At 46.5% G+C, this 144,179-nt stretch overlaps 3 protein-coding genes across 3 annotated transcripts; 1 reads left to right on the top strand and 2 right to left on the bottom strand.

Moving 5' to 3' along the window:
* Positions 1-14,218: 14,218 nt before the first annotated feature.
* dlb (deltaB) lies at positions 14,219-21,304 on the top strand (the record flags this gene model as incomplete). The annotated part of the gene is made up of 7 exons (XM_083649903.1): positions 14,219-14,269; positions 14,354-14,593; positions 14,900-14,957; positions 15,409-15,666; positions 18,749-19,110; positions 19,578-19,794; positions 20,574-21,304. 7 exons carry the CDS (start codon positions 14,219-14,221, stop codon positions 21,302-21,304), a joined length of 1,917 nt encoding a protein of 638 aa, XP_083506029.1.
* Positions 21,305-32,347: 11,043 nt separating this feature from the next.
* Positions 32,348-82,724, bottom strand: elmod1 (ELMO/CED-12 domain containing 1; the record flags this gene model as incomplete). Its single annotated transcript, XM_083646485.1, has 12 exons — positions 32,348-32,523; positions 44,336-44,469; positions 53,196-53,246; positions 56,459-56,479; positions 64,033-64,101; positions 64,997-65,130; positions 69,262-69,391; positions 70,857-70,954; positions 71,316-71,344; positions 71,711-71,856; positions 80,191-80,405; positions 82,632-82,724. The coding sequence occupies 12 exons, from the start codon at positions 82,722-82,724 to the stop codon at positions 32,348-32,350; spliced, it is 1,296 nt and encodes a 431-aa protein (XP_083502611.1).
* Positions 82,725-98,906: 16,182 nt separating this feature from the next.
* Positions 98,907-132,363, bottom strand: LOC310788343 (solute carrier family 35 member F2-like). The gene is made up of 9 exons (XM_083649912.1): positions 132,278-132,363; positions 131,609-131,714; positions 126,324-126,496; positions 121,522-121,649; positions 109,865-110,024; positions 107,783-107,939; positions 106,082-106,134; positions 105,808-105,962; positions 98,907-99,639 (listed from the first exon to the last, which is right to left on the bottom strand). Exons 1-9 carry the CDS (start codon positions 132,324-132,326, stop codon positions 99,409-99,411), a joined length of 1,212 nt encoding a protein of 403 aa, XP_083506038.1. The 5' UTR covers positions 132,327-132,363; the 3' UTR covers positions 98,907-99,408.
* Positions 132,364-144,179: the final 11,816 nt, after the last annotated feature.

The following is a 144,179-nucleotide window of genomic DNA, read 5'->3' as shown; positions in this document are numbered from 1 at the left end:
TTAAGAAATTATCATTGTCATCATCACAGAAGCTTCCTAATTTAATTTATCAGTCACCATCAGTCACGTGGGGTCACTGGGGACCCAGAGGTAGAAAATAAACAAACTCAGCTGCGTGTAACAGCAAAGATAATTGAGAATGAGAAGGCAAGAGTATATAGTGCCTTTTTGAAAACAGCGCTGCGGCCATTTTGGCCTGGAATACGGCTCCTTGCTGGGGCAGAAGCTTAGTCTCCAAAATGGCGGATTGGCTGTGTGCTGTCGCATCTTTACAATAAAAGGTCTCTGGTTACCGTAAACCTCCGTTTCACGAACACAACAACAAGGAGAAAGACGACTACTTTTCACACTCTGTTTTGGATTAAGAGGATGTCCTGAAGTGTGACGGTGGATTAAAGACTTGATGACAAAACGTCATGTGATCTGGTGGATTATAGTCTTCGTGACAGAAAGAACAGGACACCCGATGGATTAACGTTACATGGATGCGGGTTTTACTGCCGAGTGCGACTTTCTGCTTAACTGCATGTAGCGTTAAACCTTTATCGTCCATGTATTCCTGGGAGTGCTTATTCTTTTCGTGAATGGATTATTTTACGTCGCTGGATTTGGAAGGGAAAGCAAATTGCACTACATTTCAGCTGTTGCCGCCAGAATGAACCGTTCGCCCCATGGACCTTTCGGTCTGCCCGGAGTGCCCGAGATGCTACGGCAACTCCAGCTTCAGCGCTTCTCCAAGCCGGTTCCCGACCAGGAAGTACGTGGCGTCTCGCGGCGGCCCCGCGGCCTGCATTTCCCCGGCGGCTCCCGGCTCTCGGGGCAGCTGCCTCTACTGGTCTTCGCCCGCGGCCTCTCGCACGTCCGCGCCGAGCGGCCTCTCCCTCCGGCACGCTCGCACGCGTTTTTTGGGCGTCCACGGCGCGGCGCTTCGTCTTCTGTTAAGCTTGTGGCATACTCTTCGCGCCCAGCTAAGCGCATAGGGCGCACGGCGATTATGACGACATCGCACGGGGCGTGTCGGGGGGCGAGGCCTGAGCGCAGCGCAGCGCGTCCATGGAGATTTTTCTATCAGCGCGTCGGTTTTGCTGCCTGTGCCTGTGAGATCTCCGTGGTAGGCTATCAGCGGATATCTGCTGTGATTGAGTCCTCACCGTCGTAAAGTCGCCTTCAAAGCATGCTGTTCGATTATAACGAACTAGTTGTGTGGCTTAGCCTTCCCAAATGTGGAGGGGTCGTTTTTTATAATTTAATACATAGAATTGGGAACGTTACATTAAATTTCATTCAGACTGCCTGGAGCCTGGAGCTGCGCACTGAGTATGTTCTGTTTTGGCCCGCGCAGAGTGCGCGCACCCTCCTCGGAGACCCGCCTCCAGCGCGTGCGCGAAGAGTATGCCAGAAGCTTTACACGGGCCGTCGCAGTGGCGCGCCCCGTGCCACAGGAACGCGCGCTGGGCCTTCTCGTCGGGGCTATGCTGGCAGCCTGTGGTCCGGTCGCTTCGCCAACGTCTTCGTCAGACACCTCGGAAGGCAAGTACGCTCCGTGGCCGGTCCGGGACAGGGGGCCGATGTCTAAGCTGCCGTAACGGTCCGTGGGCTGCTCTGGCTCGGAACTCGACATGCCAGGAATGGGAATATCCACGGGTAGAGAAGGCTTGTGGGTGCTGATTCGGTCTGCGGATCTGGTGCAAAACAACGCTTCGGACGGCTTCGAGGGAGATGGACTGCCGTGAAGCTGCTGCTGCTATGATCGGCCAGAGAGAGAGAGGTGACGTAGAACCCTTGCTATATATATGAGGATTAACTGACGTCATATTTGACGTCATAGCAGACGTCATACTAGGACTTTGACTGACCACGTTATGCTAGGACTTGACTGTCGTCAGGGGATGATCGGATTATGCATGAGTGGCCTTCAGCTTGAACTATGGTCTGGAGACCTCACATCTTTCAGATGTGAGGCGACAGCGCTACCACTGTGCCACCGTGCCCCCTAGACTTAAGCCTTTCTAAAGGCGAACATTATTCCTGAGATTTACTTTGAGTGCCAATAAAGTGCCATTTTAACTCTCTTCTCCAGTCTTCAGGTAATAAACTGAAATGTAATAAAAAAAATTTTTTAGAAAGGCATTATGTGGATGACACCTTTACCTTATTAAATTTAATAATTAAATGCTTTGGTTACAGTAGATCACATTTGCTGTATTGTGAGACCTTGCAGTCAGTGGAATCCAACACTATCAGTGGAACAGGTTATCTTAGCAAGGCACAGGTGAAAAAGGTGAGAATGGTTGAATTGGTCAATTTTGTGATATTATATTTTGTTAACTGTAAATAAGATTATCATCATCATATTATCATCATATCATATTGTGTTTTAAGTGTGCTGGTACAGCGTAGGAGAGAATCTGACAAGTGAGAGTAGTTACAACCTGACTCAAGGAAGTAAGAGATGAGGGGTGTCATATATAAGTAAAAGTTAAAACAAGAATTTATTAACTAAAACTAATGTAAAAATAACTAGACAACACAAACTACATTCAACAAAACGAACAGAAAAGGTGCATCAGTGAGGAGGGAGAGAGCCTGAAAGGGCCTTTTTCACAGCAGCCATTTTGTGTCTAAAAGGCAGGGTAAACACATGTGCAACCAAAACATTAATGAGGGCCTCAGCACTGATACACCTAAGTAGATTGGAAGTTGGAAACCCTCCTTAATGTTTTGGTTGCACCTGCGTATACCCTGACTTTTAGACACAAAACGGCTGCTGTTAAAAATGCCCATGGTCTGAATCTCTTCTTAAGCCCAGAGTGCACCGGGCCCAGGTGCACCCATCCTAACGACCCCAACACCAGGCTCCTTCCTGCAAGACAGTGCCAGGAGAGTGGGAGGTTCACCACAAAAGCTCAAATCTTATCTAGTCATTCATTTGTACTATGTTGTAAACGGAGTTCACAGCACAAGAATTTCACACGTGATACTTGTACTACGGAGGGACTAAACACAGCAATGTGTGACTGGATCCTGGACTTTCTGACAGACCGCCGCCAGGTGGTGAGAGTGGGCAACCGCACCTCCTCCCCACTGACCAGCAGCATAGGAGCGCCCCAGGGATGTGTCTCCAGCCCCTTCTGGTACGACCTCTACACCCACGACTGCGTGGCGACTCAAATCTCTAACACCATCGTGAAGTTTGCAGACGAGACAGCAGTCGTGGGGCTGATCTCCAGGGGCGACGAGACAGCCTACAGAGAGGAGGTGAAGGCCCTAGAACAGTGGTGCCAGGACAACCACCTCTCTCTGAACGTCTCCAAGACCAAGGAGATCATTGTAGACTACAGGAGGGGGGGGGGGGGCGCACCCCCCCCCAATCACCATCAACGGCACAGTGGTGGAAAGGGTGGACAGCTTCAAGTACCTGGGAGTCAACATCCACCAGGACCTGACATGGGCCGGTCACACCGCCACTGTTGTCAAAAAGGCCCAACAGCGACTACACGGACTCAGGCGCCTAAAGAAATTTGGGCTCAGGCCAGAAATCCTTAGGGACTTCTATAGAGGCACCATTGAAAGCCTGCTGACTGGCTGCTTCACCACCTGGTACGGGAACTGTACCACCATGGACCGCAGGGCGCTACGGAGAGTGAGACGCGCGGCCCAGCACGTAACAGGATGTGAGCTGCCAGAACTGCAGGGAGGTCCCTGAAGATCATCAAAGACACAAACCATCCCCACAACAGCCTATTCTCCCTGTTACCCTCAGGGAGAAGATACAGGGTCCCAAAAGCACGCACAAATCGCTTGAGGGACAGTTTCTTCCCGCAGGCCACAAGACTCCTTAACATACACAAATAGTGTAGTAGCTATACTGTACCGCACTGTAGATGCTACCATTAGGTAGGTGTAATGTTTAATTGTATGTTTAATTAGGTATATGCTATTTGCACCTGTACGTCAAATACGTCGAATTCAAAATGTTTAAGTACGTCCAAGTATGCACATGACATGTGCACCTATGTGCAGTGAATATGCCACTGTCTCTGACTTGTCTTATCACTCTACTGCCTTATTGCTTGTTGTGTCTCTTGTTGTTTTTGCACTCATATGCCCTGTTATATTTGTACTATGTTGTAAACGGAGTTCACAGCACAAGAATTTCAGGTAACCCTTTATTTTACAGGTACCCTAGTTACATATGAACTATTTGTAATTACACATGAACACCAAATGTAATTACACAGTAATTACCAATAGTTATAAATGATGTTCATATGTAGTTACATTGTAACGGACCTGTAAAATGGAGTGAGTCTGTTCAACTGTAGTTCATATGTAGTTACATTGTAACGGACCTGTAAAATGGAGTGAGTCTGTTCAACTGTAGTTCATATGTAGTTACATTGTAACGGACCTGTAAAATGGAGTGAGTCTGTTCAACTGTAGTTCATATGTAGTTACATGTAATGGACCTGTAAAGTGGAGTGAGTCTATTCAACTGTAGTTCATATGTAGTTACATGGTACCGGACCTGTAAAGTGGAGTGAGTCTATTCAACTGTAGTTCATATGTAGTTACATTGTAACGGACCTGTAAAGTGGAGTGAGTCTATTTAACTGTAGTTCATATGTAGTTACATGGCACCGGACCTGTAAAGAAGCTCAAAAGAGATTGCTAAAAGCCAGTGGAGGATTCGAACCACTGAACTTCAGATTACAAAGCAGGCGGCTTTAACCACTCAGCCACGAGGGCTTTCCAACTTTCTTAGTGGAGTTTGGGATAACTGTATGTCACTTCCTAGCTTTGTTATTATAAGCATAGACTTGGGGGAAAATGTTGATACTTTGTTAGTTGTAGCTTGAAAGACAGGCAATATTGATTAATGTGACTGCATTTCTGCAGTGTGACTGTGCCAGCCCCCCCCCCCCCCCCCCCCCCATGAGCTGTAAATGGCTCATGGGACTATTTACACCACAATTCAGAAAGTTATTAGAATGTATATTTTTATTTAAAATCTTTAAATATAACTAAATGTTTCTAGAGCACAGTGCATACAATTTATTTAGCAAATAGGGGGGAGTTCCCCCCTTATGCGGATTAGGGGATTTATAGACTTGGGGGGGGGGGTATAGACTTTGGGGAGAGATGATCCGGGGGTCTGGTGACCAAAGGGGTCTTTGAGGGGCTTCGACTGGGTCCCCAACAAATTGAGAAATTGGGAAATTGATGGGGAAATGACTCATTTACAATAAGCTAACAATTAGAATGTAGAAGAATGGCTATTTTGATTATAGTTTCACTGTTACCTCTATATCTACAATACTTTTATTAGAATTTTTGTATGGGAATTCTGGACAAAATCATACCTACAACTAAATAAAGTATCAATATTTCCCCCCAAATCTCTGTGTATAATAACAAAGCTATGAAGTGACAGCAACTACATCTGACTGACATACAGTTATCCTCTTAAACTCCACCATGAAATTTGGAAAGCCCTCGTGGCTGAGTGGTTAAAGCCACCTGCTTTGCACTCAGAAGTTCAGTGATTCGAATCCACCACTGGGTTTTAGCAATCTCTGTCCCAGCCTACAGGTCCGGTACCATGTAACTACATATGACCTACAGTTGAAAAGACTCACTCCACTTTACAGGTCCGGTACCATGTAACTACATATGAACTACAGTTGAACGGTCTCATTCCACTTTACAGGTCCGGTACCATGTAACTACATATGAACTACAGTTGAACGGTCTCACTCCACTTTACAGGTCTGTTACAATGTAACTACATATGAACTACAGTTGAACAGACTCACTCCATTTTACAGGTCTGTTACAATGTAACTACAACTACAGTTGAACAGACTCACTCCATTTTACAGGTCTGTTACAATGTAACTACATATGAACTACAGTTGAACAGACTCACGCCATTTTACAGGTCTGTTACAATGTAACTACATATGAATGTAATTTAGAACTATTGGTAATTACTGTGTAATTACATTTGGTGATCATGTGTAATTACAAATAGTTCATATGTAACTAGGGTACCTGTAAAATAAAGGGTTACCGAATTTCACACGTGATACTTGTACTACGGAGTGACAATAAAAATCTTGAATCTTGAATCTTGAATCATCAGATTGAAACAGAAATGTGCACTCAAATTTAATCCATGGACAAAAAATATTTTAACTTATGAACAAATTTAGTTAGAAGTCAGTAAAATGTGATTTATATTTCACTCCCCCCTTTATACACCATTACAACGTGCTTTACAGAGACAAAGAAGAAACAATAATGAATATGAATAAGGAATTATTGTCCAAATTCCATAATGGTAATAACAAAACATAAAAGTGATACTAAAAAAGTGTTTGTATTTGTGGCCTTATAATTGATTTTTTGGGGGTCTTATTCACATGACGGTGCTTCGCCTTAACAATGCAGCACAGCACGTGATCAGATAGGTTCAAACAAGTCGAACGATGCTGTAGATATTTCTGTTAATGAGTCACTTGACAAACAAAATATACATCTTATGTCTCCATGTTGTCTAAATGTTTTGCTCCAGTCCCCAATGTTCACTTATTACCCTACAGAACTTGACACTGACATCTGGTGAAAAGAGAAAAAAGCCATGTGGATTTAGAGAGAGAGGCACAGTGAAAAGGGGTAAAAAAAAAAAAATCTATCCATCGATCTGTCCTTCTGCAAGTGTGTGTAGGTTTCCTCCCCCCTCTCTAGTGCCCCAGTTGACCCCTGTGACCTTTCCTTTCTTCAGTTTTCACCCCCCACCTGTTCTCAGCCCCCTCTTTCATGTCCCATCTGCCACACTGCAGCTCCAGGAGCAGAGAGTCTGGACCAGGCCAGGCCGGGCCGGGGAGCGGAGCGGAGGAAAGGTAGCAAGGCCCTCAGTTTGGGACAGGATTATCACAGTGCCCCATGTCTGCCCCCAACAAAGGAGCAATACATCTGCTACGAAGCCAAACGCTTCACTTTTATTTGCGTCGTCATATCTGTTGTTGTGGTGGAGCCGGGATGTGTGGATCAGTCAGTCAGTGTGACAGGGTTCTTCTATCTATCTGGGTGGAGTGGAGTTCTGAGATATTGAGCATAGATTTGACTTGACCATCTGGCAAAACGGTTGTATGTCATCATGTACTTTCTGTCTTTCAATATTTAACCCCCAAAATGTTGTTTTTTCTCTCTCTTTTTCTTATTCAAAGATCATGTAACTCAAATTTGATGAACAAAGAAAAGAAAACACAAACGGTCAGGTAGAATCTATCCCATAAAGATGTAGGGAATAATCCGATAATGCAATTCATATAAATTGATCTCTTTCAAGGCCGGTTATCACCTTACCTTTTTTTTTTAACTTACCCTGTCAATAGAGAGGCAAAGTGACCGCTTACTTCCTGCTTCAGCACTGTACAGAGATTTGTATCCGCCATTTATTTTCCCATAGACATTTGGTAAAATGCTTATAAAAAATAGTTTTACTTGGTCAAACCAAACGGTTCAGCTATATTTAGAATCGGGAGAGACCACTCGGACAAAAACTTTAAAAAACTACATTGAAAAAAATGTTTTCTTCAAATCCAATTCAAATTTTTATGTTTTGGTCCAAGTGAAATGTTATGCAGTTTTTCCTGTTTCTAAATATATCTGTACCGTTTGGTTTGAACAAGTAAAACTATTTGTATAAGCATTTTACGAAATGTCTATGGGAAAATAAATGGCGGAGGAAAATGTCTGGTACAGTGCTGAAGCAGTAAGTGACGTTCCCCTTTGGCTCTCTATACACAACCACCGCAAAAAATAGTCTGTAGATTGTAAGATCTGTGTGGTCCTTAATAAGTGAGTGCCATTTTGATACAGTAAATTGGTTCTTGCAAGATGCAGGCAACTCCCCCAAGAGATGTTACATTGGCTGTTGCAAATTGACATACCCAGACACAGACACAATTAGGCTAGCCTCAATGTAACACACATCCAGCATCTCAATGAGCTTGCATCCCCACCAATGACACGCATGGGCCTATACATGTGTGGCTGTATGTATATGTATACACACACACACACACACACACACACACACACACACACACACACACACACACACACACACACACACACAGAGCAGACGCCCACACCACACCTCCCATTGTCCCCGAGTCAGACAGCAGGCCAGGGCTGGAGTGGTCTGACTTCTCCCCTGAGGGCCTGGAGCTTCTCTACCCCCCTTCTCTTTCTCCAACTGCCCTCAGGGGAGCAGGACCTCCAAGCTGCTGTGCTCGCCCGCCCCAGAGGAGGCAGATGCTGGGGCCACTCTGATGGCGAGGGCCGGTGGATGGGGAGGGTGGATGACATGACTCCTCTTTGGTTCCCATGCCCTGTGGCACGCTCGTGTCACACCCTGGTCACACCCCTGCAAGTCATACAAGATGAGAGGGTGCACTGTCCATCTGCTCTGCTGACACAAAGACCGGCCGCAGCCATCCGCCCTCCGTGGAACGATGCGTCACAGATACTGTAGGTGCCATTGGAGATGAGCGTTTTTTTTCTGGCGGGCGATGTGCGGGGCGTGGAGATGTTGGAGGGATGTAAGACACGGAGTTGTGGAGATATCGAGATATGAAGTTACATGGACGTGAAGTGTGGGAATCATGTTGTACATCTTGAGGTCAATTAACATGGAAACAAATTGATTTGAAGCACATACAGATATTCTAAATGAGGTTAAATCCCAAGCAAATCATAAAATATATTAGGAATAAACCCAAGTGAGAACCAGACAGAACATTAAAATGTCAACGAAGTGGGCCTCCTTGATCCTTAAGAAAATAATAGAGTTACCACTGCGCTCAGACTGGTGCGTCGTCCCAAAAAGACTTGATGGAAGAAAGGAGAAGTGGGGACCGCACTCAAATGCAATAAATAGCTTTAATGTTCTTTGGCACAGAACGTTTTCGGCCGTCCGGCCAAGCACACTGATGATGGCTGGATGGCCGAAAACGTTCTGTGCCAAAGAACATTAAAGCTAAGCAAAGTACCAATGGCACAAGGTAGCACTCACAAAACTTCAGGACAAAGGAGCTCTCGATTTCACCAATTTATTTGGCCATGTCACAAATAATGCCAACGTTTCGGCCTCTCGGCCTTCTTCAGGGCATGGAGGAAAAGAGAACATTAAAGCTATTTATTGCATTCGAGTGCGGTCCCCACTTCTCCTTTCCTCCTTGATCCTTCACATTAAAACTATATTTCACTCATGTACCCTTTAGGAATATAAAGAGCCCATGCACTCCTCCATTATAACAGACACAAACCAGTCTGCCATTGAAAATTACATTTAGGCTATCTGCCTGGTATCATCCCCCAGTTCTTCAAATATGGGGAACTGGGGGAGGAAAATGTGTGTGTAGAACAGAGGCTCTCCAATATGCTCATGTCACACAGACCCTGAAATAATTACATTAGCATAACATTAGGACACTTTTGTTGTAGGTAGTGGTATAGAGAGCCAAAGTGGAATGCCACTTCCTGCTTCATCACTGTACCAGAGATTTTCATCCACCATTTATTTTCCCATAGACATTTCGTAAAATGCTTATAATAATGGTTTCACTTGTTCAAACCAAACAGTTCATATATATTTAGAAACAGGAGAGATCGCATAACATTTCACTCAGACCAAAACGTAAACAAATGCGGGTTTAAAGAAAAGATTATAAAGATAAAATTATAGTATTATAAGAATATCATAAGAATAAAATCTCTGGTACAGTGCTGAAGCAGGAAGTGACGTTCCACTTTGACTCTCTATTATGATAATAGTGGTGAGAGTGGGACCTATAGGAATACAATTCTTGTAGGCCTACATTTTCTAATTGGGATGTCTTTGAGTGAATTCAATTTTAGTGAAACTAGGCATCTTGCGCACTCGATTCGCCCTGCAGCTCGCCGAGCTGGCGCTGCAGCTTGCATACGCAGCTCGGCTGCTGCACGGCTAATCTAGTTAGCTGTTTTAGTGAAACAAGTGTTGCATGATGAGACTTGATTATTTTTGAATTGCTTTGTGTAAATGTAAAGTTGCATGAAAATTATGTTTCATGCAATTTGCAACTATAAAGTTTCACTGTATAAAGCCAGCCTTTAGCCCTCAACTATGTCGCTTTTAGAGGAAGACATAACAGCTGGACTCAGACACACTGCTCATGAACTTCGTTCTTATACTCTGCATGCAATGATTTATTTAAGCTCTTTTGTTTGTCGGGGGAGGGAAGGAGTGTGCCAGAGAGGATGTATGGGCGGGGGCACTTCAGGCACGCGTCCCTTCCTCATTAGAATATCAATAGGACGCCCCCCCCCACACACACACACACACACCACCACGTACCACCCCCACCCCTGCCCTACCCTGCGCACCCACGCGCGCGCACACTCTTCTCTCCCTCTCATAAACGCGCGCGCACACGCGTTCTTATAGCCTACACGTGCGCATAGTAAGCAGTTCTTAGCCTATAGCCCAGGGATCGCGGAACCGCCCGGGCCACCCGGGCCGCGGCCCGGGTACTTTTCAGTTCCCAAAAAAAAAAAAAAAAAAAAAAAAAAAAAAATTTAGATTTTTTTTTTTTTTTTTTTTTTTTTTACAATTAAACCTCATTTACTTATTACACTCGACTGGTTGTTTTTCAGATGTGATGTGAATCTAAAGTGAACTAAACAAGTCAGATCCACTATAAATGTTTTTCAGTAGATGCTGTGATGTAGCCACAAGAAAGGTGCAATATTAATGTTTTTCAGGAGATGGCGATGTTGCTAGCTATAGGTTCTAAACAAGAAATGTGGTTCAAATGTTTACAGTAGTTTTCCTTTCTGGCTGCACTACAATGTTACAATGCTGTGAGACAGGCCCGGCGTTGGAGGGGGGCCTGACCGGGCCGGGCCCCCCATTCCCTAAACTGGCCCCCCCATTCAATTTTTTTTTTTTTTTTTTGTGTGTGCTAAAAACGTTTTTCCGTTTTTCTGTTTTAAAGTTTAAAACGGAATCTGGCTGTCATTAGGCATTGATTAACTGAATGCTATTCCTAACTGTTACTTTGAACCTCCATTTGCAATGATTCTGGCTGGATATTAATTAACTATTGTAAATTTGTCACAATGAATGCAATTTGTGCACAATGTGTAAATAATTTAATATGAATTGTTTAGGCCTATTTGTAAAGTCACAACACATTAGAGATGTGTGTAGTTCCTCATAGATTTAGCCTCTTCCTTTTGCTCTCAAATGCACCAGTTTGACGAATTTTACTTTAAAATGTACAAAATCTTCTTCCGGGGGAGAATCCCCCCGGACCCCCCTTGGCCCCCCCAAGCTAGGGGCAGGCCCCCTCTGTAATTTGGTTCTGGAGCCGGGCCTGCTGTGAGACGGAGCTAAACACAAAAGATGCAATATTAATAGTTTTTCATGAGATACTCAGTATTTAATATTAATACTAATACTAATAATAGAAAAGGAGAAGATACTGAATAATGACATCACAACAGTATAATCCTAATGTTAATTTAAAATTAAATATTCTTCTAAATATGGATAAAAGTCCCAAAAACATAAAATTTTCTTCGGCGCTGCCGAGATTCGGGGGGACGCGCCCCCCCGACGGGGGGACACGCCCCCCCGACACGCCCCCCGGCCCCCCCAAGTTCAGATGCGTTCCGCTATCCCTGCTATAGCCTATTATTTTTAGCTCATAATATGGAAATAGCACTTCTTAAATGAATCAACTGAACTTGAAGCACCCACGTCGCGGCTGGACTTTTGAAAATTAAGCCATTGGCTAGTGTGCATAGAAATAGAATTATTGCCAATTTTACCATTTCAAACTCCTCATGATCACAGTATTGTTTTATGGGCCTATATAGATCAGATAGCCTATATCGAAGCCAATGTGGTGTGCAGCCTAAATAAATTGTGTGTAAAGTAAACCAGTTGACCCCCCCAGTCGATAACCAGGTAATCGAACACAAAAATCAATATTTTCAGAAAAGCACCAATTTGTGTTATTTGTCCCTTAAAAGACCCCATCCATTTAAATGTAGGCTAGACAGATTTATGTGTGCTTAACAGAGATGGTCAAGTAAGTCACTTCTGTTCTGTAGAGAAGAGTTTTGGGTGTACCTCCTCCACACCACGGCGACAGGTGCTGCAGATGACGGCTGAAATCAATACGCAGTAGGGGTGGTGTGTGTGTGTGTGCGTGTGTGTGTGTGTGTGTGTGTGTGTGCGTGTGCGCGTGTGCGTGCGCGCGCGTGCGCGTGTGCGTGCGTGTGCGTGTGCGTGTGCGTGTGCGTGTGCGTGTGTGTGTGTGTGTGTGTGTGTGTGTGTGTGTGTGTGTGTGTGTGTGTGTGTGTATGTGTGTGTGTGTGTTGGGGGTAGGCGGTTTGAGGAGACACAATAGCCGGGCTTGGAGCCCCACACGATGGACCATGTGCCGTTTATTACCATACAGCTGTTCGCATGAGATCCAGACAAAGGCAATATGATGATAGGCCAAAAACACTCCCCCAATTTAGCCCCGCCCCCTCCCCCGGTCTCAAGAGCTGCAGGCCTGAACAGCCGAGGTGCACAACAATGATCTTATCCGGAACCTGCCCACTCTTTTTGTCACCTACACGCGTCAGAGCAATTATAATGTTGGTGTCGAACGAAAGAAAGAAAGAAAGAAAGAAAGAAAGAAAGAAAGAAAGAAAGAAAGAAAGAAAGAAAGAAAGAAAGAAAGAAAGAAAGAAAGAAAGAAAGAAAGCGCTGCGTATTCTTCCTCCCGCTTCCTTCTGATCCATGTTGGTCTCTATAGACCAGAAAGAAAGAAAACAATATAGGCTGTATAGCCCGCCCCCGAAAATGTTCAACGTTCACCGCTGTTATCCACAGTCCACTAGGTAGGCTAGGCCTACAACAGGTTTGATGAAATGCAGCCAATTGATCCAAACTGTTGTGATGAACTCTTTGTTTGACATAGCAGGCCTACAAACATTTGAATCTCTAAATCTCCCTTTATTGGAAGCTATTATTTTTAGTAGCTATAGCCTAGGCCTAGCCTACTAGCTACTCAATTTTGGAGGAAATCTACCTCTACTAGCTATATGGAAGTGCAGCATCACCGAGTTGTTTACATATAGGCTAACAGTTGAAAATTGGATCTGAAATTTGCTTTTATGATCTGTAGCCTAGGCTACTGCATAATGCTAAACTTGCCTGGTGATTAGCAGTTAAAGATGACTTTGGTAACACTTTAGAATAACGTTCAGTAGCCTAGTCATTTATAAGCTATTAGTTAATGATGAACTAATACAGTGGCGTAGTGGTCGCTGGAGAAGTGGGTAGACTGTAATTTACACGCCCCCCCCCCCCCCCCCCCCCGGCGTTTTCCCCCCGTCTTAAATGGCCTGTCCAGCAAAGGATACATGTTTTGCGTTAAACATGTAAAACAACATTATTTGAAGGGGCAGTTTGCAAAATATTACTGTTATTACACAGGCCTAATGCATGAATATAGATATAGCCTATTCCTTTCATGATGGGGCAATATGGTGTTTCAGTCAGAGATTATTTGTATGTAATAAACATTCACCTGGTAGGCTACTGTTGTAGGCTACCATGCAGCAAACTGATTTTTTAAAACACCATATTGACCATAAATGAACGTTATCATAAAGTGTTACCATTACTTTTTATCATAATAAAAATAAAATAACAATATCTTCCAATTGCGCCATGTTTTTTCTTCCTTGTGCATAGATAGGCCTACTTTTCAACTGGGCCCAGATGCCGCGTGTAGGCTTATGCTTGTTTTATACCCCGCAGAGGTCCCTCGTGTCCCTGCTGGTCCCTCAGGTCTGCTCCGGCTCCACCTCCTGCATGTGACGCGCAGCATCCGAGCTATAAAAGCATGATGCGCCTTTACGCACCACAACATAAATACATAGCCTACACAACAGCAGCGGCGAGGATAGAAGATCAAAGAAGACAAGGATTTAGTGCACATCTATTATTGGACCTTGCTGCGCACTCAGTTCTCAGCAATGAAAGTTATGTTTTAATTATTATTTTTTCCCAACAAGTTTTCCTCGCCAGTTTTTGGAAATATCCTTGGATACAACGAATGCATACACACAGCTAGGACTGGGAAGCAACTATTTGGAAGAAATGGCACATCTACATCTGAGATACCTCTTGGCTCTGGCGTTATTACAAGTGGTACGTAGCCTCCGTTGTTTTGGGACTAAAACTTGCATCTCCAAAGTGTCGATCGCGTCTAATATCAACTTGTTTATTTTCCAGGTATTGTCCTCTGGTGTGTTTGAGTTGAAAATCCATTCATTCCACACGGCGCAGCGCATCTGCAGAAGACACAGGGATTGCCATATGTTTTTCAGAATTTGTCTGAAACACCCAGAGGATGTGATCTCTGCAGAGCCGCCCTGCACCTTCGGGACCGGACACACCAACGTCATCAGAGCCGATCACACCTCCATTTCGAGCAGCGCTCCCATCAGGGTGCCTTTCCACTTCAAGTGGCCGGTAAATGCACATTAGCCTATCATAGCGTAGTTGCATGTTTTTATGGAATAAAGTGTAGCCGTTTAGTCTGAAATATAACTTTATTCCTATTACACAATAGGCTACTTAATTAATTGGCTATAGCCCGTTAATTAAGTATTACTATCAAACTAAACAACAACATGAATCTTTGCTGTTCTGAAGATATGATTGACATTAATGTTGGTTTGCTGAAAATCACTGTCATACCCACTTTTTACGAATAGATTAACTTAGCTATTTGGCATGACCTTTCCCAAGCACTGAATGCGCCTTTTTCTGTTTTAGGGAACATTTTCTTTGATCATTGAAGCATGGAATGCTGAATCTCCGACTGAATACACAGGTACGTTTTTCCCCATATATTATAGGCTATAGATCTAACCTGACGCTGCCAGATAGATGATTTTGTTGTTATCTGATCTCAAGATCTCGCGAGAATCCAGATGGCTTGCAAGGTGGTTAATATGGACCAAGAGGCTGAGCATCAAATGACAAAACCCTAGGCTATATGACAAAGTCACTGCATATGATTATTATTTGTTCAATGTGCAGGGTCACCAACATGCAGGGACTTATTTAAAAATATGGCTTCCAAATAATAGTTTGATCTGACCTTGATTTTGTTTAATCTCTTCTCTGTATTATCGTGGTTACACACACACACACACACACACACACACGCTCACGCACACGCACACACACACACACACACACACAATCAACACCCAAGACGCTTTTACGCGCCAGCTTCCTCGCAAGATCACCCGACTAATAAGCTCCATTCCCCTCAGCAGACAACCAAAACAACCTTGTGAGCCGTCTGGCCACCAGAAGGAGACTTGCCATCGGCGAGGACTGGTCCCAGGACGTGCATTTCGGCGAACAGAGCGAGCTGCGCTACTCCTACCATGTCTTCTGCGACGAGTACTACTTTGGCGACGGCTGCGCTGAATACTGCAGGCCGAGAGACGACACACTGGGCCACTACACCTGCGACGAGGAGGGACACCGCATCTGTCTGGAGGGCTGGAAGGGAAACTACTGCTCTGAGCGTAAGTGGACACGTGGTGACCGCCCTATACAACCAGCTAGTTGACCTTATAGCTCTGATGAGGGGTGCAGGGATCAACACAGCATCACATTAGTGCGTTTACGTAAGCCTCAAGCGGAAATCACTGTCATGTTCTTCTTTAGGGATTTCAAGTGGACCGGTGGCTCAGTGGTTAACACTGTTGCCTCACAGCAAGAAGGTCCCGGGTTCGAACCCCGGTCCATCCCAGGTCCTTTCTGTGTGGAGTTTGCATGTTCTCCCCGTGTCCGTGTGGGTTTTCTCCGGGTGCTCCGGTTTCCTCCCACCATCAAGAAAGACATGTATGTTAGGGTTAATACTCCTGTCAGTGCCCCTGACCAGATACTGGCAAAAGAACTGGAGTTGGTCCCTGGGCGCTGCACAGTGGTTGCCCACTGCTCCTAGTTCTAGGAAGGTTCCTAGTAGAGGATGGGTCAAATGCAGAGGATGCATTTCCCCAAGGGGATAAAGGATAACTTAACTTAACTTAAGTGTTTCTGTGGCATCAGAGTGAGTTTATCCTATGGTATCTTTGTTATTCTCTGATGGTACAGTATCACCATATTCACATAAGATTCCTATAGATTACATAATCATATAGATGATGTAATATTTGTATAGTAGGCATATCCTTCTAAAATCAATTATATTGACATATTGTCCTAAACTTGCTGATTCAGGGAGATTGATGAGCAGCTAATGCAGTTTTTAATCAGGGACTATCTTGCAGTACCTAAAACAGTTAAAGGACGGCTTTACCGTGGGGGATATGAATATATATTAAATCTCACGCCCCTAAGGTTTTCGAATCCGTTGAAATTTTTGAAATTGGAGCTTCACTCCCAGAGATATCAAGCATCTCTCACATATTTTTTGGGCCAGCCGACACGTTTCGCGTCATCTGGCCCAAGTCCGCCTTGCGGAAGTCGTGCACCTATGAACTACAACTGTTGTGAGCCATGGTCCCGCCTCTAGAGGTCCTCCACGCCCCTTCAGAGGTCTTCAACAAAAACGAAAAGGCAGCCATCTTTTTCAACCGCCTAGCCTGCTGTAGCTAATATTAGCTTCCCATAGTTCCTTGCAAAGAGACCGATCTCGGGAACGGAAGCACGGACAGACACGGGACTGGCGGCATTGGAAAGGTCGTCAAATTTTACATCTAGTAGTAGGTGGGTTGAAGTAACGAAATCAACGCTGAGCAATGTACCCGTTTTTACACATTTTTACAGAAAATAGTTACAACATCAGATACTCCTACGAAAATGCCTTAAAATGCATGAATTTTTTTTTATGAAGACATCTCCCGACATACAGGTGCAGCTCATAAAATTAGAATATCGTGGAAATAACATGGACAAGTTATTTCTTTAGGCAGTAATTAAAGCAAAATTATTCCCGACCAAGTATTGAGTGCAGGCATGAACATAACTTTTCAGAAGATCGACATTTCTATTTTGAAAATAGTTTTTTGTGTGTGATATTTAATTTGTTGAAATACTGTCTTGGGGGGTTTTATGAGCTGGAAGCCAAACTTATGCAAAGTTAAACAAATAAATTCTTGAAATAATTTACTTAGTGTGTAATGAATCTATAATCTATGAAAGTTTCACTTTTTGAAAGGAATTATGGGGAACAAGTAACTTTTCCACAATATTCTAATTCATTGAGCTGCACCTGTATATACTACCGTTTACATTTGGTGCAATTTGGAGGCAATTTTATTTTCGATTTATTTCTTCTTCTCTGTATGTTTTATTGTCGAAGCCTTCTTCTTCTTCTTCTTTGAGTTTTATGGCGGTTGGCAAACATATATGTGCATTACCGCCACCTACTGGAGTTTGATATCAGCCAAATGCCTGAGGGGTGGGCATGAAAACGAAGGCCACGCGAGCCCAGTGCATTGTGGGAAATGTAGTATTTCGAGTCCCCGCACCCGCACCCGCACCTCCCCCCCCCCCCCACACACAGAGTGGATTTCGGTTGATATCTCTGTGAGTAAACCTCCAATTTCAAAAATTTCAACGGATTCGAAAACCTTAGGAGCGTGAGATTTAATATATATTCATATCCCCCACGGAAAAGCCGGACTTTAATAAAGCAAACACACCAAACCTTCTTCATCCCTCTGTTAAAGTGTATTCAACTCAAAGTTAGTCAAGACATGGATGAACTTTTTTTTAAGCTATATTCTTTAAACTCTTAAAGGAGCAGTTCACCCAAAAATGAAAATTGTGTCATCATCTACTCACCTTCAAAGACAACTCGAGAGAGAAAAAACAACCGCCATTCACTTCAGTTGTAAGCTCCAGTTGACACTGGGCCACCACACCACCACACCTGTGTGTTAAATGTGTGCCCATATTTCACCTGCGTTTCACCTGGCATGAGGGTGAGTACTGTAGATGATGACACAATTTCCATTCTTGGGTGAACTGTTCCTTTAAGCAGACAGGGTCAACTTTAGACAATGGTCTTTTCAGAGCACATGGAGTATCTCCTTTATCTGGCAGACGAGCCACAGCGCTCATGTGTTTATAGCTGCTCCATCTGCCTTTTGTTCCCCAGCACAATGAGAGAAAGAGCCATGCCCCCAGTTAGAGACATTTTCCAAGGTGGTCTGTGTGTGTGTGTGTGTGTGTGTGTGTGTGTGTGTGTGTGTGTGTGTGTGTGTGTGTGTGTGTGTCTGTGTGTGTGTGTGTGTGTGTGTGTCTGTGTGTGTGTGTGTGCGTGTGTGTGTGTGTGTGTGTGTGTGTGTGTGTGTTTGCACTCCTTCTGATTGAAAGTGTGTGTGTGTGTGTGTGTGTGTGTGTGTGTGTGTGTGTGTGTGTGTGTGTGTGTGTGTGTGTGTGTGTCTGTGTGTCTGTGTGTGTCTGTGTGTGCGTGCGCGCTCACAAGAAAGCATCTGTCTCCACGGCGGTGTGCCTACCAGCTGCTTGGCTTAATACTTAACCAACAGTGAAGTCTGAAACAGGGCCCGGGTCAGACAGCCTGCTCTGAGATGTATGAGGAGGCGTGCCCATTGTAACCACACACTCCTCCCCCTCCTCCCTCCTCCCCCTCTCCAGCCATCTGCTCTGCGGACTGCAGCGAGAAGCACGGCTACTGCGAGGCCCCCGGGGGCTGTACGTGCCGCATGGGCTGGCAGGGCCCCTCCTGCAAAGAGTGCGTCCGCTACCCGGGATGCCTCCACGGGACGTGCGGCCAGCCGTGGCAGTGCAACTGCCAGGAGGGCTGGGGCGGCCTCTTCTGTGACCAGGACCTCAACTACTGCACCAACCACCGGCCCTGTGCCAACGGCGCCACCTGCAGCAACACGGGACAGGGCAGCTACACCTGCACCTGCCGGCCCGGCTACGGCGGCACCAACTGCGAGCTAGAGACCAACGAGTGCGACAGCAACCCTTGCAAGAACGGAGGCAGCTGCAACGTGAGTGTACAGTTATTAGTCGAGTCAGTTTAATTTATTTTGTGTGTAGCATTTGATCATGAAAACGTTTAGCCACATTAATAATTACAAGACAACAAACAAAAACAACAGAGACGATCGGGAGCCTCTAACACTGCATTTTTTTACATTTGCATTTTTAAAAGCTACTGGATTGTTTTACCGCACAAAACAGGAACTGAACAATTTCAACTTGCTCACCTGGTCTGCATGCATTTTGGCAAATAGAAACATATTCAGGGTTTATTGGAAATGTAGTCTTAATATTGATCAACACAAAATGCTACATGTAGCACCAGATAACAGAAATAACTTTTTTTTTAATGTTTAAGCAGTTTCAGACTCTTGTCGTTTGATTTGATTATTATCAGATTTTTATAACTACTTTGAGACTTTCATCTGGCTATTCTTTCCTTAACACGAAAGGTTGTCTTTGTCTCCCCCTGCAGGACCTGGAGAACGACTATTCATGCACCTGCCCGCAGGGTTTCTACGGTAAAAACTGTGAGATCATCGCCATGACGTGCGCTGACGGCCCGTGCTTCAACGGAGGCACGTGTGTGGAGGCGCTGACCGGAGGCTACACCTGCCGCTGCCCGTCCAGCTACACCGGCTCCAACTGCGAGAAGAAGCTGGACCGCTGCAGCAACAGCCCTTGTCTCAATGGTGAGTGTGACAGTGGACATTTCGTGGTCGAAATTCTCAGCTGGATATACTTGCCCTGTGTTAGTGAATAGGTATTACCTTATGCCCTTTTTGTGGCTTATGGCAATGATGTGCTGCAATGTCTAGGGGGATAGTTACAACTTTTCTAATATTAAACGTGTTGCCAAAGGGGAATACATCTGGTGGAGTCTGTCACCTGTTGGCTCCCTCTGCTAGTATCATTGGGGCAAAAAACCATGCAGTGCCCCCTAGTGCCCGCTCGTGGCGCCGGGGCTGCAGGACAGTTATTCAAGTCCCCTAGTTACAGGACAGTTACTCAAGTCCCCTAGTTACAGGACAGTTACTCAAGTCCCCTAGTTACAGGACAGTTACTCAAGTCCCCTAGTTACAGGACAGTTATTCAAGTCCCCTAGTTACAGGACAGTTACTCAAGTCCTCTAGTTACAGGACAGTTACTCAAGTCCCCCTAGTTACAGGACAGTTATTCAAGTCCCCTAGTTACATGACAGTTACTCAAGTCCTCTAGTTACAGGACAGTTTTGCTCCAACAGATTAGTCTCCCCCCTGCCCCCCCCCCCCCCACCCCATATTGAAACAAATTAGAATGTACTGCACCTATGCACTCAAAACCGTTTGTCACATCGTTCCCAGACACCCCTGCCACAGTGCCAAATGTAATTCCATTAACACCCCCCTCTTCAAACACACTGAATGCTCTGCGTGATGATCTTGGTCTGTGTAATGCTAAACAGAGGCGTGTTACTTACTCCCTCCTGCAGGTGGCGACTGTCTGGACCTGGGCCAGAGTGTGCTGTGTCGCTGTCAGCCGGGCTTCAGTGGCGCCAACTGCCAGCTGAACGTAGACGACTGTGCCTCAAGCCCGTGCCAGAACGCCGGCACGTGCCAAGACGGCGTGAACGACTACGCGTGCTCCTGCACGCTGGGCTACACCGGCAAGAACTGCAGCGTGCGCTCCGACGCCTGCGGCGCCCGGCCCTGCCAGAACGGCGGCACGTGCTTCACCCACTTCACCGGGCCCGTGTGTCAGTGCCCCAAGGGCTTCATGGGTTCCAGCTGCGAGTTCACGCTGCAGCCCAGCTTCAAGCCGGCTCTGCGCCAGACCACCTCGCAGCCCTCCTCGGCCACCCTCACCGCCTCCTGCGTGCTGCTGGCTGTGCTGGCGCTGGCTCTGGTGGCGGGCGTCGTAGCGCTGAGGAGAAGGCGGCGCCTGCGCAGCCGGAAGCAGCTGAGCGACGTGGCGGTTTACAACGACCTGGACACGGTCAACAACCTGGGAGGAGGCAGCGAGAGAGAGGCTTTCCTCGGGCCCAGCGGCTTGTTCAAGATCAGCAACAGCACAGCGCGCCTCAGCCTGGCTCTCAGCCCGGACGGCAGGCACCACCACGGCTACACGCAGGGCCTCGTGGAGAGCAGCCTGGCCAGAGGCGGGCGCCAGGACTTCATGTGGAGGGAGGAGGCCGTCCTGGGCTCTGCGGTGGGGCTGAGATGAGACACCTCCTGGGTCCAGAGGGACATCCACGGAGGAGAAGTTGGTGTGAATATTAGCACTTGTCTCTCCTCTCCTCTTCATGGACAATGAAAGAGGGGGGGAAAAGTGAATGACTTTCCTCAATGCTGAAGCTTACTGTACTGTTTCATTTAAACATGAGAAACAAAATGTTAAAATGTTGTTGTTTTTTTACAAAGACTATTGAAAAAGTATATGGGATGAAGCTCTTCCAAGATAAATGACCCAAAGAGACAAATACATGATACACTGTTCATAGGACCTACAACACATACCAAATACAGGAAGTCCCAATATTACCTTGGAAAAACCCATCCATACTACATGTTTTAGAGGGTTGTTGTCTTTGATATTTGTTTAATCATTTTTTGTCATTTTTTTAATTTCGCTTTTCAATCTTCCTTTGGCCATTTTTTCCTTATTATTTGAATGTACCATATTTTCTATTGTTTATATTATTTATTTATTTGATAATTTATGTTTATGACTTCACTTTGTCACAAATTGAGATATATATTTATATGATGCTGAATGAAAACCCATGCTTGATGTTCTAATGGTGGATCATTTGTCTGTGTGGGCTGTGTGGAATATCCCAAAGACATTCAGGGCAGGGGATATAAAAAAAAAAGTCTTACCATTACTGTAATATATATCCAACTAATTACAGTACCATTACCATTTCTGCTTATTGTATTGTGCCATTTCATGTTCATGCCAAAGTTTGTGTTTTGTTCTAGGTTTTGACTCATACTTGATTTCATCATGTTGTCAGTGACTGTGATGTGGAATAAACATTTGCTTTGATTCTTTGACTATGGATGCATTTTGGAATGTTTTGTGGTGAGTTTATAGACTTTATCATCACTTTTCTTGTTTAAATTAGAAATCATTCAACATATAACCTAGTTTGAGTTCGGCCCTAAGAGAATTTAGCCTCTCTAGAGTCCTCAGCTCTGATTGACTATACCCTGATGCTGCCAGGTGGTTTGTTACACAGAACCATCTGGAACTCATGCTTGGAAAACTGTTTGGAAATGGGCAGGTGTGGATTTCTCGTGCGGTCCTGATCTCGCATCCTGATCTCAGCAGCCGCTGCACAACACTCAACAATTAAGAGTGTATCAGTTGGGCTAATTTGAATAGCTAAGGAGCTAGCCTACAGCAGTGACCATCTTTGTGAGTGTTAAGGTACTAGAGCAGGGAGTGGACACACGAGTGAGGACATTGTGTTGACAAGGTTAAGGTTGAGACATTGTGCAGGAAACACCAGACAGGATTGTGTGAAACATCTCAGAAGTCAGTGGATTCAGTGGATCAGATCAGTGGTTCTCAAACTTGTTCATGTCAAGGACCCCTAAACTGACACAAATTATACCATGGACCCCCATTTGTAGCCTGGGTAAACCCAGCCCCCAGTGACCTGCTCTCAGGCTCACCCTGCTTACAGTCACAAGGTAGTGACTGGGAACTGAGAGAGCAGGTCACGTGGGGGCTGGGTTTACCTAGGCTACCCCATTTGATAACTTTGTCCCAGGATCCCCCATCTGATAAGATTTTAGCTTTTGTGAAGACCCTCCCACTCTCCTCGCCCCTTCTGTCTTGAAGGAGCTTGGGGTCGTTAGGCTGATTTGGTCCACCTCGGCCCAGCGCACTCATTGGGATTAAGAAGACCTTCAGACCATTCAGTCTCTCCCTCCTCACTGATGCACCTTTTGTTCTGTTCATTTGTCTAATGTAGTTTGTGTTGACCAGTTGTTTCCCCTTAATTTTTAGTTTATAAATTATTATTTTAACTTTTACTCTGGTGTATGACTCCCCTCATTTGTTCCTTCCTTAATATGAGGGGAGTTATACACTGGTACAGTGTAGGATTCCATATGACTGCAAGGTCTCATCTGGAACAATGTCCCAAATATGATCTATCAAGGCATTTAATTATTACATTTAGTAAGGTAAAGGTAAGTGTCAAACAAATAATATCTTTCTAGATTAAAAAGAATTACAGTTACATTTTAGTTTATTACCTGAAGACTGGAGAAGAGAGTTAAATTGGTACTTTATTGGCACTCAAAGTAAATCTCAGGAATAATGTTCCCCTTAGAAAGGCTTAAGTCTGAGCCTCTAATTGTAAATATAACACACACACACACACACACCTACACACACACACACACACACACACACACACACACACACACACACACACACACACACACACACACACACACACACACACACACACACACACACACACACACACACACACACACACACACACACACACACACACACACACACACACACACACACACACACACACACAGAGAGAACAGAGCCACCAAGACATAAGATCTCCAACCAAAATAATTAAATGATCGAAAGTGGTCCGGACTGTGACTGTCAAAATCCTCAATCTGATATTAATTTTAAACTGATATTCAATCAAAACACTAAAAGCATGCAGAATAACAGATATTAAACAGGGAAACTTTAAACGGAAATTAAAGGCTAACTCTCTTGAAGTTTAGAAAACAACCCGTTTAATAATCACTCAAGCCCTCGGTTGGGATATAATTTTTTTTTTTTTTTTTTTTTTTTTTGATGAATTGGTATCAGCAAATTAAAGCATTAAAGGAGTGCAAGTCAGAGACTGACACCATACAATCTCAGGCAAGCCTCTTCATATTCCTCTATAGCTGTAGAAAATTTGAGATGATTCCCTATCAATATTCAAGAGTGTAGAAACGGTAACAATAAGTACAAGTCAGAATTACAACAGGACACAGACAGACCTGGCAACCCATGATGGGACAGCAGGTTGTGCTTATATTCTGCTGTCAGGTCAGGGGGAGACAGACACAGAATCTCACTTCTTGTTTCACTGTGAGAGATAAGAAGTACACAGATTTATTTTGAAAAGATAAGTACTAGTGTGGCCTATACCCAGAGTTCAACCATATCTGCCTGATCTGATCCTTTCAAACTGACTCATGTCATGTGCCTGTGAATCGAACACAGTTGGTTGGATGTAAAATATGAAGGATAAGAATGTATGTGAAAAGCTCTTACGGGAATAAGGGCTAATATTATATTTTACTGAATTATGTTTCCTCAAACACAAGTTACATAAACACACACAGTGATACATGGAAGGGAGGGAATTCATTTTAGCGTTGGTTAATTGATTATTCATTTCTTGTCACATGCTTTGGCAATATTGTTTGTTTTTTAAACTGGCATGCCCATAAAGCACACTGAATTGAATTGAATTGAATTGAATTGAATTGAATTGAATTGAATTGAATTGAATTGAAAAGGAAAATTTAGGTATCTTCATAAGCCATTTTTGGCTTCTAAACTCTCCTGCACAATGTTAAAACTTTTACATTATTACTGTTTGTTTGTTTGTTTGTTTGTTTTTTTACATCTGTGTGTGCAAATAACTTCCAAAAAGAGACATAGCATCACAACAAAACAATCATATAAAACCAGTTGTTTTAAAAGATGATAGTGTGATTCTTTTTCAGGCAGGTGGAAAAAGCCTGATCACTGGTTTTGACTGTCTGACTCTCAGGCTGTGCTCCAGCTCATGAGCAGCCTCTAGTGGCTGATACCTGCTGGTGACAAAATGAGACTTCATAAATTGAAAGTACTGGCCCTCATATGCCTCCCTCATATCAGACAGTCCTGGATACAGAGTTTGCCCTATCTTCCATTATAACCAGAAAGCCCAACTCTACAACCCACAAAGCCTTCCTTGTCTCTATCCTGGTCTTGACTCTTAGATACTTTGATGATGCATTGCTTTTTATTTTATTGTTTTATACCGAACCTTGCTATTCTTATTATTGGCTGCATGTCATGTTGGTGATTCATCCATTTAAGCTCATTCATTTTATAGGCATTAGTACTAATAGTAGTAGCCTAATATTAGGCATTGTCAGCGTTGAAACACTGTTTGGTTGAAATCGACAAAACTGCAAATAAAAGTATCTCAAAAGCACAGGGGCACGGTGGCGCAGTGGTAGCACTCTCGCCTCGCCAGAGATGGGCGAAAAATACATCATAAAGTATTTTGATACAAATTACAAATACTTGCTCAAAAAATGTATCACAATACAAATACAAAATACTGGCCTGAAAAATGTATTTGAGATACAAATACGTATTTTGTATTTTGAAAATACATAAAAATACATTTTATAAAAATTGATAAAGAGCTGCAACAATTAGTCAATCCATCAATTAATTGCCAAATATTACATTAATTGCCTATTTTGATCATCTATTCATCATTTTGAGCTATTTCTGTAAGGAAAATGTCCTAATTCTCTGATTCCAGCTTCTCAAATGTGAAATTTTCTGGTTTCCTTAGATGGTAAATCATCTCTTAGTCCTCTGTGACAGTATTCTCCTTTGTGTACCCTCTAACACATTAAAGGTTCATTTCAGTTTTAGCTGTTTTTCAGCACAGCTAATTTCTCCCTCACTTCAGCTGTTAATCACCTTCTGTGAGGGCTTTTGACTTAGCGGCATTTCTACATGTTAACCTCAAGTTTTGGAACTTTGACCATGTTAGCCCTAGATATCTGACATCATAACAGTATCCCTGGAGATGATGTGCCATGGCTGCAGTTATGGAAATCGCCGGCTCCACGGGCTCCCAAAATCATGACTGACAGACAGACAGACACCGCCCACCCACCTTGGTGCCATCGTGCAAATGTGCGCCATCGGCTCATACTACATCAGAGTTGCTCGAGTGACATCACTGATGACATCACAACTGCCTGAGTGACATCACAGTTGAGCAATCAGCTGCTCGAGTGACATTACTGATGACATCACAATTGATCGAGTGACAACACTGATGACATCACAATCATGACCCACACTGCCGCCACACACACTGCCACCCACTTTGCCAATTTTAATTAAGAAGATAATTAGTTGTGTCTTTCTAATATGATACACTGGTTTGAATATGCAGTGAGTAAACAGTTGCATTTGCAGATACTGTAGGCCAGTGCATGCAATATCTAATCATCAATTTATATTAGTAATTTATCTCTGGGGGAATTTCCACCAATACAAGGCTTCATACTAGACGAAGAAGTGATGTGATGTCTGACTCAAGACCCACCCTACTCTGCCTCTGATTTGTGGTTGAGTTTGTTCTGAGGGTAAGCCAATCAGAGGTAGAGTAGAAGTGACATGTCACTTTTTTTTTCTCCACAGTTTAAACCTGTGTCAATGGTAAGAATGTGTCAATTTGAGAATAAAATGACATAAAATTAAAGAAAAAAGTATTTTATGTATTTAAAATACACAAAATACAAGGTCTGAAAGTATCTTGATACAAATTACATCTTATTTTTCTCAGTCCAGCCAAATACAAATGACAAAATACACAAATGTATTTGAAATACGTATTTTAAATACATGTATTTAAAATACTGCCCATCTCTGTGCCTCGCACACACGCCTCACAGCAAGGTCTCGGTTCAATTCCCACCTGGGACGCTGTTAACACTTGTGGTATGTCTCTCCATGCCTTTGGTGTCTGGTGCCCAGGTGGTTTATCTCGTCAAAAGGGCCTTTCTGTGTGGAGTTTGCATGTTCTCCCCGTGCTCCCCTGGGGTTTCCTCCATATATAACCCCCCACTAAAAACATGCAGAAGATCGTTGTCTGATCGTCGTTGTCTGGTTGGAAGAAGTTGGTCTGCGCTTCACCGCTCATGGCCTGACCATGGAGGAGGACGAGCCAGGATGGGTCAAATGCGGAAGACAAATTTCACAGTGCCTCTGCATCTCTCTGTGTGTCTGCGAAAGTAACTGCTGTGTTATCCTGAGACAACCTGGGCCAAACAGGAAACACATTTGGCTCGGTTTATGTGCCGACTCAAATAAAGTTGTCCTTCCTAGAATGGTTTTGAACAGATTCTCCCAGACCACACTGATGGTTTCTCTGTCCAACCATCTTCTGGGAAAAAAAAGTATAATAACCTCAGGAGTCAGATGAACCACAATGTAGCTAGTGTAAAATGGTAAATGGTAAATGGACTGCATTTATATATCGCTTTTATCCAAAGCGCTTTACAATGTGCCTACATTCACCCATTCACACACTGAAGGCGGCCAGCTGCCACGCAGGGTGCTGGCACAGCCATCGGGAGCAAATTGGGTTCAGTGTTTTGCCCAAGGACACTTCGACATGCGGACTGGAGGAGCCGGGGACCTTCTGGTTGGTGGACGACGCGCTCTACCTCCTGAGCCACAGCCACCCAGTGTCATTTTGCACAAATGAAAACATAAACACAGTGCTCAGTATGAGTTTTTTCCCACAGCACTGGGCCAGCAGGCCCAGCCGGGGTCAGGTGATGGCAATTTCAGGACACTCACTCACTCAGTAAGTGAGTTCATGGAAAAGGGGCCATAGCTAGGGATAGAGAGGTGGTAGAGAGTTGGGATTCGAGGGGTGAGTAGGGGCGTGGCCAGGGGGATGTGGGTGGTTTGGAGGGGGTGGGGCCAGGAAGGGGTGAGGGAAAAGGGTCAGTTTCAGTAGTGAGTTTAGGGAAAAGGGGCCCTATGGCTAGGGATAGGAACGTGGTAGAGTCGGAATTCGAGGGGTGGCTAGGGGGGAAGAGTAACTAGGAAGATGTGGGTGGTGGGGGGCGGGGCATGTGCCATAAAGCTGAATAGCCACACCATTGCACCGTGGGCTTAAATGTTTGCACCACATTATAGACTGCTTGGGCAGTGGTGGCCTTAAGGTTAGAGAAGCGAGCTTGTGGTCGTCAGTTCAATCCCCGGGACCTGCAGGATCAATCTGGGTGGGGAAAGAGAAAAAAGCAGCACTTTCCCCTCCCACTTTACCACCACTGAGGCACCCTTGAGCAAGGCCCTCAACCCCAACCGCTCCAGTGGAGCTCATCAGTGGCCGGCAGCAGATCAGACTGTGGTTGTACTGGTCAGCTTCCTGGTATGAATGTGTGTGTGAATGTGAACAGGGCACTCCTGAAAAAGAGAGCATTGCTCTCAGTGAGACTCCCCCTGTAGAAATAAAGGTTTAAAAAAAGACACCATGAACAGACAAAGATGAGAGAAACTCTGCACTGCATCAACAGAACATCGATGGAAAAGGACGGAGGCTCAGGCAACGATAACATTAAATGACATTTAGCTTTTATTGTGGTCTCAAAAAGTACAGCACAGATAAATGAAGCGTACCACTCTATCATCTCTAGAGACTGTCTCCTTACCTACAGGATGCCACAGCGGCGACAATGTGAATATTACCATGCAGATTCAGCTCTCATAAGCAGTATGTACAGCAGCGTGTATCTAACTTCATCTACATTATTGTGGGACTTATACTCTTATACTCCAATAACACAAATTACTGTTTCGTTACCGTAAAGGAAACTTGTTTTTCTTTCACAATAGCGCACTGCTCACGATAGCAAAGTGAAAATCAAAATGGCGAGAGGTGAAACCGGCACGAACATTCACTGTAGTAAACAGCTGCATAATACTGTCAGAACGCATTGACATTCACTTAAATGTAACAAAGATATTAAATAAATACTAGGCCAAAACAATCGACGGTGCAAGCAAACGATATTGTACACTTCGAGGTGCGCGGTGACAAAGTTTGTCCAAGCTGGGCAGCGTCGATCGCTGAGTTAGCGCTAATGGTTTTCAACAAAACGTTAGCATGTTAAAGAAAACCGACATCGCTGCGAATAAGTGCGGAGGCTTTATGTTCAGGCGTTTGTCAATTTGTCATTCAGTGAAAACTTGGAGGTGCGATTCAGAGCTGAGATAACAGCCAAACTGCGACTCAGTCACTTTTACTATCTTTCCGAATTCATTATCTGTGGAGCAGTTCGAGATTCAACGTCTTAAGACCTAAATATACTTCCGCGGCGCACCCCTCGCCGAATGCGCCGAGGGGTGCGCCGCGGCCGGCGAGCCTGCCAGTGCAGCCTGCGTGCAGTTCCTCGGAAATGTGACTTGACGCAAATGATGCGAACAGCGCGAGTATAATATAATGTAGATGGGAGATAACAGGAGAGAGTGAAAGCTATTACCAAGTATATGCATGACATTCTCTCCTCGGACTAACTTCTAGTCATTGAAATCCTAGTGAAATCACACAATTTTACTAATTTTGCTGGGGACTCCCCTGCGACCCCTCGTCAAGCTGACGTTCGAGTATACAGGACTAGCTGCCACCGGCAAGGCTCCAAGTCAAGGCAGACGCAGAAGTATATTGCAGCCTTTAGTTCTCCGCATGCTGCCTTCCGAAGAGAGAACATAAATTCCTATGTCCTATGCAAATCGTTTTGTAAATCAATCCATAATCCGGTATTTGACAATTTAGCAGCTAAATCATAGATTATTGAAAGATATTCCATATTCCAGACTGAAATGCTATAAGTATTGGGAAGGAGTATTGGCCAGAATGACATGAACATTTGGACACTTATTCAGCGGGTATCTTGCATGTTGCGTTCAGGTGCACTGTAAAAAAAATGTTTTTTGCAATTCCATCGCGGGCCACACAGGAGGCACCCGTGGGCCGCATGTGGCCCGCGGGCCGCCAGTTGAGTATCACTGCTCTACACTACAGGAATGGGGATTCTAGAGCAGAACACAAGCCATCTGTTCAGATGTGCGTTTACTGCGGGAGTTAAATCCCCGATTGTGTCTGCCTGGGCTGGGCTAGCAGCTAAATGCTAATTATGCTGTATGGACAGAACAGGGGGATTTACCCCACCCTGACGCGTGATTTCTAACCCCACATAGGATAAGCAATAACCACGCCCTGTGGCGCCGGGATTGGCCAGAAGCATTGAAGCTTGGGACTAAAGCACCTGGGTTTTTTCATCTTTTAAAATAAAGATGTTTAAAAAACTATTGCTTGTTACATTATTTTCAGTGCTGTACCTTTTCTCTGGGTAAGAATTGAGCTTGAAATTAACGATATGATACATTATATTATATGAGCTATGAACGTGAACACAACACTGTTTATTGCATGTTTTTGTAGATTGTGTACATTGTGTAGATTACAATTATTATGCTCTCGAAATCGCTGTCCGTTCTCAAGAGCTATTCAGTTGGTTCATGAAATCGCTGGGCTGCGTGCCCTCCAGTGTTTGTGGTGTGGGAGATTCCAGCTGTCAAAAGAAGAAGACAACGCTCCTGGCCAATCCCGGCGCCACAGGGCGTGGTTATTGCTTATCCTATGTGGGGTTAGAAATCACGCCACCCTGACCACGCCCCCAGCCAGCTAACCCATCGTCTATGACGAGACATCGCCTCAACCTATAGGTAGCCTCTATCTCACACTGTTGCTAACTAGTGTTTCTCAAAATTAAGACCACATTTCTCATAATGCACATTATTGCTTCCTCGTGCGAGGTCAAAGATTTTCCCTCTTGCTTTACATGTTCGACGTGATTTTTCCATCATTCCACCATCTGCGATCTTGAGAAACTCTCAAAGCTTTAGCTCGCTCTGCTCTGGAAGAACCAGGCCCTCTTCCTGTTTTGTGCGTAAGGCAATCCTTTCCCGTCAAATCTGATCTCGTTACTCACACTGTAAAATGCAGTGTAGAGGCTGACAGTCTCTCATTTGTTTACAGTAATCCTACTAATGTTTCAATTCTGAGTCAGATATTAATAAAGATATTAATAAAAGATATTAAACCATTAAAACAAATACATAGGCACGCACGGTGCAAATAAATACATTTTAAGAAGTGCCCACTGGAGTGAATGTAAATTATTGCTTTGGCTGATAAAACAGTGGTTAACAATGTCACATTCAATTCAAAAGAGAAAATGCACGTCAAACAATCATAAAGGAGGTCCGGAACATATTTTAAGAGTTTTACGTTGACTTTTGTAAAAGTGAAATAGATGCAAAATATGTGAAAGCGTTTTGTTATAACCAGTAAAAATTAGACATGGTTGCCTAATTAGCCAGTTGGAGAAATAGATTTTACCCGTTTGTTTTTTAGTAGCCTATCCAATCAGGGAACAATACACACCCATTTACAACATCATTTTGCAGGTTGACAAAATGTTAATTTGAGCTCACAAGAAACAAACTGTTGCTGTGATTCTGAATTCTCCACATTGGGTATTTTGGCAAGGAGAACTCTCAAATGTTCTTGTCATGCAGTGCAGACATAAAAAATACAGTACAATCTATAGCAATGAACTAATATAGAACAAAATGATTAGATAAACCAAGTAACATTTGGTTGAATTAATATGAGCAACATTTCTTTCACATTTCAGCGGGTCAAGACCTACATAACTTTCCCATTGCTCTTCTCCGCTTTTTTTTAAATACAAAAACTTGGTTTTTCGAAACTTTTGGCTACAGCTACGTCGCCAACATATTCTAAACTGGTGATTGATTGCAAGTTGCACTGAAAAGGGGGGATTATTCGAGTGAGAAAGCAAAGCAATCCGTGCGTTAGAAGAATATGAAAAGGGATCGATGACTGTCGATTCAAGGCTGTGGTACAATCATGTTATGAACCCGTTAAAGCAACTGCTAACAATGAGTCAGTGATGGTGTGGTGCGGCCTCCACATGCACAGATACAATCGCTATGGTCATCTCTAATGCTGGTGGTCTAACGGTGCTGTGAGGGCGTAGAGGCAGTGTGTGAGTGTGCGTGTGTGTGCTCGCGTGTATGTGTGTGTGTGCGTGTGTGTGTGTGTGTGTGTGTGTGCGCGCGCGTGTGTGTGTGTGCGTGCGTGTGTGGTGTGCGTGTGTTGGCTGAGTGAGCTGTTGGCAGTGACGTGGCATGACGTTAGCTGGGAGGTGGTGGGTTCAGCAGAGGAGGAAGACCCTACAATGTGTTGACGATCCTCCTGTTTGAGTGGATTCAAAGGGTATTCTGATTTCTGACAAGGAAACAGTAGACCTCTACTGGGTTATGGATTTGTGTGTGTGTGTGTGTGTGTGTGTGTGTGTGTGTGGGGGGGGGGGGTGCTGTTTAGAGGTTGACCAGGTGGAGGTCGGAGGCGGCGAAGTGGGGGCACAGGGCCATGTCTGGGTGTTTCAGCTGGCGGAGAATCCTCCGGTGGAACTTGGAGCGAACCCGGTTGAACTCCATGATGTCGCTGGGATCCTCCTCGATCCAGAAACGGTGGAACTCCTGCATGAGGTAACCTGCAGCAGAGCAATGGAAGACTTGAACTTTTCATCCTTAAAAATGTGGCCACATGATGCAAACTAAATTCACCTGCTTCCAGCCTCCATCTTAAGCATCTTATACATAAATGAGTAATGACTAAACCTATCTAGTAAACATGACCGCATTGCATTGTGGTATATGGGAGAACATGTAGGGTACGTCTGCTGTTCAGTAGAAATTGCAGTGCATTGTGGGTATATTATAGTGGACTCTATATAGTGAATCAAATTAACAGTTGAGAATTCGGACACTAGTACAAAATAGCCAACACACTATGTAGTCCACCATTTCTGTAAAGCCGTTTTCACACATGCGTACTGGAAAATGACCTGTAAGTCAATATCGGACATTTCCCTTCACACCTGAGCGCTGCATGTGTGAATATAGTCGTCAAATAGCCTGTATGTTGGGGGGCGGGGGGAGGGGGGAGCTTATTTTGGGGGTCGGCAAAACTCTGATGGTGAAATAAGTTCGCTTGTCACACAATAAATCACACTCGTTTGACTTAAGAGGGCATGTAAGTTGTATCCTTCACATTCGCTAACCAGTCTTTGAAATGAAATCTTTGAAGAAGTTGGGATCCCTGTCTGAGAGAAATCGCCTGGCTGGTTCATGTTTATCCGTTGACCTGCGTCGCGTTGAAGCACTTTTTACAGACTGGCTTCGTTTGATGTGTCTTGCCTTCGCTGTCAGCAACGTAAGCAAATACTTCCACATTTCGCTTCATGCATCTGCTTACAAGCGTTGGGCGGCTTGCAAGACTCGAACAAGCCTTTGCCATTTTCGGTGTCTGTGTCCCTGTCGGGCTGGACTGAGGGACTGGCCAGAGTGCGAGCAGAGAGAGGGGGGGGGAGCACGCCCACACATGAAGCAGCGCAAATGCACGAAGCGAAATGTGGAAGTAGTTTGCTTTGATGTGCGCGAATGATTAGATGATGCACGCTGGAAGTGAACGTTAAGCAACGTGTGTACACCTTGCCCATGAGAGAAGGACCGGCAAATGACTGGACCCGTTTCACACTTGTGTCCCTTATCGCGGCATACCGCTCTTCTGACTGGCTCGAAACTGGTGAAAAGTCTGCGCTTATACCGGAAAACAACTTTCACACATGAAGGCATTAGACCGCTTTCCGGTCATTTAGCGGTAAAAAGCGCATGTGGGAAAACGGCTTAATAGGGACCGGTTTCGAACAGGGCTTCTGTGAGCGAGGCCTGACTAAATGGCCAGTGATTGTGTGCAATCGGTATCAGAAGTAGTCGGCTATAGAAGACAATGCACTGCTCTTTTCTTTGCTTTTAGGTAGAGTGAGAAATCAAGTTAGCCTAAAGCTACTGGTAGGCAGGGGTAATCACGTTAGTAATGTTAGTATTGTAACCGAGCATCCTGGGGCGGCTGTGGCTCAGGAGGTAGAGCGCGTCGTCCACCAACCAGAAGGTCGGTGGTTCGATCCCCGGTCTGCATGTCGAAGTGTCCTTGGGCAAGACACTGAACCCCAAATTGCTCCCGATGGCTGTGCCAGCACCCTGTGTGGCAGCTGGCCGCCTTCGGTGTGTGAATGGGTGAATGTAGGCACATTGTAAAGCGATTTGGATAAAAGCGCTATATAAATGCAGTCCATTTGACCATTTACCATCCTATTACAGCATCGTTGGTGGCGCAAATGCTAACCATTGTGTATGTGGATGGAAAAGGCTAGAGCATTAGCGCCATCTTACGGGATGTATAGTAAAATAAAAACACAGATTCAGGTGGTCTAACCTAGTTTGTTAGTCTATTATTCAAGCTTTTTAGTCAAGTAGTGTCCATTTATATATGTGTGTCTACATATGGAGAGACTCCGGTTTCTGAGGATCAATTCGCTTAAGAAATTCTCAGAGGTCTGGCATCCGTTTCTGGCCTATTTGGACGAAGTTAGAGGTGACTGATGACTCGCCTGGCTGACTCTTTATGGACCCCTTGCGCGGGATCCCACGCACATTTCTTGCAAGCACATTGACACTTTACGTGGCTGGTATCACTATGTATGCTGAAAAGTTGATATATGTATGTTTTTGTCCTTGTTTGAGCCTGTTGTTCTGTTCTGTTTTGTTCCGAAAATTGTAAAAAAAAAATGGGGGGGGGGGGGGGGGGGGGGGGGAGTAGTGTCCATTTGATAGATTTGGTAGTTCATTCCGTGGCAGCAAAACGGGAGTCTCCCCAGCTCTACTTCCTCTTCCTCAACTGAGGGCAGATTCGACACTACAGTGACTCACTAGCACCACCTTGAAGTAGATGTGGTATTACAGAAAAAGGCGGACCGGGGCTAGCTAGTGCTAATGCTAATTTCTGTAGACATCTCTGCAAAACCATACATAGTTCAAATCTGTTGTTTCTCAAGATGCTATTGCTCATTTTAGTTCATTTTTGAATGTTTTAAACTTAAATTCTGGTGAAATCCTACACATTACAGCTTTAAAGAGTAGCTAAATCCAAAATCCAAAACTGTGGTGAAGCCATGACAACCAGGGGTGTAGTGCAATTTGTTTAGGTGCCAGAGCCGTCCTATGACCCCCTAAAAAATCACCAAAAGGTGGCGGAGCGGCGCTGGGGTGCGCAGCCCCGCCCAGCTCGTCTCGCTTTTTTGTCTCATTCCACCGATCAAAAACCTGGACAGCCCGGGTTGAGTCGTGCTAGTTTTGGTCCCTGCTTTGTTGAGGTTCCAGCGCTGTGAACCCGGTACCATACCGTGACGTGAAAACACTGCAGGCATGCCTAGTGTCAATGCTGGATACCAGTTTAGTGGGGCTTACCTTCTCTTTTTTCTTATTTCCATCAGTCTTTTGTGTTGCTGCCTTCGGCTCTGGTGAAATAAAATCGATCTCCTTGCTCAGCTTTAACATGGCTGTGGTTTTCAATTGTTTTGAGAGAGAAAAAGTCAGCTCCTCGGGAAGCCCTTTGTAGTTGTGTGCTGCGTCGGCTCCGCTAGGCTGGAGGCGGGGGTTTAGTGAAGCCGCGGTCTTGCCTGGTGAGATGCAGCCGGGGTAGAGGCTTCCCTTCTCCCCGTAGCGCAACTCCCGTCCCCCGCGCAGTGCATGCATGTGAGTTTGAGTAACAACAAAGTGATATCCATTCTCCTAGCCGATTGTCACATTTGCCCATGTACACTGTAGGTCATTTAGAGGCACCAGTATTTCATAACCAGTTTAAAAGTTCTGTGTATGGATTTAATTTGAACATTATACGTTATAGCCTACTTCGGCTATGGGCGGAGGGCAGATATGCGGTCGCTATGACGACCAGGTGTGGGCGGAGGCGAGTAAACTTGCTATGGAAACAGAGTCTATATCAAGTAGAGACGAGTAAGACCAGATTGAGTAGAGCTGTACTGTGCTGTTATATGTGGTGGAAATGAGCCATTATGCTTCTCTTTAAGTCTGTGATAGGCAACATTTTTATCTCATCCGAGAACTATGCCTAATCGTGCACTATATAGGCACTGCCTATATAGTGCACGATTCATGGTTTATTTTCACATCAATATAAGGTGGTTTGAGACATTTTTTAAATGAATGAATAAATTGTTTAGATTCATTGTTAGCAGCAAGAGGCTAACAACAGGAGCTGGCCATTTCAACTGACAGCTGACTCGGAAGCCAAGATACGGTCTGCAGGTGCAAGTACTACAGGTAAGAGGCAAATTATATACTTTATGTCCAGAATTGATAAAGAATTGATCTGATCGTGAGAAGTAAGGAAGACAGTAAGCTGGTATTTCCTGACTTCTATCTGTCTGGTATGACACTGAAAGAGTGCAAGGAGACCAAATATCTAGGTCATTTTATAACAAATGACCTATCTGATGACAGAGATGTTTTTAGACAGCGCCGTAAACTGTATGCCCAAGCCAACATGCTTGTTCGCAAATTCAATTTCTGCTCGGGACCGGTGAAAATCTCACTTTTTAAAGCTTACTGCACTCCGCTATACACGGCCCACCTGTGGCGACACTACAAAAAGGGCAGTCTGCAAAAAGTGACAGTGGCCTATAACGACTGCATGAGGCTACTGCTCAAAGCCCCAAGATGCTGTAGTGCCAGTCAAATGTTTGTAGAAATAAATGTACCCACTTGCCCTGCTGTATTACGAAACCTGATGTATAGATTTATATACAGGTTAACAGACTCTGTGAACAGCATCATTGTATCACTCTCTAATCCTGCCAAGAGCTCTGTTAGGCTGTCATCTACAGTAAGCTATGGAGACACTGGCGCTCTAGCCTGTATGTGCAGAGATAAGGCTGAAAGTCCTGCCTTGTTTGTATATGCCCTGTTGATTTATTGTTTTGTTTTTGTCTTGTTTTTATATGTTTTATGTGTTCTTCACTATGGACCCCCCTGTGTGTGTCTTGAATAAAGTTTGAATTGAATTGAATTGAAAGACCACAACCGGGCCCCCGCGGCCTTCGCCTGACCATCTGACATCTACGGCGCGGGCCGGACCCTCGTGGCTTTCGGCGGTGCACACGGCCATTTCATCACGGGCCATCCACCCGGTTAGAGCCTCCATCGGGCTGTCACCTGGCGACAGCTTAGCAGCGCCAGCCACAGCAGCGGCAGTCACAGCGCCACTTCGGCGTCCAGAGTCCATCTGTGGCGGGGCCGCGCTGAGGGACCAGGTGGTCCTAGCAGCCCCAGATGGTCTACCGTCACCAACCGTCTCAGCACGACCACGGGCTGAGCCCCCGTGGCCGACGCCTGCCCATCAGGCCGTCCCAGCACGACCACGGGCTGAGCCCCCGTGGCCGACGCCTGACTACCCGGCCGTCTCAGCAGGACCACGGGCTGAGCCCCCGTGGCCGACGCCTGTCCATCCGGCCACCACAACACGAGCGCGGGCTGGACCACGGGCTGGACCACGGGCTGGACCCCCGTGGTCTGGCGAACCTGAGGTAAAATCCAGAAATCCAGCTCTAAAAAAGCACCGTGGCTCAAAACTGTTTCGTACTCTTAACCAAGCTAATATTGTCTGGGATCCACGGAGCAAGCCAAAGGGACTTTTGTGTGGACACATAAACATTCGCAGTCTTGGTAACAAACGTGAACAATTAGAGCATCTCCTGTATGAGTCCAATATTGATTGTCTAGGTATATCAGAATCCTGGCTGAAACAGTCCTCTCCAGAAGCCCTTGTATCCATGCCAGGATACAATGTTTTCAGGAAGGACAGGATTAAGGGTAAAGGTGGGGGTGTATTACTCTACATTAAGAGCACCCTTGCCTGCAAAGAGATTATTTGGGAAACAGATGTAAACTTTGATTGTGTTGGTGTAGACATCACCCTATCGAATGAAATGTCTTTCTCTCTCATTTGCCTCTATAGACAGCCAACCGCTAAAGTGGATTTCGATGACCAGTTAAAGCTCCTGTTAAGATCCTGTGATCCTAACAAAGAGACCATTTTTTTAGGAGATTTTAACGTAAATTGGGATGACAAACAAAATCCTTAAAAGAACCTTAAACAAACCATGGATGCCCATAATCTAACACAATTAATTGAACAACCGACCAGAGTAACTAACATCTCCCAAACCAGGATAGACCTTTTATTCACAAACAAAGCTGAGAGAATTGCCAAAACCTATAATTTGCTAAATGGTCTTTCTGACCATAATTTCATTCTTTTTGCTAGGAAACTAAACAAAAAACGGTCCCTAAATGCACCAAATAAAAACGGCTCTTTCTTTAACTTCATCCCAAAGAACATGCAACAAAGCTTTGGAGATGCTGTTAAAAATATAAACTGGGATGAAACCCTCTCCTCTGATAATTTAGAGTTAAACTGTAATCGGTTCACAGAAAAAATCAATGAAACAATATCTTCTTTCTCCAGGAAGGGGCGCCAAAAGGCCAGGCAGGAGCATTATCTTCCCTGGTGGAACAAAAGTTACAGTTCATTACTGCGACTTAGGGACTCACTCCTTAAACAAAGCCTGAAATCTGGGCTGTCGACGGATAGGCAGAAATTCACCCATGTACGCAATAAGGTGACTGGGACCTTAAGAAAGGCCAAAGCCAATTTTTTTATCAGTTTAATCGAAGGTGCTAAAGGAAACGGGAAAAAAATATGGGAGATCGTAAATAAAGTACTAGGTAAACAGAGCAAACAGGTCAACGATATCCTGGAATTAAAAGTCAATAACGTCCTGATTAAAGACCCCACTGAGCTGGCCTGTACTTTTAACGAGTATTTTTTGAACAGTGTATTTGAAATAACAAAACTTTTTGCCCCCTCTGGTGTTTCACCCAGTCCAACTGTGCATGCTGGACCCCTCTTTGAGCTGGAGGAAATAACAGAGGAAGAGGTAAGAAAAATCCTTGTGGCACTGAAACGCTCTAAGGCCAGGGACACCCATGGCCTGGACACAGACTTTTTAAAGGTGCACTCGGTCGCTCTAATTAAACCCATCACCATATTGGTGAACCAATCAATTAAACAAAAGGAGGTACCATCATCCTGGAAGGTGGCCATTGTGACCCCAATTTTTAAATCAGGTAGTAGGGCACATGTGGCCAACTACAGGCCAATCAGCATCCTACCTACCTTATCTAAGGTTGCTGAAAAGTGGGTGTCGAAACTTAAACATCTTGACAAAGGTCACACCCCACTCCACCCACTACAATTTGGCTTCCGTGCGCATCACTCTACCAAGTCAGCTAACTGTCTTTTCATTGAGAAGGTTAAGCATATGCTTGACAAAAACCCATATGTTGGTGCTGTGTTCCTGGATCTCAGAAAGGCATTTGACACTGTCAACCACCAAGTACTTCTGGCTAAATTATCTCATTTCAATTTCTCTGCTGATACTATAAAATGGTTTAAGTCCTACTTAACAAACAGAAAACAGTGTGTCATGGTTGATGGTGTCAAGTCCCCTTTTCTTGACAACCCAGTTGGTGTGCCACAAGGATCGATCCTTGGGCCATTATTATTTTCCCTGTACATCAATGACCTGCCGGACATATGCCCTGACCTCGGCGTGCAGATTCCCGCTCTCTTCTCTCTCTCCCCCTCAGGTGTCCTTCATTGGCCTGACGTACACCCCCGCCGCTGCAGCCCTAGGTCCGGCCGTCATCGCCCTAGCCACCTGTCGTCACTCTAGGCCATCTACCCGCTACTCCTTCTTTTGTCTGACACCCCGGGCTCTTCACCACCACCGACCCCTATCCTCATCATCCTGGTCACCTGCCTGCCTAAGGGAAGGGGGGGGACGCCCCCCCCTCCCCCCCGGCCTCATCACCTCCAACTCCTATCCTCCCCTCCCCCTTAATCATCACCTCCGACTCTTATCCTCCCCTCCCCTCCTCTTAGCTAGTATTCTCTAAACCTACGAACACTTAAAGACTACATTTTCTATTTCTTTTGGACTCTACTTTTTGCATTTTCAACTCCCTTCCCTGATTTTAGGATAATTTAAAAACTACATTTTTATATCTCTTCTGTTGGACTCTTTTTTACATTTTCAATTTTCTGTTCTTTTGTAAATTTTATTTCCATAATAAACCATTTACAGAGTTTCATTACCGGAAAACTCTGTACATGGTTTAGCCCGGCATCTCTCGGCCTGTCTCGGAGGGGAGTCCCCGGATGGGGGTCCATTGCTGGGTCCACTGCCTGGGTGGGCCCGCCCCCCGCGTGGCCTGCTCTCTCAGTTCCCAGTCACTAGCTGGGAGCGGGTCGCGTGGGGGGTGGGTTTACCCGGGCGACCATTGCTGGGCCCCTGTAGCACAACGACCTCACAAGGTTCCTCCTCAACCAAGTCACTGAGGCAATCCATATGGTGGAAAGGTTTTCTTGCGTTCACTGGGGGTGTGGGGACGCCGCTGTGTCCCGGCCCGGCCTTCTCTCCCACGCCTTATGTGGGGGGGGGGGGGGGGGGGGGGGGGGGGGGCGGGGCGGGGGGCATCGGTGCTCTTCATCACTGGTCGAGGGCTGCCGGTTGGTTTAGAACAGTTTAGGTAGGCGATAGATTAGCTACAGCCTAAGGCTGACCTGTTATAGTGTTCAGGCAAAGATCAGACTAGAGCAGAGTAGGATAGGCCAGATTAGGCTGTAGATTAGCTAGATACTATGTCCCAGTTAGCTCTGGTTAATGCTTAGAGTAGTCAGTTGTCTGATCTCCCCCCCCCCCCCTCTCTTTCTCTTTCCCCCGCTCCTTTCCCTTCTTCCCCCTTCCTGTTCCCCCCTCTCCCACACTTCCCACTCCCCCCCCCCCGCCTCCTCTCTTTCCATGCTCTTTCCTCCCCCACATCCCACCCCCCCCTCCCTTCTCCTGCTCTCTCCTCCTTCTCCCCCCCTCTGCTCCTTCTCCTCTTCTCCCCTATTTTCCCGAACCCCTACCACTTCCTGCACCCTCCCACCTCTCCTTCTCTGTTCTCTCTGTCCTCTCCCCTCTCTCACATTTCCCCTGCTCTCCTTCCCCTGCACCCTCCCACCTCTCCTTCTCTGTTCTCTCCTCCTCTCTGTCCTCTCCCCTCTCTCACATTCCCCCTGCTCTCTTTCCCCTGCACCCTCCCACTCTGTTCTCTCCTCCTCTCTGTCCTCTCCCCTCTCTCACATTCCCCCTGCTCTCCTTCCCCTGCACCCTCCCGCCCCTCCTTCTCTGTTCCCTCCTCCTCTCTGTCCTCTCCCCTCTCTCACATTCCCCCTGCTCTCCTTCCCCTGCACCCTCCCACCTCTCCTTCTCTGTTCTCTCCTCCTCTCTGTCCTCTCCCCTCTCTCACATTCCCCCTGCTCTCCTTCCCCTGCACCCTCCCACCTCTCCTTCTCTGTTCTCTCCTCCTCTCTGTCCTCTCCCCTCTCTCACATTCCCCCTGCTCTCCTTCCCCTGCACCCTCCCACCTCTCCTTCTCTGTTCTCTCCTCCTCCGCGTTTTCCCCCCGCCTCCTTCTCCCCCCCATGGGGGGGGGGGGGTGGGGGAGGAGGGGGCGGAGAGGTCTGTTCCCTCCCCCGCCTCCTCCTCTCGCGTTCCCCCTGCGCTCCCTCCCCTGCACCCTCCCACCTCTCCTTCTCTGTTCTCTCCTCCTCTCTGTCCTCTCACATTCCCCCTGCACTCCTCCCCCTGCACCCTCCCACCTCTCCTTCTCTGTCCTCTCTGGGGGGGGGGGGGGGTGTGGGGGAGGAGGGGGTGGAGAGGTCTGTTCCCTCCCCCGCCGCCTCCTCCCGCGTTCCCCCTGCTCTCCCTCCCCTGCACCCTCCCACCTCTCCTTCTCTGTTCTCTCCTCCTCTCTGTCCTCTCCCCTCTCTCACATTCCCCCTGCACTCCTTCCCCTGCACCCTCCCACCTCTCCTTCTCTGTTCTCTCCTCCTCTCTGTCCTCTCTGGGGGGGGGGGGGGGGGGGAGGGGGCGGAGAGGTCTGTTCCATCCCCCGCCTCCTCCTCCCGCGTTCCCCCTGCGCTCCCTCCCCTGCACCCTCCCACCTCTCCTTCTCTGTTCTCTCCTCCTCTCTGTCCTCTCCCCTCTCTCACATTCCCCCTGCACTCCTTCCCCTGCACCCTCTCACCTCTCCTCTGTTCTCTGCTCCTCTCTGTCCTCTCTGGGGGGGGGGGGGGATGTGGGGGAGGAGGGGGCAGAGAGGTCTGTTCCCTCCCCCGCCTCCTCCTCTCGCGTTCCCCCTGCTCTCCCTCCCCTGCACCCTCCCACCTCTCCTTCTCTGTTCTCTCCTCCTCTCTGTCCTCTCCCCTCTCTCACATTCCCCCTGCACTCCTTCCCCTGCACCCTCCCACCTCTCCTTCTCTGTTCTCTCCTCCTCTCTGTCCTCTCTGGGGGGGGGGGGGATGTGGGGGTGGAGGGGGCGGAGAGGTCTGTTCCCTCCCCCGCCTCCTCCTCCCGTGTTCCCCCTGCTCTCCCTCCCCTGCACCCTCCCACCTCTCCTTCTCTGTTCTCTCCTCCTCTCTGTCCTCTCCCCTCTCTCACATTCCCCTGCACTCCTTCCCCTGCACCCTCCCACCTCTCCTTCTCTGTTCTCTCCTCCTCTCTGTCCTCTCTGGGGGGGGGGGGGGGGGGGATGTGGGGGAGGAGGGAGCAGAGAGGTCTGTTCCCTCCCCCGCCTCCTCCTCTCGCGTTCCCCCTGCTCTCCCTCCCCTGCACCCTCCCACCTCTCCTTCTCTGTTCTCTCCTCCTCTCTGTCCTCTCCCCTCTCTCACATTCCCCCTGCACTCCCTCCCCTGCACCCTCCCACCTCTCCTTCTCTGTTCTCTCCTCCTCCGCATTTCCCCCTGCGTCTCTCCTTCTCTGTTCCCTCCTCCTCCGCGTTTCCCGTTTTCTCCCCACCTCCTCCCTCCCTCACACTCCCCCTGCTTCTCTACCCTGGCTCTCCCTTCCCTGCACCCTCATCTCTCCTTCTCTGTTCTCTCCTCCTCCACATTTCCTATTTTCTCCCCACCTCCCCCCTCTCCTCCGTCTATATTGCTCATTCTCTCCCCACCTCCTCCCTCCCCCTGCTCTCTTCTCCCCCACACCTCCCCTCCCTTCCCCTCTCCTGCTCTCTCCTCTTGCTCCTTCCCCACCTCCTATACCCTCCAGCATCTCCCATTCCCTCCCCACCCCATCACTCTCTCACATTCCCCCTGCTCTTCTCCCTTCTCCTGCTCTCTCCTCTGCTCTCCCCTCATTCCTATATTTTCTATATTATCAATTGTTCAAATGTTATCTTTATTCTGTATATTCTTGTTACTGTTGTGTCAGCTAGAATTAGCTAGACATACTTTCTGTGAAGCCCTCTGAGACATGCTTGTGAATTAGGGCTATATAAATAAACTTGACTTGACTTGACTCATTTTGGACTCGAACCTCTCCTTCAAGAACCACATCAAAAAAATGAAAAGCACAATTAACTTTAATTTAGCCAATTTTAGACAAATCCGGCCTTTCTTAACAGTTGATGCAGCTAAAACATATCTCCACTGCATGATTTTCTCTCACATTGAATACTGCTTCACAAACTGGTCGTTTGCAGGTGCCACTGTCATAAAACCTATTGAACAGCTTTATCACAGAGCCATCAAGGCATTTGCTAGAAAACCTTTGTCATACCACCACTGTAACATTCTGGAACAGCATCTCTTCCTGAGCTTTGAGAATCTCAAGGTCTTGAAGAGTGCCTGTTTTTTCTACATATGGACTAGCTCCCCTCCTTTAGAGGAATTCATCCATAAAAATAGAAGCATTGGACTTGGCACCAGGTCAGAAACCAGAGGATCGTAGACAGACCACGTTTGGCCAGAATGTGCTGTCAATAAAAGGCAGCTAAATATGGAACAGTCTCCCCGTCTCCATAAGGGACAGCCCCACCCTTGCCACTTTCAAAAGCAGTCTCAAAAAATGGCTGAAAACAAACCAGTCATGTACTCACAGGTAGTATGTTTTCCTTCTTTTTCTTTTAGTGTATTATGTAATTTTAATTTTATATGAGTAATTGCTGCCATGTATTTTAGAGTGTATTGCTGCTACTTATGTTTTACTTAGTTTTAGAGTGTACTGCTGCTACCACCTATGTTTTATGTATGTTTTACTATGTTTTACATTTTATGTTTATTGTGTTTTATGTTTTATTGGGACAACGGATGGAAATTAGCCTCGTGCTATATCCGGCAATTTTTACACTTTTACTATGTTCCAGGTTTTAGTATCTGTTCTATGGTTTCTGTGTTCATTAATTTTGCACTGTCCCGTCCAAATAAACAAATAACTAAATAAATCTACAAAGGGATATAACCCTAGTGGACAGTGAAACTCCTCGTCAACTCACAGAAGGTCTGCTGGAGATGCAGCAGGCTGGGCATCTCCGGGGCCACGTTGTACAGGTGGGTCTTCAGAGCTCCGCTCACCAGCAGAGAGTAGGCCAGGTCTGTGATGTTGATGCCCACAATGGCAAAAGAATAGCTGGATGGGAGAGAATAGAAATAACAGATTGAAGTGTGCAGAAGCTGCTTCATCTCCTCCGTTCTGCTGTCATCTGTGCTCCATCCACAATCAGTCAACACTCACAGCCCACAGGATTTCTTTGAAACGTCCGGCGTGAAAACGTGAAAAAATCTGTTTATCTCCAGCAGCATTATGCGTATGCTGTCGATATGTTTGGATATTCCAAAATGAAACGCGTCAGCTTTACGCGCAAATGAATTCATGCTATAACAAGCATCCATTTTACAATCTTCGCGTGTTAGAATTCTGAAAACATGAGCTTTTGAAGCCTAAATTTGGAAAAACTAACAGAATGAAAAATTCCGTTAGTTACGTACGTAACGGGGAAAAAAATCCTACACTAAAACTCGTACCACTGTTCCTTCAGGATTTGTAGTTGTCATAGACTGTGCTCCATAGTTGATTGCTCTATTGCTGACAAAAAGTGTGTTATTGTAAGTCGCTTTGGATAAAAGCGTCTGCCAAATGACGTAATGTAATGTAATGTAATGATGTTGTTGAGGCGGGTGGGGCAGAATCGAACACAAATTAATTAATATTCAAATATATAAAGTCAAAAAATTGCACAAAGACAGTGCTCTGCACTCCGTCAGGTCGCCCTTAGCGTACTCCCGAAGTCCCATTATAGTTAGGATAAGTGCTAAGGGCTGACTCAAAAACACACACACACACACACACTCAAGCTCACACACACTCATAAAACACACGCTCGCGCTCGCTCGCGCACACACACACACACACACACACACACACACACACACACACACACACTATGGAGGTCCAAACGACTCAATAAACATGCGCAGCTATCGACTGAACGCGTCACACACGCATGCTTTGACGCCTGTGTAGCAAAGCAACGCTTGACGTGTCATGTAGTTTCCCCATTGACTTGTAATGGTCACGCGTGCACGCGCACGCATACGCGCTCTGACTGGTGCACCCCGCATAACATTAACGTTACGCGTAATGTTACGCATAATGTTTATGCGTTTTTCGCGAACGCATGCATAAACGCACATGAAGATGATAGAACATTTTTGTCACGCGCCCACACACACACTATGATGTGCGCAAACTACATCACGCGTGACAACAAGATGCGTACTGTAGCTGTACTGTTGGAGAAATTTTGTTACACGTTCACACACACACGCATTCGCATTCTTGATACAACGCCACCGGAAGTTTATCTGCATTGCGCACAACAGTCCACGTAGGTGAACGCCCTGCGTAGTTCGCTTCTATTTTATTCTAGTTCCATGTTCCATTTTCATCCAGTTCATGCCAGTGACCAAAATATTTCTTAGAACATAGAAATACAATAATTATCATTCAATCATCATTCATGCTGTCAGGACTGTACTGTTGACCAACTTGCCCATCCAGCTGCAAGGGGTCCGTTGAACTTAACACTTACTCATATCATTAATCATATCAAAACCTATTTATACTAAGCCTGGTGGGTCTGTGTCTGTAACATGGTGTCATTCATTCACCAAATAAAATGAAATAAAACAATTACAAAAACTGTTTTACCTACTCATATATCCATTATTACACGTTTTAAATGCTGTTTGCACATAGCGGTGTTTTTGGAAGGAAAATAGACAGCCGTCACTACTTTCCAAACATGGCCGGCGGGCGCACTGATCTCACACAGCGCCTCAAAGCACCATGGAAACGAATGTAACCAAAACAAAGGACAACTGCGATAGCTACTAATCATGGCGGACTTCGTGAGAGAGGATGATGATGATTACTACTGGACAAACCTTATCTATTTGAACCAGAATATACGGAGGAAGAACTACAGGCTTTAGAAGCAGAGCGGGCAAGACGAGAGGCTGAGGCAGCCAAACAGCCGGCAGGGAGAGAACGAACCGGGATGGACTGGTGGTGTAGATGTGGAGCATGCCAACCGATGCCGACAGAAATAGTGTTTTGAATTGATATTTCATCGTGTGGTGAGTCCCCGAAGCACAACATGTATTTCAGCGCCGTGAGATGTGTGTTTTAGCGGATTTATTACAGCGGTACCATTGGCCTCCATTCAATGGCGATAATGACTAACTTCACGACTGTAGCTCACTGTAAACTGCTTGGACAATGCCGGTAAACGCAGGGGGTATCTTGGCTATGTGGAGGGGATGTGGCAAATGAGCTAAACTTTAAAAAAAAAGTGGTGTATCCCTTTAAGTCGAGTCAAGTCAAGTCAAGTCAAGTTTATTTGTATAGCCCTAATTCACAAGCATGTCCCAGAGGGCTTCACAGAAGATATGTCTAGCTAATTCTAGCTGACACAACAGTAGCAAATTAGAGAGGGGGATGTGAGAGAGGAGAGAGCAGGAAAATGATGAGGTGGGGAGGGAATGGGAAATGTTGGGGAGTAGAGGAGGTGGGGAAGGGGCAGGGGAAGGGGGAAAGAGGAGAGAGCAGGAGAAGGGAGGGGGGAGGGAGAGCGGGGGGATGTGGGGGAGGAGAGAGCAGGGAGAGGGAGGAGGTGGGGGGGGGGTGTGGGAGAGGAGAGAACAGAGAAGGAGAGGTGGGAAAGGAGCAGGGGAAGGGGTAAAGAAAGAGAATGGGTGCCATGCTTTAGAATAGTGTGGGGGGAGAGTTCAGGAAGGGGAGGAGGTGGGGAGGGAGAGTATGTGGAGAGAACAGGGAGAGGAGGGCTAGCTGTTAATGTACAGGTAGGTGGTATTTCCTGCTTGGCATTGATGCCTGTCGCACCTCCTCCGGTGCCCACGGGTCAGCTGCAGGGTCATCAGCTAGGAACCACCATTCATCAACGTTTCGCTCCTTTAATCACTAGAACGTCTCCTGGTGGCGGAGCAGTGACAGGGACGTCTCCCTGTCACCCCCTGCAGCTGATAGGTGTTACCCCCTGCGGCTGTTGTCGGGGTTAGTTGTTCTTTCCCCAGCTCCTGTCCTTCCTCCTCAGCCAGAGCCAAAAGCTGCCCTTCTCGGCCTCCTCTGCCAGCTCTTTTATGGCCTTCCTCAGCTTCCCTCCAGTCACTCCTGCGTCCCTCAAGAGGCGTGTGGCTGACTGCCCCACGTAGCCTCGGCAGCCCACCTCCACTGGGTAGATGGTAGCCTTCCAGCCAGCCTCCCGGCACTCAGCAGCCAGCTCTGAATACTTGGCCTTCTTGCGCTCAAAGGCAGCCTCAATCCCCTCTTCTGATGGGACTGTCAGCTCGATGAGGTGCACCGCTCTTGCCTTGGTGGACCACACCACAATGTCAGGGCGGAGAGATGTAGTTGTGATCTCCGTGGGGAACCGGAGTTGCTTGTGGAGATCAACCCTCATGTCCCACTTGTGGTCAGGGGAGAAGGGCCTTGTTGTCTCTTTTGGCCTGGTGTATCTTCTTCCGCCCCCTGTCGACGCCCCTCCAGCACCTCTGCCAGTTTCCCCAGGACCTGGTCGTGACGCCATCTGTAGCGCCCCTGAGAGAGTGCGATCTTGCAGCCTGACAAGATATGCTGGAGGCTTGCATTGGGAGCATTGCAGAGTGAGCAGCATTCCTCATTCCCGAACCATTGGTGCAGGTTGCGAGGACAGGGAAGCGTGTCGTAAGTTGCACGAATGAGGAAGCTGATCCTTGCCTGTGGGATCTTCCAGAGGTCAGACCAACTGATCTTCCGGTTGACAACTCCCTCCCAGGTTGTCCAGCCTCCTTGTCGGCACTGCGACACAGCCTTGATCTTGTAGCGCTCTTCCTCTATCCTCGACACCTCTGCCACCACCATCTCCTTCCTCTCCTTACGGTTAGCCTTGGACCAGAACCGTGGTGCTTCTCCCCATCCTAGCCCTGCTCTTCCTGCCTGGACTCTGCCCATGATCTCTCGGTGATGCAGCCTACTGACGGCTTGGTCAACCTCAGCTTGGGCGTTCCACTTTCGGCCAGTGGGAACCTTGGCGTTGGCGTTCCTCACTGACTGGTCAGTGGACTCTCTTAGCTCGAGGACCAGCCTGGACTTCTCCTGCATGTACCCTAGCCTGATGGACTGCAATGGAAGCTGCAGTGCATTCCTTCCAAAGAGGCCCGTTTCAGAAAGGCACCGTGGCAGTCCCAGCCACTTTCTGATGAATGAGTTGGCTTTTCCATCCATCTTACTTACGGCGGATGAGGGGATCTCGCTCATTTTCAGGGGCCACATCACCCTCCTGTAGAGTATAAACTGGTAGCACCAGACCTTGTACTTCCCCGGGAGTTGGCTCTGGTCGATCTTTGCCAGGCCGTCCGTGAGCTGTTTCATGACAGTCCTCCCCATCTGTTTGTCAGACAGCTCTGCCGTGTACTGCCTCCCCAAGCTTTTGATGGGTTGCTCAGACAGGAGGGGGATTTTCTCTTCCCCGACGACAAAGATGGCATTGTCGTTTCTGACTCCCCTTCTGAGTGACAGGCTACGGGATTTGGAGGGTTTGATCTTCATTCTGGCCCATAACATCAGCTCGTCCATCCTTCTCAGCAGTCGAGATGTACATGCCGCTGTCTGAAGGAGGCTGGTGACGTCGTCCATATAACTCCTCAATGGGGGTAGCCTCTGGCCAGATGGTAATTTGATTCCTCCAACCATATGTCTTGCTCCAATGAGGATTATCTCAAAGGCTGCCACAAATAGTACTGGAGAAATGGCACACCCCATTGCTATTCCCACTTCTAGATGCTGCCACCCGGTGGTGAAGTCCTGGAGGGCAAAGCACATCTGCAGATCGCTGAAGTAGCGCGCTACCAGGTTCTTGATGCAGGGAGGCATGTGGAAGAACTCCAAGGCGTAGTTGATCAGTTGGTGTGGTACTGATCCATACGCGTTGGCGAGGTCGAGCCAGACGACGTGCAGGTCGGTCTTCTCCCGCTTGGCCTTCTGGATCTGGTCCCAGATCATCATCGAGTGCTCTACGCACCCTGGGAAACCTGGGACTCCTGCTTTTTGACAGCTGGTGTCAATGTAGCTATTCTCTAGCAGGTAGGTGGTCATCCTTCTGGCCAGCACTGAGAAGAAGATTTTCCCTTCGACGTTCAGCAGGGCGATGTTTCTGAATTGGCCAATGTCTTTGGAGTTTTCTTCCTTCGGGATGAAGACCGCTACAGCCCTTTGCCACTCAGATGGAATGAGCTGCTTTTTCCAGGCAGCTCTCGATAGGTGCCACAGCACCTCTAGCACCTTGGGGCAGTTCTTATAAAGCTTGTAGGGGACTCCGTTGGGGCCTGGTGCTGATGAAGACCTTGCCTTCTTCACAGTTTGCCTGACTTCGCTGAGCTTGGGGGGCATGATGTTGAACTCAGCCGTCGGTGGCGCAGGCCGGGGCACGTACCCTGGTGTTCCTAGTGGGACGTTTCTTAACCGGTCACTGTACTGCCTTTTCACGTGCTGTTCCATTTGCTCCCTGGTGGTTTCCAGCTTCCCGGACTTCTTCTCCTCCAACAGTTGCCTGGCGTGCTTGAAGGGATCCTTGAAAAAGCTGTCTCGTTCTTTCTGCTTCCGTTTGCTACGCTTGCGGATGCGTTCAGCCCTACGGAGCCTGGCTAGCCTTTGCCTGACCTCCTCCCACAGGACTTTCAGACCTTCTCTCTCTGGCTGGGTTGCCTTCCTCCAGCTCTTGCGGAGTTGTCGGCGTCTTTGCACAAGCTGGGTGATCTCCTTTTCCCTCCTCCCCCTTTCCCTTGGGGCAGTTCTCTGCTTGGAGATGACTTCTCCAAACCTGTCTTTGCAGGTCTGGAATATGATGTCCCCAAACAGGTTGAGCTTGGCTTTGACGCCTCCCTGCAACCTTTCCTTCATGATCTTGATCAGGTCTGTATCCAAATTGTGCCATGCCTCTGCTTCGTTTGACTTTGGCCATTTGAGCTTGTTCCTTCTTGCTGGTTTCTTGGTCTCTGGTCTGTGTGAGATGGTAGGGATTGGGTGTTGGTGCTCACGTGGGGGGTCAGCCTCCACCGAGGGACTTTCTTCCTCTGTGACAACTGTGCTTTCAGCAACGTTTGGTCCATTAGCGCTGTGGTTTTCTACCTGGCTTCTGGTCCCTCTTGTCTCACCCGCTGCCGCGGTGCAAGGTTGCTGTTGGCCTCTCTGACCACACTTTGCCTTTCCCTGGTGGATTCGCAGTCCCCTATACGTGGTCACCTTTTCCCATCCGCAAGCACACTTTCGGAGGATCTTCTCCTCATTAACTGGAGTTCTGGTGTTCTCGTTATCCGTTTCCGTTGCCATCGTCGTTACCGTGTTGTCCGTCCTGTTAGACCCATCTTCCATCCCACCTCTCGGAGGGCCTGCGGGTTGTTTTTTCCTTGTGCTTTTCGTAGTTATGGGTGGGTGTCCCTCTTGCGAGAGACTAGTGGGTTGGGTAACTAGCCGCCCACTCCCTGCGCGGTCTTTCCCTGCTGCCATCCAGTCTTTCCTGGCTGTCCTCCAGTCTTCCCTGGTCTCCACAACAGTAGCAAATTACAGTAGTAATAATAGCACATTGAACAGTCATATGATAGAGAAATATAGAAAATATAGAATTATAGGATAGAATGGGTGCCATGCTTTAGGGTAGAATGGGTGCGATGCTTTAGAATAGTGGAGGAATAGTGGGGAGGAGAGATCAGGAAAGGGAGGAGGTGGGGGGTACAGGGGAGGGAGAGCAGAGAGCAGGAAAGTGATGAGGTGGGGAGGGAATGCGAAATGTTGGGGAGGAGAGAACAGAGAAGGAGAGGTGGGGAAAGAGCAGGGGAAGGGGAAAGAAAGAGAATGGGTGCCATGCTTTAAAATAGAATGGATGCCATGCTTTAGAATAGTGGGGGGGGGGGGAGTTCAGGAAGGGGAGGAGGTGGGGAGGGAGAGCAGGGGGAGTATGAGAGAGTATGTGGAGAGAACAAAACAAAATTTCTCAGACTTTCTCAGACGTGCACACGCTGTAAGTACCCATCTTGTTGTCACGCGTGATGTAGTTTGCGCGTGTGACAAAATTTACTATGTTAATCACGCAGACACACACATGGGCGATTATACGTTGGTGCACTGGCTGCACGTGCAACTCCTACTGGCCAGATGATTTTTTTTTCTTTTTTACATTTTTTTTTTTTTTTACCTTTTATTTATACAGGGGGAGTCTCACTGAGAGCAATGCTCTCTTTTTCAGGAGTGCCCTGTTCACATTCACATTCATACCTGGAAGCTGACCAGTACAACCACAGTCTGATCTGTTGGCCACTGAGCAGCTCCACTGGAGCGGTTGGGGTTAAGGGCCTTGCTGCTCAAGGGCACCTCAGTGGTGATAATGAGGGAGGGGCAAGCGCTGCCTTTTCACTTTCCCCACCCTGATTTATCCTGCCGGTCCCGGGGATTGAACCGACGACCCTCTGGTCACAAGCTCGCTTCTCTAACCGTTGGGCCACCACTGCCACATAAACGATTTAAACCAAATCTAATCGAATATATTATATATATCATGTGTTGTAGATATCTATATGTCGTTGTCTTCGACATTATTCAATGCAATTTCTCGATTCATTGTGTTTCTGAAGAAAATAAATCTGTACTTGACCTCTCAACTCAGCTCACGAGATGCGCGCTGGTCGTGGTACTACGTGCTTGCGTCAGACGTCAGCGACAGCGTGTCAACAAAGGAAACATACCGAGACAGACGAGACAGAGATATTTAACATGGCTAAAATGGTAAACCAAACTCTCGACCGATTTTTCTCTAAGAAAACTAGGACTGATACAGAGAAACATGACTGCAGCAATAACACCATGCCGGTCACCTCAGCAGCAGCCGGCGGCAGCAGCAACATTGTTCTCAGTTCGGATGACGAAGAAGAGGGGGGAAGCGGCGGTGGACCACCGGTGATAGTGACAACCACGCAGGCTGCGCCTGTCACAATGTGGCAGTTGAAAGCTCCACCTCTGCTTAGATTGAACTGTAATTTCTCCAAACAGTAGTGTGAGAACAGATCGAGACATCAGCTTGGGTAAAGTTGCATCTACTGTAGGTGTCATTCAGCATATTGTGATATGTTGTTGGAGAATGTGTTGTCATATCCTACTATAGCATTCAGTGTCTCCTATACAGTTATCTATTTGTGGAGGTACACCACAATAGATTTTGAGCACCACAAATAGATTTTGACTGCCACACATTAATTTCAAGTAGTTAACTGCAAACACCTGCTTTAGGAGCCCACTAGATGGTGCTCTGAGGCCCACCAGTGGGCCACGGTTCAGTGGTTGGGAAACACTATCATGCAGGTAGAATAGGGCAGGCTATATAAGGAGACAATTATTTTTTCATCACTGTAAAGCCACAGCATAGTGAAGAGGATATTAATGTGATGTGTGTAGTTCTTCATATCTACTAGCCTCTTCATTTTGCTCTCAGAGTGCCCCAGATTAATGCATTTTATTTTAAAATGTACAAAATTTAAGAAATTTTGACCCCCCTACCGGAGTAATATTGACTTCTGGGTGGTGCAACCCGTGTTTGGAAGGTCTATAATCGCCTATGGACACACACACGTTGCTGCACGTGTGTCCTTTGATATTGACTTTGATAGGGCCCCCTACACACACACACACACACACACACACACACACACACACACACACACACACACACACACACATGTATACGTACATGTACACATGCACGTGCACATGGTTGTACACGTGCACCGTCTGTGCACGCAGACACTTACCCGATAGCTTTGTCTACGCTCTTCTGTTCCCATTGGGATTTGCTCATCTCACTGTGAAAGACACACAGTTCAGTCAGGTACTGTCTACAAATAAGCATCATAATGTGGACCTTGTGCATACAATACCTACTGGAAATCAAGTATCCTTTAGTAGAACAGCCATGTACCACAATTGATATATTTTAAACGTGTTTATTGTGATTATGAAATGTTTTTGCATTAAAGCCGCACTTCAACTTAGTGTCTCCAGATGGTAGTAACCCTTTGAATTTAGAGGATTTCGTTACCCAGAAATCATGTATCATTGTGTTTTGCTATGTTTTCATCTTCTAATGCTGTGTCCCATTCAAAGTCAGAAGACAGCTGATAGATTGTAATTACAACCTATGTGTTTTCAGTCGTGTATATAGGCTATATATATATATATATACATACACAGACATGTATGTAGACTATGTTGATAGTTGCCATAACAACCAGCCGCCCCGTCATGCATGGTGACACTCGCTAGGAATGCTGGGTACTAGGAAGCTGTTATGATCACCTGTCTGCCGCTAGCGGGAAGCTAGAATAAAAGTAAACCTGTTGCACAGTAGGTCAACTGTCTGACATTATTCCACCGCATCTACATGGTGTCAGAAGTCAGCCTGTATGCACGATGGCCCAGGGACTCCGCCGCATCTATCCGCTCGTCTTTGACGAAAACATCGCCGCAAACTGGGAGAAGTTCAAGCGGGAATGGTACGTCTACAACAACGCTGGGCTGTCCAACGCAAGTAAAAAGGTGAAAGCATACACCTTACTCAACCTCGCTGGTCCCGATGCACTGGACAAATATGACACGTTCACTTTTGGCCACGGGGAGGATAAAGAGGACCCGGCCGTACTGGTAAAGAAGTTTGAAGAAATACGTCTGCCAGTGAACAACGTTCAACACAACTACAATGAGACAATCCAGTCCTATGTGTCCACACTGAAGGCACTGGCCAAGAGATGTGAGTTTGGTGCACTGCACGATGAACTAATTAGAGATTGGCTAGTATGTGGCATCCAAAGTGACAGTGTGCGTACACAGTTACTGAAAGAAAAAAAGCTAACACTGGATTCAGCTATTGAAACCTGCTAACCCTAACCCTAACCTGCTACATGAACAATCTGAAAAGGGCTACAAGGAATTAAAGAGAGAAGCAGAAGTGTGCACAGTGCAATACAACGCTGCCCAATGCACAAACTGCGGTGGCCGGCACCCACCTGATCGCAGCAGGTGTCCCGCTTTCAACAAGCGCTGTAACACATGTGGAAAATGGAACCACTTCTCCAAGTGCTGCAGGTCGAGTGGACCTCCAAACCCCAACAGACCACGGTGGTCCGCCCCAGCTCGGTGGTCCAAGGAGGGGCAGATACACGCATAGAGTGAGTGAGCTCGACACACAAGAGCCAACAGAGACATTTTACTGTGAGAGCATAGAGGTGCCAAACGTGCAAGATGAAATATTCACTGACTTATCTGCGGTCACAACCGGCAAGCAGCTCAACATCAAGATTGACACTGGAGCCAAATGCAACGTGATATCTAGAGCCCTCCTCCAGCACATTGATCCGAGTGCTCACGTTGACCAAAGAAGAGTAGCCAATCTCTGCCTACAGAGGACACATAATAAAGACTCTGGGCACCACTGACGTAAACTTCACATGCGGGACACTACGGTTCCAGGTGGTAGATAGAGACGTCAAATCTCTGCTTGGCCTCAAAGACAGCATCAGACTGGGCTATGTGCGCCTCGGTCCAGAGGTGCATGCCCTACTCCAACAGGTGGCGCCAGAGCTCATGGAGTACAAGGACTTGTTTGATTGCAGCACTATAGGCAAGCTGCGTGTAGTGTATAACATGCGTCTGGATGACTCTGTGTACCCCACAATATGCGCCCCCAGGCGGGTGCCACTGGCCATGAAAGACAAAATAATCGAGGAACTGAACAGAATGACTAAATTGGGAGTCATCAGACCAGTTCAGGAGCCCACTGTATGGGTCTCAGCCATGGTGGCTGCATGCAAAAAAAGATGGGGGCATGAGGCTGTGTATCGACCCTGTACACCTCAACAAAGCCCTCCTCAGGCCACATCATCCCATGAACACTATAGAGCAGGTGATCGCCGACATGCCAGAGGCCAAGGTGTTCAGCATCCTGGACGCAAAGTGCGGATTCTGGCAGGTGCCACTCAGCGAAGCGTCCTCCAAGCTAACCACCTTCATGACCCCCTGCGGGCCTTCTTACGGATGCCCTACGGGATCTCCACCGGCATGGAGCAGCTCTTTGAAGGGCAGCCATGTGCGATAGTCGTTGATGACATTTTGGTTTGGGGCCGCACAAGAGAAGAGCATGACGCGCGCCTCCGTCAGGTCATGAACAGAATAAGAGCTGTCAATCTCAAACTGAATCCCGATAAGTGCCGCTTCCGTGTGTCGGAGGTCTCATATGTGGGCCAACTACTCACTGGCCAAGGCGTCAAGCCCAACCCCGACAAGACAGTGGCGATCCGTCTGATGGCGCCCCCTGGAGGACAAGCAGGGACTCCAGAGGTTCCTGGGCTTGACAAACTACGTGTCCAAGTTCATTCCTAGCTACAGTGAGGCTACGGCACCCCTACGCCAACTCCTGCCACAGGATGCAGACTGGAGCTGGCAGGAGCACCACACGATCAATCATGCTCTCAAATTTCTTGAACAACCTCTTGTATTATGATCAGGAAATAATTCCATACATACATGGCGTTGCATTCCTAGACATTGCCGTTTGCTTTTATTTTGTATGTTACATACAATTGGCTAAATTATTAGTTAATTCAGAGTTAGATGATATTGGAGCAGCCTTTTTCTTTTCTTTTTTTTTGCCGGAAGTCGTGACACAACCACACAACCGGGTCAAATGGGTGTGGCTACATAAGGTGAATAGGCTAGAGACCAAACCCTTTTTTGTACCAGGCTGTTTATTTCTGCTGTAAAGTTGGTGATTTTATCATTGGGGTCTATGGGGATTGACTCGCTTTTGGAGCCAGCTTCTAGTGACCATTCGAGGAACTGCAATTTTTGGCACTTCCACGTTGGCTTTATTTTTCAGCCCGGGACGTTGATGAGATTCTTAAATAACAACATTGTCTAGCGCAGCTTTAAATGCATGAAACAACAGTGTGTAAAACATCAAGGCATAGGAGAGAAAGATGGATTCAACACAAAACTTGTGAATGAAAGTGAAGTCAAGTACCTTGTCTTTCTGTGTGTGCTCCTACAGTGCGTGTGAGAAAGAAGGAAGCACGGGCAAAATGGAGATGGAAGGGGGAAAAGAAGAATAGTGATCATTTGTGAAAGCAGACAGCTCACTGAGAAGCCGATGCCAAACGATACAAGTGAATACTTGCTTCATCACAGCAGACCATCAAAGATGACACAGTGAATGACATTAAGCAGTAAGAAAGATCAAGCAGAATATGGTCAATGCAGAGAGCTATGAGTGGGACAGTATAGCGTGTTTTAGTTCATGTTAACGTGCTACAGCAGCATGTTTTTGGGAGTTTGTCCCGTTGGTCAATTTGCCTCTTAAGTGATGACATCAAAGACATAGGGCCCTATCTTCACAAAAGCGGTAATTTAGCGTTTGCTCTCGTTTAACGCGGTGGGCAATGCAAATTGGGGGCGGGCACAAGCGCATGCCTGTTATAATTGTACTGGGCCTAGGCGTCCCACATGCCAAAGCAGGCGTTTCAGCGATAAAATGTGGGGATAGATGGCATTATCCTATCGTCAGCAGCGCGCAATTACTTTGCGCTAAGAGCTTTGAAAAGCACCTCTTACGCGCTGGAGGGCACCATAATCCCCGTGCTGCGCAGCGCAGTGCAAAGTAAAATTCATTTTGGATATGTCATTACGCACAGCCTTGCCACGCCAGGACATAAAATTCTACTGCTAAAATTGGGTATTAGCAGATAATTCAGTGAGGCAATCAACTAGAACTCACTGAGAAACTTTTATCACATCGCAAAGAGGGAAATTAATTGAGAAAACTTGTTGGACAATGGACATAGGCTATTCGCCTTCACCTATCCCATAACCCGGAGGGTCGTTGGCACGATCTTCTGCTATATTCTTGGTTCATACGTTAACGGGACACCTTGATGAGTTAGCACACACACACACACACGGTCGCAGTCGTGTTTGCCGGCCAGAAGCTCTGTCAAATTTTAACATTTTTATCCGGTTTTAAGCTCGAATTTCAGGCTGCACCTTTTATCCATCTATACTGCTGCACCCTATCTTCATACTGGACTAAGCGTTTTAATGATCGACTCCCTGGGTTTTAGATTATTTTAATTTAAAACCACCGACTCCTGACTTGACAGGCTACGCCTAGCCGTGTAACATAGCCACCAGCTACCGTTAGCGAACAGCTAAATAGCTAACATTACCGGCAAGCGATCCAGACAAGAGATCAACGGGCAATAACGGACCAGCTGGTCCGTTATTGCCGAAGGCAAGTGCATAGCAACTGGACTTCCAATGAACTTGTACAGGGGATATACAACTCAAAATCAAGCTTCGGCCATCGGGTGCGGGGCCGCGCTGAAGCTAATCTGCTAGCAGCCCCGACGGCATTAACAGCAACCTCCCCGATACAGTGTGGTTTGTTTTTAAGCACTTCGAGGATCGCGGCACATCCTCACTACCACAAGGATTATTCTTTGTTAAGAGCCGAACACTCTGTTTCAGAGCGGAACACTCTGTTTCAGAGCGGAACACTCCGGCGGGGCTGGCCGGCAATCTTGGCTGGGCTTGCCTGCAGCCCTGGGTCCAAGTTGCAGCCGGCTAGCCTTCCAGCTAGCCCGCCTGCTAGCTACCATCCACAACCCTTCGCTACGTGACCAACATCAGGATCGGGATCTACTTGAGCCCGTTGGCTTCGTGACAACAACAAAAAAAATTTTGACAGCATGTCAACACTCACCTCCTCACCAGTCGCGGAGATATCCATGGTTCGGACTGAAATCTCGTCCCTCGAGTCCATCCTCCATGATGTCCTACAGCGGCAAATCCACCTCGCCTCTCGGCTGGCAGACCTACTGAGGGTCGCTGTTCCCTCCGACTCCGAGCGCCCAGGAGCCAGCCAAATCCCGGGTCCATCCTGGGCATCTGTTGCAGCGAAGGAGAGAAGGATCTCTCTCCCACGGTTTTCCCCTGCTGAGGACATCCAAGGCTTCGGGTCTTTTCCTCCTATCCAACCCGGCAGCCGAGGACGCCCACACGGCACAGCAACCCCCCGAGCGGGGCCAGGTACCCTCAAAAGTATCGAGGAAACGTCGGCACGACAAATCCCTGTCACCCCCGGCACAAGAAAAGCGAGCCCGACACCTTCCCCCCTCGTCGCCCTCTCTCCCCCACCTGAGCCCCGCTAACCCACCTGAGCTAGCCGGTACCACTGCCCATGCTAACACAGCTAGCCTAGCTACTGCTGCAGCTAGCCTAGCTAATGTCAACAACATCTCCCCGGCCCCTAGCATAATTTTTCCGCCCCCCGATTACATCCTCATAGGCGACTCGATTATTAGACACGTCGCCTTCCCTAAATGTGTAACATACTCTTTCTCTGGAGCAAAAGTTCTCAATCTGGTAGAATATATTCCATCCATCGTCGAGCTTTACCCGTCTGCTAAATCAGTTATCGTTCATGTGGGTACAAATGACACCAGGTGTAAACAATCAGTGAAGCTGCAGAATGACCTCGAAACCCTTGCTGATACGATAGAAAGCCTGGGGAAGATCTGTATATTCTCTGGCTTGATTCCCACCCTCAGACGAGGTTCTGAATCCTTTAGCCGTATCTTCAGCTGTAATCAATGGCTACGTAATTTCACCTTCGCATGTGGCTACGAGTTCATTGATCACTTCAACTCTTTCTGGAATTCAGCCCATCTGTACAAACATGACAATCTTCACCCCAACAATAAAGGAATTACAGTCCTGGCCACTAATATCTCCCGCAAGTTAGCCACCCTGAAAGATTGACATTATATCTCTGGTAGTATTATTTAGCGTTTCACCCCCTCCCCTCCACTTTTCCTATGTGAATCTCCACTGACCACTCTCCCTTGCCCTCCGGTCACTTCCGGCCCCCCCCAGCCTCCCCCTGCTCCCCATTCGAACATCACTATCCCCCCCTTGTGGCCAGGTGGGCTGCCTGCCACGGGCCAGCCAGAATGTCTGGTCGCCAGCACAGAGCCCCATCTATCCGCCTTCCCTCTCAACAACAATAAGCTGGACTCTGGCCCCAAACATATCAAGGCTGCTCTCCTCAATGTGAGGTCACTGTCAAACAAATCCTTGCTCGTCAGTGACTTGATTACCGACTACAATCTGGACCTAATGCTTCTGACAGAGACCTGGCTGGACCAGGACACCAATATGGCTGTTCTTTCTGAATCAGCCCCACCGAACTTTAGTTTTATTGACACTCCCAGGGCTGACAAGAGGGGGGGCAGTGTAGCGATTATTTTCTCTGATAGATTCCAATGTAGGCAGGTAACATTTGGAGACTTTTCTTCCTTTGAATATCTCGCTGTCACCCTGAAGAGCTCCTCCACTGTCTTAATACTTATTATTTATCGACCACCAAAGTACTCAAGTAGCTTTTTGATGAGTTTGCTGAACTATTGTCATTCATTTCCATAAAATATAACTGCATTTCTATTTCTGGAGATTTCAATTTTCACATTGACAATGCTAATGACAATTATGCTAAAGAACTGATCAATTTACTAGAGACATTTGAACTGTCCCAGCATGTCTCTGGCCCTACTCACAACAGAGGCCATACCCTGGACTTAGTCATCTCGAGGGGTTTTATATGTTCATCTATCTCCAAAATCGATGTTGCCCTGTCCGACCACCTCTGTATCTTTTTTGTAATGGAGATCTCCCCTGTAACCATTCCCAGATCACAAACCATCAAAAGACGTAACATTACTCCTAGCTCCAGTTCTCTGTTCATGGAAAATTTCTTCTCTCCTTTAACAACCTCCTCCTCTTCTACTCCTCCTACCTCTGTCAATGACATTCTTGTTATCTTCATTGCAACTGTCCTGAATGTTATTGATAGTGTGGCGCCTGTTAGAACAAAAATGTTATCTGGCAAGCTTAAAGCACCGTGGAGGAATTCTGCCTCTGTCAGGAATATGAAGAAAAACTGCAGGAAAGCTGAGCGTAAATGGCGCAAATCGAACCTGCATGTCCACCACACTATTTACAAAGATAGCCTTCACTCCTACAACCTTGAGCTAAAAAAATCGAGACAATCATACTTCTCTGACATCATTAACAAAAATGTAAACAATGCCCGTACCCTTTTTGCCACTGTTGATAGACTGATTAACCCCCCGCTATGTGTACCACCTGAATTCCTTTCCACTGATAAATGTAATGAGTTTGCTGCCTTTTTTAATGACAAAATCATCAAGATCAGACAAGCCATCAGTGGCTCCTCACTGAAAAATGATGCGAGTCCACCACCCCCCCCGATCCTAACTAACTCAATAAGTCTGTCTCACTTTAGCGCAATTGATCCAAAAACTTTGGATGAAATTGTGCATGGCCTTAAGTCATCCACGTGTTGCCTGGACACCCTCCCAACTAGCTTTTTTAAAAGCATCTATAACTGCCTTTCATCTGACCTTGTACAAATAGTTAACTGCTCCCTCTTGACCGGCACTTTTCCTGAATCTCTCAAAACTGCAGTAATCAAACCCTTACTTAAAAAGCGTAGTCTTGACTCCTCATTACTTAATAACTATAGACCAATATCAAATCTCCCATTCATAAGCAAAATCATTGAAAAGGCTGTTTATCTTCAACTAAACAGATTTCTATCCACAAATAATCTACTAGATAAATTCCAATCAGGTTTCCGTCCCCATCACAGTACTGAGACCGCACTCACAAAGGTTCTCAATGACATTAGAATAAACTCAGATGCCGGAAAAAACTCAATTCTAGTATTATTGGACCTCAGCGCTGCGTTCGACACCGTCGATCACTCAATTCTATTAGACAGGTTAGAAAACTGGGTGGGGCTCTCTGGTACGGCCCTCCAGTGGTTTAAGACGTATCTCCAGGACAGAAAATACTTGGTATCCATTGGCAATTACACCTCCGACATAACTCAAATGATATGTGGGGTCCCTCAGGGATCCATCATGGGACCTGTTCTATTTAACTTATACATGCTCCCTTTAGCTCTAATTATGCAAAGAAATCATATAGCCTACCATAACTATGCAGATGATACACAACTGTACATAACTCTTTCGTCAGGCGATCATGCTCCCATTGACTCACTCTGTCAGTGCATTGATCAAATTAACGACTGGATGTGTAAAAACTTCCTCCAGCTAAATAAAGACAAAACTGAGGTGATCGTTTTTGGTCCGAAAGAACGACGACTTCAAATTGCAGCCTGCCTCGAGGTTCTTTCCTTTAAGCCAAAGGACCAAGTAAAAAACCTTGGAGTTACTATCGACTCCGATCTTAATTTCAGCTCACACATTAAGTCGGTCAGAAAATCTGCTTTTTATCATCTAAAAAATATTGCTCGGATTAGGGGCTTCATGTCCAGTCAGGACTTGGAAAAACTAATTCATGCCTTTATTTACAGTAGATTAGACTACTGTAACAGCCTTTTCTCAGGTCTGTCAAATAAAGAACTTCGACAACTCCAGCTCATTCAAAATGCTGCTGCTAGGGTCCTAACTAGGACTGGGAGGGCTAATCATATTACCCCTGTTCTTAAATCTTTACACTGGCTCCCTGTAGGTTACAGAATTAAATTTAAAATCCTTCTTTTAGCTTACAAATCACTCAACGGCCTAGGCCCACAATACTTAGCAGATCTCCTCCCTCGCTATGAACCAACTAGACCTCTCAGGTCAGCTGGGTCTGGCCTAATAGCTGTCCCAAGGATCCACTCAAACCAGGGCAGGGCCGCTTTTACACACTGTGCTGCTGTTAGCTGGAACAACCTGCCTGAGGCCCTCAGATTTTCCTCAACACTTCCGATTTTTAAAAACGGTCTAAAAACGTTTCTGTTTAGCACTGCTTTTAACTGCTGAAATGTCTATTTATCCTATTATTTTCCTGTATTGACCAAACGTGTAGCATCTTACTGCTTTTTGCTTTGTATTGTCTTTTTATCTTCTTTTATTCTCTTATGTCTGTAATGTCTTGTGAAGCACTTTGAATTGCTTTATGTATGAAATGTGCTATATACTGTAAATAAAATTGAATTGACTTGACCACAGATGATCTGTCAATAAGCTCTCTCCATCTCTCTCTCTCTCCTCGGCAGGAGTGAGTCCACTCTTATTACGCATGGAGAGAATTACAGCATATTGCATGCCTCGCGCAAACAGCGATCGCGAGACGGGAATCTGATTGGTTTTGATTGACAGCAGCTTGCCTGCATTGCGTGGCCACACCTGTGAATAATTCTGGTACTTAAGACCGCCCAAATCCTGTTTGGGCTGGCATTTTTTCTAATCTGCGCCTGCGGCACGTGCCGTGAACGTTTCCGCATCCCCGCCGAGAATTGCATCTCCAACATATTTCAGGGCTGTTTTAACTTAGAAATCAGGGAGGTCTACCTAGACAATTATATCACTTTTAAACAGTTACATTTCTGTATAAATCATTACAATATGCTCCCGTGAGGTGGGGATGCTGCCGGGCGGGGATGCAAAACTCGGCATAACACCTGGACAAATGCGCAAAGCAGACTGTTATCCTGCCTGCCTTAAGGCACGGACAAACAGGTGCACAAACGCAAATAGGAGATATCGCCTGTACCAAGATAGGGCCCTATATAGACATCAAAATCATTAATGTTCTCTGGTACATCATTGGCTCCAGTCCTCCATGCTAACACGTTAGCTAAAACTATATGTTGAGTGATAGTAGGCTTGCGATTATCCAAAGAAGACTGATGTTTGAGTAATAGAAAGTAATACAAATAATAATTGTTAATGCTTTATATTTTACGATATATGACATGTAGCTTCAGAAATATAAAAAAATGCAATATCATCAATATCATCAACTCAATATAGGTGATGTAGCCAGGTTTGTTATTTCAGGTTAACAATCACATAGTACTCTTTTATTGTACAGTGATTTTTATCTGTACACAATCTCCCACAACTCAACACATTTGCTATGAATGGAAACAGGCAGCTCTAATTTTTAATTATTTTGAGATAATGCTAGTGATCTACTATCATGCGTTAGCAGGGAGCACAAGAGTCAAGGATCTATCCAGGACACATGTCTGGTTTTGGTGTCTATGTTCTCATCACTTAAAGCTGCATTCAGCGATGTTTTTGTGTTAAAATAAGTGTTAAATGGCTCTATAGAAGAAATGTTGACATTTTCTGGGAAGCGGATGGTCAAATCGTGATGCCTCTAAACAAAACTACATGTATTCTTTCACCCCGAATCCAACGCCGCCATCCGTGAGTCTCTACGAGTTACGCTTGCGGAGATACGTCCGCCCTGCCTGCAGGACTACAGGAGAGAGATACACAGCGGGGGGTTGGGGGTTTCAAGTCACTGACCAAACACTCTATTTCAGTGATTGTTGTCACAATATAAAGCTACCGTATTTAACATTTATTTTAACACAAAAACATCGCTGAATGCAGCTATAAGGGATCAAATAAATTGGCCAAATGGACAATCTACCCAAAATGTGTGTATTCCTTTAATGAATGGCTCTGGTCAAACTGGAGAAGGGGGTTGACATACTTGTGCTTGGGTTGCAGGGAGTCGTGGAGCACCTGTAGAGCGGTGGCCTTGTCATGCTCTGCAAAATACCTGCGGAAAGATGCAGAAAAACGTCAAGGAAAGGACTTCCAGAGCACAAACGCTAACATGGCATCATACAGCTGTCACTTTGCAGCATTCACCATTCTGCCTCGCTTTATGGATCTCTCTATCATAATAGTCACACCAACCCAGTCGTCAGAATAAAACATGGGCATTTGACATGTCTGCAAAGGCATGCGTACAAATCTCAAATTAAATTGGAAACAAAACGGCCATTTTACATTTCTGAAAACCTATCTCAACAGAAATTTGAAACCAAATGGCAGTTAATTTGAAAACCTTGCTGCCTTTCCAATGTTAAACACAAATAAAACAACCTTACTGTATGTGAAATAACTTGGTTAAGGCTAGGATTATGGTTTGGGTTAGGCTTGAATAACAACATTTTTAAATGTGACTTTTTAGCCTACGGTTGAAATGTGTTGAACACGCTGGGACGCAAGCATGCTCTCCGGTGTGAAAGGCAAGCGTTTACGCCGTCCATCCACCCTGACCACAACACTGACTTAGCCACCGCACTATTTTAATCGACTCTATGACATGTATAACGTTGATATACACATATCGGTATTTTATTTTTATTTTTATTTACCTTTATTTATACAGGGAGGGCTCTTGAGAGCGGGCTCTCATTTACAAGGGCGCCCTGGTACAACAATACACATACAGGAAAACAAAATTGGTATCTAGAAGCGTGATACTGTATGCTGCACACACACACACACACACACACACACACACACACACACACACACACCTACACACACACACACACACACACACACACACACACACACACACACACACACACACACACACACACACACACACACACACACACACACACACACACACACACACACACACACACACACACACGTACAGCAGGTTGTGCAGGCCCAGTAGGCCCATGCCTCTGAAGTCAGTCTTGGGGTCGCTGCCTTGGAAGCCGATCTCACACCACTGTTTGGAGATACGGCCGGTGAGAGGTGTCTCAGGACGCAGCTCCTTCCATAGCTGTAACACACAAATTATTACATAGATCATAATGAAACAATAATAATTATCATGATAGTTCTACTAATACATGTATACAGAAAATTGTTATCACAGCGACCCACAATTGCTCAAGCATGCACAGTTGAGCGGGCGAGGTTGCGCAGCGGCTGAGCTGCATCTGCGAGCCCGCGAAGCGGGCGAGACGTCGAGGGCAAACCAACGAGGCACGGTAGAAATGAGCGATGAGGGGCGTCCAGGTATTGTAGCGGTAGCCTCAACGCCAGAATACACTACGTTACTGCATGCTGCAGATCTCTCTCTGGGTCTGATACACTACATTACTGCATGCTGCAGATCTCTCTCTGGGTCTGATACACTACGTTACTGCATGCTGCAGATCTCTCTCTGGGTCTGATACACTACATTACTGCATGCTGCAGATCTCTCTCTGGGTCTGATACACTACGTTACTGCATGCTGCAGATCTCTCTCTGGGTCTGATACAGTACATTACTGCATGCTGCAGATCTCTCTCTGGGTCTGATACACTACGTTACTGCATGCTGCAGATCTCTCTCTGGGTCTGATACACTACATTACTGCATGCTGCAGATCTCTCTCTGGGTCTGATACACTACATTACTGCATGCTGCAGAGCTCTCTCTGGGTCTGATACACTACGTTACTGCATGCTGCAGATCTCTCTCTGGGTCTGATACACTACATTACTGCATGCTGCAGATCTCTCTCTGGGTCTGATACACTACGTTACTGCATGCTGCAGATCTCTCTCTGGGTCTGATACACTACGTTACTGCATGCTGCAGATCTCTCTCTGGGTCTGATACACTACATTACTGCATGCTGCAGATCTCTCTCTGGGTCTGATACACTACGTTACTGCATGCTGCAGATCTCTCTCTGGGTCTGATACACTACATTACTGCATGCTGCAGATCTCTCTCTGGGTCTGATACACTACGTTACTGCATGCTGCAGATCTCTCTCTGGGTCTGATACACTACATTACTGCATGCTGCAGATCTCTCTCTGGGTCTGATACACTACGTTACTGCATGCTGCAGATCTCTCTCTGGGTCTGATACACTACATTACTGCATGCTGCAGATCTCTCTCTGGGTCTGATACACTATGTTACTGCATGCTGCAGAGCTCTCTCTGGGTCTGATACACTACGTTACTGCATGCTGCAGATCTCTCTCTGGGTCTGATACACTACATTACTGCATGCTGCAGATCTCTCTCTGGGTCTGATACACTACGTTACTGCATGCTGCAGATCTCTCTCCGGGTCTGATACACTACATTACTGCATGCTGCAGATCTCTCTCTGGGTCTGATACACTACGTTACTGCATGCTGCAGATCTCTCTCTGGGTCTGATACACTATGTTACTGCATGCTGCAGATCTCTCTCTGGGTCTGATACACTACATTACTGCATGCTGCAGATCTCTCTCTGGGTCTGATACACTACATTACTGCATGCTGCAGATCTCTCTCTGGGTCTGATACACTACATTACTGCATGCTGCAGATCTCTCTCTGGGTCTGATACACTACATTACTGCATGCTGCAGATCTCTCTCTGGGTCTGATACACTTCATTACTGCATGCTGCAGAGCTCTCTCTGGGTCTGATACACTACATTACTGCATGCTGCAGATCGCTCTCTGTGTCTGATACACTACATTACTGCATGCTGCAGATCTCTCTCTGGGTCTGATACACTACATTACTGCATGCTGCAGATCTCTCTCTGGGTCTGATACACTACATTACTGCATGCTGCAGATCTTTCTCTGGGTCTGATACACACTGCATGCTGCAGAGCTCTCTCTGGGTCTGATACACTACATTACTGCATGCTGCAGATATCTCTCTGGGTCTGATACACTACATTACTGCATGCTGCAGATCTCTCTCTGGGTCTGATACACTACATTACTGCATGCTGCAGATCTCTCTCTGGGTCTGATACACTACATTACTGCATGCTGGGCTGCAGAGCTCTCTCTGGGTCTGATACACTACGTTACTGCATGCTGCAGAGCTCTCTCTGGGTCAGATACACTACATTACTGCATGCTGCAGAGCTCTCTCTGGGTCAGATACACTACATTACTGCATGCTGCAGAGCTCTCTCTGGGTCTGATACACTACGTTACTGCATGCTGCAGAGCTCTCTCTGGGTTTGATACACTACGTTACTGCATGCTGCAGAGCTCTCTCTGGGTTTGATACACTACATTACTGCATGCTGCAGATCTCTCTCTGGGTCTGATACACTACGTTACTGCATGCTGCAGATCTCTCTCTGGGTCTGATACACTACATTACTGCATGCTGCAGAGCTCTCTCTGGGTCTGATACACTACATTACTGCATGCTGCAGAGCTCTCTCTGGGTCAGATACACTATGTTACTGCATGCTGCAGAGCTCTTTCTGGGTCTGATACACTATGTTACTGCATGCTGCAGAGCTCTCTCTGGGTCTGATACACTACATTACTGCATGCTGCAGAGCTCTCTCTGGGTCTGATACACTATGTTACTGCATGCTGCAGAGCTCTCTCTGGGTCAGATACACTATGTTACTGCATGCTGCAGAGCTCTCTCTGGGTCTGATACACTACGTTACTGCATGCTGCAGAGCTCTCTCTGGTTCTGGGACACTTTCCCTCAGCTGGCTGCTTATGGGAGGGAACTGTTCACTTGACCAGTGATTGGCCAGTGGTGGATTCAGCCTTCACCAATCATTAACGACTTTGCGATCAGATGCAACACGGGAGGCGCAGCCCATTTTTCTCGCTCTCGCATTGGTGCTACGACCTGTCACTCATTCAATTTCAACCCCCCCTAGACCCGCCTTCAAAAACCAGTAGTGGCTGTGAAGTGGCACAGACTCATTTATGTAGTATGCGGAGTGCAGCGATTCAACCTAATATTTGAGTCTGGGGAGAGACTAGTGTAGCGGTAGATTCCCTGCCTACCAACACAAGGGTTGCAGGTTCGCGCCCCCGTGTTACCTCCAGCTTGGTCGGGCGTCCATACTGGCATGATTGGCTGTGTCTGCGGGTGGGAAGCCAGACTAAGGGTATGTGTCCTGGTCGCTGCACTAGCGCCTCCTCTGGTCAGATGGTGGGAATAGCGTGATCCTCCCACGTGCTACGTCCTGCCGGTGAAGCTCCCCTCTGTCAGGTGAAAAGAAGCGGTTGACTACTGCGCATGTCTCGGAGGAAACATGGTGCTAGTCTTGGCTCTCCACAGATCGGCAGAGGGTGGAGCAGCCACCAGGGCATCGGGGGGGAAATTGGCCAAGTAGAATTGGGGAGAAAATGGGGGGGAATCAGAAGAAAAAATAATGAAGAAATTAGCAATGAGGAGGAGGAAGACGAGGAGGAGGCACGGTAGGAAGGAGCGCTGCCAGTTCAGCGGGCGTGGCGAGAGATGCTAGAAAGGAGCAATCGCAGAGCGCTCTGTTTGTAGTTACCAGAATAGCCCCGAGCCGAACAGAGTCTGCCATAGAGACACTGCAAAACGCGTCATCATTCAGAAGCCACGCCCAAGACGGAGGGGAAAAAAAAAAAAATCCAATCCTGGCGTTCTCCTATGTCACGTGCATGGTTGCGTGTTGCACAAAAATATCGTATATATGGAAGATGAACACTCCAACTTACTTCTTGACAGCTAGATCCACATTTTTCTTCTCGCCAATTCTCAATGGCTTCCTTGTTTTGCTCAGGAGTACAAAAAAACTTTACCTGGCGATTTTTTACATTTGTGTCTGCGCAGCCCACCACACAACAGCTTTTAGCTATGTGTAATTCAAGGAAAATGACGCTGGTGTGTGGAAATGAACGGAGCTTTTCCCCCGTGATGGGCGTGGCCTATTTCATGCAGTGTCTCTATGTACAAATAAGGTAAGACAGATCACTTTTACAGTGTGTCTGGCTCCAAGATAGAACATCGATCTTTTAACCAGGCACCTACAGTATGAGTCAAAGTGTAGGCTGAAGACCAAAGGTGAGCAGGCTGTTGGCATTGGAGCTTTACAAAACGTTTTGTTGTTGTTGTTGTTGTCGTTGTTGATGTTGTCATTGTTGTTGTTGTTGCTGTTACTGTACCTTCATCAGCATGTCCTCGTGGTCGGGGTTTTCACAGTCGTACGGCTCCCTGCGCAGCTTCTCCACTTCGGCCACCAGGCTCCTGTAGCCCACAATCTGAAACAGGCTGGCCTGGAGAGAGATGCTCAGCCTGGGGACAGACGGGGAGTGGAAGGGGTCAGACTGGATGAGTCTCCTCTTGTTAGCCTGCTTGTCTTAAGGTCTTCGTCACACAAAAAAGCTATGTAGAAGCTGACAGTATCGTTTTGTGTGCGCATGTTTGCATGGGGAAGTAGTAGCTATTGTAATAGAGCTCAGCGGCCCCTATTTAGACGATCCATAGGGCATGGTCTATTAAGCGCATGGCGCAAGTCCACTTTTGCTAGTTACAGGACGCACAATCTGGGCGCAAAGTAAGGCAAAAGTCGCAAAGGGGTTGTACTAAGTCCCTTTATTAGTGTGTTTTGGGCGTAACATGAATTCAACCAATCAGAGTGTCATCTCCCATCCCCCTCAAAAGCCAGATGTGCTTGCACCTTGCTTGGCACGCTGCTATTTAAAAGGCGCATTCGGCAGGTTGGAGAAACAAAAGGTTTTCTGAGGAGGAAACGGAGCTGTTCGTGCATGATTGTGACGTGTACAATGACAGCTGTGCTGCACCGTGCGCCACATTGTGCCGGGTGTAAGATAGGGCCCCACATGTGCCTGGCCACTGGTGTTTCGGATGTATTTAGAGATAGTTTACTTAAAGCAGGACTAAACCCCAAAACACTAAGCTTTTTTTCAGCTTTTAACCAATATGGCTTTTGGGGTGGTGTGTGAAGGATTCTGGTCAAAATCTCCACATTTGAGAACTGTTACATATTGTACAAAATTTATCATTTTCAGCAGGAAAAGTGCCCTCTATGGGTTGAAACCTTTTTTTGGGGGCCCTTTAAAATGTCCGATTTGGTTGCATCTTACGTCACGGCCAACTCCCGCCTTTCCCACTCGTGAAAAATGTTGTTTTTTTCATGTGATAATTTACTGTAGTTCATGTCAGGAGAGTTGCAACATCTCCATTCACTCCAATGGACCCGTTTTTGGCGCGAGCCCTTTAACAGCGCACGGCATTGTGGGTAATGGGCTACTGTGGCTAATGCTAGCGGCTAACGTTAGTTATGTTACATGGCAGTAAAACGCCATTGAATGACCAAATTGATATAAGTTTTAACCATTTTGAGTAACACTGTTTCCATACGGACCACCAGTTAGTTGTTTATAATGTGGCTATATTTATAACGTACTTTATAACGTGATACACTCTGATAAAGTTTTCCCTCTATGTGGGGAAAAGTGTCATTGCGCCATTTCCGGTCTGAAATTCCGGTCTGAACCAATCAATGGTCTGAACACAGCCAAAGACTATAGTGAGACAAGATGAGACGCTCTTCTGCTTCTTTTCTTTGTTTTTTTTAAATCAAGCAGCATGCCGTTTTGCCAGAAATCTGGGGGTTTAGTCCTCCTTTAAGTTGGGGGACATGGGGAACTCACACCCACAAATGGAAAATAAAACTGTTCTACTGTAACATGTGACACAGTAACATGGTAATGCGATATGTAATGTAGCATCTCACTGTGGGTTGGTGTCAGGGTTGATCTTCTTCAGCGCCATGATGTCGTCGATGGTCTTCTCCACTTTGTCAGGATGTGCACTGAGGGCAGACTGCAGCAGCTAGAGAGGTACAGATGAGAACAGACAGGAGAGGGGACAGGACAGAGGGACAGATGAGAACAGACAGGAGAGGGGACAGGACAGGACAGAGGAGAACAGACAGGAGAGAGGACAGGACAGAGGGACAGATGAGAACAGACAGGAGAGGGGACAGGACAGGACAGAGGAGAACAAACAGGAGAGGGGACAGGACAGGACAGAGGGACAGAGGGAGAGAAACGGAGAGGAGGAGAAAGATGGGAGGGGGAAGAAGCAAGAGACAAATGTAGAGGGAGAGTGAGGAGGACACACACAACAGACTGCAGCCAGACAGAATCAGATGAATTAAATGCATTGATTTTATAGATTCAGAGATATTTACCTCATTCCTGGAGTACCGGAGAGACGACTCTGGAAGAAAATAGTTGCACAGTGTGAAGCTAATTTTACAGTGTAACACAACCAGATAAAGTAAAATTATGTTGGATTCAAACTGCCGGAAGGTTTAAATTTGACAATTTTCATACTAAAAATTTTCAAAAAATACAACTACTCAGTGTCTCCCCCAGAATTGTAGTCTCTGAAACAGCATCATGGAATATTAAAACTCTCCACTGAGATCCAGGATAATGATAACAATAATGTAAAACGCCAATATAAATTCTTTTGACCAATTGATTCTGTTCTGTTGTTGTGTTGTTCTGTTTGACACTTGCATTGCACAACAAAGACCTACATAAAATAGTAAAAACCTATAGGGGCGGTGTATGGGCCTACCAATCTTGAGGGTCCTGCGGGCTCCGTGCTTGTTGTTGTAGCAGATTCGCTGCAGCTCGCAGCGTCCCGTAAACTTCCTGACCACAAACTTCAGTCCTCGCCACAGACATTTACAGTAGAGGAACACAAAGAACTGGGTCACAACTCTGGAGAGAGAAAGATGGGGGGAGGGGTAAAAGATACATAGATATAGTTAATATAATTCATTTTTCCTTTCTAATTGAAATATGAAAAATGGTCAAAAATCTAAATTGAAGAATGAAAAACAGTAAAAAAAAAATTAATTGGAGCTGAAAATCAAATTTCAAACAGAATTGAAAAAAAACAACAACAATCTAGGTCTGACCCCATTTTTCATTTCAGCCATTCCCTTTTTATCATTATTCATTTTGGATTGAAAAATGCAAAATTGACATTGAAAATTAAAATTGAACATCAAAATTGAAAATTGAAAAACTGAAGCAGGTCCATTTCAAGGTACACCCACTTCAAGGTACACCCACTTCAAGGTACGCCCACTTCAAGGTACGCCCGCCAAATGGAATTAGTTATGTATACAGCCTGTTGCGTTATCCTAGCATGCACCTTCTGATACAGCGATTCAAAATCGCCAAATGTTTCAATCCCGATAGCGATTGATAAACAAAATGTAACGGTACCATTGCTGACATGAGCTGGTGTTGGCAGCTGTCGGGAAGTACATGTTTATAGGTCTGTAGTGTAGTAGGGAATCAAACACAGCTCTCCAGTATGAAAAGCACATGTTTACGACCGCAGCCACAACACCCTTACTGGCCACCGCACTATTTCAATAGACCAGAACTGCGCCGCGTCTTCAAGCGTACAGTGCCAAGGCCACGCCCCTTTTTAGGGGAAACCACCATAGTAAAAGACGGTACAAGAAGCCGAAACCACTTCAAACAAACTATTTAAAATGGTTTAATTTGTTAGAGATATGCTGAAGAGTTGCTGTGTTGTTATAGTTTCACTAACAACAACAACAACAACAACAACAACAACAACAACAAAAACTGGTCTGCGATAGAGTAGGGGTGACACCGTCAATGTGGACGATGCATGTACCCTGGTGGAAACTGGATACAGTGATTAAGGCAAGTACCTCGTGTCGATGTATCTTGCGCATTCTATGGCCGGCCGAGTTGAAATATATTGTAGTGTTCCTGGTATTTACAGAATCATGAGGCTTCTTGTTGGTACAGGGTTCTTTATTCACAGTTATTATCTTACTCTTTGGCGGTTGCTACGCCCATAGCTAGCTAGCTGCTTCCTACTTAGGCTGTTCATAGAGACTCTTCCACGCATGCTCTGTCTGACAGGAAGTCTTCCCCAAGCATAGTGTTCCCCCCCGGTAACACTCCCACACATCAGTTCCTAGCTGCAATCGAGACATAGCCAGCTCCCACGCTGGCACCACAACTCATACCCTCCTGTACCAAAACACACCCACATAGTCTCTTCTTTTTTTCAGCAACTTCTTAATTTTTCAACACATTCCCCAGGCCTTTTTTACCTTTCCATTCCCCAACAATACCCCATGCCCATACATTTTTCTTTTCTTTACAAACATTTCCAAAACCACCACCATCCTCTTTTTTTTTTTTTTTTTTAACTCATTGAGTGCCAATGACGTCGATCGACGTCAAAGTAAATAGTGACGTAGAGTGCCAATGACGTCGATCGACGTCAAATGCGTTTTTTGACGGTGGGAAGTGGATCAAAGCCTCCTGCATCTCCTGTACAAATATTGTAGCTATTGAAGGTGTATAACCTATTTTACAGACCCATTAGGTGGCGACAGTGCTCTCCAGATTAGAGAAAGGTCAGGAAAACAGCAGGAAAAAGCCCCGTGATGAAAGAGAAACCGCTCATGCTGCAGCCAGAGCCATATAGATTGCTCTGGCTGGAGCTGACGTTGGCTGCGAACAGCAGTCAATCCGCTCCCACAACTGAGCCTCTCTGTCAACGGCGTTGGAAGCACGGTGCGGTGGGCGCTGCAGCACCCCCTGGTGGCAAGAGATGTAAAAAAAAAAAAAAAAAAAAAAAAATATTTTTTTTTTTTTTTTTACAGTGCACCTGAACGCAACATGCAAAATACCCGCTGAATAAGTGTCCAAATGTTCATGTAATTCTGGCCAATACTCCACTTCTGTTATAACATTTCAGTCTGGAAGATATAATCTTTATGACTACCTTAAAAGGCTAAATGAATAGCTTAGAAAATGAATAGCACCGGGGGCCCATGGTACTATTAATCCGGCCCTGGATATATCGGAGGAATAGCAGGTAGGCTATCACTGTCCCTGAGTCCTGAGGGTAAATTGAGTAATGCTGCAGAGAAGAGGAGAAGACACTGAATAATGACATCACAACAGTAAAATCCTAATGTTAATTTAAAATGCAATATTCCTCTAAATATGGCTAAAAGTCCAAAAAGGGTGGGAGAGAGAATGAGGATTCCAACACAGCAGTGGGAGCAAGTGGTGACATGGAGGTGAGTGAGAAAAGGTGACTGAATAATGACACAACAGTCTAATCTTAATATTAATATTCCTCCTTCGCAGTGGCGGCCCCGAAACTTTGGAACGACCTGCCTTTGCACGTCAGGGAAGCCCCCACTCTGCTAGTGTTCAAAGCACGCCTCAAAACTCATTTTTATTCATTGGCTTTTTCAGCCTGAGTGTGTTAATCATTTTATGTGACACTTTGTTCTTTGTTCGTTGTTTTTGTACTGTATGATTGTGGTAGGCCTATGCTATTCGTTTTTGACTTGTACAGCACTTTGTTTTCAACCTTGTTGTTTTTAAACGTGCTTTATAAATAAAGTGGATTGGATTGGATTGGATAATCTGGCGACAAAGTGGCCAAATTTTTTGGCGCCCTGCGGGCGCCGTCAGCCATCCCCCCCAATGTTGAATCCGTGACAGCACCCCCTACCTAAAAGTACTTCCAACGCCCCTGCTCTCTGTCTCTGCTGTATAGTTTCTCCACACGATTAGCCGCCAGAAAAGCAGCACCCGACGCCGAAGGGCCAAACCATTCTCAGCAGTCCGGTTTGGCTTTTCCGTGTCGCGCTGGGAGCCGCCGCACAAAAACGGAGCACTCCGAAAATAGACGCTGGGTGCGTGAGGCTGTGTGTTAGTGTGGGGAGGAGTTTGCAGCTGAGGGGGGGAGAGGGTAGCCTGGGTAAACCCATCCCCCACGTGACCTGCTCTCAGACCTGTTCTCAGTCACTATGGTCTGGTCCCCCGCCTGTGCTAAACGATTTCCTGCGGTTGTTGGCCCCCCCCCGATAGACCGCTCCATTACGCAACCTTCATCCAACCAGCTTTGTGCACAGAGCACATGCGCAGTGCAGCTGATGGCGTCATCGCTCTGCGACCTTTGTTGTTAGCAAGCGAGCTAACACTTTTCATTTCAGTACTGCTAACACGCAAATGGTTACAACCAGCTACAACCAACCAAGCCCCCCTCCGCCCGAAATGTAAACAGACTCAGAGCTGGCCTACGGATCGATGTGTGATTTCCAGGTAAGAATATGTTATTCACAGGTATATGCCACACTATATATTATCTCAGAAACTAGCGTAATTGTGTTTGGTAAGAAAGACATTCGATAAATGACTGACTTTTCCTCATCGGCTGTGTGGGGGTTAGCTAGATTACGGGAGCATTTAACGATCTAATGAATTCTAGAAAAACATGTCAGAAGCTAGCTAACGTTAGCCACGTGTAACATACAGTAACTGCTACGTTTTATATTATTAGAGCTTCCAAGAAGAGAGAACATCGCCTCTGCCAATGACTCCTGTGACGGTGGTCAGGGAATGAACAGGACAACTGTCTACACGGACCCAAACCTCGATCCCTGCTGCAGATGGCCGCAGATCTGGAGAGATATTTGTGGCTGTGAAGAACAGTCATCATCTATACAGTTATCAGGGACACGCTGTCTTATCTGCATAAATCATATTGAATAGTACCAGACAAAACCTTCAAAACAAATCAAGCTCATGCAGGGTGTCGGGCAGGCAGCAGTGCATCGCGCACCCCTCTGGAGCTCGCAGAGCTCCAGGCTGCCTCCGGGGCTCGACTCTGCTGCAGCCCGAGGTCGGGTGCAGGGTGTCGGGCAGGCAGCAGTGCATCGCGCACCCCCTCTGGAGCTCACAGAGCTCCAGGCTGCCTCCGGGGCTCGACTCTGCTGCAGCCCGGAAATGATCGTGGACTTAATGTTAATCAAAAACGGCCACACTCATAACGGTAAGGTGTGTTTGACCTAGCTAGAAATAACGTTAATGCACTCGCATTTCAGCGTGGTTACAGATGTAGCTGACGCTAGCTAGCTACAGTAGATTTTTGGAGGCTATAGCGTTAACGTGAATGTCATGATAGTGAGCGTAGTGTTTTACTGTATATTATACATAATCCAGATCATATTCCAGATGCAACCTAGCTAGATGTTAAGCTCCACACTGCTGTATGAGTACAATCAAATCTATCAAGCCTTGATATCATAGCGTGAATGCGACTGAGACCTGACATTACTGAAGTGAATACAAGTGACCTATATTTTTCAATCCTGTCTTTGAATAAAAGTTGTACATTGTGTTATACTTGAAAACCATGTCTTTGCTCCCTTATGTGTTCACAATTACAGCAAATCTGTATGGTTTATCTGTTGGCATTAAACCGTGGTATTTCCTTGGGTGATATTCCATATTTGTCATTAAACCTAGCTGTTCACATCTGCAATTTGTACAAATTGGGCTAAATTTGCAATGATGATCGACCACGTGAGATATCACAAGTAGCCTACTTTTATTAAAAAACAAAACAAAAATGTTCACTTCCTCCCAGCATGCATTGCTACTCCATTTCGCTACTAAATAGCAACCAAATGAGCCGAAATAGATATGAAGGTATCTCAATTTTGTGTAATGGTAAGACAACCTGCAATTGTAGGACATTTCAATATTGGACCAAATAAAACATCGAAATGAAAACACCACCCTATGTGAAACATATATGTAATCCTGGGTCTATATATATCTCTCGTCGATTTAACGTGATTTAGGTAAGTGACAGCGTAACGCGCTTGACATGACAGATAAACTTAACCGACCAGCACTCTGCTTCAATCAATGAATGCTTTATATTTATTGAAATTAAATATGGTGATATCTGGTGCTCTGAAATAAATTACTCTCTCTAGCTACAGTATTGTGTCTTATTATTGTAACGTTTGAATCAGCGTTTCATAACTATAATAGCCTATTACTGTAGCCTGGATGACGTTAGCTAATGCTACCCAGCCTTCCATCGGCATATGCTGCTTTAGCTTGTGGTATTATGGTACAGTAATATTGTATAGCTGGCTAGACAGACGGGTTTATCTGGAATCAGTGTGACAAGATCCCTGCTGCTAGCTTGTCTGCCTTTCTGTGTCACAGAGTATCTAGCTACAGTATCTTAACAGACTGCATTACATGCTACACCATGCAAATATATTTCGATATAATTCAAACAATTAGCCCACCATACCACTGGACTGTAGGCTACAGTATTGCTGTGATGTGTTACATGTTATATTTTTATAACTGGCTCACTCTGAATGTAGTTAACACTTGCTTTGGAGAATTGTCTGATTGATGACTGCAGAACAAGTTATGAATGTATAACTTTAACTACACTTTTTTTGCTAAATAAACAAGCACAGGTGTAGCATCACATTATTCAGTTTAAGGATCCTTATGTGGAAACATTTTGAGAACCACTGTTTTGAAGTACTATTAATATAGCTGTTTTCATTCTCACATGACAATACAACAGAATAGAGTATCAAACAAAAACATTTTTATTCAGTTCCATTCAAAAAAGTACAATTTGAGTATGAACAGTACAATATGCAGTACAGTATGGAAACAATATGAAGTTCTGTTGGCTGCCATTAACCTCACAAATCAACCATTGCAGCCGGACTGGTCATTTGGTTCAGCATCAACATGGGCTGAGAGATTGAGTAGGCTAAATAAACAATACACATGAGAATTACAGTTAACGTTACAGCATTTAATAACGTTAATTTTCGTGTACCCGATGCCAGGATATTTTGTCACTTTGTTTTCATCAAGTTCTCTGGACTTATATACACAAGCTCACAGCGTCCTAACAGGTTAACGTTATAATCTCAGAAGAGATTGAGTAGGCTAAATAAACCATACACATGAGAATTACCGTTAACGTTACAGCATTTAATAACGTTAATTTTCGTGTAGCCGGTGCCAGCATATTTCGCCACTTTTTCTTCATCAAGGCCTCTGGACTTGCATACACAAGCTTGCAGCGTCCATGTCCTTGTCTTTATCATTCACCCCACCGATCTGCAACGCCTTGATTCCCAGATTAGAAGCCTCGCGTATCTGGTCCTCCATTAGAGCATTTAACGGCGACACAACAATATGTAGCTGTAGCTGTTCATAGCCATAGCTAGTAGCTAGCTCGGGAGCTATGCTTTGGAAAGACCAAAAGCTAATGGCTAGCCGCTGCAGCTGTTATACGTCATTGACAAAGACGCACTCTCTGATTGGCCGATCACGGCAGGACTGATGTTGGCAGTCACGCCGTCACTCATTGGCTGCGGGGTGGCTGCGGGTCTGCGGGAGTCTTTCAACCGCCGCGGAAATCGATTTGAATGGCCCGTTCGCTAGACGATAGTGACTGGGAACTGAGAGAGCAGGTCACGTGGTGGCTGGGTTTACCTAGGCTAGGGAGAGGGGGGTGGGGCACGCAGGGCACCACACAACTACACCACGTCACTACATCAGAAAATATTAGCTTCAGACTCAGTGAATGTGCTTGAAATGCTTCATTTCACAAAAGGCGGAATATCTCAGCTTCTAATTTGAAACGCCTGTTTTTGCTCAAAACAACCTATCTTCTCCGGCTCATAACTAAAGAACGGAAAATGGTATCAATAAACTTTTTTTTGCTGATGATACAATAGAGTCTCCTCGTTCTTTGTGCGTGTTCGGTGTTTACATAGTAATATCACACAATATTCTGTGGGCCTCGAGAAATCACTGAAAACGCTCTGAAACTCTGGCACTGGGAGCGTCCGTTCTCCAAAAGTGGCTGGCACTCAATGAGTTAATACCGCTCAAAGTTCTCCAAATATCCCTGAGCCCGTAGCTCTCTACACGGCCGTGTTGCTCTCTGTGATTCTGCCTGCGGGACCGACCCCGCCTGCAGTGTCTCTGAGACCTCCAGTCCCTGGGTGGTGGCCGTCCGGTCATGGCCGGACGCCCCTCTCCGTGGAAACAGATTCCTTCTCCCAACGCGTCTAGGTGAGACCGCTGGGCGACTGAGATCTGGGGGAAGGATGCACCCCCCCCCGGTACGGGGCCAACCTGTCCCGGTGGAGTACCTTCTTGCCACCAAGTGGCATCTGCACTCGGTACACCACCTCCCCCATTCTCTCCAGGACCCTGCATGGCCCTGTCCAGTGACAGTCCAGTTTAGGGCATCGCCCTTTCTTCCTCCGGGGTGTGTACACCCAGACCGCCTCCCCCTCCCGGAAATGGTTTCCCTTCGCCCCCACATCATAGTTCCTTTTTTGTCTCATGCCCGCCTTCTCCAGCTGGCCTCGAGCAAAGTTATGAGCGGACTCTAACTGGTCTTGCAGCCTCCTGGCGTACTCTCGCCCCGGGGGCGCATCTAGTGCGTCCGGTGGTTTGCCGAACGCCATCTCCGCTGGTGTCCGCAGTTCTCGGCCCAACATGAGCAGAGCAGGTGTGCAGGAGGTGGACTCTTGGGCGGCAGATCTGTAGGCCATGAGGATGAGGGGCAGGTGCGTGTCCCAGTCTCTCTGGTGCTCCTCGGTGAGGATGGCCAACTGTTTCTTCAGTGTCCGATTTAATCTTTCCACAAGGCCATCGCTCTGGGGGTGCAGTGCTGTGGTCCTCGTTTTTTTTATATTCAGTTTCTCGCACATGGTGGCGAACACCCGTGACTCAAAGTTCCTCCCTTGGTCACTGTGGAGGGTCTCCGGTGCTCCGAACCTACTGAACATGCCCGCCGCCAGTGCGTCGACCACCGTTCCCGCCTCCTGGTCGGGCAGCGCGTATGCCTCTGGCCATTTTGTGAAATAGTCCATGGCGGCCAGGACATATCGATTTCCATTCTCCGTGCGCGGGAACGGTCCCATCACGTCCACCGCCACCCTCTCCATGGGAGCCCCCGCTGCTAGCTGTTGGAGCAGGGCGCGAGACTGGTCTAACGGACCCTTGTACGCTGCGCAGAGGTCGCAACGGCGGCAAAAGTCTTGTACGTCTCTCTTCATCCTCCCCCAATAAAAACCCTGCCGACGGAGGGTTTTATTTACCCCAAAATGTCCGGCCCCTGCAGTTCCATGGCAGCTCCTGCACACCGCCTCTCTCAACGTCGTCGGCACTACTTTCCGCCACTTGCTTTCCCCCGTCGCTGGCTCTTTCCAGGACTTCAGCAGCACCCCGTTGCTCAAGCTCAGGGTTTCGAACTCTGACCACAGCCCTTTGGTTGCGACGGTGGCCCCGGCCACCTCTTCCCGAGGCGGCTTCTGGCCCTCTTCTACCCACTGCATGACTGGCCCCAACTCCATGTCGTTCTCTTGATGGGCCCTCCAATCTGCCGCTTCTGCCACCTGCAGCGCCTTGCACACTGGTCCGTCCCCCGTATGGTTAGGGCATATCCTCGCTTCCTCTTGGAGCTCTCTCTCCCTTCCTTCTCTCTTCTCGCAGTACACACACCCTCTCTCTGCGCAGGGCCGTCGTGACAGGGCGTCTGCGTTGATGTGGCGCGCCCCTGCCCTGTGCTCTATGGTGAAGTTGTAGTCCGCCATCCTTTCTAACCAGCGGCACACCTGTCCCTCCGGCTCCCGGAAGGACCACAGCCACTGCAGCGCCGAGTGATCGGTCCGGATGGTGAACCGAGGCTGTCCCAGGAGGTAGTATCTGAAGTGCCGTAATGCTTCTACGACGGCGAGGAGCTCCCGGCGGGTGACGCAGTAGTTTCGTTCTGTTTTGTCAAGCGTTTTGCTGAAGTACGCCACCACCCGCTCCCCGTCCGGCCCCGTCTGGGACAGCACGGCCCCCATACCCCCATTGCTGGCGTCAGTGTCCAGTAGAAACGGCAGTGTGGGGTCTGGTGCTCTAAGCACCGGAGACTCGGTCAGCGCTTTCTTGAGGGATTCGAAGGCTAGGTGGCATTCTGTCGTCCAGTGGAAGTCTGTGTTCTTTTCCTTCAGCCGGAACAGTGGCTCTGCGATTTTAGAAAATCCCTTTACGAATTTCCTATAGTATGAGGCTAGCCCTACGAAGCTCTCGAGTTCCCCTTGTCTCTGGGGGTGGGCCACTCCACGAGCGCCCGTGTCTTCTCTTCCAGGGTGCGGATGCCCCCCGCACCGATGCCATGCCCTAATAACTCCACCTTCCTTTTCATGAAGTGGCACTTATCTGGGTGTAACTTCAGACCCGCCTCGGCTATCTTCTGCAGGACCTTTCGTAACGCCCCCACTGCTGCCTGAAACGAGCCCCCGTGTGTCAAGATGTCATCTAAGTACACGACGCATTCGGTTTGGGGAATGTCCCCCAGCAGCTTCTCCATTAGTCTCTCGAACGTTGCTGGTGCGTTGCACAGTCCGAAACTGAGTACTCGAAACTGCCACAGCCCCCTCTCGGTGCGGAAGGCGGTCTTTGGCTTGGCATCGTCGCAGAGGCGCACCTGCCAGTACCCGCTGCGGAGGTCTAGGGATGAGAACCAGGATGACTCCCCCACCGCATCTAACAGCTCCTCGATGATGGGCAGCGGGTACGCGTCTTTCTTAGTCACGCTGTTCAGCCTCCTGTAGTCTACACAGAATCGCATCTTCGAGCTATTTTTCTTCTTTACCAACACCACCCCCGACGCCCACGGGCTCTCGGACGGCTCAATGATCCCCGCACGCAGCATGTTCTCTACAGCTTTGTTCACTATTTCCCTCCTGCGCTGCTGGGATTCGACGGGGATGCGACCTGATGGGCTGCGCCCCCTCAGTGTCTATTTGATGCTGCACCAGGTGGGTACAGCCTAGCTCATCATCGGACATCGCGAAAATGTCTTTATATTCCTCTATTACTCGCCACAGTTCTTCGCTCTGTTGGGGTTCTAAACCCTCACTCTGGCGTTGATGCAATCTTCTCAGCACCGCTAACCTCTCGGTCTAGGTCTACTGTGCATTGGTTTAGCGTCAAGTAGTCCTCCCCCAAGATACAGGGCCCCGCCATCTCTACTACCCATACTGGAAAGTTCACTGTCTGTCCCCCCACAGTTATCATCACGGACCCCCTTCCCCTCATCGGCATCAACTCACCGGATACTGTCCTCAGCAGCTGTGCCGCTGGCTGCTCCAGAAGCGCTCCCTCTGGCATCATGTTGGAGTTCACCAGCGTTGCCGTACACCCCGTGTCCACCAGGGCGACACAGGGCTTCCCTTGCAGGTGGACCTGAACATGGCAGCCGTTCATCGTGCGCGGCCCGTTCTGCATGCTGACAGCTCCGGCGATGTCGTCTGCTTCGGGGGAAGGCGACGCCCCACCTCTCCGTCGATGGGCTCCCTCCCGCGACGACGTGGCTACGGGGAATATGACATCGGGGACCCGTCTCGCCCCTTCTAGATGGGCCCCGTGCCGTTTCCCTGGTTTCGCGTTCTCCGGCGGCACTCTGCTTCCCGATGTCCGGGGCGCTCACAGCCCCAACAGATCATGCCCCCAGCCCCTCTGGTCCGGTTATTGTTCCGCGGGGTGGGCTGCAGAGCGGGGGTGGGCTGCAGAGTCGCGCTTTGGAGCAGTTGTTCTTTTAACTGCTGCACCGACTCGGACAGTTCTCTCACCATGCTGCTTTGCTCCTCCAACGCCCTCTTCGACGCTGGCTCTTCCCGTGGCGGGCTCTCCACCGCCATTCTCGCCACGGGGGCGGCCTCCATCATGCCGCTGCTCGTGTCCCAGCCCTCCACAATCTCTATCTCCAGCGCCAACTCCAGCGCTGCTTCCAGTGTTTTTGGATGTCTCAGCGTTACCTTCTGGCTTAGACGCCGTGGCTCGATGGCCTGGACAAAGTAACTTAGGGCCAACCCATCCAGCACCTCCGTCGGCAGCGGCAGCCGACTGTATGCGCGCCGGCTGAGAATTTCAATGTCCGTTGCCAGTGCACGCATCGACTCACCCTGCCGTCTGCGTCTGTTACACAGCTCCGCGACTACGATGGCCTGCCCTTCACATCAGCCGAAGCGTCTCCGCAGGGCCCCCCTCACCACATTCAAGTCCTTTGTATCGGCCATCGCCTCCACGCACGTTATAGCTTCACCCTCGAGGGACATCACAAGATGGCTGGCTCCTCTCTCGACCAGCCATTTAAGTCCGCTGCCGCGTCAAACATCATGCAATATGGCTCCCACTCGCCTTTACCGTTGTATTTCGGTGGATTCACTTCCTCCTTTCCTCGGCGGCCGCCGTCCCACGCCGCCTCGGTCCGTGCCACAGCGCCGCGGAATAGCCTCCATGGCTACGGCGGCAATGTCGTCTGGCTCGGGCTCCTCTTCGGCTAGCTGTCCGCCCTGGTTCCCTCTCTTCCCGCCTCTCGATTGATTCTTCTCCACTCTTTCCTCAGGAACTTCTTCACCATCTTGCCGACACGGAGGCAATATTCACCGCTTAACTTCCGACACCAATGTAGTGTTCCTGGTATTTACAGAATCATGAGGCTTCTTGTTGGTACAGGGTTCTTTATTCACAGTTATTATCTTACAACTCTTTAGCTAGCTAGCTGCTTCCTACTTAGGCTGTTCATAGAGACTCTTCCACGCATGCTCTGTCTGACAGGAAGTCTTCCCCAAGCATAGTGTTCCCCCCCGGTAACACTCCCACACATCAGTTCCTAGCTGCAATCGAGACACTTCTATTGCACGCCAAACCCCGGATCGCTACAATATTGTCATGTCATGGGTCATTTATAAACTAAATTAATTCTATTATTTTTCTATAGATTTTTTTGGTACTGCTATTTTACATTGAAGTCAACGCGAGTGGCTTGTGTTCTCCCCTAAAAAGGGGCCTTCATGTTTTGCAAATTACCTGGATGTGCTGGTCTGGTCTATAGCACAGTCTACTCTATGACGTGTGTAACGTTAATTTACACGTATCTAGAAACTGATATGCAATGTGCTTTTGGTGCAGAAACGTGATATTATACGTATCTGTTGGATTGCAGACATTTTATTCTGGCGTCTGGCGACCAGGCTGAGATCAAAGTGTGCTATTTTTACAGGTGACACAGAGAAACAAAATGGAGACGTGGGCGTCTTGGGAATAGGCATAGTGACCCATTAACAAGCTGTGGAGAAGAAACGGTTTGCGGCCCTCACTTTCTCTCTGCACTTAACGATAAGTCTCTTCAACTGTGTAGGACAGGGTTTGTACGTGTGTTCATGAACCTAAGAGACAGATACAGAAACAGCCTCCCTGCAAACTGCTACTGCATCCCTGTACAACAAGGTATGCCTCAGGTAAGTGCGACGGAGGGAGAGAGAGTTTTAATATAATATATATTATATATATAATAATATAATGTATAATAATAATATACGTATATATAATATATATGTATATCCACCTTATTTTTGAATGCCCCACTGTAAAAAATAATTATGCGTACAAGGTCCGGTTTAACGTGACTTATTGTTGCAGCTTGCCATCTAAAATGGTATTCTACTTGATTTGAAAAGATGGCCACCTACACTCAGTCTCTTGAACCCTGGCTGAATTGAACATAACTTGGTCAATAAGTATGTAACATACAAAATAAAACAACGCGTAATATCTTAATTTTATGTAGAATGCAGAGGACATGTAACTGTTTAGTTAAACTTGCATTCCAGGAATATTGTGCTCTATTGTGCTCTTAAAATATATATATATATATATATATATATATATATATATATATATATATATATATATATATATATATATATATATATATATATAATTTATATATATTTAATATATATTTTAATAGAGAGTTTTTCATATTTAACCAGGAATATTCCCATTAAGATTCCCACTCTCTTTTACAAGGGAGTCCCGGCCAAGACAGCAACATTAAGTTTCACATAAAAGAACTAAACAGACACAAGACAGCAACATCAGACGTTTAGCAGTGTTCAGTAAAAGCATTATACATTCAGTGGTCAAATAGCCCCTAATTCCTGTTTTTATAATCTTCCATGTTTATAATATAATCTAGTTTAAGGTGACTCTGTAGCTCACACCAAGATGGGGGTTGGAAAAACATTAAAAGCACTCTCACCAACGACAGTGCGGGTTCGAGGAATGATATACATTTGTCCTTGAGACCGAAGGTTGTAGCATGGTCTTATAAAGGAAAATATAGCAGTGTTCCATTCTGCAGTTGTATAAGGAAGACAGACCAACTTTCTCATACAAACTGCAATGATGTGTGCGGAAACATAGATAGATAGATAGATAGATAGATAGATAGATAGATAGATAGATAGATAGATAGATAGATAGATAGATAAATAGATAGATAGATAGATAGATAGATAGATAGATAGATCGATAGGTAGGTAGGTAGGTAGGTAGATAGATAGGTAGATCGATAGGTAGGTACTGTAGGTAGGTAGGTAGATAGATATACAGATAGATAGACAGACAGAAAGAGAGAGAGGCAGTGGAGGGTAAACCCATCACTTCACCCTTAACGCATATCTTTTTCCTCATCTATTATGGAAGCACACATCGTGGCAGTGAAGCCAGGATATGGAAAATCAACCTGGTCGCCAGAATAAAATGCTGGCATTGCAATCCACAGATACACATATATCACGTTTCCAAGATACGTGTATATCAACATTATAGAGTCTGCTGTTAAAATAGCGCGGTGGCCAGTGAGGGTGTTGCGGTTGGGGTGGATGGAGGACATAAACACTTGCCTTTCACACACTGGAGACTTGATGTTTCTTTATATTGGTGGTTTGTTGCCTTATGAGGAGACCCTACTGAAGGTCATAGTTTAGCCACGTGATATCATTAGCCGCTTTCACACCGGCCTTGAAAGCCGTAAAATGCACGGAAAATGAGATCCGCGCCTCCGATGTGAAAGTTGGTGGGTTGGTGGGTAATTGTTGTACGCCTTTCGTTCCGCCAGTGGACCTAGTCACAGTGCCGGGTTACCCTGCAACCCACCTCCACCTGAAAGCGTAGGAGCGGCAAGCCGGAAGGGTGTGAATGGTCAGCTCATTCATTAAAAAAAATACAGGGGAAATCACCTCATGCAGCAAGAAAGGCATACGTGAAAGTAAAAAAAGGCAGCCAGGAGGGATGCACCGTGCCTAGTAAGTAGGTTAGGCTTCATGCTCAAACGATGTTGACATTAGTAGGTAAAATTAACGGATATAATAATAAGCTTCAGAGGACTATAGCTGTCTGCGGCGAGTTGGTCTGAGGATATTCCCTCTGGAAACCAGCTCCAGAACTGCAATCTGTCTAGCTAGCCTGTTGTGCATTCCCTTACAAAAACTACTAACGTTATAGTAGTCATGTGCATTTATAGCCTATACTATTCTCCCGACGACCAGTAACGTTATGCAGACTGCAGCTGTTTGATATGCGGGCGTCGTCTTTCAGAACGGACGCTAATTAGGCTACTTCATGGGAATAATTTGCTTTACAAAAAACTGGAACCAAAAGATAAGAATTAGCCTTGTACCTAATAGGCTACATGATGGTGCATCTGTGATCCATAAAGTCGATCAGATGAATATTGAAAGCCTTGTTACCATGCTGCATGTGGACAACACTTTCGTGTTTAATCAGTTCGATCCTTAACGACCGCAGCTGCATGTCGTTGGCTGGCGTACATCGGCGATGTTTGGTTGTTGAATGAATTTGTTCATCATACAGTAGCCTAGGCTACACTAACCTATGAAAATATTAATTTGGGCTAGGAGGGGCTGGGTGGAAATGCCTCCGCTCGCCTTTCAATCCGGGAGCGGTGGCTGTCACCTGAAAGCACACCGCAAGACGGGAATGTGGTGGTGCTGCTTGGCTGTGTGTGAAAGCAATTTCTGTGGCGAGGCTGCCAGCTTTGCGGGCTTTCTGAACTGTGATTTTGCACGATCTGTGTGTGAAAGCAGCTATTGAAAACGCCATGCAGTGTCTCCCAGTGGATAAGAGCATGCAGCATCGTCCATGTTAATAAAAAGAAAGTGATGATAATGATGGTCCTGAAGGGTGAATTCCTCTCTCTAGGCCTGTGGATGAAACTGAAGGGTGAATTCCCCTCTCTAAGCCTGTGGATGAGACTGGCATGTTAAGCAGCATGCTGAGAGAGCCACTCTCTTCTCTCAAAGTGTCTTAGAACATGACTCTGAACTGCCAACCTGCAAATCATTCCAAGTCGTTTTAGAAACCAAAAACCTTCACCAAAAAAAGCCCCCTCCAGTCCGTTTTTTCCCCACCTGTATAACCATTGGATGGAAACGTACATGAGCGCGCGCTGAATAGTCAGTCGCATGTCATCATTTGCGCCAAAGAACTTACATCGCCTTGATTATACTCTTTGTCTGCGACCACATGGAAATACCAGAAGCAGTATGCCTACCAGAAGCAGTATGCCGCCATACTGTCTCCCTGCATCTCCATAAAAAAAACATGTTTGTTTAGAAGCCACAATATTGTTATAATATCAACAACCGGCCAAGAGATATCAAGGCTGGTGGGCTTTATGGAAAGAGCGTGACTCAAACAGTTATATCAAATTGGTCATTCAGTGGCGTTTTACGCCCACGTAACTAACGCAGCTAACAGCTAGCAAACGCCAGAGGCTAATGCCAGCTATTTACTGTATATACTATATTTATTACTGTCTATCATACTTGAGTCGTCAGACCACTATTGTGTCTGACGTCATCACCTGTTTTTACAAAAAATAAAAACAGGATCCCCTCCAAACACCCCCCCCCCCCCCACACACACACTTTTCTTTGGGGGGGGGGGGGGATCCTTGCGCCAAGTGAAATGTTTTATGGTCACTCACGATTCAGCAGGTCGCTGGTTGGCTTGGTTCCAGCCTTAAAACTCATTTTATAGCCTAACATGAACAGGGAATTATCTTCCGGGGCCGGAGATGTCACGTGACTGTTGAGCTCTATGGGCGATGTCACGCTGACCGTGTCCATATTTTGAGATGGTCGATGCTTCTGACTTGACTTGCTGTTTTACATTTAGACTTGAGACTTGGCATTAATAACTTCGACTTGACTTGGTAATCTACTGTACATTCAGATTTGGGACTGAACTTGAGACTCACATCTCAAGACTTGAGACTGACTTGGGACTTGATCAAAGTTGACCTGGTCACAACTCTGGATGCCAGCAATGATTATACAAGAATATGATTTTTTTTTTCACCCCCCCCCCCCTCAAATGGAGTCAGGTCAAGTCAGAGCAAATCAAGAGTCCAGTATCAATTTCACAATGAACCTTTTCATACAGAGATAACATCAGAATAGGATAACTCGACAGAAAACACCACCTTATAACTAATAATAAAATACCACTTTCGTCTGCCACTTCGTCTGCCACTACATCATCGGCAGTAATGTCATATCTCCAAGGCCAGCAAGACTATATAGCACGAGACTCAGTTTAGAGTGCCAGGTTTGTCTATATGGCTTCGATATCCAGGATTAAAGAAGAGGAAGACCAGGAATGAATGGAACAGGAATTCAAGGCGGGCTTCAGCCCAAGACTTCCTATAGGAGGTTCTGGCCAACATCCAGTTAGCCAGCGGGTTATGGGAGAGAGAGGCCTCCATCATACTCCTACGAGTGTGCCTACGACATTGCGAGCTTCGAGATCTGAGGCAGGTTCATACCTACAGGAAGAGGCAGGTTCATACCTACAGAGGAAACCCATGAACCTGCTAACCATTGAGAGGGTCCCCTTGATCGCCACGAGTGGAGAAGGACTCTGCGCTGTGCTCGATAAAACCTCTCTAACATACCCTGAATCATAATGAACCTCTTCATACAGAGATAACATTAGCATACAATAACTAGAATCGTAGACAGAAAATACCACTTAGAACTAATAATACTCATAATAAGAACGTTACTAAGAATAGGCTACCAATGGGGAGCATTATTTGCGTTTGTAGTGCTCTATAATTAAGAGGTATCTTCTTGCATTCAAATGCATTTAGACCACAACAGCAGCCAGGTAGCCTACTGGCCATGCAATATAGCTACCAGCCATCGATTGACTAGGAGTTTCAAATGGGAGAAGTGGGAATTCAGATGCTAGAGTAGCCTACTCCAAACCGGACTGTGACAAAGCTCTATTTATTAGAGACAGTAGAACCCACACGTGTGCATTCCTGCATCTTTAAAGACCTGTACATGTAGCGCGCAGCATCCATGCAATGATGGAGTCTCCTTGGCGTCCATTCAGCCTACCTCAGGAAATGCTTCATCTTGAGCGGCTGTCACAGCTGTCTTATCTTCGGGGTTGCTTTGGACGGACTGATTTTCCTGAACAAAGAGAGAAAGATTAAATGACAGTGAGATAGAGGCGGCTTCTTTCTCTATTCCCACAGAGGCTGATGTAACGCGCTCATGTCTCCGATTGGCTTTATCCAACCGGCCCTGTTCTTCTCGCCGGAGCTGTCCGCGGTGCTGAAGGATTAACACGCATGTAATCTGCGGCTCGGTAGTATGTGGCGTTTCTATTTCTTACGCTGCGAATAAAACCGAAAACAGACATGGAGATCCCGTTTGCAACCCCTATGCATTCCTCATAGATCCAGTAACCCAGGCTATTTCAACGCATTCTCATTCTGATTAGCGACCCAAGGCACAAACACCGTTCATAATCAGCCCGTAACGTTGATCGCAAGCAAAAAATACAACACACATGCAGAAACGGGAGCATGAACAAATCTCTTACCGATTTGGGGAAATGTAGGTGGGAGGAAACAGCTGAGATGCGGCTGGTTGCAGCGTTTTGTCCTCTTCACTCGGTTCCACTCACCTGCTTTTCATCCATGATGACAGTCACTGAGGCTGCTGCCGAGGGCTCAGTCTAAAAGCTAGGGGAGACTGGGGTCGGTTTCAACATTTTTTGCATTTGATACTCAGACTATTTAGACATACCAAATTCAACATCTGTCTGCTAATTACCCATACAATTTAAAGATGATAACATAGCGGTATTGTCCACAATATTTATTTGAATGGAAGAAGTTATTTGTTGCAACCAGCCCCAACCCTGGGGACAGTCAGGTCAGGGACTGTTGCAAAAATGTAAAAAAAAAAAGAAAAGAAAAAAGGCCTACATTAACCTTTGCTATTTGGGATTACTTCGGAAAACTAAGTAGCCTACTAATAAAAATAAATAAAAAAAGTAGAAAATAGTTAAAAATGATGTCCTCACATAAGGTCGCTGGTGCAATCTTTCTGTTAACACAATAAAGTCACCAACTTGTAATGAAGTATTTCTCTTTATTTGAATGCCTATCATGGCTGTGCAAAAATAAAATGTCTGCAGAAAAACATCCTCCAGCTCAGAGAGGTTGCCTGTTATCCGATACAGCAATTTTTCAGCTGCTGTCAGATCAACATGCCCTGGAAACAGGCAAAAAACACTACAAATATGTATGATTTGTAGTATTTATTATTTATATTTATAATTGATATTTGTTTATATTTATATTGTATACCACACCCAATAACTATTTAGACTCTTGTAAACTAGTATAGTGTCTTCCCTTATCTCCCCTAAATAATGTTTTCTCATTAGGCTACATGTTCACCTCAGAAAACGAAAAGATTAACCCACTGTCCTCGCACAAGTGCTTCAATTTAGGAAGGATTAACCCACTGTCCTTGCACAAGTGCTTCAACTTTAACAACACTGTACCAAAGTGTTCAAACCTGCATGCCTTTACTAACTTCAAAGGGTCCTAAACATAAATCAGCCTACTTTGTGCTGATCTCTGACACAGCCCATTTAGCCTACTTCAAATTAATAAAAATGAAGTTACAAATAAAAGTTTCACCACATGGGTCAAGAAATTTGGTCAAAACATGGCTCAGTGTATTTACTTCATTTCATTTCTCTTCCCGTCTCTCCTTCAAAGCACAGCGCACTGCTAGAAGAATCTTCAGGTACACGTTAGCGGTTGCGGAGGCCTCGCCCCGACACGCCCAGTGCGATGACATCATTTTTGCCTCATGCCCCCTTGCGCCTGGCTCACTAGTGACCATGAATAGGCAATACATAGATGTCAATAAAACAATTATTTAAACTAAGTGCATAAATGCATTCAAAAGGTTAGGACGGTATGACAAAAATACAGCTGATGGAAAAAATACTTTCATACCTCCAAAATAGGTTTTCTCAATAAGATTCAAGATTTTTATAGTCACTCCGTTGTTTGAGTGCTTATGCTGTGGACTCCATTACAGACAAGGTGCAGTAGGTAAATAGTGCAAAATCACAGCAAACAACAAATAGACAATAAGGCAACAATTAAATAGGGCAACAATGTAAACAGTGTAGCCTATGTGGAGGGCAGTTAATAAAGTAGAAGTGATAAGGTATTAAATAGAATAAGATGAAAGTGTTCAGTGTCCAAGAGTGTCCAAAAGTGTGCAAATGACAATAACACAGGTTTATTGCACTATTTTGTGTGTGCGTGTTATCTGTTGAGGAGTGTCGTGGCCTGCGGGAAGAAACAATTCCGCAGACGGTTTGTGCGTGCCTTCAGGACCCTGTATCTTCTCCCTGAGGGCAGCAGGGAGAACAGGCTGTCGTTCAGGTGGGTCGTGTCCTTGATGATCTTCCAGGACTTCCTGAGGCACCGCTGAGTGTACAGCGGTGCAACTGGACCGCCACGCACCTCACCCTTCTCAGCGCCTTGCGCCAATAAATTCACAAGCACATGCACATATGTGTTCGGTCTTCCTGGTGGGGGGAGCGTCTAACTGAGCTTGTTCAGTACGAGTGTCATCACTCTAGCATGTTTCTGATTGGAGGAATAAGACTTGCTGCAACTGTCCCATCTCCCCTACAACAAAGCATGGCAATGCAGAACACATGGGTTAACCCCCAAATCAATAGGCCTCTGATTGAGACTTGTGACAGATTGACAGATCACTCAACTTTTGGTGGGATTGTATTCATGCCTTCTATTCTTATTTGATGAGATTCTATCCTGAGGAATGCCATCAGTTTTTTTCTTTATTGCTAGTATTCAGTACAGAATTGGATAGACTCCTTACTAAGGTATGTTAATGATTAATCAACAATCGATTAATCGATCATTAAGAATTTGATCGATCAAACTATATGTTAACCGATTAATCGACAATGTAGGCTATGCGCTATTTTATCATTTTTCTTTTCTGAAATCATTTAACACCACAAGGGCAAAATGTAACTTTCACTGCTTATACAGAGGAAGAAGAAAGCCAAGCTAGCAGACAGAAAGTCCAGGGTGGGAGAATTACACCCAAAAAGACAACAGTAATCATTGGAAACATTGTACTGTAATACAATGTTGAAATATCTTATGTCCACAAGCACAATGACAGCTAATGCAGGACGTTTAGTTGGTTGATCAACTTGTTGGGTAGACCTATAGACAGGTGTAAAACCCTGCATTTTGTATTTTGTATGTCAAAAGCAGTTTTTAATATAATGATTAATCGACTAATTGATCGTTAACCTGACCAATTAATCGATTAAGGACATTGATAAAAATGTGCATCCCTAGTTAGTATATTTTATATAGGCTGATAACCTCGGTGGAGAGTGAAAACATCCTCCGTCCTATATTCTCTCATCCTATAATATAATAATGCAAAGTGTGTGTGTGTGTGAGCAGAAATTAGGGCCGATTAATGGCTGAATTTGCAATGGCACAGATGAATGGCTGCACAGCCTCCAGTGGTCACACAGGGACATATAACACGATTTCAGACGGCAGCCCGTCTTTATTGTCACACGAACACACTACAACACATGCATGCGGCCACTACACACACTCATGCCGACGGTGGCCGTTGAAATATGTCCTCTGCATTTGACCCATCCAGGCTTGTCCTTTCCTCCAGGGGGCAGGCCAGGAGCAGTGGTCGCTATTTCTTTCCAGCGCCCGGAGACCATCATTGGACCAACTTCAGATGTTGTCGTCACTGGTCGGATGACGATCTTCTGCATGTTTTTAGTGGGGGGTTATGTACAGAGGAACCCCCTGGGGGGTACGGGGAGAACATGCAAACTCCACACAGAAAGGCCCTTTCGACGAGATAGCCCACCTGGGCAGTAGGCACTGAAGATATGGGGGGGTCACAACTCCAGCGCCCACAGCGTCCCAGGTGGGAATCGAACCCAGGACCTTCGAGCTGTGAGGCGACAGCGCTTACCACTGCGCCACCGTAACCGTTCTGCATGGAGGCTCCATACGCTCCATAGAGTATTCCGCTAGTATAGTAAAAAACGTCAAGTAACAGTGAAATTAAAGAAGCATACAATGTGACCATGGCCTTTACTGCCCTCTATATGCTACTAGTACTAGGAACTGCAACAACATTGATAAACTATCTCTGGGCTTCAACCCAGTGGCGTCATTTCAGCAAAAGCCAAGGTATGGCAAGGTAGGTGGTGGGGGGGTGAAGGGCGGGCTCCCCCCCCCCTTCGTGGATTTTTTTTGAGAAATTGGTTGTGCAATAGTCAATTTTGGTGAGTTATTTCTATATGCAATTCAGTTATGTGACATGTATAGTAAACATACTTTTTACCACGTGCTGGTCACGTGAGGAATTCAGTTGGCATCACTCAGTCAGTCATAGAACGGAAAGGACGCTTTTCAGTCTCGGGGACGCTCGATGAGTTTCACTCTTGTTTCCCGAAGGGGGGGGGGGTGTTTCAATACGCCTGACCCCGCCCGCTTGGGAGGCAGCATCAATTACAACGAGCGCACCTACATACACACACGGACTGCAGCAGCACAGTACCCACTGCTAAACACCAAGGGCTGAAAGTAAACCACTATTAATCAGCCACAAATGAGCCAGACATTACAAACAAACGTCAACTTCTGAGTTTAATGTCGATACAAATGACTCAGGATGCTCTGGCTGTGTGGAATTCATTTCTTGATAAATTAGCGGACGTTACTGTGGTATGTCTGATCTTGTTTGGCTGTGGCCACTGGCTGCTTGTGGGAGAGGGACAGCAATCTTTGCAAATATCGAGTTCTGAAATGCGTGTTTCAACATTCCGACCCAGTGATCCTTTGTATCCATATTAAAAGAAGACATTAATTTATTTTTGTAAGTTTTGGTTAGGTATTTTGCAACGATTTGAACATACACTGTATGGCCGCCTACTTGAAGCACCAGCCAGCCAGCCCGCCAGCCGAGCTGCAAGCACATCCGTGTCAAAAGCTGGAACACTGAAATGTCACTATGGAGCTACAAAATAGATCCTTTTTGGACACCCGACCCAGAGAAAACCACATGGGATCGTTTAATGTCCCGAAGGGCAAGGGCCAAACTGAGGGACACTCGGAAACAAGGGGTAGGGGTAACAATAACAATTGGGATTGGCCCTTAGTCTCTTTTCTATAGGGAGTAAGGTGTTAAACAACATGATCATTGAGTTGGTTGAAAAACCAAGTCTTTATTTTCAGTTATATTTTAAAAATCAACTTCATTAGTCAACCAAAGTTTACTATAGAAATGGATGGGTGCAACATCATGCGCCCTGCATCTAATGTATTGGGTACCTGTGATCATCATTGTAGGGGGATACTCACACACACACACACACACACACTGGATGCCTGCCCCCACAGTTGCCACACGCCTGCATTTGCCCTGTTTAAATTCCAGTGAATGATATAGCCTACATGTAGTGTTACATTTTTTATTTTATTTTTTTAGTGATTTGCTTCACTGACTCATAGGCTGTGCATAAAAACAAATGCTGTAAGGAACCCTAACCTCTAAAAATATTAATGTTTAGCCTGCAAAAGCAGTTACATTAATGTAGCCTACTTTGTGTTAAAAATGTGTGCGCTCCCGGTTTGCAGGAGCTCCGCCTCGCGGTGCTTCCTGGAGTATGTCCTAAGCTTAACGAGCAGATGCAAGTTTTTTCCTTGTGCGCATCTCTCTCTCCGCTTTGTCTATCTCCCCCTCGCTCTCTCCTTACCTCTCTCTCAAATTTAGCTAGAAGCCAAGGTATGGCGGCTGCCATAGCTTGCCATCAGTGGCGGCTGGTGAGATTGGTAACAGGGGAGGTAGCTGTTAAAAATTTGGGCGTTTTTCTTTTCTCTTTTGCCCAAAACGCCCAAATCTCATTTTAAATTAGCATTAGGATTAGACTGTTGTGATGTCATTATTCAGTTTTAACCATCAATAATTGTTCCTTTTCTCATTATTTCATTTCTCAGAGTAAATACTGTATATTTATTTCGAGATTTTTGTCAATTATTTGTGCTGTTATGGTTATAATTAGCCTAGTTACTCACTTCTACACTATCTTAGATTGTGTTACTTATGGATGGCATGGAATTATAGTGAAAATAGATTATCCCCCCTTTTTGCTGGGGACCCCACTTTGAAAACCACTGGCTTAGGCTAGAACTGTTGCGAGGTTTCAGGATTTATCTCTATGCATTAGGCTGTGATTACTATTTATATAAATCTATTTATTCACATAGATTCATGATATATTATGGTATACAGCCTACCTGTGACATCAATGTTTTGATTAATCTGTGCCAGTACCGAAAATGTAGCCTATTACTGCATGACTGATCCTATGATGTCTCACATTCAGGTGTGCTTTCACAAGACAGGTGTTGTCCATTCAATCAGCCCACCTCTCTTTATAATGGCTGTCTTGCACTGTTTGTATGATACTTGACAAAGTCTATGGCCGAAACTGTTGTCAAATAGCGTTAAATTACACTTAATTGCATCTGGAACGAGAGTGTGTCTTCCCGTGCACAGTGCTGCACTACTCGTTTAGTTACATTCCAATTCATCAACTTTGGAGCGTTATTTACCCCCCCTTCCCGACATCCTAGGTTGACATGCTTCATCCCAATCGATTCCTTATTTCTTCTACTTTCATATGATATAAAGATCACCACTCAAGCTTTAAAATTGAGCTCGCTGTCAGCCATCGATTTACAGGCCAAATTCAGTAAAAAAATGTGTGAATTTAAGGTTGCGGGTTTTAGTATAAAAAATTACAGGATGAAACTTCAATACGACAAAAATAGCGCTGCTCGGTGAACCATTTCCACGCCGAATTTAATAGAAGGCTCGGATAACTTGAAATCAATTGACTTACTTGAATATCCATGCTGTCTGTAGTGGAAACGCTGCAGTCAAGACGTTGCAAATATTCCAGTTTTCTGACATTGCAAAAAGCCCAGTACCGCGCAGCGCACCGCAAGGCTGAGGCTCCCGCAACTCGAAACTCGTTTTGGGTGTAATCCAATACAACGACTGTCTGGCTTGTGAACACTTACTGATTGATAAAAAAGTAAATAAAAATAAGGGGTAAATATAATATGCTGCTACTGTCTCAGTAAAAGTCGTAAATCCTTCCTGTCAGGTCATCACAGGCACTGGATTTCACTTCCTACTTTGATTCAGCTTGAGAGACCAGACAGTGGACAATACAAATGTCAATCAATGTCAGCAATCTATCCAACCAACAACCAATTAGATTTCACCTGGTTTCACCGGGCTAAGGGCGTGCTCACTTCCAGCTCAATCTTATTGGTTGGAAAACACATCACTCTCACGTGTTCTCTGTGAATTGCAAATGTTTTTCAACCAATCATATTTTTCATTAGATAAATTACCAAATAAATAAACGCCCACAGGGCGAACGTTTTTTTTTATCTGCCTACCGCATGCTGGGACCAGGGCAAGAGTGACTCTCTGCATGGAGCTCTCCTTTCCATCAGTTCAGGTCACTGTTGTTGAAGCATTTTAAGCATATAAGAATATAATGAATGAAAAAATGAGCGTCTGCACATAAGAAAAAACACATTTGATTGATATTTTATTATAAAAAAAAAATGAAAAATGAAAAATGAAAAATGAAAAATGAAAAAAAAAAAAAAAAAAAAAAATGATAATATTTTTTTTTATATAAAATCCCCAATCTAATAGAGGACCATCCTCCTATGCCTAACTGGAAAAACCTCCTCTGCTTGCCATACTGAATTGATGCCCTTGCCTCAACCTACTTTCACTATAGAAGAGTAAGGTAGCTAATTAGAGCAGAATTATGATCATTATGATCCATATTCTATTTTCCAGTATAAAATATCATACACACACCTCTATCCTAGTGAAATTGGTATGCTGATCCAGTTAATGTGGATGCTTTGCGACTACATTGTAAAATGTAATATTGTGTAAAATCTAGTCTACAGTAGCTTTAAGGAAAGACTATCTCACACAAATGGGCACATTTAAAGTGGCAAGTAATTGAGAAACAATGTGGATATAAAATAGCATTTAATAGTAAAAGACCTATTGCTGCATGTTATCAGGCATTTCTTTTGGCAGAATAAAGCAGAGAAACCCACGTGCTATATATGTGGCCGATTACCAGAATGACATGGAATTCTCAAAATTGTAACCATAAAATATGAATAAAAAACATTGTTTTATTGACAATCTGTCTATCAATAGATTCATAAAAGGTTATTTATATATATAATATATATATATATATATAAAAAGTAACATGAGGATTCAAGGCGGTCGTGTCACATATTACTGCATGGCTTGTGCTTACCAAATCTTTGTGCAGTATCGGGTGCCATTTAAGTCATGGTTAAATAAAGAAAAATAAAGAAATAATACATCTATACTCATTTTTCCACAAGTAGGAATCTGGAATGATTGGGAAAAAGAAAGACATATAGACCTTATTCGATTGACGTCACTCACGTACTACTGGCACGCCCACCACCGCCATATTGTCGACATAACACAGCAGCTCTCAAGTGACCGCCTATGTGGAGCAGCGTTTATAGGAAGCTAGCCACTGTTAGCGTTACCTGTATCGTTCCTATTGTGTTCGGATGGTGACCTGCGTTAGGCATGGCTGTAGTAATGACAGCAATAAAGTCCCCGTGGTTTGTTTCTATCTCTACCGTCCTCAGACGTGAAGAGAGCGACACTGAGGATACGTTAGCAGCACAGGAGAGGTGTGTGGATAGTTAGTTGAGACAGGTGAAACTTTCTCACAGCTCCTCACAGCAAAGTCTGTTCACCTCGTTCTTTTGTTTATTTATTACAGGCATTAACGGCTGCCGTCGGCAGCATACAAATAACAACTGTGGTTTTTTTATTGGTGTCATTAGCATCGCTATTTTGTAATGGAACAGAAACGACAATAAGGCTGTTACCAGTTGTCAGCTGCAGCGCTGTGTGCGCGCAGGACGGTATGTCAACAATATGGCGCCGTCCAGGGTTAGCGAATAAGGTCTATACAAGGCAATGCAATTTGCAATTCTGGACTGCATTTCTTCCATATCGACAAAAAAAAAGAAGGTAGATTTTTGGCTAGTCACTTTGAACGTGGCCTTTAGGCATGGACTATGAGTCATCTCTCAGTGACTCTTAAAGGAGAATTTCGTTTTTTTTAACCTGGAGCCCTCTCCTCACATTCATTATTATCTGACGACTCACCCAGTGTTCTCCGCAGCGATTTGGACCGTCGTAGGCATTGTTGTGATCGAAATAGTACTCCAAGCCAGTCCTTGAATGCGCTCCGTCGGGGCCACATGGCAGCGTGCTCTTTCTCCATGTAAATAGACAAGTTTTCTTCCCGTGTTCTACCAATATCGTCATTATATGACCCCTAAAGAAACATCAGACTGCTATTCACCCCCGGGATCTCATTTCCTCATTCGGGGTGAGTTTCACCAACTCTCGTCAAGTCAGTACACAGCCCAGCCGGCAGGAAAGTCTCGCGGGACTTGACGAGAGTTGGTGAAACTCACCCCGAATGAGGAAATGAGATCCCTGTAAAGAGTAGTGGAAATAGCCCAGGGGTGAATAGCAGTCTGTTTCTTTAGGGGTCATATAATGACGATATGGGTAGAACACGGGAAGAAAACTGTCTATTTACATGGAGGAAGAGCACGCTGCCATGTGGCCCCGACGGAGCGCATTCAAGGACTGGCTTGAAGTACTATTTCGATCACAACAACGCCTACGACGGTCCAAATCGCTGCGGAGAACACTGGGTGAGTCGTCAGATAATAATTAATGTGAGGAGAGGGCTCCAGGTTAAAAAAAAATGAAATTCTCCTTTAAGTCAAAGCCGCCCTCTAGAGGCCATCTGGTGAAGCACATCACCTCAGTAAGTGTTCCGGTAAAAGTGTTCCGGACTGAATGACTGACTCACCCAAAATAAGCTCCCCTGATGCCCATGGGCCGCGTGCCCGCACGGACACTGTGGGAAAGAAAAATCTCTTCGGAGCATTTAGGCAGATCACAATAGGAAGTACCGTCTCTTTCCAGTCAGTTTTAGTCACACAGGTCAAAGCACGGCGACCTCTGCTGGCGACGACTCGGCGCTGCCCGCGCCTTTGTCCGCTGGCAGCAGGCGGTCTGAGGAGCTCTCGGCCGTCTGCTCGGCCGACGCTCCGGTGGGGTCGCTACAGCCGCCGTCTCGGGAGTCCGACTCGCTCGCGTCAGGCGTCGGCACGGCGTTGAACGCGACAAAGCCCACGGTGATGACCACGAACGAGATGATGTACAGGCATGAGAACTGCGGAGATACGAGAACAACAAGAAGCCACCTGTGCTTTACTGTACTTCACCATCTCAAATCCCACAAATGTTTTTGAAGAATGGAAAGGCTCCTACAGAGGATGGCTGGTGGCCTGCCAAAGTGACTGGGCCAGTACAATTTGATGAGGAAGGCTTACTAACCAAAAGTTGTTGTTTTGTGTGTGTGTGTGTGTGTGAGAGAGAGAGTGAGTGATGGTTGCGTCCTCCCTCAATAAGCTTTTTACTCCTGTCAGTTAAGGTTTGCCTGTATCTGACTGGTGTTCATTTCCTACTCCAGTGCTCTAACCCTTGGTTCACACATACGCCTAGAGCGACGCTTTAAGCAACGCTTTAAGCTACGCCTACGCATATAGGCATTGCTTCATGCACGCCTGGCGCCTATTTGCGTTCACACAGGACGCCACACTGAAGCCCCGCTCTGCGCTACGCTGATCACATGAGCAGCGTTTTTTTTACACTTTTCAGATCTGATTTATAGCATGGGTGAGTAATAAAAACCTCTTTTTTATTGTAATGTGCAAGTGACGATGTCTGTCTATTTCCTGGCCGGCTGTAGCCTAATTGTTATTTTCCCTCGGGTAATCATGTGACTATAGCCGTTTTCCCTATCAGCGAATCTATCAGCGAATCTATCAGCGAATTTGCCTGTATGTTGGGGGGCGGGGCTGCACTGCAGAGCGGGTGGGGAGTGACGTGTTGGCAAAACTCCGAATGGTGAAATAAGTTTGCTTGTTTATCCGTTCACCTGCGTCGCGTTGAAGCACTTTTTACAGACTGGCTTCGTTTGATGTGTCCGGGCTTGCCTTCGCTGTCGGCAACGTAAGCAAAATACTTCCACATTTCGCTTCGTGCATTTGCTTCATCTGTGTCCCTGTCGGGCTGTGACTGAAGGAGGAGGAGGACTGTGGCCACAGAGAGCGAGCAGGCAGCAGAGAGGAGAGGAGAGAGGGGAAAATCAGCACGCCCACACATTATTATCACAAGATAATTTCGCCAGTTTGCTTTAATGTGCACGAATGATTAGATTATGCCCGCTGGAACATTAAGCAACGTGTGTACACCTCGCCCATGAGAGTGTCGCGGGAAATGACTGGACCCGTTCTACACTTGAGTCCGCTATAGCGCATACCGCTCTTCTGACTGGCTCAAAACTGGTGAAATCTCCACGATGACGGGGTCGCGCTTATACCGGCACGATGACTTTCTCACATGCAGGCATTAGACCACGTTCCGGTCATTTATCGGTACAAAGCGCATGTGGGAAAAGGGCTTATGAGTCATCAACACCATGAGTGATACATGCATTGAGACAGGGGGGTATACTGTATATACATCTGACAGAAAAGACGTTAATAGAGGAACACATGAAGGACAGCTCTCCTACTATGCACTCGTTAATTCGCGCTCCACCCTCCCTTTTGGGCAAACTCGGTAGAAAATATGGCCCAAGTCCGTCAGAAACAACAGCCAGCTTGACAGTTCAGCGCGCCTAGACGCTGAAAAATAGAACAGATGCCTAAACGATAAATGCAGCGCAGCGCGAGCGTGGCTTCAGCGCAGCGTGGCAGCGGTATGTGTGAACGCTCTCATCTGTTAACAAGGACGCCTAAATTTTAGGCGTTGCTTAGGCGTTGCTTAAAGCGTCGCTCTAGGCGTGTGTGAACGTGCCGTAAGGCTGGGGTGGCCAAACTACGGCCCGCGGGCCAACTGCGGCCCGCTGCCCATTCTTAAGTGGCGCGCCATGAATTTAGCAAAAGATGATAATAATTTCGTTTTCCCGTTTTAAAGTTTAAAACGAAAATGAAAAAAAACTTTTTTTTTTCTCCTTTCTTCCCCCCCCATTTAAAACCATTGAAAATAGGTTATACTTGAGTACCCTGACCCTAAAAAAAAAAATAATAATAATAATAATAATAATAATAATAATAATAATAACACTGAATCTTGGTGAAATTATCTCTGTCTTAACCTCTTGGCACAGTAAAAGTAAAATTGAAAACATACAGAAATACCCATTGTAATAGGTGAGCACATCAATAAAATATGTCATATTTATTTAGGTAGAAATAAAAAACATTACTGCAAAAATCTTTAGACACATGTGCTTTGTGTTTTGAAGTGAGGAAACGTTCACCTCAAACCTGTTAACACTTAGATAGTGATTAGGGGTGGGACAAAATATCGATACTCACGGTATCACGATATTTCCACTTGCGATACGTTATCGATACACTGGCACCAAGTATCGATATGTTTATTTAAAAAAAAAAAAAAAATAATAATAATAAACAGGCTAAAATATTATGCTGTGTGTGGTAGTTGAAACATAGTTTCAAGTTGACGTTTATTTATGTTTGTAGTTGAAACAAAAACAAATACTGTAGGCTACATGAATGGAAATGTTTGATCATTAATATCTACTTTTAGAAATGATATAGGTAGGTAGGTTATATAGGTTTTCTTGTTTTAATAATAATAACAAAAAGACTTAATGTGTAACTTTTCCTCCGTGGTATCGAAAATGGTATGAGTGAGTGAGTGAACTCTGAGAGAGTTCATGTCAATTCTGCTAATAAATACATAATACCTGCTTCTTGCCTTTTAGGGGTATTTTTTTCTCTTCGGTTACACAGATATCGTGATGTATCGTAGGTTAAATTTCTTCCAATATATCGATTATCGCAGAATCGCTGTATCGTGATAATATCGTTATCGAGGGCCAAGTATCGTGACCATATCGTATCGTGAGTTACTCCACGATTCCCACCCCTAATAGTGATGTAGTTCTTTTTTTATTACTTATATTTTTCATATGCTAATTGTTTAGACAGCTCTGATCCATTCAAGCAGCACTTTTGTGCACTAATATTGTCAATTTGGGACAACATTTGGTTTTTGAATCAAATTATTGAAATAAAATCTGCGCATTTATTTTTATCCGATTAATCGAAGAAATAATCGACAGATGAATCGATTATCAAAAATAATCGTTAGTTGCAGCCTTAATTAGCAGTCATTTTAATATCCCTCAAAGCCTTTTTTTGCCATACCAACAGAACTGTCCACCATAAATTTATTCTGATTGCGACCACTTCCTTTAAACGTGCTTTTTTGCAGTCTAAACAAATATGTCGACCTCTACCAAGTCTATGACACACTGCTGCTGTAAGTGAAGTGTGGAGATCGAGGACATATATTTCTGCTGGGAAACATATTTTAGGCTGCAGACAGGTCAGAGGTCACCTGACTTATTTCCTTGTCTCTGAGCTGGCAAGGTAAAAACATCAACAAGATCAAGCTTGGCTAGATTTCAACCTCATTGTTTTCAGTCAGGTCATATTTACAACAAAGATTTTGCCCTAAAACTTTGCCTGTGTATTGTCACTTTAAGAATGCTTATTTTGTAATTAGACGGTGAGATTTTTAAGGTTTCAAGGCTCGTAAGGGTTATGAAGCTTGGATCATTTGACGTGGGGTTGTATGAGGTACTTATCGACATCGATAGTGTATTAACTCTAGTCGATCGTGGTTGGCCCGCTCCGGTTTGGAGAAGCAGAGAGGAGTTCCAGCATGGAAGCAAAGCAATGTACTGCTTGTACTGCCAAGTGATATTGATTTGTTTAGGTGGGCTTTCTTTTAGGTGGCTGATATTGATTTGTTTAGGTGGGCTTTCTTTTAGGTGGCTAACATATGTTTTGCTGCTGAGACTACGCAAATCTTCAAGTATAATGTCATTCATTCATTCATCCATGTATTATAAATCTTCAAGTATAAGGAAAACACAAGCAGGTTGACAATAACAGTGATAGCTACTGATGTTAGAGAGGGACAGCACTGATGCACCAGGACAATAACATAGTAATAGCTACTGATGTTGGAGAGGGTGCAGCACTGAGGCACCAGGACAATAACATAGTAATAGCTACTGATGTTGGAGAGGGTGCAGCACTGAGGCACCAGGACAATAACATAGTAATAGCTACTGATGTTAGAGAGGGACAGCACTGATGCACCAGGACAATAACATAGTAATAGCTACTGATGTTAGAGAGGGACAGCACCGAGGCACCAGGACAATAACATAGTACCGTAAATTCCGGACTATAAGCCGCGGCTTTTTCCCCGTTTTTTGGCCTTTTTTGGCCCCTGCGGCTTATATAACGGTGCGGCTTATCTATGGATTTTTTCCAAAAAAAAAGAAAAATCTCTCTTTTTTAGCACTCTTTCTAACTATAAATCCACTTCTGTTTTAATTTCCTCTCTTGCCCTCTTTTAACAACATAACATAACATAACACAACACAGGTAAGCAGAAAGAAAAAGACGAAGCAATCACCGCCATGAATGAGGAAATGACTCACCTGCTGGAGGCTGGAGATACACGGCTTGGGCTAAACTTTTACTCCGTGAAACACTATCGATTAAGTCCGACATCGCTCAGAGGTTTGAGCAGCTTGAAAACAAGTTTGAAAACGTGCAGAAGTCCATCCACTCACTCACTAAAGAAAATAATGCAACCGTGAACAGAGTTTCTAATGCGGAAAAGCGCATCAGCGCACTGGAGGACAAAAACAACACAGTGAGTCCGAAAGTGGATAAAATGCAAAAACATCGAAACGCTGCACACGCAGGTTGATGACTTAATCAGCAGGAGTAAAAGAAATAACATTCGCCTGATCAATGTAAAAGAGGGAGCTGAGATTGGTGACATGGACGCTTTCGTGGCAAAATCCTGTGTTACATCCTGGACCTGAAGGAAGGCGAGAAACCACCAGAGGTGGACAGGGCACACCGGGCGCCTCGGCCACGTCCAGACCCCGGCCTGCCACCGAGGGCCATCTTCATCTGCCTACTCCGCTGGCCCGACCGTCAACTCATCCTCCAGGCTGCGGGGAAGAAGCCCCTCACCTGGGAGGGTACGCGCTTTTTCGTCCGGCAGGACCTCTCCGCGTTGGTGCAACAGAAACGCGCAACATACAACAGCATCATCGAAAAGGTTAAAGTCAATGGATATCGCTTTGGCGTACTGTACCCAGCGAGACTCGTCATAACCATTGATGGACAGCGGCGGAACAAGAGCTCAAAGTGAAACTGCCGAATATCTTTTGAGTTGGACTGGTCAATAGTACTGTGAGTAACTAAAATAAAAAAATAAAAAACGGAATTCTCTCTTCTTTAGCACTCTTTCTAACTATAAATCCACTTCTGTTTTAATTTCCTCTCTTGCCCTCTTTTCACCACACCGCGGACACTGTGTGCACTGTAAAAAAAACAAAAAATACCATTAAAACACCCGCGGCTTATAGTCCGGTGCGGCTTATATAAGAAAAAAATAGTCAACTTTGAAGGTGCGGCTTATACACCGGTGCGCCTTATAGTCCGGAATTTACGGTAATAGCTACTGATGTTAGAGAGGGACAGCACTGAGGCACCAGGACAATAACATAGTAATAGCTACTGATGTTAGAGAGGGTGCAGCACTGAGGCACCAGGACAATAACATAGTAATTGCTACTGATGTTATGTTAGAGAGGGACAGCACTGAGGCACCAGGACAATAACAAAGTAATAGCTACTAATGTAAGAAAGGGACTGCACTGAGGCACCAGAACAATAACATAGTAATAGCTACTGATGTTAGAGAGGGACAGCACTGAGGCACCAGGACAATAACATAGTAATAGCTACTGATGTTGGAGGGGGACAGCACTGAGGCACCAGGACAATAACATAGTAATAGCTACTGATGTTGGAGGGGGACAGCACTGAGGCACCAGGACAATAACATAGTAATAGCTACTGATGTTGGAGAGGGACAGCACTGAGGCACCAGGACAATAACATAGTAATAGCTACTGATGTTAGAGAGGGACAGCACTGAGGCACCAGGACAATAACATAGTAATAGCTACTGATGTAAGAGAGGGACAGCACTGAGGCACCAGGATAATAACATAGTAATAGCTACTGATGTAAGAGAGGGACAGCACTGAGGCACCAGGACAATAACATAGTAATAGCTACTGATGTTGGAGAGGGTGCAGCACTGAGGCACCAGGACAATAACATAGTAATAGCTACTGATGTAAGAGAGGGACCGCACTGAGGCACCAGGACGCCCCCTGGTGATGCCTGCTGAGCCTTACTGTGTAGCGGAAGAGGACGAGGCCACAGAAGAGGCTGAAGAGGTCGGCGGTGAGCAGGGACAGGTTGACCGCTGTAGCGCTGGTCTTCTTCACCACCACAGGCATCAAGCTGTACAGTGCATACATGCACAGGGCATAGACTGCAAACAGCACGACTAGGGAGAGCAGAATGGACGGACTTCAGTAAGTGCGGGTGGAGTGCATCAAGTCGGTTGACACTGTGCTCTGGTATTTGTCTAGTATTTGTGATTTCAGTGATTCAAACGTTACTCACCAATCTTGGGCTCCCACTTTATTGCCTTTACTGCACATGGTTCCAGTATGGCTCTGCAACAATGACAGATCATATGGATTTGGACAGTGAGGAAAATGGGTGTTTTCAAAGTGGCAGGTATGCAAAGGAAACATCCACCCTAACACTTTTATTTATTTTTATTTTATTTTAACACAAAAACTTGTGGTTTTAATGTGAACATTGTTCACTGTTTTGTTGTGTGCAGTGTAATACTGCATTATATTGTTTTGTATTTTCTGTATGTTGCAGGGACCCCAGGAAGAATAGTCTGAATAGTCAGACTAATGGGGATCCATAATAAACAATAAACAATAAACACTGTCTGGAAACACTGTTAAATGCTAGAAATCACTAACTGAAGTTAAAGCAGGACAAAACCCCCAGATTTCTGGCTGAACGTTATAAACAACAAACTAACGCTGGTGATCCGTATGGAAACAGTGTTTCTCGAAATGGTTAAAAGTGATATCAATTTGGTCATTCAGTGGCATTTTACTGCCATGTAACATAACTAGCTAGCCGCTAACATTAGCCACAGTAGGCGATTACACCATGATGCATTGCTCTCAACGAGCTCGCGCTGCATGAACTACAGTAATAATCACAAGGGGGAAAAAAAAATTCACATGATGGGGCACGCGCAAATACCACCGTGACGTAACGATGTACCAAATCGCCCATTCATTTGAGGGCACAAAAAAAAGCAGGTTTGCACCCATAGAGGGCACTTATGTGGCTGAAAATGATACAAATGGTACAATGGTAACAGTTTGGTCTCAAATGTGGAAATTCTGACCAGAATCCTTCACACACCACCCCAAAAGTCATATACGGTAGGTTAAAAGCTGAAAAAAACGTGTTTTGGGGTTTAGTCCTGCTTTAAAGTAGACGAGACAGTTTGAAGGAAAGTAGGTGTAACAGGAAAGTTAGTATAGCAAAAAAGTAAGTAAAAAAAAACAAGACAAGCCTAGTTAAGCCGGACCCGGACTGCTGCCGCTGCTGCTCGACACTCATGCATGCGTGTTTCTTTCAACAATGAGGAGTCACTCATTCAGCCAGTCTGTCTGTCAGTCAGTCAGTCCATCAGTCTTTCAGCCATTCAGCCCATCAGTCAGTCAGCCAACAAAGGAGGTAAAAACATGACTTCTATTTCATGACTACTATTTTTCTAGCACTAGGCATCTCGGGTGCTCGATTCCTAGGCTCGACTGTGCTCATCTGCTGTGCGGCCTCGCGTGTCAGCCTTGCCCATACATACATACATACAATACATACATACATACATACATACATACATACATACATACATACATACATACATACATCTCTCTCTCTCTCTCTCTCTCTCTCTCTCTCTCTCTCTCTCTCTCTCTCTCTCTCGTGTGAGTGAATTTATGACACACTGATGATGTCATCAGTGGGCTTTATGACATCACTGATGATGTCATCAGTGAGATTTATGACATCACTGATTATGTCATCAGTGGGATTTATGACATCATTGATGATGTCATCAAAACAATTTTGTAAATAAACTCAGTGGGTACACGGTGAGCTTAGGTGGGTTAAGTAAAACGTAAATGATACTTGTGGGGAAAATGACTTGTTGCACCCATGAATACAAGGATGGAGAAAATAGGACAGTAAATAATGTATAATAATAATAATGTAACAACTTACAGCTGCACGCCACTGATGACTGTTCCAAAGAGGCCCATCATACCCAGGAACTCGACTCTGCTCAGCTTCTTCACGGTGTACTCCTGACAAACGTTGGACACGGCGTACAGAGCCGCACTTACCAGCACCAGACCATCGCCAAGCAGAACATCACTGCCTACAGGCAGAAATATTGTTCATTTATTTGTACGATATGCCGTTTTGCTAAAGTTGCATTTGAAAATAAATAAATATGTTGCATCTGTTGCCCCCACCAATCATCTCATGTTTGAACAAGGGGAGGGGGAGGAGATTATAATACTGCAAGCCAATTAGAGTAGTAACTCTTTCTGGCTGCTAGAAACAGCTCCAAAATGTCCTCTGGCTCTAGATAGGGGAGGGGCACTAGATCAATACGAGTCAGAATATTATTAGACTCAAGGTGAGAATAGGAAATTGTAGGAAAAGTGAAACACACACCTTTATAAAAGAGATGTCAAATGAGACAGGAAACTGACATCTTAATTGCTCTCACAGCCCCAAGTAAACGGTAAAAAAAAAGCCACGTGCGTCTCAATTAATTTTGAATTCATCAAGTTGGAGTGACTTGTACGCATTTAATCTGAATAATATGAACAAGTCCCGCCTCTGTACAGACCCACAGTATGGCGATGTTTTGTTTTTGTCATTTCTACATACACAAAGAGGATTGTAGTTTTTCTGTCTTTCTAGCTAAATTTTCCCACCATAACACCCCCCCCCCCCCTTTAACACATTCACTGCCAGCCGTTTTTTTTTTACTGTAGGTAGCTTCTGCCAGAGGGGTTTTTTGAGGATTCTGGCTCATCTTTCAAGACCCGAGGATTCTTTTCTGCTAAGATTTTGTGAACACAAAATATCTCAAAAGAACTAATAGAATGTGTGCTTTCTCTGTCTAAAATAGTTAGTTTGTAGAGTTAGTAGTTATGTAGGCATTAGCACTTGAATACAGCATGGTTTCAGCGTCTGAAAATTTAAGCTGAGATAAATAGCTTTTTGTGAAATTCGATAGAACAGTCACTTTAACCATTCATTTTTGGCATCAGTAAGACGTCAGACATCTAAACAATAGTTTTGAACAGTAATTTCCTCCATAACAGCAGGAAACACCCCTCTCCTTCAAACTCCTCCCTCCGTGTGTGTTCTTCTTGGCTGCAGCGGGCGTGTCACAAGCTCGTTTCTGCTGCTGCTGTAACCTCGCGTCACCAGGCTCACTGCTTTGCTGCTGCTCCTGTCTGCTGGCGGTCGCTGGGCAAGTCTGGATGGGCTCGCTCGTTTCTTGGGGTTTCTGTTGAGAGCTTTGATGAAGCTTTTGCGATTCTGGTCTTATTTATGCTGCGTGTTTCAAAGTGTGTTCCACCCGTAATCTATTATGCAAATTTGCAAAACCCCACCGCCAGCTCCCAAGCGCGAAAGCGAAAGCGTTTTCGCCAATCCATTTTCATGAGAATGGCTTCCTCACACTGCTTTTTGCTTGCCTTCCTCTAGTCTGGAGAGCACTGTCGCCACTTAGTGGGTCGGTGGAATGGGTTGTACACGTTCGGTGGCTCCAATATTTTTATAGGAGACGTGGGGGGCATTGATCCACGTTTTTTTTTTGACGACTCAACTCGTCATTGGCAGTCAACCGTTGGATTTTTTTTGACGACTCAACTCGTCATTGGCAGTGAACGTGTTAATAGGCCCTTTTCACGGGGGCCATTTTGTGTCGAAAAAGCAGAATAACAAACCCATTAGTGTTTTGCTTGCACCTGTGTTTACTGTTTACAGGTGCAAGCAAAACACTAATGGGTTTCCAAATTCCAATCATGGAAGTTTGAAACCTTCATTAGTGTTTTGCTTGCACCTGTGTTTACCCTGCCTTTTCGACACCAAATGGCTCCCGTGAGAAGGGTCTATTAGATGCAGCTCAATAAAGCACAGACATGGCATGAATTGTTAACAGTGCTGTCGTTTGCTAGCACACAGGTACTGTGGCATGCTATGCTTCATGCCAAATCATGTCATCAAATCAACAGAAACACTGAACAGTTTTGGATCATAAATGATGAGATGTGCCCTTACTGGATCCCTGGTCTCTGCCGGCCAGCAGGTCGGCCCCTACCATGGCCCCCACCCCTAACAGACAGATGGCCACGGCCACAAAGTGGATGGTCCTGTAGCGAGTCTTCAGGAGGAACCAGGAGAGCACCATCAGCACCGGGATCACAAAGCAGTCCAGCAGCTGAAAGACACAGCGCCAGCCGACACAATGACACACCGGCATTTCATTGGTCTGTGAGTGGGAAGGTCATGCTAGGAAAAAACAGTCAGGAAAACAAGATAAGCTCTGGAGGTCACCATGTCTGAAGAAGGCCACCATCTCTGGATGTCACCATCTCTGAAGGCTAATATTCATAGTTTCAGATTAGAGCTAGAGCCCGACCAATACTGGATTTTTGAGGCCGATGCCGATATTAGGGAGTAAAAAAAATCCGATATCGACATATCGGCCGATATTCTTATATTATATATACACATTATATTAGACAATTTCTATATTACACAATTTCTTTTGCAATGATCCCTCAAATATCAAACACTTGACAAAGATATGAGTTGACATGACTTGAGATATGTAATGTAGGCAGGATATTTTACAGCTTATTAATAAACTGTATTGTCCAAAATGACATCAACACAATGAAACTAAGGGGTTGTCCTACAACCCAGGTTTTATGAGTGAAGCGAGGCTCCCACCTATTGCCATCTCTGCGTGGTACACGCTATCGAATGCTCTTACCTTTTATTACTTTAAAAGTGTCCTTTCCAACCATTCATTAGACCGTTGACAGGATGCAGACTGGACCCTTGGAAAATCCGGGGCGATCCTGACGGTCTCATGGTCTCCGATCCAATAGCAGGAGTAGAGGCGGGCACAAGCCCTCACGCCTGGAAATTGGACCGGGAAAACCCCACTCACCCGGCATTCGGCCACAACCAGACAGACTGGCAGCAAGGCACCTGAGGTGGGAGCCTCGCTTCACTCATAAAACCTGGGTTGTAGGACAACCCCTTAGTTTTATTTCATTGAAGCTCGGCTCCCACCTATTGCCACCTTACAACCGACCTTGCTGCAAAGGAGCACCTAAGTGCCCGACCTTGCGGCTCTCGATCGAAAAATGGGCCGTCACGGCTTATAGCGCATGGGAACCCGATAAGGATTGGGGAGCAGTCAGCGAGGCAACTAGTCCGCGGAGGCAGACAGAACCGCATGAGCGAACGTCGCGCCTCCCACATCCAGACTATAAAACCTCACAAAGGTATGGTGAGTCGACCATGACGCGGCTGCGCACATATCTTCCACCGTCACACCGCGCAACAGCGCCCAGGAAGAAGCCACGCCCCGAGTAGAGTGGGCCTTAATTCCTTCCGGTGGAACCTTCCCAGCGGCAGAATAGGCCAAGTTAATGGCCTCCACTATCCAGTGCGATAGACGCTGTTTGGACAACGGCTTGCCCAGAGCCTTAGCCCCATGGCACACCAGAAGCTGGTTAGACGTACGCAAAGTACGCGTCTTGGCCACATAGGCACGGAGCGCCTGCACGGGGCAGAGCGACCGAAGTCTCCTCTCTTCCGCCGAAGAAGAGGCGGAAGGCTCAAATGCGACCAGGTCTATGGTCATGGACCTGAAGCCAGCCCCAATACACTTAGGCTGATAAGCAGGGTTCGGGCAGAGCGTGGCCCTGCGCCCATCGTTAGAGAACACCATGCACGATTGTTGCACTGACAGGGCAATCAAGTCTCCCACTCTCTTGCCGGAAGACAAAGCGAGAAGCAATGCCGTCTTCAGCGAGAGGTGTTTCAGGTCGGCAGCGTCGAGTGGTTCAAACGGAGGCCTCGAGAGGCCATCCAAGACCGTGACCAAGTCCCACTTGGGAAAGATGTTCCTTGTCTGGGGGCGAAGCTTGCGCACACCCGTCATGAAACGAGAGACCAAAGACAGGCCTCCCACTGTCTTGCCCTCGATGTCCATGTGGCAGGCCGAGATGGCGGCCACATAAACCTTAAGGGACTGCGGCGACTGGCCCGCTTCGTACAGACCCTGGAGGAAGCAGAGAATGGGCCGAACGTCGCAGGTCACCGGGTCCAGGTTCCTTTCTGCGCACCAGCGCGAGAAGGACCGCCACTTGTAGGTGTACTGAGTGCGAGTCGAGGTGGCTCTAGCACTCTGTATGGTTTGCACCACGTTCGCAGGCAGGCCCTGGGCTAGCAACCGTTCCCGTTCAGGGACCAAGCGGCCAGCTTCCACTTGTGTGGGGATGGGTGGAGTATCTCTCCGCCCACCTGCGACAGCAGGTCCTTCCGACGCGGCAGCAGCCACGGAGGACCTCTCGTCAGAGTGATCAGATCCGCAAACCAGACCTGCGACGGCCAGTGCGGGGCTACCAGAATGAGCTGTAGCCCTTGCTGTCTCACCCTGGCCAGCACCTGGGGAATCAGTGCGATTGGGGGGAACGCATAGAGGGCCGCCCTCGGCCAGACGTGCGCCAGCGCGTCGTGGCCCAACGGTGGATCGTCCGCGAGGATGGAAAACCACTGGGGGCAATGGTGTGCGAGCCGTGAGGCGAAGAGATCGACGCTGGCTCGCCCGAACTTGGCCCAGATCTGCTCCACCACCTGTGGGTGGAGAACCCATTCTGAGTTGCGCGGGTTGCCCCGCGATAGCAGGCCCGCGCCCAGGTTGAGGTGGCCCCGAATGTGTGCCGCCGACAGGGACAGCAGGTGGAGACGGGCCCACTCGTGGATGACCGTAGCCAGCTGGTTCAGAGCCAGCGACCGGACACCGCCCTGGCGGTTGATGTACGCCACTGTTGCGGTGTTGTCCGACCGTATCAGCACATGGTGGCCCATGATCTGATGTTGGAAGTGCCAAAGAGCGAGGCGAACTGCCTCCAGCTCTAGTATGTTTATGTGGCGAAGCTGTTGGGCTTGCCATCGCCCGTTTGCAGCCTGGCCTTCGAAGACCGCGCCCCAGCCCCAAAGGGAGACGTCGGTCCGAATCACTCGCCTGAGTGGGACCGGACCCAGTCTGGCGCCCTCTGAGAGCCAACAGCGGTCCGTCCACACTTCCAAGGCTTGGCGAGCGCGGTCCGACAGTGTAAGGACGCGGGACCGATGTATCGCTGGGTCCAAGCGATGACCGAGGAACCACCTTTGGAAGGGGCGCATGTGCAGCAGCCCCAGAGGAATTGCCGCGGTCGCCGCGGCAATAAGGCCCAGTAGCACGGAGCACTGGTGAACGGAGATCGTGCGTGCGCGACGCCGAGTCTCCGCTGTCCTCCGAAGGTTGTCCAGCCTCTCCGGAGAGAGGCGGGCGCGCATTGAAAGGGAGTCTAGCTCCAGACCCAGGAAGGTCGTGACCTGTTGAGGCACAAGGGCGCTCTTGCGCCAGTTTATAAGGAACCCCAAGGCCTGGAGGTGGGAAGTCAGCACCTCGGTGTGTGCGGACACCATCTCGCTCGAGCTCGCCGCTATCAGGGCGTCGTCGAGGTAGACGTAAACGCGGATCCCCATCTCTCGGAGGGGAGCCAGCGCTGTGTTGACGCAGACTGTGAAAGTCCTGGGACTTAGAGACAGGCCGAAGGGGAGTACGCAGTACTCGTAGGAGACTCCCTGAAAGGAGAACAGGAGGTACCTCCTGTGCCTTTCCACGATGGAAACGTGGAAGAAGGCGTCCTTTAGGTCGACTGACGTGAAGAAGTCCCCGGGTCTGATCGCTCTGAACAGTGTGGGGAGCGTCAACATGCGGAAGGGAAGCTTCCTGAGCAGGGGGTTTAGCCGCCTGAGGTCGAGGATGGGCCGTAGGGACCCGTCCTTCTTGGGCACCAGGAAGTACCTGTGGTAGAACCCGGACTGCCTGTCCTTGTCCGGCACGGGCCGTATCGCGCCCTTTGCCAGAAGCGAGGAGACTTCCTCGCCGAGGACAGCCATGGAGTCCGCATCCGCCAGGTCTGAGACAGGGATGCCCATGAAAGCAGGCGGGGGGGCCGCGAACTGCAGCGCGTAGCCCTTCTCCAGCGTTCGCAGCACCCACGGTGTGGGTCTGCACAGCCTCTTCCACAGGGGGAGGCTGTTTGCCAGGGCAGGTCTGGTGCCCTGTGTCGGGGTTACCCTTGGCACATGATCCTGAGGCGCCACGGCACACGGCCCCAGCAGGACGTCCCCAGGGGGGGTGCGTCCCGGAGGCCGCAGGAGGTCGTTGCCCGGCTGGTGCGACGACAGCTGTGGGGGGGGAATAGCAGGGGGGCCTGCAGATGGTGAGGTGCCTTCCGAGCACCTCGCAGCTTTCGCCGGCAAGGGACACGTACTGAGCAAGGCTCTCTTCTGTGCTCGACAACACTGTGGGACACCAGGTCCTGGCAGCGTGGAGGCTGCCCCTCCCCCCCCCCCCGGGGGACCGCTAGGTACGCGCCGGGCCTCAGGGCCCGGTCGCGGTGGCGACTTGTCAGGGTTACGGCGGGAGCCCCTGCTGCGGCGGGCACGGCTTCCTCGACCCGCGCCAGTCCAGGCTGGCTGGGGAGGTGTTGGCCCCGCGTTCCTTGGGGCATTCGAGCTGTTCCTGTCTGCGTTGGCTGGGGGACCGGACCACCCCTGGGGTTGCCTGTCCCGTGGACGGCGTGCAGGGCTGCCGCGGGTCGTCGTCGAACGACCTCGGGCAGGGGGTGGCCTCGCTGTGTTATGGGTCGCCCCGGTCTTGCGCGGCAGGACTCTGCCGACCGCCTCCGTGTCCTCACGCCGCCTCTGGGCCCTGGTGGCGAGGTCCGCCATTGAACCGAAGAGCCCGGTAGGGCAAACGGGCGCGTTGAGGAGGTCCGTCCTCTCATGGCCACGCAGGCTGGTGAGCTGCAGCCAGAGGTGACGCAAGGCGGCCACCGAAGATCCCGGAGACCCGGCGTAGCTCAGTGAACATTTCAGGCTCGGGGGCTGCTTGGACCTGGTCTACCAGGAAGCAATGATACTTCAGCAGGAAGGCCATGGTGTTGGCCATGGAGACCGCCTGGCCTGCCGCCAGATAGGACTGTTCCAGGAGCGAAGCACTCTCCCTGCAGGCTGGGGAGGGGAGCAAGAGCTTCCCTTCCTTCTTCTGGCCTGGAAGCAGGTGGTCCGCCACCGCCTTCTCCAGTGGGGGGGGATGTTCATAGCCTGATTGGGCCCCTTCCACGACGCTAGACCAGCACTTAAAGCGTCGGATGGGGGCCTCAGAGGAGTAGGGTTTGGTCCAGGATCGCTGAACCCTACGCTGCACGTCGGGGCAGAAGGGCAGGCTGCCCCGTAGCGGCGTCTCAACGGCGCGGAAGTGGGAGGCGGTGAACATGTCCTTCTCGACGGTAGGGGGCGTGGGCCAGTCCCAGTCGAGGGCGGAAACAGCCCTGGCCACGACCTCCCTGAACTCCTTCTGGTAGATCTCGTGGAGATGTCGTCAGGAGGGGGGAGCCCCCTGGGGTGAGCCCTTTCTGGGTTACCCGGGCCGGCCAGCAGGGAGGCCTCATCATCCCGTTTTGGGTGGATCTCGAGGAAGTCATCCCAGGGTCCCCCGCCTCCAGCCATCTTGGCGGAAAGGCGAGCCCATTCCGAGACACGGGAGTTAGCCGCACCTTCACCCGACCTGGGGGAGGGGGGCAGGGAACAGCGGGAACCATGTGGGGAACGCAGGTGGGGACCGCGCTGGGAACCCGTCTTGTGCTGTGAACCCGCTGGGAAACTGTGCCGGGTATACTGCTCGCACTGCCGTGATCCCGGCGGGAAGTCACGCTGGGAACCTACCTGGTAGCTGTGCTGTGAACCCGACCGAGAACCGCGTTGGGAAATCCGCGCGTCATGCCGCGGGCGCTTCGGCGGGGAGCACTGTTGGGAACCTACCTTTTTTCTTTGGTAGCTGTGCTGCGAACCCGACCGGGAACCCCGCGCATCTTGCCGTGGGCGCTTCAGCGGGCAGCGCTGCTGGGAACCCTCCTTGTGGCCATGCTGTGAACCCCAATGAGAAGCACGTGGGGAGCTCCCCTGGGAGCACTGCTGGGAACCCTCCTTGTGGCCGTGCTGTGAACCCAAACGAGAAGCACGTGGGGAGCTCTCCTGGGAGCTGTGCTGGGAGCCCTCCCGAGAGTTGTCAACGTGCTGCTGTCCGAGAGGCAGCGGGGTGTCGGAGGTAGCAGGCCCAGAGGTAGTCTGACTCTGGCTGGGCTCAGCTGCAGCAGCAACGCCGCCAGCGTGGCCTCTGAAGAAGTCTGCCCTGTATTTTTGAGTGCTACGAGGCATCTCAGTACAGGCGAGGCAAAACTCTGGATCTCCGAGGCAGCTATCTGCGTGGGCCTGTCCCAGGCATTCAACACACAGCGTGTGCGAGTCCTTGGCTGATAGCCACGCGCCACACTTGGGGTCCGCACAGCGCTTCGCCTTGTTAACACTAGCCATTCTGTTAGAACACACGGTAGTGACAGGCGAACAACGTTAACGTTAATTTTATCCTCTTCTTTTTCGCCTTGTGCGTAACACTGAAGCAAGCGAGTTAACACAAACCACTGAACGTGGCAGACCGAGCGCGCGTAGGCGGCAGGCTATTTTAGCGGGTCTTAACTCTAGCAAGCTAGTCGGCAATGGTGCCGACTAATGTAACCAACACAAGAACGAAACTAAGCTACGAAACACGTGACGCTAGTAGCGGAGAGTTATCTCTACGTGAGGTTAGCTTAGACAGAGCAATTCAAATAGCAAGCATACAACGACACTCGGACCGGCTTTTTCTTAGAAGCCGCCGACACGTGAAAAAAAAAGCACTTAGCTTTGTCGCTTCCAACTTTCACCCCCCAGGCGAAGGTAACCTTCCAGACCGGAAAATCAACGACCGAGGTTCCCGTCCGCTACGCCGATGTACGGGGAGCAGTTGAAGTGAAAGTGGTCGGGCAAGCCAACGCTAATCTGGAGCAATAATTCACACGTCTGTCCGTGGCCGAATGCAGGTAAGAGTGGGGTTTTCCCGGTCCAATTTCCAGGCGTGAGGGCTTGTGCCCGCCTCTACTCCTGCTATTGGATCGGAGACCATGAGACCGTCAGGATCGCCCCGGATTTTCCAAGGGTCCAGTCTGCATCCTGTCAACGGTCTAATGAATGGTTGGAAAGGACACTTTTAAAGTAATAAAAGGTAAGAGCATTCGATAGCGTGTACCACGCAGAGATGGCAATAGGTGGGAGCCGAGCTTCAACGAAATAAAACCGTAAACTTCACTGGGAATTTAATAATTATAAATAACTAGAAAATAGAAAAACACAAATAGAACAAATATAAAATATAACTTGAGTAAAGAAAAAATATCAAATATACACAACATGCTGTCTATAAGTAAAAAAATACAAAATAAAAAAATATCGGGCAACATATTGGCCGATACGATATATCCGTTATCGGCCAATATCGGCCGATACGATATATCCTAGGATACTCCTTGGATGGGAGACTGGTGCTGGAAGTGGTGTTGGAGGACCAGTAGGAGGTGCTCTTCACCTCTGGTCTGATGAATAATCTGATCTGATGAATAATTTCCCCAATGCCCCAGGACAGAGACAGGGACTCTGTCCTGTGAGTGAGCACCGTCCTTTGGATGAAACGTTAAACCGAGGTCCTGACTCTCTGTGGTCATTAAAGGGATAGTTCGGTTTGTTTGAAGTGGGGTCCTATCAGCTAGTTCCATACACTAACTGAAATAGGTACAGTGTTGTGATATGATGATGATGATAGATACTTTGCAGGAAATTCATGTGTCACGTAATGCAGCTACATTCAACATGTCAGGACAAAAACAGGACAACATGAGGACATTGAAACATGTAGCAAGGCACACAAAAAGTACTGTCAAGTACTAAGAAAAGAAAAAGGGGCAGCTAAATACTGATAATAATAATACTAAAGTGCAAAAAATTTGCATAAAGTGACTTACAAGTATCTAGATAAAGAACAGGCACCGCTGGCCAACAAGATAAAATACATTATAAACAGCAACACGCACACAAGCACACACACACAGGTACATTGCACGAATATCTAAAGTGCAGGGAAGTGCATATATGCACAGCATATAAAGACATTATTTGATGTGTTGATTAAACAACCTGATGGCAGCTAACAGGAAGGACTTCCTGTAACGTTCAGTCCTGCACTTGGGTGGGATCAGCCTACGACTGAAGGTGCTCAGCCGAACCACCTCCAGGGCTGAGCGCACCGTCTATCGAGACCCAGCGCTCTGAAGCAACAGCCTCCACAGCTCTGTCTCTCTAGTACAGGGGGCCAAGAACTAAAATGTAATTTAGCCACCTAAAACAACGCCCACCTAAACAAATCAATATCAGTGTAGATGCACACTCTATTTTGACAATTTTCAGCGGTTTACTTTACCGTCAAACAGCCCTCTCATTCGGCACTACATTTCCTCTCAACCGTAGAACTACTGTATTCCTCCGCTAAACGCCTGCACAGAGCACAGAGAGTGTACAAAACAGGAAGGCTTAGAAGAGAGACAAAACACTGACTCACTTTAGAGACAACAAGTCACCTGGCCTCTCTGGTCTGGGACGTTTTCCCCAATTTATCCTGGGAATGGTGAAAAAGGTTTGCAGGACACCGGCATTTAGGCAGCATATTATGGCAGTTCCTCGTATCTCTCTTTCTGCCTGTTCACTCTCTCTCTGAAAAAGTTCCTCTTCTGTATATTACTCTCTCTGGTTCATAATTCTCTTATATAATAATCTTCACTAACAAACCGGGAGAAATAACCCAAAATAACAGCTGATCTGCGGAGTAATCCAGCGCCACGGCTCTGTGCAGGCGTTTAGCCAGAGGAATACGGTAGTTGTATGGTTGGGAGAAAAAGTAGTGCCGAATGAGACGGCTGTTTGGCAGTAGAGTAAAGTGCTGAAAATTGTCAAAATAGAGCGTACATGTACACAGATATCGATTTGTTTAGGTGGGCGTTGTTTTAGGTGGCTAAATTACGTTTTAGTTCTTGGCCCCCTGTACTAGAGAGACAGAGCTGTGGAGGCTGTTGCTTCAGAGTGCTGGGTCTCGATAGACGGTGCGCTCAGCGTCCAGAACACTGTACCTATTTCAGTTAGTGTATGGAACTAGCTGATAGGACCCCACTTCAAACAAACCAAACTATCCCTTTAAATATCCCATCGGCACTCTTCGCAAGAGTAGGGGTGTAACCCCGGTGCCCTGGCTAAAAATTCCCAAACAGGCCTTCCTTCAATCATGGCCACCTAATCATCCCTCATTACTTAATTGGCACATTCAGTCCTCAACTCTCCACCAGTGAGAGCTGATGTGTGGTGAGCGTTCTGGTGCAAACTGGCTGCCGTGCATCACCCAGGTGGGTGCTACACATCGGTGGTGGATGAGTTGAGTTCCCTCCCCCTCCCTCCCCTGATATGTGAAGCGCTTTGAGTATCTAGAAAGTAGGGCTGTGCCGATTCACTTATCTCCCGATTCGATACTATCACGATACTTGGGTGCCGATTCGATATATATTGCGATTCTTAAGTATTGCGATTCTACGATTATTGCGATTCGATATTACGATTTATTGCGATTTTTGTTTATTTTTTCTTTTCTTTTTTCAGTTTGTTTTTTTACACTAGATTAGAACATGGGAAAAGTTGAATCATACACTTCTAGAGACTGTATATTATAGCATGAGTAGGGCTGGGCGATATAGTTAAAAAGCATATTGATATAACATCTTTCATATCAGTCTATATCGATAATTATTGATAATTTTAATTAATAAACAAAAAACATGAGAAGAAAAAGGTTGCATTTAGCCACTTTATTTTGAACCACCTTATTTTCAAGGCACACAGGTAGGTCTAATTTGTCACACACACACAGACATGAGTGCAACTGCAAGCAGTAATTTACAGACATGGTGACGTTTTACTTTGATGACAGCCTAACGTTGCCAGCCTTCTAAAAGAAAGTTTGGTAACGTGTATTTCAGGGTTGTAGTGTTAACGTTAGGTGAATCAGAGGTGTGGAAAAGCCTGGGTTTTGCTGCTACAAATATGCCATAGGCTGTAGGGCTGTAGGGCGACTGCGCTGGGGACCGCGCGCCGGTGGTTGGACGAGAAAAAGCCTTGCCTCGCTGAAAATGCGGTACATTTCTCCATATCAGTTTTATATACGCATCAAGACTCTCCGCCCAAGCAGAAGACATAAAGTCATAAGCTGTGTGCTCAATAGATGACACAATTAGTTATTCTTCCTGTCCCAAAGTACAAGTAAATCCTTTCCAACAGTTCAACTTTGTCTCTGCTGACAGAAGCGAATTGAGCTGCGGATGCCATTCCGTAAAGTAACGTTGCAGACGTCCGTATTTGTGAAATTGGTGTCTTAACATTAACGTTAATTTCCCGGGCGCTTATTAATAGATAGGATACATGTTGACACGTTACGTTAACACGAATTGAAACTCAACCACATCGAATTATTTGTAACGCCGGGTGAGATCAAACGAGTGGCGTCAGCGGAGGACCAAAATGCGAGACTCAATCATTAGCCAGGAATGGGTCTCGCGCTACTTTTTCTTGCTAAAATAAAGCTGATAATGTACAATTTGATTCAAGGGGGGGGAAACCCTTTCAGAGTACAACACAAACTGTCTATTTTCCTGCAACTCGACAGTGCTGCAGCCAGGAAATGTCGGGACTCTCGGCTCTGGATCAAGGGATATGATTTGCTGTGTGTGAGTGGGGGCGGGTCATGGGGCGGGTGCACTCGGAGTTTGTCTGTTAAATGATTGGCTATTTCCGTGTCACTTGTACTAACAAGGTACATGATTGGCTGTATGAGCCACGGAGCAGAGGGAAGCGCTCTATGTGATTGATGAAAGTGGGAGCATTTCATACATAAACAGAAAAAATGCGATTATCGATTCTGGAATAAAAGATCGATTAAAAAAATCGTGACATTAAAAATCGCGATACTTAGGTGAATCGATTTTTTCTCCCACCCCTACTAGAAAGGCGCTATATAAATCCAATTAATTATTATTATTATTAAAATCGGTGGACCGATATATCGGTCAGGCTCTAATTAAAGGCTCCAATAGCCAATATTAAAATGTTTAATTTTAAGGTGTTCATGCTACAAATCCTATAGACCAATTTGGAGTGGACATCACAGGGTTACGTCGCTGCAGTTGTGCACGCAGCGTGGTAGCAGAAACTCTGAGAAAACAAGTGAAACCAAAACTAGAGAGATCCCCGGAATAAGGGGAAAAGACGTCTTGTGCCGTATGACGCTTGGCTTTCCCACTAGGAATATGACGTTGTCCAGCACTGCAACTTTGGCGATGCAGTTGGATCCTAGATCCTAGTATCCCAGAAAGCATTCCAGGCAGACAGCAGCTTTGTCCATGCAGAACACACTGCTATAGTGAACAGGTCAGCTTCTCTGCAATGCATTAGCACACGCACGCTCGGAGAGTGCGGTGGTCTCCTTCTAGTTTGCACTACGTGACTCAGGGAAGTGCTTTGCCGTTTCGTTGTTTTACAATGACAAAAAGATACTTTTATATACTTGAATACCCTCCATCATAGCTATGATTAAAACACGTTCAACAGCAAAAGAAATGTTTCGCTAAAGGTTAGGCAACTTAATTCTTAACAGGTAGGAATGTATCTCGTCTTACCTGTATACTGGTCAGGGTGGTGAACTGGTAGGCCTTCACAACTGCATAGTTCGCCTCCACGTCTGTCAGACCCATCAGCAAATACTTCCACCCCTTGGTTTTTAAAATCTGTAAAATGTTCCCATCACCTTTAGAAACAGACATGGGTTCATAAGATTAAACGTGCAGTATGTCATTTTCTGCCGCTAGGGGTCTCAAACTCAAAAACAATAACAGAAGACGGCGCGTCATGGCGTCGTGCAGTAGTGTGGAATTATGCGAGCCATTTTATGAGATTAGGATTCCCCTCAGTGTCCATTGTTCAAGAGGTTTTTACCGGGAGCCGATACCCGCAGACGTCTCCTCCTCTCCGGAAACAAACAGACTATCTAATTAAAACAGGTCAAAATGCTGAATAATGCAACTTCAGGTTAAAATCACTGTTTCCCCAAACAGAATTTGCTCGATGGCTGCAAGCTGCGTTGGTTGCTAACGTTATCTCAGCTTGTTTCTATTGTGCTCATGTAACGGCGTTGTGTAGGTGGTACTTGCAGCAACCCATGTTAAGGGCTTGTCCAGGGGTGGATTCGAACTGCCGACCCTCGGCTTGGGAGTCCAGCGTGTTAACCGCAACACCAAGAGAGCTAGCTCCCTTGGCGGAGCTGGTTAACATGCCTTTATACCTGGGGAGTGAGTTTAACCAATCCACTCGCTACCACTCGGGACTCACGAGGAATCCGCGCCTTAAACTCACTCCACACCCACTGGACATCCGGGTTCACGACAGCGTTGTGTAGGTGGTACTTGCAGCAACCCATGTTAAGGGCTTGTCCAGGGGTGGATTCGAACTGCCGACCCTCGGCTTGGGAGTCCAGCGTGTTAACCGCAACACCAAGAGAGCTAGCTCCCTTGGCGGAGCTGGTTAACATGCCTTTATACCTGGGGAGTGAGTTTAACCAATCCACTCGCTACCACTCGGGACTCACGAGGAATCCGCGCTGATTCAACTCGGTTACACTCAGTTTGTTTCAAAGCTTTGGATTCATCTGTGTTCATCGTTCACATGGCTTCTACCCATGCCAGATTATACTAGAGTCTCCCTCCTCTCCTAAACAAACGGACTGTAATTAAAATGGGCAAAAAACACTAAATGAACAGTTTGTTAAAACTCACAATTTTTTTCCAATAGAGTTCAGTGGATACAGGACATCAGCGAGGCGAGCTGCTTACTTGGTTCCTCTAACGTAACTAACGTTAACTGATAAGATCCAGACCTCCGATGACTAAAATCATTAATCCGGTCAAAAGATATAGTTAAAAATGACCACTATCTAAAAAATGACAGTGATGTGACTTGAAAAAGTAAGAAAATAGTCCAGAATTCACCGGAGATCCCAAGTTACAGCTGGCGCTCTGTGATGACATCATCGACAAAAAGTGAGTCGCTCAAACGCTCCGTGTCATTGATATAATATAATAAAATTATGGATTTTGAGCACTTTTGAAAACATTGGGGATCATGTAAGTGCATAACTAAAGAATATATAACATAGGTCTACTAGTTTTTAGACATTTTAATGCTATAATAATATAATGATAATGCTAAAGGTTACACATTGCATCTTTAACCCTAATTAAGAAAACCACCAACAAATCTGCTGCATCAGTGCCATGAGTAGCATTTAGGATATATAGATGACAAGGTGATGACAGATTTCTTACAGTTACATTGCAGAGCTTTGTGACCTTTTCATTCCAAATTAAAGTTCATTTTAAGATTTGAAAGCCTCAGAATTTATTCTAGATTATTTTATTAACAATTTATATGTGATGACAGGCACAATCTGATATTTTATCCATTTTACTCTGTTGTTTCCTGCACTTTGAAAGTTTTTGTGTCCATTTTGTTTTTCGCTTCATGTTTGTGAAGCACTTTTTTTTAACCTTTATTTATACAAGGGGAGTCTCACTGAGAGCAATGCTCTCTTTTTCAGGAGTGGCCTGTTCACATTCACACACACACATTCATACCTGAAGGCTGACCAGTAAAACCAGTCTGATCTGCTGGCTATTAGTCTCGCTGGCCAGCCTCCTCTCCCTTCCATCCGAGGAGTCTGGCGCCGCAGGTCTCCATAGTGGGATTGCGATGGGCGGCACTTAGCGGCAGTGCCCTTGGAAAATAGTTTCAAACAATCCAACTTGCCGTTTTCAGCATGTAGCAACGAGCTAGCGTGTAGGTTTCTGCCATTAGCTTGCTAGCTAGTTAGCGTTGTTGTTTTCACTGCGGCGGCAGGGCACTATTTACAGCAGGGGTGCCCAATACGTCGATCGCGATCGACCGGCCGATCGCGAAGGTAGTGTGGTCGATCGCATCGCATTGAGGGGAGAAAAAAAAAAAAAAAAAAAAAAAATGTTTTTCCACTGTTTCCACTGTTTTTCCACTGTTTTTCCACTGTTTCCACTGTTTTTCCACTGTTTCCACTGTTTTTCCACTGTTTTCCACTATATATAAATAAATATGTTTGGTAGATCACTTTGACTTGGTCATTTTAAAAGTAGCTCCCAAGCTGAAAAAGTGTGGGCACCCCTGATTTACAGCTACACACAGGGAGGAGGGAGCGGAAGCCGCTCTGATTGACATGGTCGGAGCCAATGACAGAGCTTATAATAAGCCGGGAGCGGACATCCGGCTGCCACCGAAACAGTTGCTCCAATGGGAGAGCAGAGTAGAGCAGGGGAGGGTTTTCAAGATTCAAGATTCAAGATTCAAGATTTTTATTGTCACTCCATGGTACAAGTATCACGTGTGAAATTCTTGTGCTGTGGACTCCGTTTACAACATAGTACAAATGTAACAGGGCATATGAGTGCAAAAACAACAAGAGACACGACAAGCAATAAGGCAGTATAGTGATAAGACAAGTCAGAGACAGCGGCATATTCACTGCACAAAGGTGCACATGTCATGTGCATACTTTAGCAGTGCTTAAACATTTTAACTTCGGCGTATTTGACATACAGGTGCAAATAGCATATTCCTTATTAAACATACAATTAAACTCTGCGTTTTAAATTCGGCGTATTTGACATACAGGTGCAAATAGCATATTCCTTATTAAACATACAATTAAACATTAGACATACGTAATGGTAGCAGCTACAGTTCGGTACAGTACGGCTACTACACTATTTGTGTATGTTAAGGAGTCTCGTGGCCTGCGGGAAGAAACTGTTCCTCAAGCGATTTGTGCGTGCTTTTGGAACCCTGTATCTTCTCCCTGAGGGTAACAGGGAGAACAGGCTGTTGTGGGGATGGTTTGTGTCTTTGATGATCTTCAGGGACCTCCTGAGGCACCGCTGTTTATACAGTTCATGCAGTTCTGGCAACTCACATCCTGTTACGTGCTGGGCCGCGCGTCTCACTCTCCGTAGCGCCCTGCGGTCCATGGTGGTACAGTTCCCGTACCAGGTGGTGAAGCAGCCAGTCAGCAGGCTTTCAATGGTGCCTCTGTAGAAGTCCGCAAGGATTTCTACAGAGGGGGGGGGCACAAGTGTGTGCCCCCCCCCCCTCCTGTAGTCTACAATGATCTCCTTGGTCTTGGAGACGTTCAGAGAGAGGTGGTTGTCCTGGCACCATTGTTCCAGGGCCCCCACCTCCTCTCTGTAGGCCGTCTCGTCGCCCCCCCGAGATCAGCCCCACGACCGCTGTGTCGTCTGCAAACTTCATGATGGTGTTCGAAGTTTGATTTGCCACGCAGTCGTGGGTGTAGAGGTCGTACCAGAAGGGGCTGGAGACGCACCCCTGGGGCGCTCCTATGCTGATGGTCAGTGGTGAGGAGGTGAGGTTGCCCACCCTCACCACCTGGCGGCGGTCTGTCAGGAAATCCAGGATCCAGTCGCACATTGCTGTGTTTAGTCCCAGATCCTTGAGCTTGCGTACCAGCCTGGAGGGTACTATGGTGTTGAATGCTGAGCTGTAGTCCACGAACAGCATTCTTACATAGGTGTCCTTCCCCTCCAGCTGGGACAGGGCGGTGTGGAGCACGTGTGCTACTGCATCCGCTGTGCTCCTGTTGGGGCGGTATGCAAATTGTAGCGGGTCGTGGTCCGGGGGGAGTGTGGGGCGGATCTTTGATATGACCAGCTTTTCAAAGCACTTGCTGGCTATTGGCGTGAGGGCTATTGGGCGCCAGTCATTGAGGCTGGTCACTTTTTGCTGCTTGGGGATGGGGATGATTGTCGCTGCTTTGAAGCAGGAGGGAACTCGTCGGAGGGAGAGAGACTGGTTGAAAATGTCTGTGAATATGCCTGCCAGCTGGTTGTCGCAGGCCTTGAGGACCCGCCCGGGGATGCCGTCCGGGCCGGCCGCCTTGCGTGGGTTGATACGCAGGAACGACCGGCACACTTCATCCTCAGTGATGGTGAGAGGGCGGTCTGGATCTGTGGGGGGTGGGAGGTTTATCCCAGTTATGGAGACCTGCGGCGCCAGACTCCTCGGACGGAAGGGAGAGGAGGCTGGCCAGCGAGACTAGCTGGCTACTGATCAGCTCCACTGGAGCGGTTGGGGTTAAGGGCCTTGCTCAAGGGCACCTCAGTGGTGGTAATGAAGGAGGGGCAAGCGCTGCCTTTTCACTTTCCCCACCCGGGGATTGAACCGACGACCTTCCGGTCACAAGCTCGCTTGTTTCACTGGAATTCTGTTCCTAAGGAACAGTGTGGACCTTAGTTTATTTCCTCTCAGCTATTGTATTAGCAAATATTAGCAAAAGTTGAAACGGTCTATAGTGCAGGTTCCTTCCTGTCCCGTTATCTAAATGGCTGACCTTTCCTGGTGCTGAGGTAGGATGTATAGACGAGCAGCAGCATGGCGTAGCTGATGAAGCTCTGCAGCATGGGCGTCTCCACCCCGGCGTCAGCCAGGTACTGGCAGCTCACCGCCGTCCCACAGATCAGCAGGGACAAAACCTGGCCCATGGCTATGGTCTTCAGCAGCCGCCTGCAGAGGGAGCGAGAGCAAGTCACTTATATCCACAAGATATTATATTGCTATATTTTATATCCTACAGGCAGAACCGCTCCACAGCTGACGCGCTCTCTGCTGTGCTCTACCAGTCACTCACGCATCTGGAGAACAGGGACGCATATGTGAGGTTGCTCTTCCTGGACTTCAGTTCCACTTAGTTTCAACACAATCATCCCACAGACACGGGTCAATAAACTGGCAGCACTCGGACTACCCCCATCACTCTGCAACTGGATCTTGGATTTCCTGACCAACAGACCCCAGTCTGTTAGGATAAATAACATCTCCTCCTCACCCATTACCCTCAACACCGGCTCCCCCCAGGGCTGCGTCCTCAGCACATTACTCTTCCCACTACTCACCCACGACTGCAGAGCTCACTATGACAGCAACCGCATAGTGAAGTTCGCAGACGACACAGCAGTAGTGGGCCTCATCACCAACAGAGACGAGTCAGCATACAGACAGGAGGTGAACGAGCTGGGGCTGTGGTGTAAAGAGAACAACCTCATCCTGAACATCAACAAGACCAGAGAGATGATTGTGGACTTCAGGAAGAAGGGCAACACCCCTCCCTCTCTCTACATCAATGGTACAGCTGTGGAGATGGTTCACACCTACAAATACCTCGGGGTGCACCTCTCCAGCACACTCACCTGGCAGGACAACACCACAAGCATCATCAAAAAAGCTCACCAGTGGCTGTACTTCTTAAAGGAACACTCCGCCCATTTTCAACCAGCTTTGTATCATTAGAACATCAGTAGTATATCAGAAAACTGTAAACTGTTTTGAAGTCTGTCATTTAATTTGACAGTTATTGAGTGTTAAAGTGTGGACCAGTGACATCACTGGTCCACACTAACTCAAATGAATAACTCATTAACTAAAATCAACTCTCAATAACTGTCAAACTAGATGAATGATGAATAGTTTGACAGTTATTGAGAGTTGATTGACAGACTTCAAAAAAGTTTACAGTTTTCTGATATACTACTGATGTTCTAATGATACAAAGCTGGTTGAAAATGGGCGGAGTGTTCCTTTAAGGAACACTCCAACATCCTCAGCTGCTTCTACAGGTGTGTGGTGGAGAGCACACTGACACCATGCATCACCGTGTGGTACAGCAGCTGCACGGTGGCAGAGAAGCAGGCGCTGCAGCTGCAGCTTACCACCCCTGTCCGACATCTACAGCAGCAGATGCAGAGACAGAGCCGTCTGCATCATGCGAGACTGCACCCACCCTGCACATGAACTCCCTCGGGCAGGAGGCTGCGCAGCATCTGGGCCAAAACCACCAGGCTGAGGAACAGCTTTCTCCCGGATGCTGTCAGACTGTTGAACTGTTCAACTCTGCCTGTGATTACTGCACTTTAAACAGATGAACTCTAAAAGAGTGCACTTTTGAGAGATTTATCATGCTGCTACTGTGATGCTGCTATGCACTTTTTGAGAGATTTATCATGCTGCTACCCCCATTGCTGCTGTCTTTTAGTTCCCTTTAGTTTTTTAGTTGTTGTTGTTGTTTTTAGTTTTTTTAGTATGTTTTTATTGCTGTCCATTGTTGTTTTAGCTGGTTGTAGTTTAGGTTTTATTTATTATAATTTAACTTAATAGAGCTGTTTTGGTTTTAGGTACTTATTCTTAATCCCTAATAGTTCTATTTTTTATGCTAGTTTTTAGGTTACTTAGTACTGAGACCTGAGTACTGCATTTCGCTCATTATGTTTGGCATGATGAATGACAATAAAGTATCCTTGATCCTTTCAGTGATTCTCAAATATCAAGAGAAGTAAAGTAGTACCCCCATATCTGACGCAAACCTCAGAATATTGTTTATTGTTATATACGATTTTGTCCAGACGTCCATGACTCTGTATTGTAGGTAGAGAGCTAACAGTGATGTCAGGGGTGTCTGTTCATCACTCGGTGTAGGGAAATAAGGCTTGATGACTGAACTTCTCTTAAATTTACAAGAACGAAAAACAAACACCTGAAAATATAATGTCAGGGGGAAACTGGAGGAGTGCAGAAACGCCTGTTGGATGATCGGTAGATGGCGGCAGGATCAAATCAATTGGCAACTTTGATATTTCATTTGCGCATTGAAGCCGTGGTCTCTTCCTGCGCGTAATTACGCAGCAGTTCAACTCAACTTATTCAGCGGCTCTGATCTCTGTTACAGCCCCTGAATCCCATGCTACAAGCCAAGAATATCAACTTGTATATTGCTGTAACGCTCGGTAACAGTGTGTCAGAATACATTCACCTCAGCAACTTCACAATAAAATAGTATTTGTGTTATGGAATGCATCTGTAGCCTATTAGCGGCCAATAACGATGCCACAACGACAACTGGGCCAAGTTAGAGAAAGCGTGTTGTAAACCTGAATCTGCGGGACTATCTAGTGGAGAAAACAAAACAAAAAATGAAAAATCTGAGCTGGAGAGGTTGTTATGTTGTGGATGCACAGTGCATGGAGAGCTACACTGGCTGCCTTGACCGAAATGGAGGTGAGGTGAGCACAGGAAATTAACACCGGCCTAGCGCCAATGGCGACTAGATTTTACGTTTGCCGTGTGATGCCCAGGGGTCTACCCGCCACGTGGCAGGTCCCAAAATAGTCATCATGTAAAATTAAAACGGTGTGTTTTGGTGTGAGCGCTTCATGAGACTGTCTCTAGTTTTCTGGCAGGACGGGGTCCTTCAGGCCAACACTGTTTAACACGGGGATCAACTCTCACCGGCACGGGCCGTGAGCACAAATGAACGCACCCAGCAGCAGGCAGCACACAGAAGTGAGTTGCGGAACTGAAAGAGGCCGTCTTATAAACATGAAACTTCGTACACTTCTTTCCTAATTTTCAACCCAGTGTGAGTAACTTTACAGTGTGAGTAACTTTACAGTGTGAGTAACTTTACAGTGTGAGTAACTTTACAAGTGTTCAAGTGAATTCAAGTCGTTTACTTTGTTTATAACATTGTGAAGTAGCAGCAGTCACACAGCTCTCTTGACAAGCTCAGCGAGCATGCAGGCAATTAAGTCCGCTAACGTTATACTGAGTCCACCTATAACTCACATTTCGTGGCAAATAATATCCGCACGTCGGACTGAGAAAAGTTGGATGAAAATCGGCCATCAGGAGGACAGATGAGGACCTTTTTTGTCACGAGTTTATTCGCCTGCAAGAAAGTTTACTATGAGCCGCGGAGCCGACGGTGCTGACTGAGCTGAGAGTCCTTTCAAATCAAAGTGAGTAGCCTACAACTAGCGTTGATATTTGTTTCTTCCTCCGTCTGTAACACCCTCCCTGGACCGTAGAAGCTTTGATTATGATCAACTTTATCTCCCTGAATCGTCAACACTCTAAATATGGTATTCGGGACAGCCCTAGATATATATATATATGTGACAGAAATGCGATATATTATTTTGGCCGGTAAAAAATATGCCTGGCGGGTGGATTTTTTCCATCTACCCGCCACTTGGCCAGTGAGTCAAAAAGTTAATTTCGGGCCCTGCCGACATGCTTACCTCATTTTATTGTTATTTTTTTATTTTGCCTTTGTTTATACAGGAAAGGCTCTTGAGAGCAAGCTCTCATTTTCAAGAGCGCCCTGTTACAAATAAACATATACATGTATGTACAGGGGTTTACAGACAGACAAGGTAAGAGCAATAAGATAAACAGTTAACTAAAACATGTGCACTCCAGAGAGATGAATTGCTCCAGCTTTAGTGTGTCCTGGAGCTTATTCCATTTGTAAGGAAACGAAAAAGCAGTCTTTCCTTTTTCGGTCCTCACACGTCGGATACACAACCGGAAGTTGTCCAATCAGAGCTTTGTAAATAAATAAGAGGCAGTGCTGCTCTCTTCTAGCTGACAGAGAGGAGCCAACTCACTTGTTTTTCATACAAAATGCAGTGGTGTGTAAGAAAACGATCACCCGTTATGAAGTGCAAAGCGCTGTGATACACGGCGTCAAGCGTCTTCAGAACAGTGGATGAGGATTGTTTCTATACAAGAAACGGATTTTCCTCCTTAGTTTCTTTACAAGGTGTTCCATATGTATCCTACAGTAAATGACAGTTTGGTGTCCAGCCAAATACCAAGATATTTATATGAGGTAACAAGTTCAATTGGCTCGTTTTGTACTGTGACTATATCCAGACTGTCGTTGACAGATGGGGATATTGAAAATAACATAAATTTTGTTTTGTTTGAATTTAGGACTAATTTAAGGGAAAACAGGGACCGCTGTATTGAAGTATTGAAGGCGGCCTGCAAACCTGCAGCGGCCTGTGCAGGGGTGTCCCCGGTACAATATAGAATCGTATCGTCTGCATAAAAATGTACGTTATGTTGTTTATGTAAAGAGTGAATAATGTTGGTCCAGAAATGGATCCTTGGGGGACACCCTTACCAACAAATAGAGAGCTGGATCTCAAGTTGTTGATGACAATAGATTGCTTTCTCCCTGAAAGGTAATTGGTAAACCATTTGATTGAGTGGTCCTCTAATCCGATGGAGGACATTTTATTAATATAAGCAGGATATTGTGATCCACAGTATCATGCATCATGCATCGAAACTGACAATATGTGGGTAACAATGATGTGTTCTGATAGCCAGTGTTTATTATAAATGAATTTAGGGTGCTTTGCCCCCGCGTTTCTCTCCCTCTCTCTCACCCAGCACACCGGGTCATATCAAATAGTTTGGCCAGGCCCCCCTCCTGTTGTTGGGTACAGTTGCTTAATTCAAAAATAAATAAATAGCTAAAATAAAATAAATATATATTTGTTCCATTCAAGTTTGTATGGCCCTCCTCTGGACTCAAATTAATAACAGTGTTATTGTGTGTTATTGTGAGACTAAATTTGAAAAAGCATCACCCTCCCCTATTTTCCTCCAGTGACCCCTTCCATAAATAACGAATGGCCCCCCAAGTGTGTACATTATTAGCCAATGAGCAGGGCAACAATAAAAGCCCACATTATTTAATGGAGTTTGGGGTGACGAAGATAAGACTGTTCAATATAAGTTGATTCCTATGCAGGCGGTTGCATCAGCGCTCACCAGGTGAATACACCCTTTAGGTTGAAGCTGGACAGTCCACCGCCAGCCCTGCAGCTCTCACACAGCCCGCCGCCTGCAGGCTCCTCCATCTCCTTCACAGCTAAGCCTGAACGAGAAGAGACAGACACAAAGAAAATTAACAAAATTAAACATTCTACATCAGCCACATGACAGCATAGCATGGTACAATAATCTCCCCCGGAATGTAGCGTTAGCTCTCGGGATTCTCCTTGCCCAAGTTCTCACAAGGATTATGCTAGTATTGTCATAGTATAGTTAACACAAATCGATAGGTAGTAGCCCCGACAGGTGCTCTTCTCTGTAGTCACGTAGTTGTCTGCTATCACGCTGAATTCAATTCAGAAATCTAGCAACTCAAAGTTTCCTTGGTCATTGACAAGCGTACGTACGTCGCAGAGGAGGACTTTCTTTAGCTTAATCGTTATGCTCTTCTGGTGAATTCGGCATGCAGTGATCCGCCAAGCAGCACTTAATTTTAATAAAATCTAAACTTTTTCACACTCCACCGGCAGTATTTCTCGAAGATCACAGCAGACGAATTACTGAATGAAGTGCTACTTTGGTGTAGTATTATGCCTGCCGAATTAAACAATAACTGAAACGATTCAAAATGTAGACTGCTACATGGTAAAAACGGTGAAACTCTACCTGTACATGCGTTTTCGTCTTCATTCATGATACGTTTAAGGAAAATCATCAATTCGGAAGAAATGTCATCTTTCTCAACACACACCCGCACACACCCCAGCGTGGTCTGGAACAGATCAATCTAACTTTATTGGTCGCTATCTCGGACCGCCTTCTGTGCTTTGATTGGTCGAAGAGCCTGTCACTCGCTCAAGCAAGTAAGGCAGAGGCAAGCAAGCAAGGCATTTCTTTTTGTATCATTCTTTATCTTTATTTGTATGATTCAACAGCCACAACAATATATATATATATATATATATATATATATATATATATATATATATATATATATATATATATATATATATATATATATATATATATATATATATATATATATATATATATATATATATATTTATATTGCATATAGTTATTTACATATAGTTATTTACTACTATTATTACCATTACTACCCTATTTATTATTAAGTCTATCTACTGTGGGGTCTGGTGAATTGTTGGTGAATTGTCTGGTTGTACTGTATGTCTGCACAAAGGGGAGCTTGCAACTGCAATTTCGCTGTATGATTTATTATGCAATGACAAAATAAACTACTACTACTACTACTACTACTACTACTATATATATATATATATAGGCTATATATATTCACTTATTAAGACACAAAAGTGTCTTAATTTTTCACCTCACAAGGCCTTGCTCTGGAACAATTCTGACATTCTTATCAGGAACAAATCTTTATTCTTTTCAAAGTGGTTCCAGAGAGGTTAATTCCTTTCACAAAATTTAATTCTGTAATTTGTGGTATTCCGAAGGGGCTGATTCAACTCGTGAAGAATCACCTGTGTTATAATGAAATTACTTCACAGCCTTTACTGATGTTGGACGGAATTAAACTGACAGATATTAAATGTAACAACAAGCATATTCGCCAGATTTTTCACAAAAAGAATCAAACCATAGTCCCAGAGGCGTTATATACTGTTTCAAACAAGGTTAAGGAAGTACATTTCAAAAGTAACTAAGTACTTTGTTACTGTATTTAAGTAGGATTTTCAGGTATTTCTACTTTATAGAGTATTTATTTTTCTGACGACTTTTTACTTTTACTTCATACATTTAATACAAATATCTGTATTTTCTACTTCTTATCTTCAAAACAGACTTGTTACAAAACAATGTGATGTTTGTCTCTCATTTTGCCAGCTTTCACACATTATGTGCACTTTTTGTTTTTTTTAACATTACACAAATTATTAATGAAAGTATAAAAATGTTAGAGGGGATCTTTTAAGTTTTATAGTCTTCGAATCCTACTTCTATTGGAGGCGTGTCTGTCTGTCTGTCTGTCTGTATCTATTTTTACAGTCTATGGTCTGTATGCACAAGACTAAAAGGTGTGGCCGATGATGTCATAAATCACTAATATCAGCCTGGTGGCCAGGTCACCACCATAGTGATGTCATATTGTCAATGTCAATTGACATGTCAATTTAGTCCATTTTAAGATTCTATTATCAACATTCATGGGTACATGGAAGGGGAATGGGTACATTTACCCATTCCCCTTCCCTACATCATACTCTCCAACTCTTCACCACCCCCACCCGCCCGATTGGCACAGTACCCGTAGTGCAGTGCCCGTTCCCCTCCCCCTTGACATCACTGATGATGTCACAATGATAATGTAAAATGTCGCTGTAGCCCCCCCGTGGCCGCATTTCTTTAATTTCTTTCACACTGCACTCGGTCAGGTCCCCCTAAGCGCACTCTCCAAGTTTGAAGTCGATCTGACCAACGGTTCTCGAGATACGCAAAGGACAGACAGACAGACACTGCTGCCATTATAGTCACAAGTGAGTGATGTGATCAGTGATGTCACTTGAACAATTTGTCCCTTCATAAAGCCTTCTGTTTTAGATGCAGCGTGCACATACTCGATGTGGTACAATGACAGACCTGAAGGAATTAAGAAAGACAGTGAGAACACTGATTGACAAGCAAATTTCAAAATGGCACCAAAAATGTTGCCGAACCCTGGTCTATAGCCTCTTAATTTTGCTCTCATAGTGCAGCAGATTGATGCAATTAACTTTAAAATGTACACGATTTTCTTTCCGGAAAAGCATGCACCTGAACCCCCCCTAGAAGGTCTGAGGTCCACCCACCACAGTCTCACTAAATCCCGTGGGAATTGGGAAACACTCTGACCACTAATTCATAAACCCTGGCTATGGCGTGGTACCATGGTACTGCCATATACCACCATAATAATACACGGTATTATTAAGATGACAGTGGTTTGGATTTGGGAGGTCACCAAGATGTTGCTTAGGGCCCCCAAATGTTCAGAAACGGCCCTGCGCTGCACACATATAATCTACAAAGCAGTTTATTCCAATCAAATATCAACTTTTAGAATTGGTTCGCCTGTTTTTCCTGGCTGGTGGGCCTTGGAGATGTGTGAGAAAGAGGTTGAACGAGCGGCAGACATGGAAAGAATGACAATAAATATGTTTATTGTGGGGAAACTCTATCCGTCCTTGAAGCTATAACAATATTGTCTGCTTGCGTCTGATTTCACTCCCCTGCAGATAGACTACACAACACCTGTTTTGAACTCAACTTTTTATACATTGCTTGATTTCACAATATGGGTGTTGTGAAGCCCCTTGAGACTGTAACAGTAATACAAAGACAGAATTGTATTCAGGGTGCAAAAGCCCCTGAAAAGGCAGCAAATAGAATATAAACATATGTGAAAATAGCAAATGGGTGGGAGAAAACAGTTTCTTTTCAGATCAAGCACTCACATGATCAATGTCGTCGTTAGATTATATTCGTACACGCAGTTTATTTGAAGACTATTTGTCATGGGTTCTGTTCCATCTGTTTGTTGTTGTTTTGTTTTGTTCTTTGCTTGGGTGTGCACACCCAATTGTTAACGGCACTGAACCGATGTCTGAAAAAGAAACAATAAAATAAACTATATAAAGAGTGAAAATAGCAAATGTGGATTATTAAGGATGATGCAACTGACCATTTCTAAAAGAGTAGCCTCAGCTATGCATGCACAGAACTGCATAGGAGCATTTGCCTAAAGTGGGTATGTCTGTAAACGGGAGACTCATGGGTAGGCTACTACCCATAGAACCCATTCAGATATCTTGAGGTGAGAGGTCAAGGGACCCCTTTGAAAATGGCCATGACAGTTTTTCGCTAAAACGTAGCCTAACTTTGGAGCGTTATTTAGCCCCCTTCCCGACAAGTTAACATGACATGGTCCCAATGACTTTGCAGCTGCTTCACACTCGGCTGCGAACCGATCCAATCCGGGATGAGGATCAGCACCGATAAATCTGAGGCCATGGTTCTCAGCAGGAAACCGGTGGATTGTCTACTCCAGGTAGGGAATGAGTTCTTACCCCAAGTGAAGGACTTCAAGTATCTCGGGCCGGGGTCTTGTTCTTGAGTGAGGGGACAATGGAGCGGGAGATGGGCTGGAGAATCGGAGCAGCGAGAGCGGTATTGCACTCACTTTACCGCACCGTTGTGACGAAAAGAGAGCTGAATCAGAAGGCAAAGCTCTCGATCTACCGGTAGATCTTCGTTCCTACCCTCACCTATGGTCATGAAGGATGGGTCATGACTGAAAGAACAAGATTGCGGACGCTGTAATTCCACGACTGTCTGTCTCTCTGTCTATCCTTAGAGTATCTCGAGAACCATTTGTCGGATCGACTTCAAACTTGGGGAGTGCGCTTAGGGGGACCTGATGGAGTGCACTATGGAAGAAGAAAAGGAAAAGAGAGAAAAAATGCCACTGGGGGGGGGTGAATGGGGAGAAGGGGAGAGAGGGGAACCGGCACCACTATACGGGCACTGCAGTCTTTTAATTATTAATTCCGGGACCGTCCGTCTGTCCTTCGCATAGCCTATCTCGAGAGCCATGCATCGGATCAACCTCAAACTTGGGAAGTCACTTAGGGGACCTTATGGAGTGCAGTGCAGAATGCTGTGGAATTCTGACCCACGCATAGTCATAGCGCCACCTACTGGCAACACAAAAAGGGGTTATCTCGAGGACTTGCTCACTCACTCGAGGAGTGCACTGCTGGGAATCAGAATCAGAATCAGAAAGACTTTAAGAATCAGAATCAGAAAGACCCGATGGAGTGTGGTGCCAAATTTTGTGCAATTCAGACATGCGCATGGTAATGGCACCACCTACTGGCAACACAAAAAAGCGGTTTATCTCAAGAACCGTTCGTCCGATCGACTTCAAACTTCAAACAACTTCGACTTCAAACTTCAAACAAGACCTATAGCCTACATAGATGGTCATTTTGCATCCTTTGATCTACTGAAGAGGAGGTTTGGGTTGCCCGGCACAAACTGGCTCAGATTTCTGCAAATCAGAAAGTTCGATCCAAGATTCACACCTTTGAAGCTTCCAAATGAACATGCTTTTTTTTATGTATTGCTGAGCCCTTCTGACTCCAAGCATCTTATCTCAAGATTTGTATGTCTGTTTAATAACTGCAACATGGCCTCTACTGAGAGAATTAGAGAGGCATGGCAGGGGGAACTTGGCATTGATTTATCTGACGGCTAAAAACTGCGACAGTTCACACAACTTTAACACGACATGCATATAGGCTATTATACATCAAACTCTTGAGCAAATTCTGCTCTCACTCAGAATGTCAAAATATAAGCGATGTGATGTATAGTTTTTGAGATATTAACGTTTGTTTGGCACAACTCATACTATTAACTGCCTCGGGGGTCCGCATTTCTGCGTGGCAAGTGACGTCACGCTGATTCGTCCTAATTTGAAGAATTGATTATAGTTATTTGGGTCCTTATTATTTAATTATGATTATTGTGTTTATTGTTTGATAGGAATTAATTGTTGGTGTGCATAGAATCACAGAGAGATAGATTATAGTCCACACTCCAGATCAGTGGGTGGCAGTAATGCACATATATATCTATGGTAATGCACCCGAAAGTTGTTTGCCAACCGCCATTACCAAAGAGCGTGGAAGGAAAGAGACGACATCCGGCCATTTTTGGAAACAGAATGCGCCTCGCAGTGGTCAGCTGCGGTAGCGCTGGCCCCTATAATCAGCCTCTCTAAACAGTAACTCAACGGGAGTTGAACCTCGGGTCCTTTTCATTAGGTATTTATCTTGAAAAAACTAAACAGAGAAAACAAAAATTTTTGCTTAGTTTCCACAATATGGTTGTTGTTTTACATCCCTGCACTACACCACTTCAATCAAGATTTGCAGTACGCCCGGAAAAGATGTGAATCCCCAAAGTTTAGAGGGTTCTCCCGTTGAGTTACTGTTTATAGAGGCTGATTATAGGGGCCAGCGCTACCGCAGCTGACCACTGCGAGCCTGTGCGAGGTTCTTTTGGCGCTGTCACGCTTCCAAAAATAAAAAATGGCGGAGGCTGCTGGGTGCTGATGTTGCAATGGGGCAATATGGAGCTGTCATTTCTTTCCATAAAAGTTCTTTGCCATTACTAAAACCAAAAGAAGAAGAAGAAGAAGAAGACAGTAGTAAGCCCCACTGTGCCATACTCAGGTGTTCCACCATGGTTATTTGAGGAGGTTGTGGTTGATTTGAGATTATTGGAATTAGGTAGGAAGAAAGATGGGGAAAAGATAGGTAGGTACCAAGTTAACAGTTATATAGATGGGCAGTATGCAGATTATCTTAAAATATATACAGATGCATCAAAGACGACAAGTAGTAGAGTGGGGGTGGCATTTATAAGTCCAGAATTAAATATAATGGTGAATAAAAGGGTAACTGACAAATTATCGGTATATACAGGGGAATTGTTGGCTATTCTTTTAGCACTTAATTGGGTAGAAGAAAATAAACCGGGTAAGGTTTTAGTAGGGTCAGACTCCACTAGTGCATTAGTAAGTATTAAGAGTGTAAAGTCGGAGGGAAGATTGGATATTGTACTGGAAATATCTCAGGCAATTTACAGAGTCAGCAAAGCAGGAACAACGGTGAAATTTATTTGGATCCCAGCACATATAGGAGTGGAGGGTAATGAATTGGCAGATAAGTATGCAAAAGATGCAACTAATAAGGCAGAAGTAAATATGGTAGTAAGTTATAGTAAGGCAGAAGTTAAAAGTATAGTCAAGGGAGAAATGAAAAAGAAATGGCAGGAGGAGTGGAATAAAGAAACTAAAGGTAGGCATTATTACAATATCCAAAAGACAGTAGGAAGAATGAGAAGCATGAGCAGAAATAAAAAAGATGAAGATATTGTAGCGTATCGCTAATACGCCAAGGAACCGGAGAGTTGTAGTTGGTACAGGTTCTTTATTGACAGGCTCATTCAGCTCCTAGCAGCTAGCTTCACAGCTAGCTCTACACACGACACCCGCTCTAGCCCGCTCGCAGAACTAGACTGACATCCGGCCCGCGGCCGCTGGTCCCATACACCCCCTTCCCCCTAGGAACACACCCACACACACCAGTTCCCAGCTGCAATCTAGACACTTCTATTGCACATCACATTACAGGTAATACCTGGATTACCTGGAACGCTACATACTCCCCGCCCAACAATAAGTCAACGCCCACGTTGACACCCACAACCCACACATATCCCCCTGTACCAAAACACACCAACCCCAACACCCCTTGTATTCCCCCAATTCGTCTCCCACTTTTCAGCACACTTCTCAATTTCCGTTCCACCACCACCACCATCTGCATTTCTTTCCATTCCTTCCTCCTCTCCCATTCCTTCAAATTCAACCCACATTTCAATTCTCTTATTACACACATTTCAATTCAACCCACACCCATTTACGTTTTCCCTCTTTTCTTTACACTCATCTTCAATTCAACCCACATATCATTTCAGTTCGACAATAACCCCAACATTTACCTTATTTCTCTTTTCTTCTTTACACATTCATTTAAACTCCATTTCCATCCCCCCTTTCACAGCTTCTGTCCCACCTGAAGCACCCTAGTCCTTCTCAACCCCCAGTGGGGTTAGTCCTTCGCAAGGTGACTCTTTTCGGTCCCTTTTCTGTGCTCTACAGTCCTCACACGCACTGCAGTATCTCCGCACGTCCTCCTTTTGTTTGCCCCAGTAGTAAACTCTACGGAGGCGGCTGAGTGTCTCTTCAGGCCCAAAATCACTGAATCCAGGGCCCTCGTGCGCCACCCTCAGTGCCAATTCTCGCAGGCAACTAGGTACAACCCACTGTGTCCCGCTTTTCCCGTGCCCCTTTCTCACCAAAACCCCATCTCCCCTCAGATGCAGGTCCGAAAACATGTTCCACAGTCCTCTCGTGGCACCGGAACACTTGTGAATCTCCTCCACAGGGGGCCGGCGTCCGGCCACTACCCACGCGAACACCGGACCGATATCCGCGTCCTCCTTCTGTCTGCGTATCCACTCACCCGCGTCGACATCCCAGATGACCCTGTCCTCGTCTGTCGGCTCCACCTCTTGCACTCGCTCGTCCTCCCGTCCCGCTCCCCCGGGGGGCGGCGTGTTGAGGACAGCAGGGCGAACACCATCGGCGTCGATCTCCACCTCGGCTTTCTGCAGTGCAGCCGTGGGGGGTGTGTAGCGGCTTGGTTGGGCCGTCTCCTCCGGCGTTGACCCCTCTCGCTCATCCGGGGACACGAGCGCCGCTCCCCCGACTGTAACAGCATTGCAGGTGATGTCTCTCCCTTCCTTCTGGCTGTTCAACACAATCCCCATTATCCTGATTGTCTCGTCACTGATGGTGATCTCCGCCACTACTGGCTGGTATGCAGAGCAGCTAGCCTGGGCCGGCTCAACCGTCACTCTCCTGCCCAGAACAATCGGCTCTGTACTACTCCGTTGCTCCGCTGCTTGTAGCTGCTCCACTGCTCCGCTACTCCGCTGCTCCTCTGCCTGTTGCTCCGGCTGCTCCCCCGGCTGTGTGTCTCTTCCAGCGTTCGCACTCTTAGTGCAGTCTCTAGCTAAATGTTCAGGCGACCGGCACGTCCAACAAAGTCTCACCTGTCCGCCGCCTGCACGTCTCTCCTCTCCCGCTGTTCTCCAGTCCCCGACAGCTTCTTGACACTCTCTAGCTATGTGTCCCGATCCACCGCATGCCCAGCAGGCTCCCTGCTGTCCCCAGTACCTTTGCTCCGCATGCCCGGTCCGTCTCCCGGAACCGTCTCGGCACCACCTCGCCACGTGGCCCGGTTCTCCACAGGTCCAACACAGTCTTTGCGGCTCCTCCGTCCGCTTCTCTCCGTGCTGCGCGACCTCTCGTAGCAGCTCCATAAGCCCCTCTGCCCAGGCTGGCGTCGCCTCCAACAGCCATCTGATCTCCTGCATCAAGCGGGCTTCCATGCCCGCCAGCACCGAGCTGATCCCCGTCGTCAGCTCCTCTTTTCTCCCGTTCGCCAATGGCCATTCTTCACCGTGCACCATCACACGTGGCGCCCGTAGCAGCTAGCACACGCAGCTAGCTTGCTACCGCTAGGTCGCTCGAGCCTTTGATCTCCAACTTTTCCTCCGCCGTTCCTCCTCACTCTCTCCCCTCTCGACCGAATCAGAGGCGCTACCGCTTCACTTGCTGACACCAATGTAGCGTATCGCTAATACGCCAAGGAACCGGAGAGTTGTAGTTGGTACAGGTTCTTTATTGACAGGCTCATTCAGCTCCTAGCAGCTAGCTTCACAGCTAGCTCTACACACGACACCCGCTCTAGCCCGCTCGCAGAACTAGACTGACATCCGGCCCGCGGCCGCTGGTCCCATACACCCCCTTCCCCCTAGGAACACACCCACACACACCAGTTCCCAGCTGCAATCTAGACACTTCTATAGACCAAATCACCGTGACGTCACCATGTAAACAAATTTACTTCCGGGTACCACTTGGGGAAGGCGGCAGGTTTAAATGTGCGTGTTGTCAAATAAATGCTGTCAAACCCTCTCGCTGTTTTCGGCCGACTACTTTCAATTTAAATGGTTAAACGGTTGGTAAACATGCTTGTCCGACGTATCTAGCCTTTCTTCTGTGTTTGTTTTATGTAGTGTTAGCTAGCTAATAACGTTTGTTTGTCTGTCAAACTCGCTGTTTTTTTGCAGACTCGTGAGAAGAGCCTGGTGACGCGAGGTTATTACAGACAGAGCTACTGACGCCAAGTTAATTTAATTTAGCTTCAAGTCTACTCTGGTCTGGTCCAACAGGTAAATTAGCTAGTCTGATCTCCACTAACGTTAGTGAAGTGTTGTTATGAATGATATTAAACAACAACACAACACGGACGAACCATTTTTGTCTTCTTTGTCTGTTTTTGTCTTCAACACGTCAGTTTGTGCCGTCCACCGCCATTATAATGTGTGGACCTCAGGGGTACCCGGAAGTAAATGTAAACATCCCGCTGATTTGGTCTATTGCACATCACATTACAGGTAATACCTGGATTACCTGGAACGCTACATAATCATAATGTGGCGACCCAGAGTTTGACATGTCGGTGGCGATTACGACGTCACGTGAAGGCAGCGGACCAGCCAGGGTAGTAGGGGACTTCCGGTCTCGGGTGGCGGGGGAGTTTGGAAATACGAGGAAGCGGACAGGACGTGTGTGTAGCTAGGAGCTATGTGTGTAGCTAGAAGCTATGAGTGTGAACCAGGAATAAAGACTGTACCAAGTATTGCCTCTTCTCCTCCTCACTTAATGATCCCGGGAGCGGATTATTACATTGGTGTACAGAAGTGTTAACTACGAACTTTGCCGCTCGCCTCGTGCGGTAACATCAAAGTGGCTGGAGTGGCTGGAGTGCTACAGTGGGCGGGTGAAGAGGCAGCGCGGAGAGAAGTGGAGCGGAGAAGAAGTGAAAATTAACGCCTTGGAGGATCGGCCAGGCGTGGGCGGCTAGCTGTGTCTGCTAGCTGCTGAAAGGTTAGCTGTGTCTGCTAAACTGCTGCAAGGCTAGCTGTGCGTGCTAGCTGGAGGCTAGCTGGTGTGCTAGCTGGGGGTTAGCTGGTGTGCTAACTGCTACAAACACCACGTGGAATGGCACACGTTGGTGGACCCTCGTCGTTGGACGGGGGGAGGGAGGAGCTACCGACTCCGGAGTTCAGCGCGGTACTGGCTGGCATGGAGACACGCCTGAAGCAGGAGTTCAGCGTGGTGCTTGCCGGCGTGGAGGCCCGCTTGATGCAGGAGATCAGACGGCTGTTGGAAGCGACGCCTGTCTGGGCAGAGGAGCTTATGAAACGGCTGCAGGAGGTCACGCAGCACGGAGAAAAGCGGACGGAGGAGCCGCAGAGACTGTGTTGGACTTGTGGAGCACAGGGTCATCTGGCGAGGTGGTGTCACAGCATTCATTCGGGGCAAACCAGGTACGTGGAGCAACGGTACTGGGGGCGCCCGGGTGTCTGTTGGTCGTGCGGGGCGTTTGGACATCTGGCCAGGGAGTGTCCGGAGGCTGTCAGAGGACAGAGGACAGCGAGAGAGGAGAGATGCGCAGGCGGCTGGCAGGTGAGACTCTGTTGGTCGTGTAAGAAGCCTGGACATTTGGCCAGGAACTGCACTGAGTCTGTCGAGGACGAAGGAGGGACACAGGCTGAAGAGAACGTTATTAGAGTCAGGGGACTGACGATTGTGTCTCCAGAGGAGAATGTGTGCAGCCGGGGGGAAGAGAACGCTGTTACAGTCGGGAGAGCAACGCTCCTGTCTCCGGGTGAGCGAGAGGGGTCAACGCCGGAGGAACCAGCCCAACCTGACTGCTCCACACCCCCCACAATTGCGGTGCAGGAAGCCGAGGTGGAGATCGCTGACGGTTGTGTTCTCCCTGCTGTCCTGAACACGCCGCCCCCCGGGGGAGGGGGACGAGAGGACGAGCGCGTGCAAGAGGTGGAGGAAGAGGAGTACTGTGTAGACGTGGACCTGACGGACAACGACGTGACCATCATGGATGTCGACGTGGATGAGTGGAACTACAGGCAGGAGGAGGATGCTGACATCGGTCCGGTGCTTGCGTGGGTGGCGGCCGGACGCCGGCCCCCTGTCGAGGAGATTTGCATGGGGCCACGAGGGGACTGTGGGAGATGTTTACCGACCTGCGTCTGGATGTAGATGGGATTTTGGAGAGGAAAGGGGGGGGAGGAAAAAGGGGGTTCCAGGCGATTGTACCCAGCTACCTGCGGGGATTGGTGCTACGGTGGGCACATAGGACCCCCAGATCCAGTCCCCCCGGATCCGGTCATTACGGAGCTGAAGAGACACTCCGCCGTGTTCGGACATTTGGCTACTGGGGCAAACACACGGGGGACGTGCGGAGCTACTGCAGTGCATGTGATGACTGTAGGGCACAGAGGGGGGACCGAAGAGAGTCACCCTGCGAAGGACTAACCCCACTGGGGGTTGGGAGGGACTAGAGTGCTTCAGATGGGACAGAAGCTTTGAAAGGGGGGATGGAAATGGTGGTGGTTAAATTAGAGTGAAATGTGTGTAAAAAAAGAAAAGGGCTATTTGTGGGGGAATGTTAATTGAAAATATGGGTAATGTGAAGTAACGAAAATTAAGTGGGGAAATAAGACAAGACTGTTTGGGGGGAAATTTAATGTCTGTGGGGGTTATTGGGAAAAAGTGTTGATGTGTTGGTGTGTTTTGGTACAGGGGGATATGTGTGGGTTGTGGGTGCCCGCGTGGGAGCGGGCCTAAGAAGGGCGGGGGTAATGTGGCGACCCAGAGTTTGACATGTCGGTGGCGATTACGACGTCACGTGAAGGCAGCGGACCAGCCAGGGTAGTAGGGGACTTCCGGTCTCGGGTGGGGAGTTTGGAAATACGAGGAAGCGGACAGGACGTGTGTGTAGCTAGGAGCTGTGTGTGTAGCTAGAAGCTA

This window comes from Poromitra crassiceps (assembly GCF_964638095.1).
Source record: "Poromitra crassiceps genome assembly, chromosome: 1".
Classification (NCBI taxonomy): Eukaryota; Metazoa; Chordata; class Actinopteri; order Beryciformes; family Melamphaidae; genus Poromitra; species Poromitra crassiceps.
The sequence above is the reverse complement of the archived record's forward strand: the minus strand, read 5'-3'. Positions and strand labels throughout refer to the sequence as shown.

Excerpts from the sequence above, each read along its gene's own strand:
- LOC310788343 (XM_083649912.1), bottom strand. The coding sequence starts at position 132,326 with ATGATTTTCCTTAAACGTATCATGAATGAAGACGAAAACGCATGTACA. Across the intron at positions 131,715-132,277 it reads AGACGAAAACGCATGTACAG|GCTTAGCTGTGAAGGAGATG; the intron begins GTAGAGTTTCAC and ends CTTCTCGTTCAG. Across the intron at positions 99,640-105,807 it reads TCGTCCTCTTCCGCTACACA|TTCTCATGCCTGTACATCAT; the intron begins GTAAGGCTCAGC and ends GTATCTCCGCAG.